The sequence below is a fragment of the Silurus meridionalis genome, chromosome 2 (assembly GCF_014805685.1).
Source record: "Silurus meridionalis isolate SWU-2019-XX chromosome 2, ASM1480568v1, whole genome shotgun sequence".
In the NCBI taxonomy this organism is placed as follows: domain Eukaryota; kingdom Metazoa; phylum Chordata; class Actinopteri; order Siluriformes; family Siluridae; genus Silurus; species Silurus meridionalis.
In genome coordinates this window covers 28,978,175-29,121,872 of record NC_060885.1, presented here as the reverse complement: position 1 = coordinate 29,121,872, position 143,698 = coordinate 28,978,175, and the positions used below count along the sequence as shown (strand labels likewise).

The 143,698-nt window shown below is 38.1% G+C and overlaps 10 protein-coding genes and 1 non-coding gene across 28 annotated transcripts in view; 5 read left to right on the top strand and 6 right to left on the bottom strand.

The window, feature by feature from the left end:
* Window positions 1-10,021, top strand: part of LOC124396611 (junctional adhesion molecule-like) — a 49,308-nt gene extending 39,287 nt beyond the window's left edge. Inside the window, exons 2-10 of one of the 3 annotated variants that reach the window (XR_006927814.1) lie at window positions 1-12; window positions 396-497; window positions 588-680; window positions 783-875; window positions 7,377-7,451; window positions 8,491-8,661; window positions 9,123-9,476; window positions 9,786-9,887; window positions 9,987-10,021. The exon at window positions 1-12 is cut by the window's left edge and continues 345 nt beyond it. The gene's annotated coding sequence lies outside the window, so the exon portion shown is untranslated. Of the gene's footprint in view, window positions 13-395; window positions 498-587; window positions 681-782; window positions 876-7,376; window positions 8,662-9,122; window positions 9,477-9,785; window positions 9,888-9,986 lie in introns of those variants that run through there. The other 2 variants (XR_006927812.1, XM_046865771.1) reach the window with 2 other exon arrangements.
* A 19,186-nt stretch (window positions 10,022-29,207) lies between these two features.
* LOC124396631 lies at window positions 29,208-46,639 on the top strand. 6 transcript variants are annotated; one of them, XM_046865821.1, is made up of 17 exons: window positions 29,236-29,281; window positions 29,797-29,898; window positions 29,983-30,075; window positions 30,162-30,254; window positions 30,372-30,446; window positions 31,066-31,167; window positions 32,913-33,011; window positions 36,413-36,510; window positions 36,639-36,740; window positions 40,418-40,537; window positions 40,869-40,961; window positions 42,285-42,368; window positions 42,486-42,578; window positions 44,802-44,900; window positions 45,083-45,101; window positions 45,219-45,261; window positions 45,882-46,638. In XM_046865821.1, the coding sequence occupies exons 8-17, from the start codon at window positions 36,450-36,452 to the stop codon at window positions 45,936-45,938; spliced, it is 771 nt and encodes a 256-aa protein (XP_046721777.1). In that variant the 5' UTR covers window positions 29,236-29,281; window positions 29,797-29,898; window positions 29,983-30,075; window positions 30,162-30,254; window positions 30,372-30,446; window positions 31,066-31,167; window positions 32,913-33,011; window positions 36,413-36,449; the 3' UTR covers window positions 45,939-46,638. The 6 variants fall into 6 exon arrangements, 5 of the variants coding, with proteins under 5 accessions (XP_046721770.1, XP_046721784.1, XP_046721777.1 ...); XR_006927823.1 differs by lacking the exon at window positions 42,285-42,368 and having other exon boundaries at window positions 42,486-44,900; window positions 45,882-46,639; XM_046865798.1 differs by lacking the exons at window positions 29,236-29,281; window positions 29,797-29,898; window positions 29,983-30,075; ... (2 more) ...; window positions 31,066-31,167; window positions 32,913-33,011 and having other exon boundaries at window positions 35,912-36,510.
* A 578-nt stretch (window positions 46,640-47,217) lies between these two features.
* On the bottom strand, window positions 47,218-52,022 carry LOC124394945 (4-galactosyl-N-acetylglucosaminide 3-alpha-L-fucosyltransferase 9-like). 3 transcript variants are annotated; one of them, XM_046863476.1, is made up of 2 exons: window positions 51,994-52,022; window positions 47,218-49,090 (listed from the first exon to the last, which is right to left on the bottom strand). In XM_046863476.1, exon 2 carries the CDS (start codon window positions 49,076-49,078, stop codon window positions 47,942-47,944), a length of 1,137 nt encoding a protein of 378 aa, XP_046719432.1. In that variant the 5' UTR covers window positions 49,079-49,090; window positions 51,994-52,022; the 3' UTR covers window positions 47,218-47,941. The 3 variants fall into 3 exon arrangements, with proteins under 3 accessions (XP_046719432.1, XP_046719416.1, XP_046719423.1); XM_046863460.1 differs by lacking the exon at window positions 51,994-52,022 and adding an exon at window positions 51,775-51,979; XM_046863467.1 differs by lacking the exon at window positions 51,994-52,022 and adding an exon at window positions 49,983-50,228.
* A 15,653-nt stretch (window positions 52,023-67,675) lies between these two features.
* Window positions 67,676-73,626, bottom strand: LOC124376256 (4-galactosyl-N-acetylglucosaminide 3-alpha-L-fucosyltransferase 9-like). Of its 7 annotated transcripts, XM_046835267.1 has the most exons (4): window positions 71,918-73,626; window positions 71,093-71,157; window positions 70,303-70,414; window positions 67,676-69,229 (listed from the first exon to the last, which is right to left on the bottom strand). In XM_046835267.1, the coding sequence occupies exons 3-4, from the start codon at window positions 70,355-70,357 to the stop codon at window positions 68,091-68,093; spliced, it is 1,194 nt and encodes a 397-aa protein (XP_046691223.1). In that variant the 5' UTR covers window positions 70,358-70,414; window positions 71,093-71,157; window positions 71,918-73,626; the 3' UTR covers window positions 67,676-68,090. The 7 variants fall into 7 exon arrangements, 5 of the variants coding, with proteins under 5 accessions (XP_046691223.1, XP_046691230.1, XP_046691217.1 ...); XM_046835274.1 differs by lacking the exon at window positions 70,303-70,414 and having other exon boundaries at window positions 71,918-73,624; XM_046835261.1 differs by lacking the exon at window positions 71,918-73,626 and having other exon boundaries at window positions 71,093-71,909.
* A 2,962-nt stretch (window positions 73,627-76,588) lies between these two features.
* On the top strand, window positions 76,589-76,690 carry LOC124378634. The gene has a single exon (XR_006924280.1). It is a non-coding gene; the product is annotated as a U6 spliceosomal RNA (small nuclear RNA).
* A 916-nt stretch (window positions 76,691-77,606) lies between these two features.
* Window positions 77,607-91,416, bottom strand: LOC124376827 (4-galactosyl-N-acetylglucosaminide 3-alpha-L-fucosyltransferase 9-like). 2 transcript variants are annotated; one of them, XM_046836120.1, is made up of 3 exons: window positions 91,328-91,416; window positions 90,926-91,033; window positions 77,607-79,375 (listed from the first exon to the last, which is right to left on the bottom strand). In XM_046836120.1, the coding sequence occupies exons 2-3, from the start codon at window positions 90,932-90,934 to the stop codon at window positions 78,182-78,184; spliced, it is 1,203 nt and encodes a 400-aa protein (XP_046692076.1). In that variant the 5' UTR covers window positions 90,935-91,033; window positions 91,328-91,416; the 3' UTR covers window positions 77,607-78,181. The 2 variants fall into 2 exon arrangements, with proteins under 2 accessions (XP_046692076.1, XP_046692080.1); XM_046836124.1 differs by lacking the exons at window positions 90,926-91,033; window positions 91,328-91,416 and adding an exon at window positions 80,709-80,853.
* Window positions 91,417-93,279: 1,863 nt separating this feature from the next.
* On the bottom strand, window positions 93,280-97,147 carry LOC124402243 (4-galactosyl-N-acetylglucosaminide 3-alpha-L-fucosyltransferase 9-like). Its single transcript, XM_046875115.1, has 2 exons — window positions 97,030-97,147; window positions 93,280-94,781 (listed from the first exon to the last, which is right to left on the bottom strand). Exon 2 carries the CDS (start codon window positions 94,770-94,772, stop codon window positions 93,693-93,695), a length of 1,080 nt encoding a protein of 359 aa, XP_046731071.1. The 5' UTR covers window positions 94,773-94,781; window positions 97,030-97,147; the 3' UTR covers window positions 93,280-93,692.
* Window positions 97,148-108,522: 11,375 nt separating this feature from the next.
* On the top strand, window positions 108,523-116,558 carry sh2d4ba (SH2 domain containing 4Ba). The gene is made up of 8 exons (XM_046834818.1): window positions 108,523-108,712; window positions 108,780-108,936; window positions 109,170-109,317; window positions 111,106-111,244; window positions 111,504-111,798; window positions 113,343-113,470; window positions 115,244-115,464; window positions 116,295-116,558. The coding sequence occupies exons 1-8, from the start codon at window positions 108,523-108,525 to the stop codon at window positions 116,385-116,387; spliced, it is 1,371 nt and encodes a 456-aa protein (XP_046690774.1). The 3' UTR covers window positions 116,388-116,558.
* A 254-nt stretch (window positions 116,559-116,812) lies between these two features.
* Window positions 116,813-119,481, bottom strand: LOC124395614 (immunoglobulin kappa light chain-like). Its single transcript, XM_046864290.1, has 4 exons — window positions 118,899-119,481; window positions 118,287-118,591; window positions 117,996-118,035; window positions 116,813-117,434 (listed from the first exon to the last, which is right to left on the bottom strand). Exons 1-4 carry the CDS (start codon window positions 118,948-118,950, stop codon window positions 117,106-117,108), a joined length of 726 nt encoding a protein of 241 aa, XP_046720246.1. The 5' UTR covers window positions 118,951-119,481; the 3' UTR covers window positions 116,813-117,105.
* Window positions 119,482-121,145: 1,664 nt separating this feature from the next.
* LOC124401030 (immunoglobulin lambda-1 light chain-like) lies at window positions 121,146-124,822 on the bottom strand. Its single transcript, XM_046872934.1, has 4 exons — window positions 124,805-124,822; window positions 124,540-124,703; window positions 122,179-122,363; window positions 121,146-121,545 (listed from the first exon to the last, which is right to left on the bottom strand). Exons 1-4 carry the CDS (start codon window positions 124,820-124,822, stop codon window positions 121,208-121,210), a joined length of 705 nt encoding a protein of 234 aa, XP_046728890.1. The 3' UTR covers window positions 121,146-121,207.
* On the top strand, window positions 124,730-135,847 carry lbh (LBH regulator of WNT signaling pathway). 2 transcript variants are annotated; one of them, XM_046876787.1, is made up of 3 exons: window positions 124,730-124,904; window positions 131,841-131,943; window positions 134,322-135,847. In XM_046876787.1, the coding sequence occupies exons 1-3, from the start codon at window positions 124,876-124,878 to the stop codon at window positions 134,544-134,546; spliced, it is 357 nt and encodes a 118-aa protein (XP_046732743.1). In that variant the 5' UTR covers window positions 124,730-124,875; the 3' UTR covers window positions 134,547-135,847. The 2 variants fall into 2 exon arrangements, with proteins under 2 accessions (XP_046732743.1, XP_046732734.1); XM_046876778.1 differs by having other exon boundaries at window positions 131,838-131,943.
* The last annotated feature ends 7,851 nt before the right edge of the window (window positions 135,848-143,698 follow it).

The window sequence follows — 143,698 nt, the reverse complement described above, 5'->3', positions numbered from 1 at the left end:
TGCATGGTGTAGGTAATGTACCTGGTCAAAATCACTAATGACTTTTTTTATACATCTGCTTTACCAGTCCTGCCACAGCTCAATGAAAAGTTTAGGATGAGTTTAAGATACACCAGATCACAACAATTCAGAGAATTAAACATTGTAACTATGGCATTATGAGATGCTTGTGTAAATGATAATCTAAATCTGAATTGCTTGAGTCAAGCAATGTATTTCATCTTTGATAAGAAAGAAGGCATGTACTCTTTAATTTTTTCCTAAAGAAGACACAGTTTACAATGATCATCTTTACTTAGAGTGATGGGAGGGCAGCCATTCAGCAGCATTTTATGAATCTTTCTTTAGTTCTGGGTCATTTAAACTTTTGTATTATTCATGTCCCATTGATACAGGTTTCTCTGCATTACCTGTACTAATCTTGGTGTTTTGCTTGATTGCACTATTGGTGGCAGTAGGATTTTGTGGTCCTGCTTTTAACCTCCTGCGAAAGAAAGGTATATAGAGTACCATTTATCATTTTTTGCTTGAAAACATTCAGTTGCCAATAGAAATATAAATACAAAGATTTTTTTTCTTTTCCTTAGTTGTTACCAAAAAGGCCATGAAAATACACATTTCTCTGATCCTTTGTCCAAATATTTGCATGATTATTGCTTTCTGCTTGTGGTCGACAGAAGGTAAATCCAGGGTGTTTTGCCCTAACTTTTAACAGCTATGGCAGCTTTCATATGGTCAGCCCAGATTCCTTGCCTGACATTGGTGTGATTTTTTTTCCATAGGTTTTCTGTTGGAGATTATTACTTGTTTAACTGTCAGTATCATAAGAACCATCCTTCAGATAAAAACTTCTTCATATCTTAAAAAATTTCCAAGTAAGCCATAACACATTTTTTTTTAGTAATTATCGAGATGGTGGCATGTATATAGTGTTTGTATATGTATTCTGCACAAGGCAGTTGTGAAAAAAATGCTAAAGTAAGGATGCTCTTAAAAATAGATGTGTTCATATATTTTTAGCATTTAATAAAATGGAAAGTAAATTAAAAAAAGAGAAAACCAAAACAAATCATTATTTGGTGTGTCTACCATTTGCCTGCAAAACATCATCAATTCTTCTAGGTAAACTTGCATACAGATTTTTAAGAAACTCAAAAGGTAGGTGTTTCCAATCATCTTGGAGAAGCATCTTGGAAAACTAGCCATATATCTTCTGATGTAAGATGCAGCCCTTTTGCGAACAATATGCCTTTTGCTACAGCCAAATATTTTAAATGTTTACTGATCAGTCCAGAGCACCTGCTGCCATTTTTCTGCAGCCTAGTTCCTATGTTTTTTTTTACAGTTGTTAGTGTATAGTCACCTAACCTTTTTTCCATGTCTTTTTGGCTGCAATTCTTTGCTGAAGACCACATCTGGCTAGACTTTAATCTCCTGTAGGTAGGCCATCTCGTTGTTGGTGGAGATCTCTAGTATGTACGTATAGTAGTACGTATGTAACCCGAGTTCCCTGAGGTAACAAGACGCTGCTTCACAACGCTTTGGGAATGCCTCCGAGTTGCTCACACTGAATCATTTGAAATCCAGGCAACAGCAAGTCGTGACTTCACCGATGGGCGATGTCAGTACAAAATTTGTGAGCAATAGAGCGACGCTTGCTTCTGCAAAAACAGAAGATAAGTGCCGCAGGTATGCAAGGAGTGGCATGTTGAAGCGGGGTCTCGTTCCTCAGTAAACTAGTGTTATGTACGTAACTTAGAGAAGTTCCCCTTCGGGAACTTGAGCTGCGTTACAATGCTTGGGGAACGAATGTCCAATCACGCCATACTAACCTGTCCCTGCCTAGTGTGTACAATCAGAACGCAGGACAGAGTAGCCGGGAGTGGCTTTGATGTCGAGGTCGTAGAAGCTGACAAAGGTCATTGAGGTGGACCAGCCTGCAGCATTGCAGATGCAACCAGGCCGTAGAGGCTGCCATACTCCGGGTAGAATCAGCCTTGAGTCCGAAAGGAGTGGGATGAACAGAGGACTCATAAGATGAGGAAATGGCATCCACTATCCACCTGCTGAGAGTCTGCTTATTGGCAGGAAAAGCTTTCCTACGAGGGTAATGGCAGACAAACAGCTGCACCGACTTTCTACACGGACTCGTGCTGTGGAGATACGTGTCTAGTGCTCGCACTGGACACAGTAGATTTTGCTTCTCCTGGTCTGGGGCTAGGAAAGGAGAAGGGCAGAATGCCTGCAGCACGACGGGTCGTGGGGGAGCCATGGGCACCTTTGGTACAGGGAGGATACTGCCAGAAGAGAAGCAATGTTAACAGACAGGTATCTAAGGGCCACCTCGGCCAAGGGCTCGGAGGGGGATTTAGATAGAGCCGACAACACAATGGCCAAGTCCCACACAGGCACTTAGCCTCTGGGTGCCGCGCAGAAAACGCACGAGAGGGTGTTTGCCAAGCGACTGCCCCGCGGGCGGGGTACAATAAGCCGTGATAGCGAACACGTAAACTTTCAGGGTTGATGGAGCAAGAACTCCAGATGTCATGAAAAATTTTCTAATTAACCTTATCTAGAGTGTGTTTTAATCCAACTAATATCCATCCAATAAATTGACCTAATAATTAGTATAGAACCTATTAGATACAATAGAAGCAGCTTGATTAAAACATATTTTAGCTTATGTGTTTTAATCAGTCTCATATAGTCTATGTACTCCAAGTATAATTAACAATAGCGATCAGATATTAATAAATAGAGTAGAGTAGAGTCTGACTGGTGTTATGAGTGTGTTGGAGAGACAAGAATGAACAACATACAAGGCAGACTTAAGCATGTTTATTGTGCAGAGAAGAGGTGAGATTTACGATGCTGTTAGTGAAGAATGCTCCTAAGAGATGTCCCAGGATGTCTGTGAGTTGGAGCTGAATAAAAGAAACAAACAGAGATCACAATAACTAAAAACATACAACTAATATGTGCATGTAACAACAAAAGTAATAAGCTTACAATCGTTATAGTTGTAAAGCTTAACACATTATGGGACAGTCAGTTCAGATAATATAAATGAAGTATGACCTAGACACTAACATAACCACGTAGAATAATGTAGTTTAACATATACAAATAGACAATCTAAGTTAAACGATATAGCTTGATTTAATAAAAATGGAATAGCAAATAGCATCATAAAAGCAGAACACAGAGTAGATGTAGGGAAGATAAAGTAGGCCGCAAAATGGTTGTCCACGCATAAAACCTGAGAGCAGGAGGAAGCGGTGCCTGGCTGTACCAGAGGGGGTGAAAGTTGTATACACATTCTTTTCTTAAGTGACATAGAGAAAAAGCCGTAAATGAGTCCGAAAGGAGTGGGATGAACAGAGGACTCATAAGATGAGGAAATGGCATCCACTATCCACCTGCTGAGAGTCTGCTTATTGGCAGGAAAAGCTTTCCTACGAGGGTAATGGCAGACAAACAGCTGCACCGACTTTCTACACGGACTCGTGCTGTGGAGATACGTGTCTAGTGCTCGCACTGGACACAGTAGATTTTGCTTCTCCTGGTCTGGGGCTAGGAAAGGAGAAGGGCAGAATGCCTGCAGCACGACGGGTCGTGGGGGAGCCATGGGCACCTTTGGTACAGGGAGGATACTGCCAGAAGAGAAGCAATGTTAACAGACAGGTATCTAAGGGCCACCTCGGCCAAGGGCTCGGAGGGGGATTTAGATAGAGCCGACAACACAATGGCCAAGTCCCACACAGGCACTTAGCCTCTGGGTGCCGCGCAGAAAACGCACGAGAGGGTGTTTGCTACTGAGCGTGATAGCGAACACGTAAACTTTCAGGGTTGATGGAGCAAGAACTCCAGATGTCATGAAAAATGTTCTGATTAACCTTATCTAGAGTGTGTTTTAATCCAACTAATATCCATCCAATAAATTGACCTAATAATTAGTATAGAACCTATTAGATACAATAGAAGCAGCTTGATTAAAACCTATTTTAGCTTATGTGTTTTAATCAGTCTCATGTTGTCTATGTACTCCAAGTATAATTAACAATAGCGATCAGATATTAATAAATAGAGTAGAGTAGAGTCTGACTGGTGTTATGAGTGTGTTGGATAGACAAGAAAGAACAACATACAAGGCTTAAGCATGTTTATTGTGCAGAGAAGAGGTGAGATTTACGATGCTGTCAGTAAAGAATGCTCCTAACAGATGTCCCAGGATGTCTGAAAGTTGGAGCTGAATAAAAGAAACAAACAGAGATCACAATAACTAAAATATACAACTAATAGGTGCATGTAACAACAAAAGTAATAAGCTTACAATCGTTATAGTTGTGAAGCTTAAAACATTATGCAACAGTCAGTTCAGATAATATAATTGAAGTATGACCTAGACGCCAACATAACCATGTAGAATAAACATATACAAATAGACAATCTAAGTTAAACGATATAGCTTGATTTAATAAAAATGGAATAGCAAATAGCATCATAAAAGCAGAACACAGAGTAGATGTAGGGAAGATAAAGTAGGCCGCAAAATGGTTGTCCACGCATAAAACCTGAGAGCAGGAGGAAGCGGTGCCTGGCTGTACCAGAGGGGGTGAAAGTTGTATACACATTCTTTTCTTAAGTGACATAGAGAAAAAGCCGTAAATAAGGGTAATGGGGGGAACAGGAAAACCCAAATATGGAATCACAGGAAGGGGACATTGCTAGGATGAAGAAAATAGGGAAAAAAAAGTAAAGGTGTCATGTAACACCAGGGTATAAGAATGAGTGTGTGCAAAGTGTGGGCGCGCTTGATCATTTTGATGTGATGAAGTTTTTGCTCTTTCTCATCCAAGACTGAAGATCTTTCATTTGCTTTTGAGGTCCATTTTATTTTATTTTATTAGGTTAAGAGTGCTACATTGGGAATTAACTGAAACAAAGAATCCACCCGTGATGTGTCTGCTCAGAGGCGGGTTCTGAGTTCCGACACAGAACTGAACCGATCCGCCAATTGACTAGGTCTAACTGGTGGTGCTCACACCACATGGTGAACAGGTGCCATCTAGCTGCATATGACCTCCTCGTGAAGGGTGCTCTGGAATAAATGATGGTCTCTACTACCTCGGTAGAGAGCCCAGCTGCTAGAAACTGTGCCCCCTCAGGGGCCACAGCCATTGCTTCCATAACTCTGGGTGGGGGTGATCCAGGGTTCCCCCTGCCTGAGAGAGGAGATCCCTCCTGGAAGGGATTTCCCAAGGAATTTCCTCAAAAAGGGATACCTGGTCCATGAACCATAGTCTGCCCGGCCAATGAGGTGCCACCCGAAGGCTCCTTCCTGGCAAACTCTCTCCAGAACTCTCGGGCGCACCTCGATAGGGGCAAATGCATACAGTCGTAGCCTCGGGCACGTCTGCACCATGGTGTCCAGCCCCAGTGAGGCTGGGTGAGAGAGAACCAGAGGGGACAGGGTGAAGTCTCCTGAGTCGCACCTGGGCTCTGTAAAATCTCTGCCATATCTGAGCCTCCATTCCCCTTGGCCTCGGCCCTTGCTTTAAAAGGGCGTCTGCTCTCTTATTTAGAAGACCCAGGATATAAATTGCTTTTAATGAGAGGAGCTTTCTCTGGGAACACAGGAGGATCTGCAGGCAGTTTATGTGCCATCAGAGATGTAGCTCATTCCACCGAACCTTGGCCACTTATGATCGCTCCTCACCTCCACCTCGGTGTGCAGGTCGGGGGAAAACGGTAGGCTAGCTTGGCTAGTTCTTTTCTGCTGGGACTGCTGGACATCTTCCAATGATGAATGGGAGTATTTAATCATTCTTTGTGCTTTTTAAAAATAGTTTGAACAGCACATGATGAAACCTCAGTTTGCTTTGAAATCTTTTCCTGGTAGAGACCTTGCTGATGCAGTATAAACTACCTTGTGTCATAATGCTGTGCTCTGTGTTTCCATGGTGTATGACCTGTGATTTGAAACTGTCTTCCACTGTGACAATCTCACCTTGGTAGCAGAGTTTGGCTGTTTCTTACCTAGTTTGAAGCCTTTTACAAAGCTATTTGTGTTTTAGTTAATTAGCTGTTTTAACTACATATGAAAGTGAACTAAATAGAATTGAAATTAGCACCTGCTTGGTATAATTCTTTACCATACACCTGACTCTGATCCTATAAAATTCCTGACTTTGTGCAGGTGTACTGTACAAAGCGTGAAACTGTAACAATAAAAAGCCAAAGGGTATTCACACCAATTTTGATTTGAATTGTTTTTCTTTTCTGCTAATTTACATTTTAATTGATCATTTTATTTTATCACAACTGCCTAAAGCTTTTGCACATTACAGAGTGGCCAAAGGTTTTAGAATGACACAAATATATACATTTTCACAAAGCCTGCTGCCTCAGTTTTTATGATTGCAATTTACATACACGCCAACATTTTATGGAGAATGATCGGCAATTAATTGTGAATTTCCTCTTTCCATGGAAATAAACTTGATCCCCCTAAAAAATTTCATCCCTGACAAAAAAGGACCAGCTGACATCACGTCAGTGATTCTTTCGATAACACAGGTGAGATTGTTGATGAAGACAAGGCAGGAGATATAGAATAACAGACTGGAACCTTTAAATAGGGGTGGTGCATACAATCATTGTTCTTCCTCTGTTAACCATGGTTACCTGCAAGGAAACACGTGCAGTCTTTAATTCTTTGCACATAAAGGTATTCACAGGCAAGGATATTGCTGCTAGTAAGATTGCACCTAACTTGACCATTTATCAAATTTATCAACATCAAAGACCTGTTTTGTGATGAACAATGCCTCTTCCAGCATGAAGGATCACCTTGCCATAAGGCAAAAGTGTTCACTATGTGGTTTATGGAACAAAACATGAAAGAAGACATTTTGGTCCATGGCTATAACACTCCCCAGACCTCAATCCCATAGGGAACTTGTGGTCAATCCTCAAAAGAGGTGGGTGGACAAACAAAAACCCACAAATTCTGACAAAATCCAAGCACTGATTATGCAAGAATGGGCTTCAATCAGACAGGATGTGGCCCAGAAGCGAAATGCAGAGGTCTTGTAAAGAAGGGTCAATACTGCAAATATTGACTCTTTGCATAAACTTTGTTATTGTCAATAAAAGCCTTTGACAAGTATGAAATACATGGATTCAGTATACCACAGTAGCATCTGACACAAAGAACTAAAAACACTAAAGCAACAGCCTTTGAGAAAATTAACATTTGTGTAATTCTCAAATCTTTTTGCCTCGGCTGTACTGTGTGTGTGTGTGTGTGTGTGTGTGTGTGTGTGTGTGTGTGTGTGTGTGTGTGTGTGTTTATTTATTTATTTATTTCACAGAATTCTTTCAAAAGCCAGTGAAGGTTTTGGCTGTTCCACTTTACCATTTAAGTTTAACAATGGGTGCATGTTCCCGTAAGTAAAACAATGTTGACACTAACAAATGCATGTCTGTTTACCATTTATTGAAGGAAGACATTGTTACCAGTGTCTTCACATTGTACCAGTCAGTACGCATCAGTACATTTCCAGAGGACACTGCGCTTTCCGGGTTTCTGTGTAGCAAAGACAAGCTGCATTATTTGCCTTATTTACCTCAAGGAAAAAAGCAAAAAACATGGCTACACCAACTACTTTGTTTTCTGTATATCTTTCTCTTGCACCATGAAAAAATGGAGGAGCAGGAAAAAAGTTAGGTTTTTTCTCCAACAAATTTTCAAATATTGCACAATTCTATCGATCTAATTCTAATCTATTACAAACATGGCATCTCAGGGAACTTTACTTTCTTCACTAGATCTCTTTGCATCAACAGATTACTTCAAATCCATAAAGGCAGGCAACGGTCCATGGCTTGAGAATCAATGGTATTTGTTTATATCAGGAGGTTGACTTTGGGGCCCACCTTGTAGGCATTTGGAAAGAAATAGTTGTGAGAAGTCTTGTTTTTGGCCCCTTGCGGAAGCTCAGCAGGGGAGGCCATCTTGTTAAATCCAGGCTGAGGCTTGGGTGTGGAGGCCACTGCATTAGGTTTAGAAAAACTCGTCACATCAGTCTCAGGCTGTAGCCCTTTGTAGTGGCCCACCACTTAATGCTTCTTGGACAGCGGTTGTTTTGTGCTTAGCACTTCCGGTACAGTGGCCATATTTTCCACTAGTTAAGAATGCCATTCTTAGTTACTCCTCGCTGGATTATCTGTGGAGCTATTCTCTGCCTGCATTGCCCCAATTCACGCTTTGACCCTGACTGCTTTAGATTACTCTCTGTAGCTGTCTGAATTGCACGTTGCATGTAGGTTTGTTACCAGCTGTGTGGAACTCTTTTCCGTCTTTCCTGCTTGCTGCATTATTTTAAACTGTTAAACTGCAACCCCGTCTCCACCCTGCATTTTGGTCCCTTCTGCCAGCCTTGGCCATGTAAAAACATAATCCCTGTGAATGCTTAAATTATTCAGGCCCACCTCACCTCTCATAAGCAGTGACTCAATGGCACAGCCCGCCGACTCGGACCCGTGTCAGAACCCACAACGACTATCACGCCTGCTCCTTCCTCACAGATGCCAGCACTGGGGCACCTCACAGCAAACCATGTTTACCATCACCCAAATGCTTCTCTGAGGAACCTGGTAAATGTCGGCCTTTTCAGTACAAACTCGTTTTTCAACAATAATATAGTATAAATGCAGCTCCACACTGGGAGGATCAGTGCTCTTGCCATGCTTTATTGAAAGTTCACTGCCTTTAGAAGATGCAGTTATAATGGAGAAAGATGGATTCAGGTTCTGTAGTGAGCCTCTTCCAGCAAGGAAAAAGCAGACCAGATCTCCAGACTCAGGTGTTTAGCAACAAAGCTGAGTTTTTCCCAGATGAGGTCTCAAAAGAAAATTTCTCCATCTTACTGAAAAATGTAATTAATAAAGACACTGGATTTATAAATGTCAAGTCTGTACAACCCAGGATACTGGCTAGGTCATAATGTTAATAATAATACCATTATACCAATATTGTTGTCATTTTATAAAACAAATTAAATCCACCACTTAACTTTGTATTTACTGCTACTATAACATTGCCTATGTCTTTACAGAGCATTTTGGGATGACAGGAGCAACCCAATCCATCTTTGCCCATAAGGGTTCAGATGTCATACTGAACTGCGCTGTAGATTCTCATGTACCAGTCAGTGAGATTGGAGAAGTGACCTGGAAGAAGACAGATGGAGACGAAAGCATCCTTGTCCTGCTTTATCAAAACAGTGAAATCTTCCCAGATTCCGCACATAAGAGTTATCAGGGAAGAGTTGATTTATTTTCCTCTAAAATCTCTAAAGGAAACTTCTCACTAAAGCTGAAGGATGTAAAGATGGAAGATAAAAGAGAATTCACATGTGAGGTCCATAGTGGCATGTCAGCAAAGACCACTGTGGTACTGCATGGTGTAGGTAATGTACCTGGTCACATATACATCTGTATGATCTTCCAAATTAAATGAAAATAATTTAATGAGGTTTAAGTGATCAAAGCAAAGCATGTCTAGCTGAACATGTTTCAATCTAGTAAAATAACCTAGGTCTAGTTCTGTCCAAAATCCAACTTAAGCAACCAATTTAGCAAAAGTCAAAAAGGTCACAACCATTGTCATATTTTATGAACTTCACTGTGAACAGTTCTACACATGATTCTCATAATTACTGAATAAAAAAAATCTGTTTAGTCCCTAAGTGTTTATTATTTATGTCTAATTGCTACAGGTTTCTCTGCTCTCCATATACTAATCTTGGTGTTTTGCTTGATTGCACTGTTGCTGGCAGTAGGATTTTGTGGTCCTGTCTTTAAACTCCTGAGAACGAAAGGTACCTAGAGTAACATTTATCCATTTTATTATTACAAATATCATTTTGTGAATAGACCCATGAATATATATATATTTTTTTTTTCATTTTTTTTTTCAGTTTCTAATAAAAGGCCATGATAATTTACATTTCTTTGCTCCTCTCTCCGAACATCTGCATGTTTGTTGCTTTCTGCTTGTGGTCAACAGAAGGTAAGTCTTTTCTCTATGTTTTAACAGTTATGATTTCAGCTCAGATTAATTTCCTATCTCTGGTGGGGTTGTTTCATTTCTGATAGGGTTTATTGCGGAATTTATCACTTTTTCAACTGTCAGTATCATGAGAATCATCATGCTGATGAAAACCTCTTTGTATTTTAACAGATTTCCACATAAGCCAACATCAAACTTATTTTAATTATTCATTAAGATATGACATGTATACACTAAATGTGTATATAAACATTTTGGTTTTGTTTTACAGAGTTTTTACAAACAGTAGCAAAGAATTTGGCTTTTCCACTTTACCATTCAAGTTTAATATTGGGTGTATGTTCATGTAAGTGAATGAATGTTGATACTGATATTCGTCAGTGTATTTACTATTTAGTGAAGGAGTCTTCCATGTCTAACATTAATGTGCACAAATTGTATGTAGACTAACCAATTTTCTTATTCTAAATCTCTAATTTAGATTTGCTTAATGGCCAGATACAGACCAATGAAGAAAAAATGTATGCATTACTAACAGCCTTAGCAGTGGCGGTTGTCATCTGTGCTGTTATAGTAGGTAACAAAAACACATACTTTGTATATTAATTTACTTTAATGACTGTTAGATTTTTTTTTTCCAATATGATTTTTTTTAAATAATCTTCACTTTACTTCGTTTTTAATTAACCCATCAATTGTTGCTAAAATGTTTCCCTTCTTGACTTAAACATTCAGAAGCACTTTTTATGTGTGTAATAGTTAAAGTGGTACTGTTTTTTTTTGTTTTGTTTTGTTTTGTTTTTTTAAATGGATCAGAAATAATGGCATCCGTCTTTGAGGCCTGTCATGAAATAAATAACAACACTGATGTTCAACATGTCTGGAGATAGTTGTAAAGAATATTGGACTGTCCTTCAAATTTATGTGCAAAAGAGGCATCCACAGACTTCCTGGATAAACAGGTCAAAAGCAATGTGAATTCATATTACACTAGGTTAGCTACGTTTTGCTTGTATTAAACACCCAATATTGATGGTAGAAAGGCCGATCTAGTGACATCTAGAAAACATTCAGTAATATGTCAGATATTACCCAATATTGTGTGATACATTTCTGCAAGATAAATAAATAAAAATTAAATGAATATCAAATAGTGAAAATTCTTTGTGTTACAGCTGTTTATGATTTCCGGATGCATCTGACTATGTGTCTAGAAGGAGTAAACGCAACAATGTTGGCACTCAGTATTAGGCTCAGTCCCAAATCAAATTGTGAGTACAGTTATACAATTCTTTAATAATATAGAACCACAAAAATACAGAAAGACTACTGTATTTGCTGTTAAACCCTATATATTTAAATAATATATATTACTACAGTTCTACTCTTTTAAAATATTTGTCAAATCTACTGCATAAGGATGAAAATCTCTTTGAATTTTTAGATGACTTTGAGATACAGGCAGCTTTTATACTGCCAGCTCTAACTGCTGGACTATTATTGTACTCTCTTTACAAAGGCACCTTTTTCTAGAAAAACCTTTTTCATGTAAGGAGCATAACTTTTATATGAATAATTAATGATAAACTGAGTATGATTCCTCTTGCAGGATTAGTACAGTGTTTATCTTGTTTTGCAGGTGTGCTTATCACTTTGTCATCTATTTTATTGGCTGCATACTGTGGCTATGAAATAGTAGTTTATATGATGTACTCTGTTAAAATAAAATTTTTGTTAAAGGTAAGTACTTACAGCACAAGATAATAGTAAAGTGCTTAATAACAATAAATATTACAAATATTTGTAAAATATTTGTAAAATATTTCTTAAATAAATAGGCCATTATAAATGTATTAAAAATGTAAATGTATTGTGTTTGTGTTGTATATGCTAACAGTTTTATGTACTCAATTTCAGCATGCACAAGTCCATGTTTGGTTGGATTAGTTATATGTGCATGGCTAGTAATAATTTATCTATTGCGTTATCGCCGTGGACATGGATGCTGCTCTCAGTGGAGAAAAATAGGATGTAAGTGTGATATTTATTTATTTATATATATATATATATATATATATATATATATATATATATATATATATATATATATATATATATACCTAGTAAAGTATTCTTTAAGCTCTGAATCACTTGTGTAATCTGTCCAATAGAAGGCGCTGCATTATCGGCGGGTGACGTCATGACCAGGCAGCTACAAAAAGCATATGAAGTGAAGCTGACATGAGCTTCTGTTTCCTAATGGAGTGCTCTGTGTATATTTTATGTATATTGTTTGTCAAAAATGGAGGCATTGAAAAAGAGAGGGGTGGTTTGGGTACACACAGCCTTTGTGTGGCTTGCTTTCTTCGGGGAACCGACTGCGAGCACTGCGCTTACATGTCAATGCGATCGTGCTGCTCTGGTGGGCACTTTTTGGTGCCCTTACTCATCACGGTTCTGGTCCCGCTCTTGCTAGGGCAGAATGTTGCTCCAGTTCATAGGGCTCGCAAATGGAACTCGCAAAGGGTTTTGAGACAGGCTTGGCCTTTTCTCCAACCTTACCTGCCCGGTCCATCCCCCGTTCACAGGCTTCAGAAGCACGGCTTTCGGCGGCTTCTTTCCCCTGCGACGAGAGCATGCATCACCACCTCTCTTCCTTTGAGGAAGGGGGGGCAGCACTAAGCAAACCCGAAGTCGAGGAGCTCATGGCGATTGTGACACGGCCAATGAGTGAAAAGCCCCTCTGTCCAGCAAGCTCATAGGGAGGTGAAGAAATGAGTCCTGTCAGTGATCCGGCGCGGGACACAGGGTTGAAGTCCAGGGAGGTGACAGATCTGATGACTGCCATCTTGAATAAGAGGGCTTTGACTAAAAAGTCCTGACATAGGATGTTCTGAGAAAGTGCACACTTCTTGGTGCCCGCCCAGCCCCGGCACCCTCAGGGACCTGTTTCCTTAACCCTGCCACGAAAAGTGTTTCAGGGCATGGCTAGCTCCGGTGAGCACTCTCCAGGAGAACTTGCTGCCTGCTTCGAGGCCACTAGAGCTGCACCATGGCATAGACCTGGCTCTAAGGGTACCGGAGGTCAGTCTCGAGAGACTGATACTCCTAAGAGACTACCTGGCAGCCTTGGAAGTTCTGCCAGACATGTCTCTGTGGGTCCTGCATACTGTAGATCAAGGCGAGACAATTTAGTTCAGATCTTGTTCACCCCATTATTGACATGGTTTGTCCCACCCTGGTGGGAACTGAGCAGGCTCTCAACAGGAAGTAAGCACTCTTTCCTGAGAAAGGAAGCCATAGAGGTGGTCCCTCCTTTAGACAGAGAGTTCGGGGTCTACAGCCGGTATTTCATAGTTTCCAAAAATTATGGTGGGTTGCGTCCTATTCTGGTTCTACGCCAGCTGAACCGCTCACTTATGAGGTTCAAGATGCTGACCTTTAAGCAGGTCCTGTCTCAGATCAGATCTGGGGACTGGTTTGTCATGGTAGATCTAAAGGATGCATACTTTCATGCAATGTGTTTTTTTCTGTAATGCTTACGATGGATGAGTCCCTAACGAGGTGGAGAGTGGTCATGAGTGCCCGCTGCACCCAAGGTCTATGGGAAGGGCCCCATCTACTACAGCACATCAATTGCCTAGAGATGCCTGCCATGCTGCTGGCTCTGAAGCATCCCTCCTGGACCTCAGAGTTCACCTTGTGTTGATCAGTTTGGACCTCAGAGTTCACCTTGTGTTGATCAGTTTGGACAATAATAAGATATTATATATTAGATATAATATATATATATATATATATATATATATATATATATATATATATATATATATATATATATATATATATATATATATCTTATATATATATATATATATATATATATATATATATATATATATATATATATATATATATAATATTTTTTAACATGTGAAAGTTTTCTTAATTAATTTCTTCTACTATCGGTTCACATTTGTAAGAATGTTCATTTGAACATGATTCACTTAAAATATTTTACAGTGTACAACAGTCTGGCACCATGAAATATACTGGTAATAATGAGCAGTATGCAGGAATATAATTGCTACCGAAGTATAGACTGTTGTGTATGATGGCATTATTCGCCCTGCAGTTAAACAGAAGTCAACAATTTCCAGGAATCAATGCAGGACAATGTTAAGAAATATCACAGATTTGTATCAAAGCAGTTTTCACAGGTGAGCTGGTGAAATATTGACTTGAATATACTCTGCACATCAGATATACTGTACAATATCATTAGTATGTACATTTTCTTTTTAAATGTATGTCGATCAAATACTTTTGTGACCATATAAACGTGAAAATGCACAAAGAAATGAGTTAGCTGTTATATCTCTGCTAAAAACAGAAGTAATTGTGGTCTTCATGAAGAATAATTGGAAAAGACTTAATGTACACTGGACATGTTAAGGATTGCAATTAAAGTGTATCTTGAATAATCCCCATAAGGTAAATGCATTTTTTTATTTTTTACAGAATATAAAATATGTAGTGCCCACATCTTTTGTTCAACTTTTACCAACATTTTTAAGAATGCAGTAAAGCTAGTAGAGCAACGATATTTAAAAACAAACAAATTTAAAAAAGAAAATGAAGGTTATGGGCTGCTAATTGGGTGCTTATTTTTGTTTGGTTCTTTTTGATTGCATGTTTGAAAATTTCAAAAATAAATAACTTTGGTCTCGAGATCAATAGTGGTACAAAATAAGGATTTGTTGACTAAAATACTAATTGAACTTGTATTATATACTGTACATTGTATCTATCTACATAATCTATAGATGTAAGCTTCAATACACATCTTCTATCTGTTGTTTCTTATCAAACTTGCAGTACAAGATTCCTCTTGCAGGAAACTATTATTAAAATCCATGTACATCTAAACACTCTCAGTTGAACTGAAAGTGGAGTAGAAAAAATGAGGTTTTTGCATTTGTTAATATTTGTATTGTTTGTTTTTGCTGTCGGACATGAAGGTAATGTTTTTATTTCACCTTATCTCAATTTTAACTATTGTTCATATTATCTGTAATGCTTTTCAAGTGGTTAAACTGAACATTTTTTCACATTTGATGTGACTTATCCCAAACTGTTTGTTTTTGGAAAGTGTAAAAAATAAATAAAAATGAGCAATCTATTTGTTTTGTTACATGCATGGATCCTTTTGATATTATATTTTTTCCAATTAATCTAGGTCCCTATGTCCATGGCCCCTTGGGTCCACTTGTGGCTCAGCTGGGAGGATCAGTGCTCTTGCCATGCTTTATTAAAGTCCACCTTCTGTGGAGGATCTACAGGTGGAATGGAGAAAGATGGATTCAGATTCTGTAGTGAGTCTCTTCCAGCAAGGAAAAAACAGACCAGATCTCCAGAGTCAGGTGTTTAGAGACAGAGCTGTCTTTTTCTCAAATGAGGTCTCAAAAGGAAACTTCTCAATCTTACTGAAAAATTTAGTGGAAGATGATGTTGGAGTTTTTAGATGTCAAGTCAGTACATCCCAAGATTCCAGTAATGTCATAATGAAAATGAAAGACATAAGTAAGTAAGCATGTCTTTATTACATTGTGAAATGCATAATTTTCTTAAATATTTTTAAATTGTTTTATGAAACGCATCAAATCCACTACAACATTTTGTATTTACTGTTAATAATACACTGTCCAAGGCCGTGTAGAGCATTTCAAGTCAAGTCAAGAGGCCTTTTTTGTAATTTCTACTATACACAGTGGTACACAGTGCACAGTAAAAACAAGACAATGTTCCTCCAGAACCCTGGTGCTACACTAATCAACATAGAGCTACAACACCCAACATAAATCTACGTAAAGTGCATCGTGTGCAACCTAGTGCAAACAGTGCAGACGAAAAAGCGTACAGACAGACAGACAACACAAGACAGTGTGGGACAATACACATAAAATACTGCCGACCAGTAAACCTACTGTATACTCTAAATATACAGTACTGTGCAAACAGGACTATAAAGACTATAACCGAGAGTATATGTAAACAAACACAATGCAGTGCAAAAACAGCAGTAGCAGCATACAAGAGGTGCAAAAACAGCATGTCAACGGTGTAATATAGTTAAGTATAAATAACAATAAATAAATGGTGGTGGAATAGATCGAGATGAGTAATAAATGTGTGTTAAGTTCAGGTTGTACAGTTCGGTAACACACAGTTGAGTGTGTGTGTGCGAGTTCCGGTTTTTCTGTGTATTGAGGAGCCTGATGGCTTGCGGGAAAAAGCTGTTACACAGTCTGGATATGACGGCCCGAATGCTAAGGAACCGCTATCCTGATGTCAGGAGGATGAAGAGAGTGTGAGGAGTGTGTGGGGTCGTCCACAATGCTGTTGGCTTTGCAACTGCAGCATGTGGTGTAAATGTCCATGATGGACGGGAGAGAGACTCTGATGATCTTTTCAGCTGTCCTCATGATCCTTTATAGGGTCTTGCGATCCGAGATGGTGCAGTTCCCAAACCATGCAGTTATGCAGCTGCTCAGGATGCTCTCAATGGTCCCTTTGTAAAACATGGTCAAAATTGGGGGAGGGAGATGAGCTTTCCTCAGCCTTTCAGTAGACGCTGCTGGGCTTTCTTGGTGATGGAGCTGATTAATTTAGTCTTCAAGTTGATGATGAAAAACTTCTGTCCTGATAAGAGTGTTGAGTGTATACCTTTTTGAACTGGATGAAATATAGATTTTACCCACTTCTCCTGATTACTGGCATATATGAGAATGTCTTCAGGTGTGCTACCCTATTTCCCTAAGGGGAAACTACTAGAATACGAGACGCTGCATCGCAATGCTTTGGAAATGCTTTCGCATTGACCATGTTTTGAATCACGTGTGTAATCTGTCCAATGGAAGGTGCGGCATCACTGGTGGGGTGACGTCATGACCAGGAAGCTAGAAAAAGCACATGGAGTGAAGCCAGCGCCAGCTTCTGTAAAAGAGAAGCAACCGCTGCAGAGACATCAGCAGTGTGTCAAGGGGATGCAGTGTCTTGTTCCCTCAGGGAACTATGGTTACATACATAACCTAGAGACGTTTTCTTTCAGTAACTCTAGCTGCATCGCAATGCTTTGGGAACATAAGTCCAATACTGCCAGACTGACCAGTCCCTGGCTAGTGTGTATGGGCACAACTAGGTTGAAGGACAGAGGAGCCAGGAGTGGCACAGAAGTCAAGGTTATAAAACCTGACAAAGGTCAGCGGGGTGGACGAGCCCACAGCGTCAAAGATGTCTTAGAGACACTCCAGATAACCAAGCTTTAGAGGCTGCCACACTCCGGGTCGAGTGCGCTCTGACTCCAAATGAAGTATGGAGACCAGAAGACTAATAGGAAGATGCAATAGCGTCAATAATCCACCTGTTGAGAGTCTTCTTATTAGCAGGGAGGCCTCTCCTCAGAGGGCCGTAGCAGAGAAGCAGCTGTTCTGATTTCCTCCAAGAACTTGTATGGACGTTCGTGTCCAGTGTTTTTACAGGACACAGCCGTTTCAGATTTTACCGGTCTGGGGCCTGAAATGAAGGCGGATAGAATGCCTGGAGTCTAAAAGGTCATGCGATGACCGAGGGCACCTTGAAGACGTAACCTGCTCTAGGGTGCAAGAAGTACCTGCAGGAAATCCAACACTGAACTGACCAGGCAGTGGACTTGGTTGAATTGTTGTTGAACACACCAAACAGTGAATAGATGCCATCTCGCTGCATATGACCTCCTCGTGGATGAACTTTGGAATGGAGAATGGTCTCTACCATCTCTGTGGAGGACTGGACCCTCAGAGCTGTGCTCAGCCACAGCCTTCATTACTCTGGGCGGCAGTGAACTACTGTGCCATGATGGGGGATGCGTACAGGCGTCGCCTCGACCACGCCTGTGCCATAGCAACCTCTAGAGCTGGAGGAGTCAGGGAGAACCATAGGGGTCAGTGCGATGTCTCTCAAGACGCAAACAAATCTACCTGGACCTTGCCGGTTTTCTCCCAAATCTGCTCCACCACATGAGGATGGAGACACCACCCCTGTTTCGAAGGGTGTCTGCTGCTTTGTCCAAAATGTATGCTGCTATCAGTAATCGCAGCCTCTCTTGGTTACACAGGAGGATCTGGTGCTCCAGCCTGTAGAGGGGGCATGAACGCAGACCCTCCTGGTGGTTGATGTATGAGACCACCGAGGTGTTGTTCGAATGGACCTCTGAGGTCTGGGAGGAAATGCTTTTGATGTGCCATTGTAGATGGAGCCCTTCCCACAGACCTTGGGTGAAGCATCCATCATAAGCATGGGGCCTAGAGATAGGAACCCTGTACCTCTACAAACGTCTAAGGCACATAGGGTTTGCCGCTTGACGTTGATTGTATGGAGAGGATTCACCTTCATTAAAACCCCCTGGGTCCTGAGCCAACACTGAAGGGGTTTTGTGTGCAGGTGCCAAGTGGAAATCACATTGGACGCTGCTGCCATAAGCCGAAGAAGTTTCTGGAACTGTTTGACAGTGAGTGACTGCCCTTCTCTGATCTTTCCAGTGGTCATAAGGATGGACGCAATGCAGGCAGGAGAAAGCTGCACGTGCATAGCAGTCGAATACAATATTAGACCTAGATAGACCTAGTGGTTTAGTGTAAAGGAGAAAGCATACTCTTCTTGGCATTCCTTCAAAACCCCTGCTCCCTTATGTGAGTGAGAATGACATCTCGATAGTGAACCACTAAATGCTCTGATCGAGCTAAAATCAACCAATTTTTGATATGATTTAAACACATTGTAAAGGTGCAGGGTGAGAGGGCTAGGACAAACAAAAGAACTTCATATTGGTAAGCTTCAGTCTTGAAAGTAAACTTTAGGAGCCTACTCAGTGTCCACCAGGGTGGGACCATCCCCGTTAAAACAGGGCGGAGAAATCCCAAACTGAATCAAATAGCCTCACTCTACAGTGCGCAGGACCCACTAAGACACATCTGGCAGAACTTTCTAAGCTGCCAGGTAGTCTCTTAGGGGTATCAGTCTCTTGAGACTCTCTGGTATGCCTAAAGCCAGGGTTACGCCCTGGTTCTGCTCTAGTGGCCTCGAATGAAGCGGCGAGTCCTCCTAGACCTCTACGATGCTGGGCAAAAACCAAGAAGGAGGAAGCTGGATCTGGCCATGCCCTGAAACACATTCCTTGGCAGGGTTAACCTACCAGGTCCTTGGGGGTGCAACGTGCCCTTTCCCAGCCAAGTCCTCAGAACGTCCTATGTCAGGACTTTTTGGTCTAAACCCTCTTATTGAAGATGACAGCCATCATGTCACTTTCCAGGGCTTCGATCCATAGCGCCTTCTGGATAACTAACAGGGGGAGTGCGCGTCACGATACTTTGTTTCTGCGCCTCCCGGTGGGAGGTGCTGGAATGAGGCTGGGGCTATGCCCATCAAACAACCCCATGAGAGCGGCATGAGAGGTTCCAGTAGTACGGCCCTGTCCCTGTCAGAGATTTCTGACAGGGTGGGCCATGGATGCCTTTTTGCTGAGGTTAGATTAAAAGCACTTTTGTACGTCGCTCTGTATAAGGGCGTCTGCTAAATGCCGCAAATGTAAATGTTAGGGTGGCATAGACCGGCCAATGGCCTTAGTGGTCTCTTTAGTGGCTCTGAGAGCTAAGTCTGCCATATGGCGGAGCTCTTGCATTGGTTGCCTGAGATGACTCCCAAGTCTAGCTCTCGCAGCAGATCGGCCTGATAAGCCTGCAGCACCGCTATGGCGTGCACAGTGAATGGAAACTGGACCGGGCAGGTGAGGTTGGAGAAAGGGACAAGCCCATCTTGAAACCCTCTGTGAGGTCCATCTGCGAACCCCAGTAACTAGTTTGCCGCTCTGCCTCAGCCAGACCATGAGGAGTCAAGGCACCCTCCTCAAAGAGTGCCTATCAGGAGCGGAGCGATTGCATAGACATGCGAGTGCAGTGTTTGCAGTCGGCTCCCCCGAGAACTGACTTAGCATGCTCTGCTCCCAAGCAAGCCACACAAAGTGTGCTTATATATCTTAGATACCTTCATATTTTTACAAACAATTGACAAACAATGACATAAAATACATACAAAGCGCTAAATGAACAAACAGAAGCTTCACTCCATGTGCTTTTTAAAGCTTTCTGGTCATGACGTTACCCTGCCAGTGACGCCGCACCTTCCATTGGACAGATTACACCCGTGATTTAGATAGTGGACAACTCTGAAGCGTTCCAGCTAGTAACATGATTGTCAATGCTATTAAACTTTAAGTTAAATATTTTTAATGGTACAGTAAAAACCCCGTTGTACAAGCATAATTCGTTCTTGAAAATTGCTCGTAGGTTAATTTGCTCGTATGTCCGAACTGATTTTCCCCATAGAAATTAATGTAAAAGTAATTTAATCCGTTCTGAGATCTTATTTGTTCGCTTATTTCTGCACTTAAAAAGTATTTGTAGCATATTTTAACAAACAAATACATTGCAAATTACCATAATGTAAACATAATTTAACACTTACTCATGTGATAGTGGTTGATTGCAAGTGAGACACGCACCACGCTCTTACCTCCTCTGTTTCTATGGTAATTCTATTTACTTTCGTTTTCACAGCACCATCACTGATTTTCTTGGGAGACATTTTTCAAGATTTCTAGTGAAATAAAAATCTTCTTCTTCTTCTTCTTTCGGCTGCTCCCTTTAGGGGTCGCCACAGCGGATCATCCGTCTCCATACCACCCTGTCCTCTACATCTGCCTCTTTCACATCAACTACCTGCATGTCTTCCCTCACCACATCCATGAACCTCCTCCTTGGCCTTCCTCTTTTCCTCCTACCTGGTGGCTCCATCTTCAACATTCTTCTACCAATATAATTCATGTCCCTTCTCTGCACATGTCCAAACCATCTCAATCTCGCCTCCCTCACCTTGTCGCCAAAACATCCTACATGTGCTGTCCCTCTAATAAACTCATTTCTAATTCTAGTGAAATAAAAATATAAAACTAAAAAAAGTTACGTTTTTGCTGCACTGAACAACGAGAGTGACTGATGTGACCCTCCGCTGAAAACGGGGAACCGGCAGCGTGGGTTTGCTCGTGCCTTCGAAATTTGCTCGTGAAATAGGGTAAAATTTTGCCAGCAAGGCTATAGGTTGCTCGTACAATGGGGTTTTACTGTATTTTACACTTCTTAATCAACAGGATTTTTTTACAACATTGCATTTCAATTAAGTTAATATCAAGAAAGCATTAGTGATATGATAAATGATCTAAGCTCTCACCTGGGTTGCCTTAATTTATTTAAATTTAATTTCTATAATAATTATTTCATCAGTTTATAATAGTATTTCTAGAATTATTCCATTTCTGGAAAAATGTCCTTATCATATAGTTATTCAGTGTTTGCAACCTGCTCACTGTAAGTAAATGGAACAAGCTGGCTTTAATAGTCTAAAGTAGCTCACATAACGTGCCTTTTTCTGTTAAACAAAAAATTGAATAGAAATTCAGTTTAGTACCAACAAGAAGCTTGTATGTGCCACTGCATTTATTGTGTTCGCAACAATTCGTCAAGGACAGAAAGGAAAACACTGTGGCACTATAAATATATTGGTAGTGATGTGGAACCACATATTATAATTGGACTTCACTGCTAATTCCTTTTCGAAAAGAACAGTTTATTGAAGTATTCTTTTGCTGAAGTGTAGTCTCTTCTCCTTGCCAGCAGATGGCGTTAATCACCCAACAGGTATAAGCAAAAACCTCACACGCCCCTTTCCATGAAGCACTGAACATATGCTTGTCATCATTTTACTGACTTAGTGTGCTGCAGAGGTGGGAAGTAACAAAGTACGAATACTTTGACTTTTTACTTTCACTCTACATTTTTTGCACACATATCGATATTTCTTACATTTTCAAAATAAGCTTGTTACTATAGTTTTAATCTATTTGGTGATATGTCAATATTTCCTGTCATTGTACGGCTTTTTTATTATACCACTGGTTTATCATTTCCTGGCTCCCACACACCACAGATGTAGGCTAGTTTACGAAGCAAACAATAAGCAAATCAGAGAGCAACAAGAAGTATTGGGTTAACGTCCGTGATGTAAACATGACTGAAAAAAGAGATATTCCTGATTATCATCATCTTTTCTCTGCTTGTGTTCTATATGGTGGATGTTCAGCCTTGATACATTTATTAGGTAACACAATTTGAAATTCGTTTTGTATTAATATGTTAATTAGGAGTGTAAAAATGCGCCAAGTCTCAAATCAGCACTGGAATCTGCCATGATGCGCACAAATGACTGGCTCGTTTTGTGGCCTTTTTTTTTTTTCTCATAACGCTGAAACAAACATAAATTACTCTGTCTTTTCTTGTCATACAAATAAGAACAATACAACATTCTACTCTAATTTGTATACACTCATATTACCAACAAAATGCTTTTCTTTTTTAAATCAAATAAAACAGACAGGGGGCGCTCTCTGCCGTCTCTGTCTGTCATCTCTTTTCACAGACATAAATAAAACCTGAATCTCAGTAAATATTTGCTTCACAGACGTAAGAAATATATTAATAGGAGGCTCGTAATGTCTAGTTTAATATAAACCAATTCCCAAGAATAATTTGCCTACATGCTCTATGTTGGATTGCACTAATATTAAACAAACATTTGCATAAAGCATCCATATTTTTTCATGCACATGTTGATTAGAGTATTGAAATCTTCAAAATCATTAATTTAAGGTACATTTGGAACAGTTAAAATGTGTAATTATATTTTAATATTTGAATATTTGAGTCAACGTATACCAGAGTCTTTTAAAATGCGTATTTGTACTTCTATTTAAATGAAGAATGTGTGTACTTTTGCCGCTTCCCATGGGCTGATTTCAGCTGAGTACTTTAGATAGGCATCTGTAAAAAGCTTTCTTTTTGCTAAACAGACTAATTGTTTCTATTATTTGTTTTGTTTTCATGTTAATGCTTTGCATTTCATAATGTTTTATTGTTTGTATCATTACTCAACACTGTAACATCATGTGATGCAACCCCTAGGAAGTATGAAACAGGTCAACAAGTGCACATAAATACCTTCATGTAGTAATTTTTACATGTCTACAGGTAGGTTTAGTTATCATGGCAGTAAGACCATATCTTATAATCTTTGATTTTGTGCCATCTAGTTTTCTTTTTTGGAGACCAAAAAGCATCAGATGTTCTTTAACTTGCCACTTGTTTAAACTGTTTATTTTATGTAAAGTGTCTGTGCATGAATTGTGTATATTGTACAAAAAAGTCTATAAATATGTATTATTGTGTAACTGTAAGAGGTTCCCAGTTCCAAAGTATCTTCATTCCCCAGCTTTTGTTATTAACACTGCACTATTCCCCAGACCCCAAAACTAGCAGTGCGATAAAAAATAGGGGAGTTGTCAAAACTCACATTAGAGGGGCTTTTTTGCCTGTGGCTTTTTTCCCTGTGAAGCTGTTCTAACATGCTGCATGGCTCGATTTTATTTGCAGTCGTTTCTTTGTTGACTTACCCTAGAGCAGATTCAGGCCTGTAGGTATAAGAACCTGTTACAAAATAATATTGCATTCCTTTTCTAAAGCACATGGTTGACATGGAGCTTAAACAAATTCTTTTAGTTAAGCTGGGAGAACAGAAGGTTTTCCACGTAATTCCTCAAAATTTTGATTGCTTAGGATGATGACAGTGTTACAGAAACCTTATCTTGTCTGGTCCCATGGCCTGTGGTAACATGTGCCTGATGTATTTTAAGATACAGTATAAGGAGCTGCAGTTAACTATCTGCAGCATGGAGTTGGAGGCAGAGAAGGCAAATCTTGATTTCAGAATCAGATCCAAGAAAGTTCTCAATGCAAAATCCACCATTTGTGCCAATTTCATCTTGTGTGCCATTTTTCTAATTCATTGATAGTCAGTGATTGTTTTGGTACCCCCGTTAAAGGAAGCTGGTTTTTGTATTTTAACATTTAACAATCGTAACTTGGCCAAAATAGACTTCGACTCTCCTTTCACAATTCAAATTGAAGGCTTGCATTATGTCAAGCTGCAATACTACAACTGGCCGCTGAGGCATATATTCAGAAGTACTGGACCCTTAAATCTTAGCTTGAATACCTTTATTTTGACTTAGCAAAAAATTATCAATTGTGTTGCTAACTGGTGTGCTTTAACCACTAATAATAACTATGGTTTTTATTAGATGTGTTACATTTGTTCTGCTGCTAGGATCATGTATTATTATGCATTTGTGCATGAGTTTTTTTTTTTTTTTTTTTTTATGTTCCCGTGCTGAAACTTTGCTTTGCAAACCGGTTTGGCTTGCCCAGTCAGCTCTAATGGAAAAATGTTTTACTGTCACAAATTCGACTATAATAAAGTATTTGCTTAACCCCAAAACAAATTAAACAGGTCCTCACATAGAAACTCACATCCTAACCTCAATGTTATTTGGTTCTGCTACTCTGAGGACTTAATTATTTATGGGTAATATATGTGTGAACTTAGGTAGAGGGCAATGAAACAACTATGAAACTTAAACACCAGGTTTTAAACCTCAATAATTTATTGTAGCGTAAAATTCAGTGGGATTTTGAGCCATTCTCAGGAAAACGTTTCTTGACTCGTCTCTCTCCGAAACCCAATGTGGGTTCATAATGTTGAGATTTGGTGATTGTGCAGGCCAGGGGAGATTTTCAATTTCACATTCATGTTTCACTCTATCTCTTCTGTTAATCATCCTGCTCTGTGAGCACATTGAGTAAACAAAGTCCTCCAGAATGGTGCAATAATTCTTGGTAGAGACTCGCTCATCTAGCATAAGTATTAAGCCTAGTGAACAGCATAATATTGCAACCAAATTCCTCAATGGTCCAACTTGTACTTCACTCTGACTTTACAAGCCTCCGGGCGTAAAGTTTTAAATAAAAATTCAAGTTCTTATTTTGTTATTTCTTTTTGTATTTTGAATTTTTAAGTTACATTTTTAGTTTAGTGCATAAATAATTTTGATTGTTTGAAAATTATTTTAATTTAAATTTCTGATATACATTTTTTTGGTATAAAAAAAAAAAAGAAAAACTGAAATACTGAGAAAAACTGATACTAAGAACATTACATTTTGTTTTTGCTCAGTGTACATATTTCACAGATTTCAATTTGCATATGTATGTCGCATACGAATCTCTGTCTCCTGGACAGATGAGCTTCTTAAATGCACTTTCAGATTCTTTCAGATTTCCTCTTTAATGAAGTGCCACAAATGTTCTATCGCTACTGATTACTCTGAAACGAGTTTAATCAGAAGCAGAATCATACTAAAATGAATAAGTAAGTAAGTAAATAAATAAATAAATCCTAAATTGGGCTGTGTGATGTTCTACACATTCATTTGGCCATTAGTGTAAGAGGTTTTCACTTCAGCCTGTAGAATTGGGGTAAAATCTTGTTTTGCTGAGAGGCATGCAGACTTTAATAGTTATTGCTTTCCATTCAATTCTTTGTGTGTAAGCAATTTAATAAACATTGCTTAAAACATAATTAGTTCACTTATTTAGCCTCAAGTGTTAAGTAAATTAATATGACCGAACAAACTTAGCTTTATTTCTAACTTTCCTTGACATTAAATGTATCTCATATGTTTTAGCTTGTATTTAATAGATGATTCTTTCTTACTGGCTATACCAATAATCACATAAAAATAATGAATCACACTGTGAACACTTCAATAATTGTTTATTAATTACAATTGTCCTAAACAATGTAAGAAATATAAAAGAAAATGTAATAAAGAAATTCTGAGTTTATCCATGCAAATACTGCTTGTGGGTTCATGCATTAGTGACTTCCATCAATCCACACTGTGGCGCTACTTCTAATCGTCTGTTTGTACCAACAAGCTCTAATGCACTCTAATAATTTAGTTGACTGTGCAGGTCCCCTACCCAAGACTAAGCCTAGAAAAAAAAAATACTTGTTAACACTAATGTGTCCAGCAGCTCTTTTCCCTTAGGTGATTCCACTATGTAAGATCACAACACAAGATCACAGCTCTGGTAAAACTCTTTCTAGAATAGTGTAGACCAATCAGAGATCTAACCTCCTTTCTAATGTTAATTTTCAAATTTTGGCCACAAAGTCACAAAGCGCCCTAGAGCAAAAACATCGGCCTTTAAAGTGAATGTTTTGCAAGTGTTTCTTTTCTAGATAGAGAAAATAGTTGAATATGGACAGGGTTATGTAGTATTTTTTCAGTATGTGTTGACCTTAGCGATTAGCCCAGCTGAATTACAGTTCAAACACTATGAAATGAGTTCCATGTAATGTGCTGGACTATGTTGAGAGTATCTGAAGGGTACATTGAGAATTGTGGCTTAGCTCAAGAAACTCTGCATGCATTTCAGACTCACCTAAAAAGAACTTATGATAAAAGCTTCGGGTGATCACCGCAGTACATGACACTGAGATGGTAAAAGAATTCTGCAAAACGAACCAAATTTCAAGTGGATATCTCAGGTTTGTTTAAAATTGGAGTTGGAACATAAGAAAAGCTCCTAATGCATCAGAAATGTATTTCAACTTATTTTATATAAGAAATTATATTTTCTGCAATGTACAGTAATTCCATTTGGCTTTAAAATGCTCCAGGTACATTTCGGACTGATTATTCAACACATTTTTTTGTATAAGACTATTAGCAATGGACATTCTCTCAAAACAGCTTCACAAGGAAAGGAAATACTCCCTGAGATGGCATGAGGAAGAAACCTTAGGAGAAACGCAGAAAGGAACCCATGCTCAATTTAAACGTCAGTTCATTAGTGTTTCATTGTTGTTGAGGTGTGCTCTTCAATGAGAAGCGCTTACATACAAAAGTCAGATGTATGTTGGCTGAAGCAACTTCTTTTTTTGAAGGACAAACCTAGTCATCAGGAGACTTTGAGAGTCTGAAACAAAGCCTTTATGCCCATAAGCCTTTGCTTACCTTTGCATACATTATTAAGCAAGAAGGGTAAGACCAGGTGTGTTCAGGACATTTAAAAACTTTCTCTACCAGAAGTCCTCTGTATTTAATTAGGTTTCCTTTTTGCTTTTGGGCATGCTACATACACAGGCATTAATGTGCATGTACAATGATTTGTTTGCTTGTTTGCATGCTCTCTTTTATATGCCTACTGCATCCTTTCCCAATTCTCTTTCTTCCGCACCAACCCAGCTGCTCAATAACTGGGCGTTCATGTTAAAATCCCCTGCACTATTCTACTAGGCGAAAGCCCAAGCCTAGCAGGTCTATAGCAATGTACATCACTTCTTTTGTGAATACAAGTGGTAACAAGCAATAATTTTGGCTATTTTAGTATTTATGTGGTGAAAATTATTAGCAGCTTATTGACATTATTGTAGTTTATTTTAAATACTGGACTTCACTGGACTTTATTAAGGAATGCAATCACACAGTAACATGAATATTCCCAATAAGAAATGCTAAACAGTATCGAGCAGGGACTAAAGCATTCGATGTACTTTTACAGATCACAAAATATGCAGTGCCAATATGTATGCCAAGTAGAACTAGACTGGCAACCATAAATAATTTGCATACATATTTACAAAGATTATAGGAGTGGATTTCTCAGAAAGACATAACATGTTATTATTAGGTTACATTTGTACCAAATAGAGATTTGCTTGGTAAAATTAAATATTTTTGCATTAATAAATTGATTCTGTATTTGTGTTACTGTGACTCATGAACCTGCATTTTTCATCAAAGCAATGGAAAACCATCATCTACAGATAAATGCTTTAGCACTCGTCTGCTGTCTGCTTTCCTTCTATCAAACTGGCTGTACTGGTTTATGCATGCTTCTAATAGTATAATACTTTTAGAATAATTCAGGTACATTCAAACTCAGTCATGTCAAGTCCAATTAGACTGAAACTAAAGTAAAAAAAAAAAAATTATTAGATGTATCTGCTAAGTGTTTTGTTATTTATTTTTGCTGTCGCACATGAAGGTAAGGTTTTGGTTCTCATTCTATTATAATATGAACTTTATTATGGATTATTACTATTAATAATATTTATGATGCTTTAAAAATGACCATAACAGAATGATCTCATTCGATGTACTAACATAAACAACTTTATGTTAGTACATCGAATAAAATCATTCTGTTATTGTCATTTTTAAAGCATCATAAATATTCAAAAAACATTTTAACAAATTATTTATGTTTTTGTAAAATCCATTTTATTTTTTATGTACTTTGGTATTAATTCCAGGTCTCCATATCCATGGTTTACTGGGTCCACTTGTGGCTCAGCTGGGAGACTCAGTCCTCCTGCCATGCTTTATTAAAAGCACACTGCCTCTGGAAGGTCTGCAGGTGGAATGGAGAAAGATGGACTCTCTAGTGATCCTCTTCCAGCAAGGAAAAAGCAGACCAGATCTCCAGAGTCAGATGTTTAGTGGCAGAGTGGACTTTTTCTCGAATGAGGTCTTAAAAGGGAATTTCTCTATCTCACTGAAAAATGTAGTTAAAGAAGATGCTGGAGTTTACACATGTAAAATTAATACTACTGATCAACTAATCTCCAGTGAAGCCTTTATTAAAATTCAAGAAATCAGTAAGTAACCATACCTTCTTTCTATTTTAAATACTCTTGATACTTCTTGTACTTTATATTTCATTACTCACATGTTTTTAGGGACAATATAAATTCATTACATCATTTTATCTTTGTCACTGTCTTACTTTTGTAGAGCATTATGTGGTGACTGGGGCAGACCGAGCCGTTTTTGCCTATAAGGGTGAAGATGTCATACTAAACTGCTCTGTAGATTCACATTTATCAGCCAAAGAGCTGGAGAAAGTGACTTGGAAAAAAACTGAAGGAGACCAAAAGTCCTTGTCCTGCTTTATAAAGATTCTGAGATTTTTTCCAACTTCTCACATGAGCGTTTTCAGGGAAGAGTTGAATTGTTTGCTTCTGAAATCCCCAAAGGAAACCTCTCACTAAAACTGAAGGATGTAAAGATGGAAGATAAAGGAGAATTTGTGTGTGAGGTCCAGATTAGGAACATGTCCACACATGCCACTGTGGTACTGAAAGGTCTAGGTAATGTCAACATTTTCAGCTATACAATCATAATAACCAGGGGAAATCCTAGCAATGTTTTTAGGTGGCAATGTTTTTGACATTATTTTATATTGGGGCTATTTTTGTCCTAGATAGATAAATCCTTAATGAATATGAAGCATGCATTTACCCCACCCTTCCTGGTTCCTGGATAAAATGGGAAAGTTAGCTAGTTGGTGGAATTTTGCAAGACTACATTAAGGAAGTACCTTTCAATATTTTTACTCTCATAAGCAGGACCAATGCTAAAACCGCTAAGTAGTGTAGATTGGGTGGATAATCTACTGAACATTACTTTAACTATCATTGAATTTCCAGGAACACAAGGCCGGAGGGAATGCCAGTCCATCTGTTGTTTTTTTTGTTTTTAAATGCTTTTCAAATTTATACAGATTTATACAATGTACTTGGAAATCAAAAGAGTAACCAGTGTCCAAGATTAAATTGAGGTCATTAAAAATATTGTTATTGTATCTATTACCTCATTCCTACAGGTTTTTCTGCACTCCATATATCAATTCTGATGTTGTGCTCAGTAGCATTGTTGCTTACTTTGGGATGTTGTGGCCATATTTTTAATATGCTGAATAACAAAGGTATTCCAGCAGATCTATTTGGTATATTTTTTATTTTATTACCAATTAATATATTGCATAAAGATTATTTTTCTCTTTCTTTAGGTACTAGCAAAACAGTCATAAGAATGCATTTAGTTTTGGTCATCTGTTCGAACATCTGTATGTTTTTTGCTTTCTGCCTTTGGTCAACAGAAGGTAATTTTCAAGGTCATTTCCCAACCCCAACTCTTGTCAACCAAACAATTATTTACAAATTTTGGTGATTTGTTTTCTTTTTGTAGGGATTGTCCCAGAGGTTGTCACTTGTTCAGTTGTCAGTATCATAAGGCCGGTCATGCTCATGAAAACTTCTCCTTATCTGAACAGATTTCCAGGTAGGTGCTTCAGAAAAGCATCTAAACATTAATTGCCTTGAACCCTTTTCATTGCTTGCCTTTGGTGAAAGTTCATTTAAAACTATTTATTAATAAACAACTTATTTTGTTTCACAGAGTGCATACAAAATGCAGTGAAGGCTTTGGCTCTTCCACTTTACAATTCAATTAAAACAATTAGTGCATGTTCATGTAAGTAAAATTGTTTTTTTACTTTGTACTACTTTATTTGACTTTCTTGGTTTAATGATTTATTTCTTTATTTTACTTTAGAAGGCATTAAAAGTATGTTGTAAAAAAAAGAAATGTTTAGAAAATATACTACTATCTGTTTCTAATACCTGAAATAAAACCATGCAAATTAAAAACCAGCTATTTTGGTTTGGTTCTATATATTTTTTTTGTTTTGTTTAGAAAATGTGAAACAAATAATGAAATAACTATTAAAACTTTTTTTTTTGCTCAAAATGTCAAATATTTACTGACAATGGCATCATAAAACATACATTTCTTTTGTAAATAAAAAAAAAATGATTTATATTACCACAGGAAATCTCAGCTTAATCTAATGCTCCCCTCCTCAAACACGTTGGAGACAACCTGATATCTCGTTTTCATGTAGACATTCTAATAAATATGTGATGCACATACAGATACTGCTGTACACTGACCTCAAGTAAATGACCTGAGGTTTTGAGCATAAGCTTAAAGTCGTTCTTATACTAATAATGTTGAGAAGAGTTGTTGGCAGGCATGTGTAAATAAAAATCATAACTTTCTTTTCATTTTCTTTTTTTAATTGATCATTTAGTTTTTTTTGCTAACATTGGCCAGATTCCCCTGACAGCAGGATGCATTGTAATTATACTGACACTAATTGCATTGGTGAGTTTCATCAATGCTGCTCTATTAGGTAAGGAAAATAAATATTGTATCTTGTGTATTGGTTTAATTAATGATTTTTTTTCTTTCCCTACATCTGACTACTGCCATTAATAGTTACATTTTAATATCAAGTGTAACACTGTTTTTTTTCCCTGTTTAAATAGCAGGTTTTTATCACTGTATGTATGATATTGCAACCAACAATAATCAAGTTAAATAAAAAAGAAAAGGTGGGAATATTTAGGTTGAAAAGTATAGGGAAATAAAACTTATCTATTTAGAGAACTGTGCATACCCCTTTTATAGTACATATAGAATATAACTCTACTCAACTATGACAAACCCCAAATGAATCCTAATAACTAAATAAATAGCTGCCTCTGTAGGGTTTCTGGATTTTCTGCTACATATGTTACCAGTGAACATAAGAAATAGTAAAACAAAAAAGTAGTTGAGATGCTATTAGATTACAATGGGACAGTGTGGACACATTAACAAGTGGAAAAACTAGAGAACCACAATGACGAAAAAAATTATTGTACAAAAAAAAAATCTAATTTTTATAAAAGTTTTAGCCTTGTCTAAAATAAAACCTCTGTGTTTTGTTACAAAACCAATTGAAATGTTTTCACTAATCAAAATTTTAACAAACTAACAATTTTCTGTATTCTGCACACTTAAAAACACACACCAGAAACATTTGTGAACTATGTAAACACAATTTACTCAAGCTATTCGAAAATCAGAAGTGACTGTAAATAATATAATTGGAAATTATAAATAGTTATTACCAGAGATGGCAAAAGTACACACATTCTTCACTTAAGTAGAAGTACAGATTCCCATGTTTTAAAAAACTCTGGTAAAAGCACCGATTATAATTTTTACTTAAGTTAAAGTAAAAAAGTTTGGGATTTGACATGTTAAAAGTAGCTATTATTACTACCTGTTTTAGTGTCATGCTGGTAACTGGACCTCACATCATATTAATATATTAATACAAAACGAATTTAAAATTGTGTTACCTATTGAATGTATCCAGGTTAAAGAACCACCATATGCAAGCAGAAAAAAAGATGATGATGATGATGATGATGATAATGATTAAGTGATCTGATCTCAGTCATGTTTACATCAATGACTCCCTCTGACTCATCCACGTTAGCCAGACTTCTTGTTGCCTCATTGTTAGCTTTATAAACTAGCCTACATCTGTGGTGTGTGAGAGCCAGGAAATGATACACCAGTAGCTTGAAAATGCGGCGGAATAACAGGAAAAAGGTTGATGGGCTGAAAATGGCGCACAGAAAATATTGCTATTTCACCAAATAAAGTAAATAACGATTCTGAAAATGTAGAAAGTACAGATATTTTTGTAAAAAATGTAATGAGTAAACATAAAAAGTTGTCTGAAAAATATATAGTGAACAAAAGCGCTGAAGGCAGAGAAATCCACTTAAGTACAGTAACAAAGTTTTTGTACTTCATTACTTTCCACTCGAGACCTACACTCCCACGAGAGTACCGTGGGACCCGACACAAACGAGTGCGGTGTGGGACAATATTTAATAGGTGAATGCGGGCAGTAAAATCCGTTCCGTGCAGGTCTCTACATCTCACCTTTGTTTATTAATTTGTTAGTAATGAAAAAGTGAATCCTTTCAGTTTTAAAATATACATACAGTGGCATCATGTGGAAACTATTTGAAATTGATTTTCCCTGCAAAATGTAGAAACTGACCTACATTTAAATTTTGTTTTCCTTTTAAACAGCTTTTAACGGTGTCTGGATTCGCTTGATTGTGTCTCTCGACTTACTTAATACAGCGCTGTTTGGACTCCTGCTCAGTAGCACGAAAGACTACTTTGAATGTGAGTACTGTTATTCAAAGCTGTCACAGCAAAACCCCTATCATAGGATGCCTTATTCAGAATTGAGTTTTGGATGCATAGTGAGAATTTATTATAAAGTTAATTACAAAACATATTCTGAAATAAAACCTGTGTGTCTGAACTGGAGAATTTGGATCCGGATGCAACACAGTACCTCAGGCAGTCTGACAGTTTGACGTAACCATGTCATGAACTTCATGAAATGCTGAAGTTCAGGTTTTCAGCTGTTATGTCCACACATGAGGATTTAACAACATAATGTATGTTCTTGCACCTACATTAACTTGTAAACACGATTAAAGGTGGCGCTAAAATAGAAACTATTTTTACATTTTGTGGCCAAGCAAACACCTTGTCATGTTCCTTAAACCATTTCTGAAGACTTCTTGCAGTTTAACAGAGAGCATTATCCTGCTGAGGGAGGCTGCCATGAAAAAATAACCATAAGAAAATTATAAATCAGAAAATAAGGTTAAATGGTTACCTTCTTCCATTACTCCATGGTCTAGTTCTGATGTGTTCTAAGGTGTTTTCCTTGATCAAGACCTGCATTAGTAATTAGTTCAAGTTCTTCTGTGGGATAGGAACCAGAAGGGCTAGCCCCCCAACCTCCCACACACAGCAATTACAGAAGCCTTGGATGCCCTTGGCCTTGTTGCTGGTTCAACGATTGTCATTGCTTGGATTAATTTGGTAGGTAGGTGCAGTACTAACGACCTTACATCGGGAACACCCAACATTGCCTGAAGCTTTGGATAAATGACTAGGTCAGAGCATCTCCATCACAAATTGGTTCTTGTTAAAGTTGCTTTTCCCGTTTCCAACACATCAATCTCCAGAACTGACTGTTCCCTTCGCTCAAAGCCAGTGGTTTGGACACTTAAAAAAATAATAATTTGAATGCTTTTAAACTATCTTGGAAGCATCAGCTATTTGCAGATGATCTGATTACATAGCATACAAAATGTATTGCAATGGCATGTATTCACAAGAAATACGCTACTGAAAGCAGTCTGACAAGCTGATTTAACCACAACATGTTATGCTGAAGTTCAGGTTAAGTGCATTGATTATTTTATGACATTGATTTAATATCTTGTGGCTTCAGAAAAGTTCATTAGCACATTTCACTGCTGGAGTATTATCTAAACAATCTATAATTAAAATAGTAACTGAATCAAGTATTAATATTTTATAATCAGGCAACTAATAATTTATTCAAGTCAAACCAAAATTGCAGAAGCAGATCAATATAATAACTACAACTTATTATAATTCCAATTAATAGAAACAATATATTGACATAATTATTAAAACTGATGTGACCTTTGGGTTGCTCATTAGGGTGAAAATTGGTAGATTAAAAATGTATATCTGGAAATTATATGGCTCTTGTTGAAATCTATTTTTATTTTAACATACTGGAAACAACTAGATGTGTAGATTTGTCGTGCAAAAACATTTTTGACCCTTCAAGGCATGGACTCCATAAGAGCAGATTTCCAGAAGAGCTCCTGATTTTCTCAAACCATTCTTGAAAAAATGTTGAAGTGGGGATGTGTGCTTTATCTTGGTGAAAGAGGGCACTGCAATTAGGGAATACTGTTGCAGTGAAGGTGTGTACTTGACCTGCAGCAGTGTTTAGGTGAAACATTTCAAAGTAACATTCCAATGCCTCCTATCTATAGCACATCCTAGTGCTATCTCTTCTCCAGGTAAGGCCATGCACATATTCTTGTCTGTTCACATGATGAAAAAGAAAATGTGATTCATCAGACTAGAACACCTTCTTCAATTAAACTGTGGTCCATTTTGCTCTGCTTCCATTCCATTTATCCTGCTTACACCGGATCACCTTTGCTCAACTCAAACTCAAAGCACACTTTAGGTTGCGGGCCGAACAGGATAAACATTTATTGAACACAATAAAACTAAATGTGAACATAAATCTGAATAAAAACAGACAGGAATATTATTCCAGAATAAATAAACTTAAACTTTAAATAACTTAAAATATTTTGCTCTCCATAAAAATATCTCCTGTCAAAATAATATGTTAGAAATATGAACATGCTGCCATTTTATAAATAACCGGCTGATGTGCCTCGGATTTCTCCTCTGTTTTCACACCAGCTTCACTTTGTGATTTTGCTCTGGTGAAAAACATCTGCTGAAATGTTAGATATACCGTAATACACATATACATATACCGTAATTTCCGGACTATTAACTGTCTACACTGAAACTAATTAACTTTACACAGGTTTTAATTAAAGACAGTGTCTGTTACACGGCTTGTATCTAAACAGTAGCCTTCCAAGAAAGTCATTGTTTACTGTCTTCCTTCTTTCTTTCACAAAAATTTCTCTTGGGAGTTTTTCTTTTGGCATCGTAGTGCGTTTAAAAATCACCATCGGTGAAGCTTTTCTCCCGAAGCCGTGCAGCTCAGAACACAGGTGAAGTGTGTTTTTTCATGCCCTGTTTTTTTTAGCGTGACGAATGATTCACATTTCTTGTTGACAGTCCGAGTGAGTGGCAGGTCAAACATCAGAGGAACCTCATCCATATTTATGATGTGGAGCAGCCCGATTCAGTGGGAGCACATCTGATTTAATATAAAGAATTTCATTGGTTCACCTGAACCCATTTGGCAATTTCATTGGTCTAATGTTATGGGGCTCAGTTTTTTGGCATGAAGCTTGACCCGGGAAAAATCCATAAATTAGCCGCTTCATTGTTTAAGCCACGGGGTTCCAAGCATGGGGAAAAAAGTAGCGACTTATAGTCTGGAAAATACTAACAGAGAATCCCATCGGTTTTAAAAGGCTCTGTTTTCAGAATCAACTTTTGTCTTTGCCATTGTGAGGCGCTGTTTCACAATAACTTTACAATAGGGTTAAATACATCAACAGAAGCGCGACTTGATTGACGCTGGAATGTTCCCAGGTAGCTAAAAGTTCTGTAAGGCAGCTTAAGTGCTGCATTATGGGATCTGTAGTTTGTGTTATCAGCGCTTTATATCGCCGGGACATTAATAACAATAATAATAGATCTATATAAAATTATCTCACGGGCTGGATATAATTGTACATCGGGCCAGATTTGACCCGCGGGCCTGAGTTTGACACCCCTGCCTTAGAGACATTATCTACCCTCAGGTAATTTTCATAAACCCAATGAGGCCAGAAAAATAGCTTAAGGAGCTAATACATCTGAACAAAAATGTCTAGAAATATCTACAAATTTAAATATAGCATTTGGACTTAAATATGTATACATATGACCCACAGAGTCCATAATTTAATCAACAGAGTTACTGTTCTCCACAAAGTTCAATCTAGCCCTATAATAATATATACTGTATCATTCTGGACTTTCAGATATCTTGAAATACCTTCAGTGGTGCCCCCTCTGATAATGGGCATGATGATGGTTTTTACTCTACAAAAGTACTTCTTTCAAGGAAAGCCCTTTGATTGTAAGAATTGTATTTGCTACAATTATTTAAACTCGAACCTAATTCATTATTCATTTTCTCATACTATGCTTGCTGATGTTGGTACTGTATAAAAAAAAAAAAATCCATTAATTGCATGTATTTTACAGGTTTTTATGTCACGCTGTCGTCGGTTATCGTTGCTATATTGAGCCTTAGTGAAATTTGCATTTATGTGATATTCTTTATCATGTCTGAGGATTTGTCCAGAGGTAAGTTTTAAATCTACATTATTTTTATTTCAAAAATAAAGTCTTAAATACATATATGTGTAGGGGCTTGGTACATATTTGACAAAGAAACTCATATGTTTTTATGTTAACACACTATATGATGGTGTGGGAGGGCATATAAATGCGGGAAGAAGGAACGCCACAACAGGTCAGGTGTAAAGGCTTCACAGCCACTTTTATTTAGACTTTCGTGTCTGTCTGCTTAGTGTCTCATGCAGCACGTCTACACGCGCGTACACACACCTCCCACACACACACACTCTGCTCCTTAAATGCACCCTCTGATCACTGGAAAAGAGAAAACACTCATTAGGTCACATTAACTCCAGGTGAGGCAATCCCCTGCCTACCTGCTCCCGGTCCCGCCCTCCATTCACAAACCGACGCTCGGCCACGCCCCGCTGCCACATACCCCCACCGCCCGACTCAGGCCGGGGAGCCGTCCGGCCCGCAACCGATTCCCCCCCCCCTGGCGCGAGAGGAAGTCAGCCACGACCATCCGCGCCCCCGGGCTGAAGCGCTAGATACCACCGAGTGATCCGCACGTTGGTATCCTTCAAGCGATGGAGCCACTGGAGCGAGGTGTGGTCCGAACAGAGGGTGAAGGCCCGTCCCGACAGATAGTACTGGAGGGTAAGGACCACCCACTTGATAGCCAGGCACTATCTTTCGATGGTGCTGTACCGGCTTTCCCGCACTGACAGCTTACGGCTGATGAACAGCACCGGCCGCTCCTCCCCCTCCACCACCTGGGACAACACGGCCCCCAACCCTCTGTCCGACGCATCAGTCTGTAAAACAAAAGGAAGAGAGAAGTCAGGAGCATGTAAAAGTGGACCACCGCAGAGTGCGGCTTTGACACGCATAAAAGCCTGCTGGCACGGCCCTGACCACTGGACCAGATCTGGCGCTTCCTTTTTAGTGAGATCGGTCAGCGGACTGGTGACATCCGAAAACATAGGGATGAACCTTCTATAATAGCCAGCCAGCCCCAGGAACCGTCTCACCTTCTTTTTGGTCTTGGGTCTCGGACAGACCGCAATCGCTGCCGTCTTATCGATTTGGGGACGCACCTGCCCAGGAAGTGGAAACCCAGATACCGTACTTCCACCGCCCAACCACACACTTCTTCGAGTTCGCCATGAGCCCTGCTCGTCTCAAGGTCCGCAGGACCGCCCTGAGATGCTGTAGATGCCGCTGCCAATCATTGCTATAAACGGCGTACCCGTTATGAGGATTGTTCGCCGGGGCCCCGAACAAACCGAAAGGAAGTGTGACGAATTGGTGTAAACCGAACGAAATGGAAAAAGCCGTTTTTTCCCGAGACATTGGCGTTAAGGGGATCTGCCAATATCCCTTGGTTAAGTCCAGTGTCGAATAAAAGCGAGCCGCGTCTAACCGATCAAGCAGCTCGTCGATGCGAGGCATTGGCTACGCGTCGAATTTAGACACCCTGTTGACCTGTTGGTAATACACAGAGAACCGGACCGACTCATCGATCTTGGGAACCAAGACCACCGGGCTGCTCCAGTCACTGTGGGACTCCTCGACCACCCCCATGTCAAGCATCGCCTGAAGTTCCTCCCGAACCACATTTTTTTGTGTTTGGGCAGCCGGTACGGGCGACTGTGCACCACAATACCGGGAGATGTCTCGATATGGTGTTCTATGGTTTGTCCGCCCAGGCAGGGGAGAGAACACGTCCTGCTGTAATTTAACGACTTGTGCTCAATGCGATGGCGAGAGGTGGTCTCCACAGGGAACCGAGGCGGATTCTGACGCGGTTTTTAGTCTTACATCCAGTCCCAGCTCCTCCCTCTCTGGAATCACCGTCGCTAGAGACACCGGCACCACCTTGCTCCATAATTTTAGGAGATTCAGGTGATATACTTGAGCGCCCCGCCCCTGTCCGTGCGCTGCACCTCATAGTCAACATCTCCCACCCGCCGTGTAACCTCAAACGGCCCTTGCCACTTGGCGAGTAATTTCGAGCTTGACGTTGGCAGCAGAACGAGGACTATATCTCCCGGTGAAAACTGCCTAAGCCGTGTGCCCTTGTCATACAGCCAGGATTGCCGTTCCTGTGCCTGTAGCAAATTCTCCATTGTTAGCTGTCCCAGTGTGTGGAGTTTTGCTCTCAGATCCAGAACGTACTAAATTTTGTTTTTTGCGCTCGAAGGTCCCTCCTCCCAATTTTCCCGGAGAACATCCAGCACTCCGCGCAGCTTACGGCCGTACAATAATTCAAATGGGAGAACCCCGTGGAGGCTTGCAGGATCTCTCGTACTGTGAATAACAAGGGCTCGAGCCATTTATCTCAATTCCGTGTGTCCCCGTGTACAAACTTCGAATCAAGTTTTTAAGGGTTCGATTTAAAAACGCTTCACCAGGCCATCGGTTTGTGGATGATAGACGCTGGTGCGAATCGATTTAATCCCCAACAACTCGTACAGTTCGCAAAGTGTTTGTGACATGAACGCCGTGCCTTGATCAGTCAGGATCTCTTTCGGGATCCCAACTCGGGGATAACGCGGAAGAGTGCCTATGCAACACTGCGTGCGGATATGTAGCAAAGGGGCACTGCTTCCGGATATCGCGTCGCATAATCCACTATGACTAATACGAAGCGATGCCTGCGTGCGGTTCACTCTAATGGCCCGACGAGGCCCATGCCGATTCTTTCGAAAGGGAACCTCGATACTTACCGGTATAAGGTAAGTTCCTGCTTGATCGGGGGCAGCCTGTGGCGCCTCGGGGATCTGGACCATCACCCCCAACTCCATGACGGGACACTGATCCAGGAAATGCCTCGGCTCCCCGCAGCGCCAACAGACCAGCCCAGGCTTCCGCTCCGCACCTGCGCGGACTGTCTCACCCACCTGTGGAGTCAAAGGCAAAGATCGATGAGCGAGAGCAGAAGGAGAGGAAGTGGAAAAGGAATAGAGAGGAGCTCGCGGCCGAGCCACCGGCTTTGGGGAAATCGGCCCCCGTTTCCGGGGTAAGGGAATGGGAGGAGAGGGAGAAGAACCAGGGGACAGGGAAGAAGGAGAGTCAGACAGAGACCTGGGGATCCGTCCGCCCCCGCGTACGCCGCCAGGTGGTCCTCTGCCAACTGTACTGCCTTCTCCACGGTCTCTGGTCGCTGGCACTGAACCCATTCCGCCTTTCGCGGCAGAAGACGGGCGATGAACTGCTCCAACACCACATGATCAAGAACCTCGTCCGTGCGCCGGTCCTCGTCCCGCAGCCATCTCCAGCACACATCGCGAAGCTGGTGGGCGAAGGCGAACGTTTGGTCGACCTCGCGCAGCGTAAACGCGCGAAACCGCTGTCCACTGCTGCTCCAGTGTCCGCCCCACTCGCTGGAGGATCGCCCGCTTCAGATCATCATATACCAGCATACGATCGGCCGGCAGCTGCTGACCAGCAAGCTGGGCTTCCCCGGAAAGCAGCGGCAGCAGGTCCATCCCGCCCCCGCTGCCACAGATGGATGTATTGCTTTAGTAAAGGAAGGGTTGTTCTTTTTGTCAAAGATTCATGTTGTTAAATGGGTATGTGATTATGCTTGTGGTGCTTTTCAGCTGATGTGTTTTTACTTGTGCATATGTATGACTGTGTTGCATTTACTAACAAAGTAATTTCCTTATCAATTTCAGGATGGACACTTATAATTGAGGCTGTAGGATTTATATGTGCATGGTTAGTAGTGCTATATCTCGCATGTTGTTACCGAGGCCATAGACGTGGATGTTGCACACACTGGAGAAAAATTGGATGTGAGTGTGATATATTTTTTTTTAATTTTTTTTTTTTATTGTTTTTTCAACCCAGGTACATTTAGATTTTATTCTATTAATATTATGAGACAATACTAAATTACTGTAATTTTTCCTCTACCAAACAAATGTGACAGGATATTATACAACATATAATAAAAAAAGGAAAAAAAAGAAAATGTTAATAATAGAAATGCTGGTGGAGTATTTAGAAAATTTTAAGTACGTTGGGTAATTTGAATTTTCCATAGTTTTATCATAGAACTTTTAATGGCTGAATTTATCGTGTAATTGTAATTCATGTAATGATTTTATGTATTTTTTCCCCCAGACATATGCTGTCTTGTCACTGCAGCATTTCTTGTCATTGCATATGGCACTTATATGTGTGTGCGCTATAAAAACATCTTCAGAGAAGAAAAAGGTACTAAATCACCCCAATTTGTTACTCGATAATTATAAAAACATATACATGGAGTCATATGTAAAAATATCCAATTCCACATTTAGTCCCCATTTGATGTTATTATAACCTCTATTTTTCTTGGAAGATGCTCCACTTGATTTTGGAGTGCTTGTGGAATTTCTGCTCATTCAAGATTGTTACTAACGTCGGCTAGTGTTGTAGGGTGAGGAAGCCTGGAGTGCATTTAGCAATGCACTTTATCCCAATGGTGCTTTCAAATGTTTGAGGTCAGAGCTTTGTAGCAGACCACTCTAGATCTTCCACCCCAACCCATGTAAATCATATCTTCATGGAGCTGTCTTTGTGCACAGAGGCATTGTAATGCTGGAACAGGTTTGGGTCTGCTAGTTCAAGTGAAAGGAAAATTAAATGCCATCACAACCAAAGACCTCACCTGTACAACTGGGTGCCTTCAATTTTGTGCTAATAGTTTTGGTAAGAACCACAAATTGCAGGAAAATTCAGGTAGTAGCATATATTCTGAAAATATGTCCACTGCAAAAGGTCAATCTGCAATTTTATCCACTTCAGCAGCACAGCACCGAACCATTTGTGTTAGTTTTAATGTCAGTAATTAATTATTAATTCCTCAATTATTTATTTATGTTTAAGTTACTGTTTGGTGCAAAGTGTCATTTGTTCTTGACTTGCCCTACAGGTAAGAATTACAGTAATTCTTGTGATTCCAAAAACCACCTGTGGAAAAATGCGATAAACAGACGCCACCCCAAAAAAGCTATTTTACCTATACAGTACTGTACTGTATTAACATTTTATTTTATTTTATAATTAGTAATTTTTTTTATTAATACATTTTATTATTTCAACAGAAAACAATAAAATCATAAAAACAATTTCCTAAAAGTTTTTTGGTCTATCGTGCTATCCACAAGAGACCAGGAAAATCAGCTAAATAAATTAGTTATGTGTCAAATGCAATTACAAGATAAACCGAGGGCGTGAGATTCAACACACGGTAAAGCGGGGGATTACTGTGTTATACTGTATTATACTGTCTTACTCAACACATAAAGAGCCAAGTCTTGAGAACATAGCTTTCAGAATAAATGTAGTAATTATGCTGTAATACTATCAATAGGCTACATAAATAAATGAACATGTGTATGTTTCAAAATCCATAAAGTACTATTTGTTTCCCAACTTTTTACAGGCACTGTATTTTAATTTGTACATGATTCAAGAAAAAAATTCTAAATGTTAAATATTTGGTGGGGATCCTTTTTCAATTGAGTTTGCTGATCAAATAGCTGATCATTATAGATGCTGCTGGATATGTGACTCTCCTAGTATTTATCCATATTTTGGCAGCAACATGCTTATACAAACATCCCAGTTATTTACCCAGTAAGTCTAACTTTAATATATAACATTTAAAGAAAATTCAATTTTTTCCCCTGTAAAGTTGTTGTTTTTAAGTCAGCAATATTGTGATACATCAAAAATGTGCATTCTGAATTACAGATTTGCTTCACATTATGGTCTACATGTTTGGAGCTGTTGGTCTCAGTTCTGTAAATGCAATTGCTCTTGCCTCAGAACTGATCCTGAAAGCAGGTATTTGATAATCTCCCATGGTTTCTAGTAAAATACAAACTGTTAACGTGTTATGACAATTGTGGTACAAATACTAAATATTAGAAAAATTGTTTGGTATATTTTTGCTAAAAAAGTACAAATATATGAATTTACCCAAGTTAAATGGCCCAAAGTCTAGCAGGGAAGGTGGGGTTTAATAGTGACAGATAGAGTGTGCTTCAAGAGTAACATTGTGGTGTGGTGAAATTTATAAGACTAGATAACATAAACATAAGCCTTTCATGATAACTGACAAATATAAATTCATTAAAATTTATGAGGGAATATTCCTGCAGGACATAAAGGTTTATTTTATTGTGATATAGACTTTTGTCAATTTCAGGAGATAGATTTTGATGACATAATACTTCTCAATTACCTTTAACTTTCATGTATGTAGAGAGTGGAGACATAATTGCAGTTAATGTTTAAAGGAACTTATCAAATCATTTAACATGCTAGGCTCGTTCATAGTCAGGCACTTCATTGAACAGGGCAAAACAAAAGACTTTACATGTACATTAAGAGACTAGATGCAAGCTGTTATGCATGCTGAGCACTTTTGCACATAAAACTCAGTACAAGGCAGAAATTCCTCATAGAGGAATTTGCCTCCCAAGGGGGCTTCTCAAGAGCACGTTCAAACACTTCCACTGGCAATTCATTCCCTCTGCTTAAAATGTCCAGACCACACCAAAGATCCTGCAATAGGCATTTTTGGCCTCTGGTTAATGCTGGATTTGGGAGGCTGTGCCATTAATTTATGTCATTAGTCTCTGCTGGAGTTTACCACAGAAGGTTTCCTCAACAGCCTCTGGAGGGAGCTTTGCAGGGAAATCTGCCCTGTCGGTCTTTAGTTGGAGCTCTTCTGGAGAGGCCTCTCCAGCCTTTTTCTCCTAGTACCTGGTAAAATCACTCTTAATCTCAGGACCAGGGCTCAAAACAGGGTCATCATGGTGGGAGACTAAGTGTGAAGGAGACTTAGCGAAAAGCCACAGGTAAGGTGATGAAATTAAGTGCAGAGAAAGAGAGAGCCAGGCACGGCAGTGTTGATAATGTGGGATTTTATTGAAGCAAAAAGGGAAACAATTAATGACTAAAAAGGAAGGAACAAACAATAACTAGGCAAGAACTCAGCATAGTAACGAATGAAATATTAAACAAACCTGAACAAAGTGTCAACAGAAATCTGAACAAAGACATTGGCAAAACAGGAAAAACAAAGAAAACACACCTTCAAAACTAGAAGCAGGAACGAGAAACACAGGGATTAGGCAAAAACAGACACCAAGCAAAGAACAAAGGTAATGAGCAGGCTTAAAAAGTCAATGAGGCACAGAAACAGAGGAACTGGGGTAAAAGCAGCCACTAGCGGCGAAAGGGGAAAAAAAACTTGACGGGACTTCCCCCCTTAGGAACGGCTCCTGACGCATAGGCCTCCTTGATGTATTTATCTATGGCCACCCATTCGGGGTTGGAAAGGGAGAAAATACTTCCATGAGGAGAAGTGCCGGGGAGCAGCTTAATGGCACGATCATAAGAACAATGAGGGGGGAGTGTGGTGACTCGTTTCTTGCTGAACGCTGCTCTAAGAGAATGATATTGGATATGCACTCGGGACAGGTCAAGGGGTTCCAAAGACTTAGGCTCAGTGACACGGTCAAACAGGTCACATGACAGGTAGGTGCCCATTTAATGATGGAGCCTCTGGTCCAGTCAATAACTGGATTGTGAAGAGCCAGCCACTGGTGTCCCAAGATGAGAGGAAGCTGAGGAGATAAGAACAAGTGCAGCTGGAGGTTTTCTTGATGTTGGAAGATGGTGAGGTAGAGGAGAGGGGTCTTGTGAGTTGGGGCTCCCAGGACTCAAGGGCCTACCATCAAGTGCAGTGATGGCCTGAGGGAACAAGAGAGGTTCAGGGGAAATCAGCAGACGTTTGGTTAGGGTGATGTCTATTAAGTTTCCCCCAGCGCCCGAGTCCACCAGAGCCTTGACAGCATGGCGTTAGCCTGTGCAACTAAATTCCACTGAGAGAAACAACCCTTTCACAAGAAAACATTGTCTCAAAGCAGCTTTACAGAAAGTAAGAGTTACGGTGAATATACAGTTCATTGATATGTATTGGTTTCTGTTTCATGTTTCTGAGTGATTTACATTAAAGAAGAGATTTAACTGATTTTGGATTTTATTGTTGATTTCTAGAGACTGGGGCACGAACTATTGGAGACCTTCGTGTTATTGTTTTTTCACTGGAAACAGTGTTTCTTTCCACCTGGCTCACTTTGCAGATCTATAGTGCCTGTGAGTACTGACAAGTGTTTTATTTATCGGGTCTGTGCACTTTTTTTTTCAAGTAAAACGCAACGTCATTGAAATTTCATAGCAATACACCTAACTCATGTTCAAAAGAACCTAATAGACATGACTTCATATTTTGAATTTCTACACATTATGACTGAAACTGTGTTCTTTATATGACCCAGGGATGAGCTTTAAAGACAGGTAAGCTCATTTCAATTGTATCTAAATAGAAATTTAAAAAATAATAATATTGCAAAAAAAATTTGCATTCTATCAGGATAAAATAGTCTGTTTTTTTATTTATTTTTTATTTTACAGAACAAAACAACATTTTGAAGATGATAAGGAAATAGGACCTGAGGTATGATGCCTACAAAAATAAATAAATAAATATATATATATATATATATATATATATATATATATATATATATATATATATATATATATATATATATTTGAGTATTGTTTATACTGGTAGTCCCCAACTTAAAATAAAGTTGCAATCCGGTAACCCTATTTTAACTTAAAAATATTGTAAGTTGAGACATGATTTAGCATAGAGTATTTTACTGTAATTTATCATTAATTTAACAAATTACAGGACATGATTTAGCAAAACAGAACAATTTACTGTCCCATCCTACATAAACTATACAGTATATATTTATGTGACAGCAGGCTCGTGAACGAGTGGCAGTTCAGTTTGGTCGTATTGCTAATCATCATCATAAGAACAAAAATCATGTCACTGAAAAACCATCACAGCTCAGGGACCATCTGTATTTTTCAATTCCCTGCCTTGTGTATATCATAAAGTCATTTAACATTACTAACTGGCTTGTTGTTGCAAAATGTTATAGTAAAAAAAACTTTCATGAAATAACATGTACAATATGATCATAGTTAACATAAACTGGGTTTTAAATCTGCAAGAATGATATTTACCATCTGTAAACACTTGTGCTTTTGTCCATGTAGGTTCTTCCAGAAATGGAGGTTCTCTCAAACTCTCACGTTAAACCTAACCATGACTGATCTGAGGTGTTCAGTAAAATATCAACTCCAAAAATAAGAAATACCAGAAGTATTCTTGCTTCTGTTTGAGAGTTTCATCCATGTATACTATGAAGCTGTGTTATGTTGTATAAACATTATAGCCTTATAACTCTTACAATAAAGAGGCTCCATTTTAACCCTGTAGATTAGCTGGTTATGTTCACGTCCATGTCCTTATGCATTTCACACACTCATAAAACCATTTTTCTCTTTTTTTACCCCAAACTGCACATTTGCCAGGAGGTGGAAGGCAAAACCCTGGAATATACAAGTTATAGGTCAAACACACTCAGCTCAATTTAGAATGATCCCTTTGTCCATTTATATTGTTTAAGCCTTAACTGAATGTTCCAGCACCCTTAGTCTTTTCTCAGAATGAAAATATTTAGTCATTTTATTATGTGAACTTGCACTGTTTTTATGATAAAATGAACTAGTAGAGATGTGACAAACCAGCCTTGAAAAGCTTGGGGTGGATGTTAGATTATTTTGGAAGAAGGTTGGCTGAGAAAATGCTTGGAGTAGGCTGTGCCCAATGATAGAGGTCCCCAACCACCCGGAATGTGGGCAGTACTGGCCGTGAATCGTTTGTTACAGGGCTGCAAAAGAAATAATGTTTAATGTCTTACGTAGTCTGTTTTATTTTTAAAAAATTACCACTTCCACATGTCAATTTTTCGAAACTAGTTTTTTTTTGTGCAAAATAAGCTTCCACTGATTCTGTATTATGGTGAGTTGAGTTACACTTGATATACACAAGATATATGTATTAATTAAATTCATACTTTAGTCATATACTATGTATAATACTAATATGATAAACACGTTATTGTGTTATGTGCATGACCAACCCCTACACACACACACACCTCCCATCCATATAAAAACTGTCCTGCGTAAATCTGGTCAATGACGGCAAAACAGGTTGTGCACTTCCCTAGGGTATATTTGCGCTCAGAACTCAAAACCTGAAACCAGCAGAGGTATCATGTCTCGCATACATTAAAATACTCTGCAACTTGGTTTTAACTTTCTTGCATTTTATGCTTACACTTATTGTGACACTATAGAAGGTAATCTTGCCAGACATGGGATATGAATGAAATCCCAAAGACAATCATTACATTTCCAGACATCTCCATGTACCCCCAGATTAGTGAGTTAACCAAGGCATGATGTGCAATAACACATTTACAACCGTGAAACGGAAAGGTATCAAACTTATTTATTTATTTAATTGATTTGATTACTCAGTGTGTGTGAGGTAAGACAAAAAAAAAACACATCAGCAACACAATAACAAAAATATCTTTAAAACTGAACAAAATATACAATATCCTATATTTATTTAATATGTAAAATAATTATTTTTGTACAAAATCTGCAATGTTATCATGGTGTAAAAGAGCTAAATAAATAATGTCTGTAATGAGGAAGACAGGACTTTAATTAAAATAATTTCCTATCTGTTAATAGCACACATTGTGGCATCGGTATGAGCGGTGTCACTTGAATAAAAATAAGTATCACATATTACTTATAGTTTTTTTTTCTTCATTGCTTCAGGAATCATTACCAGTAATAGATAAAAAAAAAAAAAAAAAAAGTTTGTACTGTATGTTTTACTCTCCAAACCGTTCCTTTTTTTTTTTTTTTTTTTTAAAATTGAGTAAATTGAGTTGTGCCACTAAACCATAAATGTAACCTCACAGTTCTGGTAAGAATTTATGTGGACTAAGGATTCTTTTTAAACCAGGTGTGATGTGTAGGAGACACTGAACTGTATCCATTATCCACATAATGGTTTCTTCATCATTCATAATGTTCTTATGAATTAGTAGTTATACTTGTGGGTTTTTCAGGTCCATTTAAAAGGTTAGGCTGGTGCATTTTTTCAAGTCAAAATTTAAAGGAAAAAAAATAAAAGTTCATAAACCTCTGCGACTGTCAAAAAAATCTAAAAGCAATCCTAAATTTCTTCTTTATGAAAACCACCAATTGTAGATGTTATGGGCAGCTTTGTACTCTTTGTGCCTGCCAATATATTCACACGCGTGGCAGATATATATAATAAACTCTTGATTTAAATAGAATAAATGTGGAGTCGCGGTCACATGCTTTCTCCAGTCGAAGTAGCGCATGTAGGCTTCTTCGTCTTTGTCCAGCTGAAGCAGATATTTAGCCAGAGCTTCAGCATTGGGAAAGTCTTCAATGTGAATAAAGGCGTTGCCTGGAGTGAATTCTTCATAATTTTGTCTCGGGGGTCCCATGACGACAGGAACAGTCCCGACTGCTAAAGGACCATTTAATTTCTCTGTAATGTAGTCTTTGTGGATTGAGTTTTCGAAAGCAAGGTAAAATTTACAAGAAGCCATGGTGGGATAATACTCTTCATCTCTCATGCGTGGTCCGGCCATGCGTCCAAAAACTTTTACTTCGATGTGCTTCTTTAATTCATTGTAGTAAGCCATCCTGGTCCCTACTCCTGTATAGGTGGCTGTGTTGGACACAAACCAGCAGAGAAGCTTGTCCTTCTTTGGAATCACGATGTTCTCGTTTGGCTTTTTGCTGACCGTCAGTCGATATCTCACAGAAATATCCGCATCCCGTCTGTAACTCAAAGTGAGGTTGAAAAGGTTTTCCAAGCCTGGGATCTTTGCCGTGTTGGTCGGCGATTCTACATGGAACCAGATCCACTTTTGAAATGGTGGCCGAGGGGATGGTGGAAGGTTGGACAAATCCCATTTGATAGCTTTGTGAAAAACAAAGACTGCATCCGCTTGGCTGTAAAGGTTTCTGTCCAAAGTCAATTGGCAGCCGTCGATGTTGTATATGGTTTTGCAGTCATTAAAGTCCCACTGGTAGTTTTCAGGCAAGAACCACACCAGCAGGATGGGTTTTTCCTCCTTAGGCTGAGCAGTTGTTGTTGTTGTTGTTGTTGTAGTGCTTGTATTGATAATGGTAGCAGAGACATTTACACTTTTGGGCTGATAAGGAGGAATTGTTTGAGGTGTACATTTTGGCAAGGTATACTGAAAAAACAACAGGCAAGAGAAGATTCCTCCAAGCCAACAAGTGGCAAACAGGCAAAACTGGTGTTGTTTGGGTGTGAAAACCATTTTCCCAAATACCTAAAAAAAAAAAATATCTTGTTATAAAACAATTTTCCTACATCTTGGTGCGTTTCAAATCAACTGGTCAAAGGTATCGATTAATTATTTTCAACTATGCAATGGTGTGCAATGCTGTAAATATTTCAGGAGTGCAGACGTATAGGAAATGTATTAAATGTGCACAAAAGCTAAATGAAACAAAATTAAGTGATCTGTAATTTTGGTTTGGTCATCAATGGTTTCTGTGGCTCTGATACATGTGTGGTGTCTGGTCTTATTTTTTGTTTTGAGTTTGGTTTGGTCTGACTTGAAGTGGTTGTCATCAACATGCAAGAAACTTAACCACAAAAAACTGATCTGCACATCCAGTCACACTCTCCATCACAAAACAAGACTGCACTTCAACCAGTTTTACATTCTTCAACTATGTATACGTAACTTGCGTGGGCATATTAGCCTAGACATTCCAAAATCAAGAGGATGAAACTCCAGCTTTGTTATATAAATACACAAACATTTATGAATCAACCCTAGATGAAGAAAAAGGGGAAAAAGGAAAGCTAATTATTTGAATTTTGCAAATAAAATGCTAATTATGTAAAAATGGCTTTATATTTGGAAATTGTATCTAGCTACTACTAAAGTAAAAAAAAAAAATACTACAGCATGCAGTAAATTGTTTCTTTCAGACTATGATCTATTAATATGTTATATATATTATCACATTATACAGTACATACGTTTTTTTAGCATGTCTTACTATCATGTCTTGCTAGTGTTTTGCTATTCGCTTTCTTTCACAATAGAGTAAAAACAGAAAATGCTTGTCTATTTGTCACAAATATTCTCTAGCCCCACTCTACCACTATGTTCTCCACAGTGAAGAACAAATGAAAAAGAGTGGGCTTACTAGTAAATGGTAGCTACTGGTGGGCCAGACCACATCTCCCTCAGTTTCTCTTCAAAGCCAACCTGCTTTCTTGGTTTGGAAGCTAGTGACAAAGATGCAAGCGATCATGCCAGGAAAGCATCCCCATTGAAACTAAGCTACCCATCCAGTTTGTGAATGCTCTTAACAGGAGGTCCTATTACTTCTGGCCCTCCCTGATAACCATCAAGAACACATCCAGCTAAACCTGAATTTCCAACCCCCTTTTACATTAGTGCTTTGCCATTTGTAGGCAATCAGAAATAATCCCCACCAAGCTAATCAACATTTATCATTATTAAATGAAGCAACCTGTTTGCAACATGACATTCCATCTACAGAAGCTCCACCTCTACTGTTCTAGTTGACTGTTCCTCCTGACACCTGGAATGAGGATGGAAACCGCTCTTCACTGTCTATATGAGTCTGCTATTAATATGTTTCCCAGGATCCCCATTATCCAGTCAGCTGTTCAAACTTTCTTGATTTCTCTTAATTTGTCCAAAAGTGGGGAAATTTCCATGATACAGCAGCAAAGAACGATTTGCAAATATAAAGCAGAGACAAAGTACAAATATATACAAATCAAAAAGCAAAACAATTAAGTAGATACACTCATGGGGGTAAATGCCGGGGGGGGGCGGAGGGGACATGTCTTCTCCCAACCCCCCCCCATCCCCCTCAAACAGTTGAGTTCCCCCCTCCCATTCCTCACAGTGGTTTGACCCACTGCCTGCTTTCCTAACCTACTCTACACACACGAGTCAGGTGTGTGTCTGCGGCTCAATTAATGTTCAACTCCATTAAGTGGGGTATTTTATTCACTTTAAATAAAGCGATTCTCTTTAATGTAGTTGATACAGACTCATTCATAAATTAGTTGCGGCAAAAATGCTGATTAGCGATGTAATTTTCCATGAATCTGTTATATTAGCGATTAAAATATGACTTATCTAGTGAACGTTAGCTTATTTACAATAGCTTGTAGCATAGTGCACTGCAACTAACACACCAAAGCGGTTTCCCATGCAATGTTTTATTTGGGGCGACTTTGTATAATGTTAATTTAACATTTACGGCCACAATTAGCATATTGTTTATCTGTGCATTTACTAAATGAGCACTGTGCTCCGTCTGAACTGACCCCACTGTATTCTTTTTTGTTTAATCAATTTCTAGTATGTTCTTAAGTGTCTTAATTAATTGAAAATAAAAATGTAAACTTTTTTATTACTTGTTTTGCTTTGTCATTGAACCTGAGAAAAACTTTGAAAATAACCATAATGACGCAGTCTCCATGCTACAATAATAATGATAAAAGCAAAGTTTTTCACTGTGAGGACACTGTGTCTTTATAAATACAATTTGACTGTATTATTTGTGTCCCCTTCAAAAATCGCTCATGAAAAATTTTATATTTATTGTCCCCCCCTACTGTTAAATGAAATTTACGCCCATGGTTACACTATCAAACAATAAAACTGCACTGTTATATATTTGATCAGTAATACAGAATAAATGTATTTAATTTTGTTTTTGTTCTCTTTAATAATCTAATACATGTTTGCTGAATTTCCGCTGATGCGTCAGCTTTTAAGCTTTTAGTTATATTTGTTAAATACTAAAAACGGATTAGATATAAATATTTAGTAAACAGGATTAATGAAAAGTGCTGAATCATTTCATCTGAACCCCCAATTCAATAAAACATTTCTTTAATCAGATTTCTTATATACAGATATACTGAAATCACAAACATCTATGTATTTCTTACCTGGGTTTCCAGTAATTTTTTCTTATGCTAAGCACCTCTATGTATAGTTACAAGAAATGCAGCAAGCACAGCACTATAGGTGTTGTACCACACTTAGTATAGTAGTGTCTTCTCACTGTAAACAGTAACACTGAAAACATAACACTAAAAATATGACAGATATGATCCTTTCGAGTCTAGAGTTAGTGAACCATTCTTGAAGGTAATAAGGAAGCTTACCTTAGAGAGTTCACTGTTCAACAAGCGAGAATTACAATGAGGAAGCGGGAAGGTGTCACCTGAGTCTCCACCCCTTCAGCAGTTCATATCACATTACACACACACACACACACACATACGCTAACAATAGAGTTCACCTGTAAACTAAGTAGCTGCTGCTGTTGAGCTCTTTCTTTTATTGTGGGTACAAATAACAATGTATTTATATTTATTAGCAATGTTCTATAATATATATATATACAAATTCCCAGAGGAAAATCATTTGGTAAAAAAGGGTATTTTTTTTTATCTTTTTTTTTTCTCCTCTCTTCACTTGCAAATATATCTGTCCTCCGGAGGCTGCTATATTGCCTACAAAGGTCAAAGTCCAGGCTATGTTGTTAAACAATCATAGTACTCAAATCTAGAATTTTGGTCATAAACGTTTGGCTGATATTTGTCTTCTGCCCATTCGTATTGGGTGACGCTTGATGGAAAGATAAGAAATTATAGTCCATTTTTTCAGCAGACGCCAGAATTTCTCAAAATACCTCAAAAAACTTTTTACCCTAACACTTGATTTAGGGTATAATCATTAATCCCTCTTCTTGATGAATCCACAGAACATGCATTAATGCGTTTTAATGTGAACCTACCCTGGGACATGGATAGCAAGGAGTAAAATTGTTCATAAGCTGAAGTGATCTTTTTATTTAACATCTGTGAATGGAGTCTCCAGTGTTTGCAAAGGTTTACTTGTTTTTTTCTTACCCACTGTCATGTCAGTGCTGTTTTTTCGTCTTGAACTCAAAGTCCCATCAGCCTCACAGACTGAAATAATGTCAAATGACCCTTTGCTTCATAAAGTATATGACTGCATTCACCTAAGCCTCAGTACACATCCATTATATCCTGGACTCTTACAGGTCAGTTTCTGTTTATATCTATCTACAGTGCATAAGTGATGTTTATCTTTGTTTGTACAGCATCCTTTGTGATTTGAAATGATTCACAAACCTATTATCAGTTTTTTATATTTATCCAATTCATTACTAGTGAAGAATAATTTCCTTACAGACGTCTTATCGTTATTATTATCACATGTAAGAAGGCAGTGTATTAATTTCCTTCTTAATGTTAACACCTATTTCAGGAAGACGCCAGAGTTATACAAGGATTAACTGCAAAACTATTATTTGTACATGTACCTGTTTATCCCTCTGAACATCTCTTCCTGACAAGATCACAACACCGATTGGACTGGTTATCAACATTGCAATCTGTCTCTCAATGTTAGCATGACTTTTTACGAAGACCTGTGTGCACCACTCTCTGCTGGGGGTCCTGTAGAGACAGTGACGAGCCGGAAGCTTCACATTTCTAACGACTCATCCTGATCAGGTTAGGCAGAAGAGTTGGTACATTCAAAATAAATAGTGTTCTTTTCATTGTCTTGTATTTAATTTTGTAATTTTTTTTTGTAATTCTATTGTAATAGTTCTAATGTACACGTATTTAAATGCTTGATTTCAAAGGATTATTACAAAGCTCTCTCATTTTTAAATTGGATGCAGTTTAGCTGTGATGACAGTTAATTAGCCTGAAGCATCTCTTTTTGAGTGTATTTACTCACAGGTGTAGTTGATGCAATTAAGGCACTTAAAAAGGTGTAAGGCTTTTAAGCCAGATAAAGTTTTACAAAATTGTTGACGACTTAAGGTAGAATGCAGAGGGAGGAACCCTGCTACATTGTTTATCAAGTCAAGGAGTAGAAAATATAGTCACACTGAGGTTAAAAAAAAGAGAGGAAATAAATAAAAAAAAGAATTCGATGTGGTTGATTCAGTGATTCAATTTCAGTGGGGTCCAAAACTTTTCCATGAAAATAAACAAAGCATGTGCTATTTTTTAATGCTGTTATACATGCTGTAGGTTTCATAGATTTGCTGATGTTTAAAGCTTCAATTAAAGCTTTGCTTAATGACAAATTCACCTCTCTATTCAAATCACATCTCTAATAATGGCAGCCAAACTAGGCGTCATTACTTCAGGGCACAATTAGTACACCAGTATTGGGGACTAACACATTTTGCATTCCGGATGGATCCTCTTTCAAGTCCCCCTGTTTTTGTTCACAATTTTAAGCATAGCCTTCGAATGGTGTCAGCTGTGAGTTCAATTTCAATTTCAGTCATGATCTGCATAGTCAGGAAGATACTGAACTTTACCAAACGGCAGTCAAATTCTTAGCTTTGAACCCACTTTGTGCATGGCTGCCATGCAAATGTTTTTTTTTTTTCATTTTATTTAAAGAATGGCACATAATCAAGAAAATATTAGCAAAGTCAATGTGTATTTGTTGTTTGTGAGTACTCGATTTCATCATGGCTGATACATATTCAAATCTTAGCATGTTGTGGTACTATTCTGAAATTTCAGGTTCATCCTGCATGCAAATGTTATCATCCTTTTCATCTGGTGCTATTATTTACACACTCAACTATCCTGCTGGCCTTGTTTTCATTAAAAAATGAATTTACCAGCATCCGCATATAATAAGTACAGTATATGTAATGTACACCAAGCCTTACTAATTTTTCAAAATATAAGCAGAGCATTCATTTACAAATAAAATTAACAAACAAGGGTAGAACAGCAAGCACAACATTGCCATTTTATATGTATTGAGCCCTTCTGAATTCTATTTCAGACAACAGGTCATGTTTAGTAGACACCTAATATAAGTACCAGTCAAATTTGTTTCTTCAGTTAACCCAGGGTCATGTAGTAATTAGCCCTTAGTAAAGACACCCAGTTGCTCTGCATGAATGATATATTAACTATAGATAGTTAAACAAATCAAAACATTGTTTTAAAACTTACAAATACATCACCAAACTTCCGCATGAACATGCTCAAAAATCCAAGATAGGTCCACTAAAGCAATAATGAGTCATTGTTATCTATTTGTTGAAAAAACACTATACAACAAAGATCAAGAATTTCAAGTTCTTATTTTATGCAAATTAACCTGTAAAAGTAAAAATGATTACGTGATAGCTAATAGTTGTACTAGGCAATTAAAGCCTACATTTTTATACTTGATAAATGGGTAATTGTTTGTTAGTACTGTACTAATCTCTGCTTACAATTAGAAACTATCTACAGTAGACAGTTTAATATCAAAATGAAATCAAATGAGAGACTGACAGCTGCTTAAGGGCTTTTTGTTATGTTAGATATTAACTGCCATGCCATAAAGCCTCACCTTCCTCCAATATGTCAAACATTCAAAGTCTAAACATATGTCTTGAGTAACTTAACCTGAATCTATTCTTTCAAGTCAAGATATTTTAATGGTCTGAATTTTGTCAAACCTTTATATTTGTCATAAAATGCTAAAAATGTTACAAATGTACAAAAAGTCTAAAAAATATCATGGCATCATATGTTATAACCCTTCATAGTTCAGAAATCGGCTATTAATAAGAACCAGTATCAGTAAGAACTCTCTTATAAATGATTGAGTTTGTAATGTAGCACTCTCTTTCGCATCAAGTTTGAGAATCTGAAATCTTTTTCAAGAGCACCTGAGGTTAAATTTGTAATGCAGCTTTCTATTGAGCTTTTAGGTTTACTCCCTGCCTTACACAATGTTTAATATTTGAATAGGTCTCACGCCATATGTGTTGGTTAATATTTGTTTTAGAATAAAGGTCGGTATTTTTTAAGCCCACTTGTCATCTGACAGTTATATAAAGTATATATTAATATTCCACACCTGTCAAAAGTATTTCCAAGTTTTTTTAGCTCAATGTTTGGATGCCAAGGGTGTGTAAAGCTGTTAGTCATGGTAAGGGAGTGGAAATGAAATGTGTTTCTCATGCATTTGAACAGACATTTGTGTATTTATACTGTATTTTTTGTTGTAAAAGTACAAGGAAAATATGTTGCATAAACACAAAAGGAACATTCATGTGTCTCAAAGATTATTAAAGATTAGGTGTTTCCAAAAAACATGAGTCAGATGTAAAGCATTTTATTTCCCCCTGAAATTTTCCACTATTAGAGTACTCTGAGTGTATATTACACCTTGCGCCAATGCCAAGGAGGTGCTCTGTGTACATTATTGGACCATGAATGAACTGCAGAACATACACCCAGACATACTGTTTGTTGTCACCAGAGATTTCAAGCAAGCAAATTCTCCCTGAATTTCATTAGCATGTGGACTTTGCAACCAAAGAGGAAAACACAACAGATGTTGTTTACACAAACATCCTTGGCACCTACCAGGCAAAGCCCTGCCCCGACATCAGATACTCAGACCACATCTCTGTTATGCTAATTCCAGCATACAGACCGCTCATTTGGCCAGAATGAGCCATCTCTTCTCTTCAGGTCTGTTTTAAATACACTCACTGGGACATGTTAAGGGAGGCCTTAACCAATGGTGATTTCACTGTCAACAAATCTCACTGGCTCCATACATGAAGAAAGAGACACGGGCAAATGTTTACCAAGCAGAGCTTTCTTTAATCACTTTAATTTTCACCCCAGTGTTTTCCTTTCCAGTACTCATGCCAGGGCTCACCCACACACGTTGTTCGAATGGACAAGGACTGTGTCTGGGTGTAGACACGTGACCTGGGTGTAGGGGATGTGATGTCTTATCACATGCACATTATCAGCTTGTGCTGTTAATATCATGAAAAGCAGCTACGCTAATTCCTCTCCACTGCTTCTCTTTCTCTACCCATCCCGAGGCATCCTGAGGTGGCTCCAGCCCCAGTCACGTCCCACCTTATAAAGATTGATGCCGACCCCGCAAACATCCCATACCATTTAGAGACATACCAGTGCCAATTGGATCTCACTTCATGTGAAGTTTTGACATTGGACCTCTTTGAGTGTTTAAAGGCTCTGGCATGGAGAAGCTGGTGTTGGATCTGTGATGATCGCAAATGTTGAGCTATTTTATGAGTTGCCCAGTAGCTCCTAGTTTTATAACCACAATGACTGTAGAAAGATAATTGCTCATAATCTTACAGTCCAGGGTTCATGTTAGTTCTCTCTAGTGTTCTGCATTGTTTAAAGATTATAATCACACTCTTGATGTCACAAATGAGGATGGGTTCCCCTTCTGAGTCTAGTTCCTCTAAAGGTTTCTTCCTAACATCTAAGGGAGTTTTTCCTTGCCACAGTCACCATGGCTGCGCATCCCGGATATATGCACACTATTCACCTTAACTATTAATTTCTGTAAAGCTGCTTTGAGACAATGTCTGTTGTGAAAAGCGCTATAGAAATAAACTTGACTGTAGACTCAGATGGTTTTAAAGCCTAGATGTCAAAAAAGGATACAAATAGACAGATATGCATTTTCACTCTAAATTCAAGTTGTTCGGAATCATTTATTTATCAGATGAAAGTAAGTTTAGTAAGAAAGACAGGTAAAATGTGTAATTATACACCCACAGGTGTTCACTTAATTCCTTTGTAGATTTACACTCTTGTACACATTGCTGCATTCAGGCTCTCTTTTCTGCACAATGAGATGTTAAGTAGTGCAAAGTAGTTCTTTCTTTCTATTCAGCATAATGACATTATCCTTCAACAAACACGGATGTTTCTTATCACCTCTGGCCTGTCTCCAGTTGAATTTGTTTCCTTTTTTGGGGGTTGCATCGTTAAAGACTTGGTTCCTCCATTTAACTGCCTTAAGCAAATTGAGGCAGAAGCGGACATGGTTATACAGAGCAGAGCTTCTGTATCATTAAAAAAAATTTCTGAGTGCGAGAATTAACCTCTGGAGATCTCCACGGTAGAGCATATATTATTGCATCTTATCTTGTGACCTGATGTTTCATGAGACAGAAAATGGCATTTTTGCCTCATGACAGATATTAAATTCCTTTTTATTTTGCCCATTCACTAAATTAATAGATTGTATTGTAACCTTAAATGAAATAATGAATAAATGAATAAAAAGCTTGAATGTAACCAGTTTGATCGGATAATTAAATGGGTACACCATTTTACGGATTTGTATTATAGCGAATGACATCAGCTAATTATGTTGTACACCTGCACTCCATGTAACATGAAAATCAATCCTATAGATTTAATCATCAGACATCCGTGTTGTTTAATTGCTGGATTTCTTCTTTTTCGAAGATGGATTATACCTGGCCCATCTTTAACTATGTCCCCAAAAGGCAAAATAAAGCTTTCACTGTTGATGGTACATTACGCCGAATCAACTTCAGGGAATGTCGCTGTGAATCCATAAGGTGATCAAATGAATGTCTAAACAACCCAAATCAATCCTTTCATTTGCTGTTTGCTTTTGCTTCTTTATAAGATTGTCAGTCCTGTCATGTGTTTATTAATTATAGTCCCATCACTGTTGAGATTATCAACTGTTCAATATCTACTATAACCCTACATCTTCATCTTTGTGGTTCTCCACAGTATCCTCCTGGATCTTAAGGATGTTCATGTGAAGTCATCCTCAGTGCAGCAAGTGGTCTCTAATTAAATGAACTCTATTTAAATGTAGGAAAAGAAAAAGCGTGTGCAGCTTTAAAGAGAGAGAGAGAGAGGGAGTGGGGGAGATGGAAAAAGCAAAACCCAGACTATTAGGTATTATTAAGATCAGAGTGATTTTAACAGAGAGATTGCTATCTAAATTGTTTTGCATTAACACAAGGGCATTACAATTGTTTAAACATAAGCAGAAGCAAAGTAAGTTTCCTTTTTTTATTTCCTTTTTTCATTACAATATCTCTAAAGAAAAAATACACAGGTGACAATTATTTAAATGGAAAGCAACATGAATGTATTTAGTATTTGTGGTCTGTTAGCACTGTCACAGTCACTGTAGGTATTAGGTGTTTCAGGTTAGATGAGTTCACATTTGTACTGTAGACAACAACCAGGATTTTGTTTGTATTACATTCATGAAAGAAAAGGTTTCGCCACTGAGGGAATGGCTTTTAAAGCACCTAAGTCAACACAAGACCTCACCTGACTTTTTAATTTTGCTTTGTCATTAGGTAGAAATGAAAGATTTTTTAATTGTTTCAAGACAAGTTCTAAAACTTCAAAATGTGCAGTTAAAGGAAATCCTCAATGAATGATCAGTTATATTAGGATAACCAATCTATCATCCTATTTTATTTTCTTTTTTTTACCTATTTTTAAGTAACAGCATGCCCTGAAATTTAATTTCTAACTTTCAGAGCCATTTTTGGCTTTTTTTTTTCTTTTGTCCAGGTCCTGCAGTAAAAGGGAAGACAGATTGTGAGTATTATGTTTCTTCTCTGGGCTATTTATTTTATAAGAAAATATTTCTCCTTTTATTTCTCCTTTCAGTTTAGTTTAATTTTACGTTTGCTATATCCTGGCACTGTTACTGAGACGAAATTCTGAGATTTTAATTGGAGTGTCGATGATGTAAAAGATTAGAAACAAGTTTATTAGAGGGACAGCACATGTAGGACGTTTTGGGGACAAAATGAAAGAGGTTTGATTGAGATGGTTTGGATATGTGCAGAGGAGGGACATAAGGGTCATCGGTAGAAAATGCTGAAAAGAGGAAGGCAAAGGAGGAGGTTTAGGAGGGGGTCGTCACAGCGGATCATCCGTCTCCATACCCCCCTGTCCTCTACATCTGCCTCCTATTAAACCAACTACCTGCATGTCTTCCCTCAACACAACCATAAACCTCCTCCTTGGCCTTCCTCTTCTCCTCTTTCCTGTCGCTATGGCGACCCCTAATGGGAGCAGCCGAAAGAACTGAAAGAAGAAGAAGATAATCTTTCAGTTTTTTCAGCTGCTCCCATTAGGGGTTGCCACAGCGGATTATATATGTGTGTAAATGTATGTGTGTGTACTAAATATATTTAGTGCATATTCATATATACCATTTTACAGTGGGTTACTGTACTTGAGTAGTTTTTCCGTGTATCTTTACTTAACTCTAATATTTTCGGTTTGGGGAGACTTTTACATTAACTTCACTACATTTCAAGTCAAATACAGTAAACCCCCGTTTATAGCAATGGTTACATTCAATATACGCTATTCCATAAACGAAAAACCACGATAAACGGCGCCACCCCAAAAATGCTATTTTATGTATACTGTACTGCATTAACATTTTACTTCATTTTATAATTAATAATTATATTTTTATTAACAAATTTCATAATTTCAACATAAAACTCCTATGTTTTTTGATCTATCGTGCTATCCATGAGAGGCCGGGAAAATCAGGCAAAAAAATGAGTTATGTGGCAAATGCAATTCCGCGATAAAACGGGGGTGCGAGATTCAAACAGCAGTAAAGTGGGGAATTACTTTTTACTCAACCAAATTTTGTGAAAACAGTCGTTCCTTTACATTCTGAGTGGATAAAAACAACTGGTCAATCACACAGCAAGCCACCAATCAGGGTCGAGCATGCACTCTATTTTAAACTTGTGTTGTTTGCCGCTCGGCAGTGGCGGATTTAGGAAACAGCAGCCACCCAGGAAGCTGTAGCTGCTGCCACAAGAGTGAAAAAAAATGAAATATACAGGAGCAGCATTCAATGTACATTATTACAAACACTCCCGAGGTGTTGCACGGACAAGACGTGCCAATACGAAACGCAAAAACTGCATGCTAGTTGTAAATTCTTGCCTCTAGAGGAAGCCAAACTGTAATGCAAAGCATGTGTGCCAGAATAAAGGGCAAGACTTGGATTCCAGATCAACAGAATTTGCTACTAACGAAAGCAGATTGTCGTGTTCACCTGGATTTTTTCACCTGGGTGTCTTGAAAATTAAAGAAGAAAAAAATATGATGAGGAAAAAATTTATTTATCTGGTAAACAACAGAAACAAACACTATTGAATCGTTACAACACCAAACAATCAGTTCAATTCATAAGCATGTTTTGTACTAGTGCAATATAATTGCATCCTGTAAAAGTGCAAACATTAAAAAAAAATTATAATAATCCCACATACAGAATGGGCTTTTGTGACTAAGAGGAATTACAAAATTAGGTGTCTGTACATTTAGCAATTTCCTAAGTTCCTAATTCCTAACTTGTGCACTCTGCCCACAAGTTCTGCACTTGGAATGTTTCCCCTGGTCTTAAGATTTTGTTCAGGAGAGTACTTTTTTAACTCATTGTAGTAACTCATCCTGGTCCCTACTCCAGTTTTGGGGTCAACATTTGACACAAACCAGCAGAGAAGCTTGTCCTTCATTGGAATCACAATGTTCTCTTTTGGCTTTTTGCTGACCGTCAGTCGATATCTCACAGAAAAGTCCGCATCCCATCTGTCGGTCATGGTGAGAATAAAAAGGTTCTCCAAGCCTGGAATCTTTGGCAATTCTATGTGGAACCAGATCCACTTTTTAAATAGAGGCCGAGAGGATGGTGAAAGGTTGGACAAATCCGAAATGGACTCTTGTAAACATTGGGCTGATAAGGAGGAATTGTTTGAGGTGTACAATTTGGCATGGTATACTGAAAAAACAACAGGCAAGAGAATAGTCCTCCAAGCCAACAAGTGGCAAACAGGCAAAACTGGTGTAGTTTGTGTGTGGAAACAATCTTCCCAAATCCCTGGGGGAAAAAAGAAGCAGACTTTGTTATAAAACATTTATACTGCATCAATGTTGCATTTTAAGTAAATGGGTCAAAGGTACTGCTTAAATTTAATTTTATTTTACTGTGCTGGTATCAGGTATCCCCCAAACACATAGATGCAGAACTATAGGACATGTATTCATTTAGCACAAAACTGAAATAAACCCAAAAAAGGAATTTGTTATAATGGACTGATTATCAATGGTTTCTGTCGCTCTGCTCTGCATGGTGTCTGGTCTTGTTTTTTTTTTTTTTATGATTTTGTCTGACCTGAACTGGCTGTCACCAAGGTGCAAAAAACAAAAAAACCTACTGATTTGCACACCCAGACACCCTGGGTCACAATTTTACAGTTTTATTCAATTTTATTTTATTTTACACTTTTACATTAGGCACCAATGTTCTGCTAAGTTCCTAATGTTGGATAGCACTCAAAGAAATGTTCTACTGGTAGTTTTGCTTGTCATCAAACAGCGTCTCATGTGGATAACGTGTTTAAACCACTAGGAGGTGCTGTTTAAATATACAGTGGTACCTCGACATACGAGTTTAATTCGTTCCGTAACCTTGCTCGTATGTCAAATTGCTCGTATTTCAAAGCAAATTTTCCCATTGAAATTAATTGAAATGCCATTAATCCATTCCAGCCCCCAAAATGCGACCCCAGTTGTTTTTGTTACGTGTTTTTGAATAAGAAAAATGTATTTGTAAATGACAAATATTGTATAAAAACATAATAAAAGAGAATGTAAAGATATAATAAGGTTTCATTCAGTGTATTTTCATTAGAGATGAGACGACTTCAGCTAACGAAAACACTGGTGTGTGTGTGTGTGTGTGTGTGTGTGTGTGTGTGTGTGTGTGTGAGTTATGGGGGGGGGGGGACTCATTAGTTCATGCTCGTGGAATGATGAGATGGACAACATTAGCCGATGCATACCACTTTACTTGTTTTTATGAAGATAGATTCGCAGGGTTACAGTATAATATAACTCCCAGGTGGATAAACTTGGATTAACCGACCGCACTGAAGAACACAAATCATATAAATCGCACACAGGAAAAACATCCAGCCCGCACACTTCTTTCCCGCACTACACTACCCATAATGCATTTTACTCTGGACTTCAATACCCAGAGATAGTAGCCTTAAAGAAACAGCTCTCATTTTCCCTCTAATGCAACACTATCTTAAATTTTCGTCACAATCTTCGCTTTCTGGCTTGGATTCGCCATCTAGCAGCGGCGTCTCGAGCTCGTATCTCAAGTTTTTGCTCGCGTATCAAAGCAAAAAATCTCAAAAAACTCGTATGTTAGGGCACTCGTATGTCGAGGTACCACTGTACATTACATGTTGATTTCTTCTTTTGATATTGTCAGTCGTTGTTACCTGTTTGTTTTTTGAGGCTTTCGTTCTGACGAAGTAATGTAGAGCTTTATTGTATATTCTGGAGAAACCTGTCCTATGTGCAATGACAAGAAACAATTTGCTGAGTTTGATAGCCTCCACAAGACAGGAGATGGTTATACTGTTGAAGCAACAGGATGAAGAATTGTTTGGCAAAAAATTACACTGATGATAAGATAAAGTATTTTAAGCTGAATAACGTGTTGTATGTTCCAAAACTCTCATACAATTTACTGAGTGTGACGAAAGCAACACAGTCTGGAAAAAAGTCCAAGTTCACACATGACAGATGTTACATCACAGATCACAAAAGCTGATTGCTACTGCAACAAAAGAAGGCAGTCTCTATTATGTGAACTGTAGAAAAAGTGAACAGGTGCATGTAATAGAAAATGCAAATGTGCATAAAGATTCTAAAGAACAGATCTGGCACAGATGGTATCAATCTGGCACCTAGCTGCACAAAATACTTACTGTGATGATGTTTTCCATATGACTATGAATCACAAAAGACATATACTTCTGTGATTCATGTGCTTGTGGAAAACATCATCGCAGAAAGTTCACATCATCTTCTTCTTTCGGTTTCTCCCATTAGGGGTCGCCACAGCAGATCATCCGTTGATGCTGACGGAACATTTGAAAGGCACAAAGCCTGTTTATTCGCACAAGGGTTCGCTCAAAAGTTTGGGGCAGACTACGATTAGACATTTAGCCCAGTGGTTATATTTGGTCAATTAGGACAATAATTGCTGTAGAACATGGACATCAAAATACAATATGGACATCAAAACAGCCTTTCTAACTGGAGAACTAAAAGATGTACAGTATACATGCAACAACCTGAAGGTTTTGTTTTCAAAGAAAGGAACATCTAGTTTTCAAACTAAATCGCAGTATCTATGGACTAAAACAATCACCTAGGGTTTGGGACATTGTTCTAGATAAACAGCTCAAGAAAATGTGATTTGTGCTGACCACAGGTGACCTATGCATGTACACTTTATTAGTGCTGTGTACTTGAATACATTCTCTTGGCTGGATTCAGTGATAAACGAATCATGGAAGTGGAAATGCTTGCAAAATACTTTGAGATAAAAGACATAGAAACACTTACCCATTTTCTTGGAGTAAAAATTGTTCAAAAACCAAAAGCAGGAGAAATCTGGATGGGTCAGACAGCATATGCTAAAAATGTGTTTGGAATTTGGAATGGAAAACTCAAATCCTATAAGTTTATTTCTATAGCGGATTCTCAACATGTCAACAGGAAAAATGATCATCCACAACAAGTAAAAATTAAACAGAGAACAAATGATAATATAAAATTCTCACATTTGTAGGGTTGTTGTTTGCCCTCTAAAATATCTGAAAAATTACTCTTCTGAGTGCCAAAGGATGGCCTTTAAATGATGCTTAAAACCTAAAGATAAGTAAAATAGTAACATTTGGAAATTAAGTCCATCTGCATATTCACTGCCAATCAAAAATCAGGCCCATTCAGGATGTGGCAAATCTGGGGCTCTGCTGTGATCCTCAGGCAAACACACTCAAGGATTATTTGTGTTTGCAGCCTAGTCTCCTTTGCTGATAGATTTTCTCTGTGAATAGTCTTTCATTAGCAATAGCCACTCTGTAGCACAATGCCACCAATGCGGTGAGGAGAATTCCTACAGGACTGGCATTCATGAAGGCCTGGCCTTGGTGAATGGCAGTGCTTCCCTAGTACATTGGATTATCCATCAGGTTAAAAGGAAAGCTTGTCACCTTCTGCTAAATCAGAATACCAAAGTAATCTTAGAGGAAAGTTCCAGTGAAGCCCAGTGCCAGGAGGCTATTTAGAACAAACAGTGAGCCAAGTAGAATGGGGGTTTCTAGCATGCCAGTAGACATCAGCACAAAACTTGTCAAACACCCTTATAAAAGTGAAGCAGTGGCTCCAAAACAATTTCAGTCTGCTGTTTGGTAGTCTACTTTACTTGTCAACAAGAACAAGACCAGACACTGCTTACGCAGTGAACAATGTTGCAAGATTTTTGTGAAACTGACAAAGCAACACTGGACTGCTGTAAAACGTATCATGAGATACCTACATGGCACCTTGAATTTAGGCCTACTATACAGCAAAGACAAGCCAAAAGACTGTATTGGGTTTTCAGATGCAGATTAGGCTGGAGACCAAGACGGTCACAAGTCTATATCAGGATACATATTTCTAATCAGTGGAGCAGCTGTGAGTTGGAGAAGCAAGAAACAGGCATGTGTAGCTCTCTCCACTGCTGAAGCGGAGTACATGGCATTGGCATGTGCAGCTCAAAAAGAAGTCTGGATGAGACATCTGAAGGTCACACAAGCAGGACCAACCTAGATGTTTGAGGACAATCAGTCTGCTATCTGCATGGCAAAGAATCCTCAATTTCATGGATGAGCCAAACACATTGACAATAAATACCAATTCGTTCAGGAAACAAGTGCTGGTAAAGTTATAGATCTTAAGTGTTGCAACACTGATCACATGGTTGCTAACATGTTCACCAAACACTGTGTGAAGAAAGGTTCATAAAGCTTAGAAAGATAGCTGGAGTGAAACCTGTTAACGATCATTCAGTTTACGAGTGAGAAGGAGTGTTGGAAAGCACTCTTAACGAAATGTTCCACTGTTAGTTTTGCTAGTTATTGATTAGCACCTCATGTGGATGACGTGTTTAAACCACTAGGAGGTGCTGTTGAAATATACATTACATGTTGATTGCTTGTCTGGATATTGTCAGTCGTTGTTACCAGTTTGTTTTTGGGGCTTTTGAATTAAACGGTTTGTGTAAGCAGTCTGAGAAAGGGGGCTTTGTGACTTTATTATAAATTACAACACCTAATTATAACTTTTTTTGCAAATACAAATGCTGTAAAGATGACTTTAAAAAGAAATGTATATAAAAATCTAACTACAGTAATACTCGACTCACTAGTAGATAGCAGGTGAACCTCAATTTATGGCCATTTTCTCCACTAGTGTTTTGACATTCATCGGCAATCAGGGATAACCACCACACCAACTGGTCGGTGTTGGTAATTACTAACTGAAGTAACCTGTTTGCATTATATTATTCCTTCTAGAATATATAATAATATTGAAATACAAAGAAAATGATTATCTACACTGTGCAAGGGTGACATGCAAAATCTTGAAGTTTTAGCACATTTACGGGAAGTGGTAGCTCTGTTGTAAAGGATCTGGGTTGCTGAATGGAAGGTCGAGGGTTCAAGCCCCAGTGCAAAGCCCTTAACCCTCTGTGCTCTGTGGATAGTGTGTCATGGCTGACCCTGCGCTCTGACTTCCTATCATCACTGAGATATGTGAAGAAAGAATTTCAATGTGTTGCAATGTACATATGACAAGTAAAACTCAATTACCTTTACTCTTTACCTTTACAGGTGCCCCACCTGTGCTGCTACCCTGTGACCATAAGGTTGTTTCTTCTGAATCTTTAGCATTGGAGCCAGCTGTCTCTGCATTGCCTATAGTAGAGTTTGCTATTAATATACTCCATAAGATCCCAAATATCCAGAAGACTGTTTACGCTTTATTGCCCAGAATGGGAAGCCATTGGAATATACCATCTATAACTTCTTGGAATGCTGGTTTTGTTTATCTGTCTGAAAACCAACGCCAATTGTAATTATTTCCTTTGCTTGAACAGTAATTAAGAGCAAGTACCACCTGTTTCACTCATCAACTCCTCTTTCAAAATTAATTAACCCAGTAATGTTTACCACCTAAACAGGATAAGAGCAACTGACGTGTGACACACCAGAATATCAACAGGCGCAGCTACTGGTGTCTCTGGTGCGCCAGCACAGGTGTATACAGGTGAGGTAATACACACTAAGTGAATTAGTGTCTTCTAATTGTAAAGCTGAACACTGAGAACATTAACAATAAAAACGTTTTCCTTTCAAGTTTGAAAATTGTCAGATAAGTACTGGGCTACGCAGGTACACTTATCTGAAGAAGTCTGGCCAGAGGTGGTCTTAATAAAAGGATTGCAGGCAAAAAGACGTGTCTCTGACATGCAAGCAAGGCTGATTCAAATATGCATGAAAACCGGAACTGAGGTGCAAATAAATAGTAGCAGGAGTCAATATTTTTGGCTTTAGCAAAAATCAAGTGCGGTACAATAATAAGTGTATGTAGCCAACAGTAAAGCATGGTGATGGTTTTCTGCAAGTTTGGGGCTGCATTTCTGTTAAATGGGGTTGGAGATTTGGCCAGGATTGATGATGTCCACAATGCTAAGAAATACAGGCAGATTCTTATCCATCATGCAGTACCATCAGGGAGGCATCTGATTGGCTCCAAATTTATTCTGATGCAGGACAACGACCTTAAACGTATAGCTAATGTCATTAAGAATTATCTTTAATGTACAGAACAACAAGGAGTCCTAGAAGTAATAGTTTTGGCCCCCACAAAGTCCTGATCTTCATATCATTGAGTCTGTCTGGGATTACATAAAGAGACAGAAGGATTTGAGGCAGCCTCCATCCACACATGGTTAGTTCTCCAAGATGTTTGGAAAAAACCTGCCTAGTTCCTGTTTACGAATAATTGTTGCTGTTTTGTATGCAAAGGGTACTCACACCAAATATTGTTTTCTTTTGGATAAGTATTTTACTGTCCATTTTTGTTCATTGATAAATATAAATTTATTAACATATCTATTTTCGAAAGCAGTCTTACTTGTGCATAATTATTAGCTAATTGTAATAACTATTGCCTTACAGCGGACCAACCATATGTTAAAAACTCTTTAAAAAAATTAAAAAAAAGAACGCTTGGAAACAAAATTACAAAATTATTTCAGTAATGAATAAAAAGATTTTCAGGATTCTAAAAGTATAAATGTGCACCAATTAACATGCATTGTATGTTCAAAATGTAAAAAAATATAATAAAAAGTAATCAAGAATTACTTTGACATTTTTAGGCAACAGCACCAACTTAAAGAAGTCTATGTCCTGCCTGTATGGTTTAAAATGGCATAAAACTGTTAAACAACTTCTTTATGAAAACCACCATTTGTAGATGTTATGTGCAGCTTTATACTCTTTGTGCCTACCAACATATTCACAGGCTTGACAGATATACATGGTAAACTCTTGATTCCAATGTACTAGATGAGGAGTTGCAGTCAAATGCTTTCTCCAGTCAAAGTAGTGCTTATAGGCTTCTTCATCTTTGTCCAGCTGAAGCAGATATTCAGCCAGAGCTTTAGCATTGGGAAAGTCTTCAACGTGAATGAAGGAATTACCCGGAACAAAGTCTTCATAATTTTGTCTCGGGGGTCCCATGACGACAGGGACAGTCCCGGCTGCAAGAGGACCATTTAATTTCTCCACAAAGTAATCCTTGTGAATGGAGTTCTCAAAAGCAAGGTAGAATTTACAAGAAGCCATGGTGGGATAATAGTCGTCATCGTTCATGCGTGATCCGGCCAAGTGTCCAAAAACATGCACATTGATGTACTTCTTTAACTCGTTGTAGTAATTCATCCTGGTCCCTACTCCAGTTTTGGGGTCAATATTTGACACGAACCAGCAGAGAAGCTTGTCCTTCTTTGGAATCACGATGTTCTCGTTTGGCTTTTTGCTGACCGTCAGTCGATATCTCACAGAAATATCCGCATCCCGTCTGTAGCTCAAAGTGACATTGAAAAGGTTCTCCAAGCCTGGGATCTTTGGCGTGTTGGTCGGCGATTCTACATGGAACCAGATCCACTTTTGAAATGGAGGCCGAGGGGATGGTGGAAGGTTGGACAAATCCCTGCTGATAGCTTTGTGAAAAACAAGGACTGCATCCGCTTGACTGTAAAGGTTTCTGTCTAAAGTCAATTGGCAGCCGTCGATGTTGTATATGGTTTTACAGTCATTAAAGTCCCAATGGTAGTTTTCGGGCAAGAACCACAGCAGCAGGATGGGTTTTTCCTCCTTAGGCTGAGCAGTTTTAGTTGATGCAGTGGTAATAGGAACAGAAACGTCTGCACTCTTGTAAAAGTTGGACTGATAAGAAGGAATTGTTTGAGGTGTACATTTTGGCAAGTAATTCTGAAAAACAACAGGTAAGAGAAGATTCCTCCAAGCCAACAAGTGGCTAACAGGCAAAACTGGTGTAGTTTGGGTGTGGTAACCATCTTCCCAAATCCCTGAAAAAAAAAAAAAATACTTTGTTATAAAACATTTACACTGTATCTATGTTGAATTTTAAGTGAATTGGTAAAATGTACTGTTTTTTCTAAACTGTGCTGGTGTAGCAACGGGCTCTGCTGTGGTGACTATGCCACCCCGAAATAACGGGGAAAATAAATTGAACAAAAGCACCGTGCCAGATTACGGTCCACAAAAATAGTCTTTATTAAAAAAAAAATTTCAGAAAATGTACTTGACCATCAAAACATAAAATAAATAAAAACAACATTAAAACAGCATATAAAAGGGCTAAGGCTTCCGTGGTAAAGAATGGGCTAATGTAACCACACCAGGTTTGCCCACTAACCAAGGAAAAAGAGAAGCTCCAACCATTTAGAATCACACCCACTAGATTCAATACAAATAACAGCAAGAATTGCACCACAATAGTGACAACCCCAGTGAAGTAATGCCTTGTGGTGCTGCCAAAAGTCAGCCCATTTCAGGAAGCACTTCGCCCCTATAACAGAAACTACAGCAGCATAAATCAAAGAAAGAAAGAAAAATTTGTCAAACATCACTTAACAAACCAATTACAAAACAACCACCCAAATGCTTTAAGGCAGCTTTTACAGCATTTCCGGCAGTCAAAGCAGTTAAAGCAGCATTTCTGACATAGCAAAGCAGTCAAAGCAGCAGCAGCGTGGCTTAAAGAACTAGAATAAGGGCCATTTTAGCGTGACATGCGCTCACTGGAACTGCTCAAACACACACAGCTCCCTCCCGATTCCTAGACTGGCTAGACTGGCAGACATACACATGGGACTCAAATCAGAATCATGCCCCGAACCAGCATTTCCCCACAGATAACAACGCAGCCAAGGACCCTTACACTGAAGTAGAAGGATGTGATCCCACAGCTTGACCTGACCCAACCTGAGGGGCTCCAGGGAAGACCATCCAAAGGTCCAAATCCTCAGAGTTTCCTAACGACGACAACCGTCTAAGGAAGGACCCCTCTCACTATGATCTTCCAGTTGACCCTCCCTCAGTGGTGCATTATGAACATACTGGTCGTGCTGGTTCTTACGACGTTCAGCCGCAGCCTTCAAATGTTCTCGTGCCCAGTCAAATGCAATCCGCATCTGTGCTTGACGTTCTGTAATCCAGTCATGAACCCCACCCTTTCCAGCTCCTGGACCCTACCCAACAGAAAAACAATAGGGAGTCTTAGTTCCTGGCCAAACATCAGGAAATATGAAGATTCCCCTGTAGCCTGGTGGGGAGTGGTGTTATAGCAAAACAGAACCTGCACAAGACAAGACACCCAATCCCTTTTTCTGCATGAGGGCAGGGTACACAAAAGATTATGAAAGCAGATTATCATAGCATTTGAGGACTGTCTAACCTTCTCTAGTAAGCCCATCTAAGCAAGAGAAAACTTCTCGCTACTTCGGGAGAAGAAAGTTTCCTGCAAAGCTACGTATGACAATAAACACTATACAGCTCACGTGATGCTTTGATCATTTTCTCAGGATCTCCAAGTACCTCAAGAGAGCAAAATTTTATTTCTCGCACCTCCCCCTTTAAATGATCTAAAAGAAAGAAATCCTGATTATCTGGTGATAAAACTTCCTCAATCCTTTCATTAAAATCCACCCCAGACATACCGCTAAATTTTCGCCACCCCCTGTCTTAGTTATTGGAATGTTAGTACCAGTTAGTACCTATTGCAGGGGTACTGGGCTCAGCATCCACTTCCTCCCGTGCTGCAACACCCTTTCCTGTCTCAGTCTCTCATTGTCGGCCCCAAGTTGAGCCACAAGATCTAATTTCCTGTAATTCCCCCTCCATTATTACAAAACATACTTTTTTCTTACCAAAAATGGCACCCAAAGGAGTACCCAACACTGCCATCTTCAGAGCTCATGCTGCTGCTTTGTTCCTAAAAACACAAGAAGAGGGGAGTAAAAAAAACACAACACACACACACAAATCCTTGTGAATATTTCTCGCACCTCTGCCAAATACTTTGCGGAACCTTTGCGACTACGCCACGTGTAGCAAGGGGCCCTGCTGTGGCGACTATATTAAACAAACGCACAAAAGTCAGATTCACTGAAAATAAGGTGAAAGGTGCGAGATTACGGTCCACAAAAATAGTCTTAAAAAAATTTAATTTTGCAGAAAATTTTGAAAAAACAAGAGACACTATTAAAAAAGTATATAAGAGGGCTAAGGCTTATTTGGTAAAGAATGGGCTAATGTAACCGCACATAACCAAGAAAAAAGAGAATCGATCAAAGCATCATTTCCGGCATGCAAAATCGATCAAAGCATCATTTCCGGCATGCAAAATCGATCAAAGCAGTATTTCCGGCATCCAAAATCGACCAAAGCATCATTTCCGGCATGCAAAATCGATCAAAGCATCATTTCCGGCACGCAAACCCGATCAAAGAAGTATTTCCGGCATGCAAAATCGATCAAAGCAGCATTTCCGGGCATGCAAAATCGATCAAAGCAGCATTTCCGGGCATGCAAAATCGATCAAAGCAGCAGCGTGGCTCAAAGAACTAGGATAAGGAAAGAGCTCTTTTAGCATGACATGCTCTCACCCGACCTGCTCAAACACACAAAAAAAACAATACAACCCTTATAAAAAGTACTTACATCCTTTTAAATTACTGCAACACTTCACTTACCCAGTATTTAGAAGATATAATACGACACCGGATAATATGACAGAGGGTGTGGGACTCGTACAGTAGTTTTCTAGAGGCGGTAGTAGTAACATCCGGAACCCCGACCCAGATCACGTGACAGCTTTGACACCGCACCAGGAGAGCACTGAAGACACAGCACACTAACACACACCTGTATCCCTGTTAAACTAAAACCTACTCGCGCTACACTCCAAGCACTAAACATTCAGTTTACTGGAGAGTAAGCAGCACATCTCGGTAATCTGGTTTTACACAAAACGAATTAAATCGTATAATATATAAATAACTAGCTAAACAGATAAAGAGACACATTCCTCTGCTATCCACAGCACTGGAGAAAAGGGGGCGGGCTTTCGCCCATGGGGAATAAACTGCTTATAGCTCGGTTTCTTTACCAGGAGGTTCTTCACCCAGATTTACCATCACTCGCGGTATTAAACAGGGTTGCCCCTTTTCCCCATTTCTTTTTATTCAAACCACTGAGATGCTCTCTATCTTCATAAAAAATTCAAACATAGCCTCATTAAATGCACTTGGCTTGCCAATAATCATCAGCCAGTTTGCAGATGATACTACCATTTTATGAAGCAGCTATTGGGGGTACCCAAAATATTACAAACAGTTCACATCCTCACCAAAGCCTCTGGTTTAAAAAATGTATTTGAGCAAGTGTGTATTAATGCCAATTCATCAAAGTAACTTAACGGAGGTTTATAACATAAACATAAATAACAAATATTTAGGAATAATTACCTCAAAAGATCCTGAGGAAAATAAATATGTGAATATGTATATGTAAATGAATATGTAACTTTTGGGTTATTACCTGATATAAGCTCATTAGAGTTGTTTTTTTTTTTTTTACTAAGATGGAAGGTATTTCAAGATTCATATATCCTGCACACACAATCGCCATTTCAAATAGAACCATCGAAAAAAATCAACCAGGTTAACTTTGGTTATATATGGAAAAAGAAAACCCATTACATAAAAATAGTAGAGATGACAAAAGATTTTAAAGATGGAGGTTTACAAACCATTAATATTGATTCTATAAATCATCTATATAAACAACGATTTTGGGTGTTACATTCCTAGAGAGTTATTCAAGAAATTAGGGGGAATATATTTTTATACTTAGATCCGACATCAATGTTCAATGTCTCTCAATTAAATTATTCCAGTATAATCACACTATATAATCATAACTTTACACCACACAAAACACCATTATAAAATAATAGATATATTACAGTTAGGAATAAATCACTGTATGAAGAGAACTGGCCAATTATGGAAATTTTCTCTTATTCTACCCTCATAACCCCGAATCTCCCACCAGTCACAATTGAAGGTTGTGATTTCAAGGGAAGTCAACTTTTAAACAAAATGATTAGAAATGTATTTAACAACATTTCTTATCCTATAATAGTTTACGGAAACTCAATCTCACATCACCTTTCCAAAGAAACCATTTACATACCTAGAACCAAGTATTTGAAATTTCCTTTATCTCCCAAAATTAAAGAAATGTATGTGGATGCTTTATGGTCCGATATCCATAACTGGCTTTACCCAAAAGTTCCCCATCTAAAAAATTTCACTGTTAAGGACATTATCTTTGGATTTGTAATGAACAATAACGAAGACGACTTTCTTGTTAATAATATAATTCTGATGGAAAAAAATTATATACACAAATCGAAATACTTGAAAGTGAAACCAACGTTTTTTGCATTTTATAACGAGCCATTAAAGTGACTAAAAAGAAAAATGCAATGAATGCAATCTTTTGTCCTTTATAGAAAAATATGATTTACAGAATAAACCATAGCCCAATTTATTTTTAGCCTTTTTACATTTTATTTTATTATTATTAATTTTATTGATTTATCTCTTTATTTTCTCGCTCTTTCCCCTAAATTATTGTAATTATTATAATAAAATATTGTCATTTCCATGTTGTATATGGCTAATTGCTTAATAAAAAATAAACAAATAAATAAAAAATAAAATAAAAATAAAAAACTACAGGCTTATATACGATGATTGGTGCTTATTCATTTGCAACATATTTAATGAGACTGACGTTTTAAACACGTCACCACATCACTACACTGATATCAGGTATGCCCTCAAACACACAGATGCAGAAATATAAGAAAGTATTCATTTAGCCCAAAACTGAAATAAACCCCAAAAAGTGATTTGTAACAATGGTCTAATCATCAATGGTTTCTGTCGCTCTGCATGGTGTCTGGTCTTATTAATTAATTTTTTTGTCCCGGTTTTGTCTGGAATGAACTGGCTGTCATCAGAGTGCAAGAAACTAAAAAAACACTTAGAATAAAATGACTGATTTGCACACTCAATCACCACCTGGGTCACAAAACAAGACTGTGCGCTACAACCAGTTTAACATTAGGCAACAATGTTCTGCTAAGTTGCCACATAACTATTTTGATTCGCTGATTTTTCCCCGGTATCTTGCTGATAGCACAATGTAAAAAATCCAACTTGCAAAAAGTTGTAACAACTGTTATTTATTAGTTAACTGGACAATTAAACTAAAAAATGTTGACTTAATAAGTGGAAATAATAGTTGGTTAAAAAATTGTCTGACCAGCTTGATTTGAACTGTTGACTAGATATGCACATGTAAGTTTACAAGCACACATGTTGGTTTGGTGGTTGGAGCATGTGCGCTGTATATGTGGACGTGCTCACATGGAATGATTTTGATCGTCAGTCAAACGTGCAGCATGAGATCTCGACAAACTTTATCGTTAAAGTAAGTATCTTTAAAACGTTTGAAACTGAAGTCATACTTAAGTAATGTAATGTCACTGGGCAAGCTTATTTTAAAGCAAGTTTGCATAAAAGATCTAATCAAGGAGAAAATATGTCGCAATCCCGTCTGTATATCTTGAAAATCTAACTTAATGTTTTAAAATCCTGGCTATATTCAACACAGTTATTGGAAATAATGTGCAATTTGTCATATAGACTTAACCCAAAATATGCACAGAATGACTGCAGTACGACGGGTCGTAAGGGAGCCATAGGCACCTTAGGCACATACCCAGGTTTAGGGTAGAGAAATGCACTGGCCATGCCGTTTATCGTGTTTTTTTGTTTATCACGGACACAAACACATAAGGCTGAGATTAAGCGCAAATAATTCATTATTTAGTACATTAGTTTGTTATTTTTGAGCATCTCCTACTACCATTTTAAAAATGTGCATGTCTTACTACATTACAGTGGAACCCGGTTATGTCGCCGGCCTAGGGGATGCCAAAAAGCGTCAAGCTAACCAATGATCGAGATAAACGAAAACCAATATGGCGGCAATATATTAACGTGCTTGAAATTTTTTTATGTTCCTTGATGTGCGTTATTAAATGAGAATGTGCATGCACGTGTTTTTGGAGGTTTTTTTACACAACAGCGTTGCCGAGATTTGTTTGATTGGTCATGCGGATCAAGATAACCTGTGATGCGGATAAGGAGGCGGAAGCCGAAGTAAACACAAAGTTTATTGAGAATACTCAGGAGATAATCCACCAATACTTGTAGCGAAGCAGTAATATCCAGTGGTGCGCTCCGGGAGCGCGGTCCACGAAGTTCTGTGAAAGCAGAGACAGTTCGTGTAGAGAATCCACGGATCCACGCTATGGAAAGCGCAGTGCTGGGCAGCAACGGATAAACGTGGTGCAGACAGCGTGAACATGGAAAACAGCAGGATCGGGGTAATCCGGGGTGCCGTTGAGAGAATGCGGAGTCCGAGAAGAAGGGTACGTAGCGGGATACGTGTACGCGATTACACAGACTGCCATGAACCAACACATACGATCATGCAAAAACAATAATGGACCGCGAGTGTGTGGAGGTGAGGGGCTTAAATAGGAGATGGGATGAGTGAGTGAATGAGAGTCGGTGTGTGTGATCAGCATGACTGCGACGAGCTCTGTGCATGTGGGGCACGCACGGGAGAAGAAGCAGGGTGCTTCGGGGAGTGCAGGGGGATTCCTGACATAATCGTCGTTAAGTGGCAAATTTGCCCCCCCCTTGTGCTCAAGATATTAGGGTTCGACGACATAAAAAATCGACATAACCGATTAAAAATGCTAAGACAAATCGAGAATTTTACGGTTCCACTTCAAAAACGTCGACTTAATAGGGTTGGCGAGTTAACCGAGGTCGAGATAAGTGGGTTCGACTGTATTACTATTTTTTTCTTTCACAAAAGAGTAAAAGCAGAGAATTCAAGCATTATGATCTTTGTTTAGCTAGGCTCTCTGACTCCCTCTATTTGCTTGTCTCAACATCAGACTTGCCAACCCCATGCAAGAGCTGCATAGGGAGAGCTCCTACTAACTCTCTCTTTCCAGTGTACCGCCAGCATTCGTGCCCTTTCAGTTGACCCAGCAGTCAAGCATCCACTCAGTCCCCACGTTGTCTCCAGCCGCATTCTGCCCATAGTGGAGACCCATGCAAAAGAGTGGACTAGTAGATAGCAGGTGAACCTCAATTTACGGCCATCTTCTCCACTAGTGTTTTGACATTCATTGGCAATCAGGGATGAACCCCACACCAACTGGTTGGTGTCAGTAATTACTAACTAATGTAACCCTTTTGCATTCTACCATTCCTTCTAGCATATCTAATAAAATTTAAATGATACAGAGAAAATTATCATGGCCCCTGTGTAAGGGTGACATGCAAGATCGTGAAGTTATAGCACATTTAAGAGAAGTGGTAGCTCTGTTGTAAAGGATCTGGGTTGCTGAATGGAAGGTCAGGGGGTTTAAGCCCCAGTGCAAGGCCATCAACCCTCTGTGCTCTGTGGACGCTGTGTGGACCCTGCGCTCTGACTTCCTATCGTCACTGGGATATGTGAAGAAAGAATTTCAATGTGCTGTAATGTGAAAGTAAAACTCAATTATCTTTACTCTTTACCTTTACAGGTGCCCCACCTGTGCTGCTACCCTGTGACCATAAGGTTGTTCCTCCTGAATACCATGACTAGTAAGAATTCTCTGCAGTCTCTGCATAGTATGGTTTGCTTTTAATATACTCCATAAGATTCCCCAGAATGGGAAGCCATTGGAATATACCATCTATAACTTTTGGGCATGCTGATTTTGTTTATTTGTCTAAAAAAGATGCCAAGACGCCAATTGTAATTATTTCCTTTGCTTGAACAGTAATTAAGAGCAAGTACCACCTGTTTCACTCATCAACTCCACTTTCAAAAGTAATTAACCCAGTAATGTTTACCACCTAAACAGGATAAGAGCAACTGACGTGTGACGCACCAGAATATCTAGAGACGCAGCTACAGGTGTATACAGGTGAGGTAACACACACTTAGTGAATTAGTGTCTTCTAATTGTAACGCTTAACACTGAGAACATTAACATTAAAATCGTTATCCTTTCAAGTTTGAAAATTGTCAAATAAGTACTGGGACGTAGGTACACCTATTTATTATCTGAAAAAGTCTGGCCAGAAGTGGTCTTAATGAAAGGATTGCAGGCAAAATTTTATATCTATAACATGCAAGCAAGGCTGATTTAAATATGCATGAATATTGGCTTTAGCATCAGGATTGATGATGTCCACAATGCTAAGAAATACAGATAGATTCATATCCATCAAGCAGTACCATTAGAGAAGCATCTGATTGGCTCCAAATTTATTCTGCAGCAGGACAACAACCTTAAACGTATAGCTAATGTCATTGAGAATTATTTTCAATGTACAGAACAACAAGGAGTCCTGGAAGTAATAGTTTGGCCCCCACAGAGTCCTGATCTTCACATCATTAAGTCTGTATGGGATTACATAGAGAGACAGAAGGATTTGAAGCAGCCTCCATCCACAGACAATTTGTGGTTAGTTCTCCAAGATGTTTAATTGTAATATGTATTGCCTTTTTTTAATTCATAAAAATGGCATCACTAAATTAATACAGTGAACCAACCATACCATGTTTAAAACTATGAAAACAGCTTGTAAATTTTCAAAACAAAAACATTTGTATTTAAAAAAAAATACTTCAGGATAGTAAAATTATAAATATGTACCAATTAACATGCATTGTATGTTCAAAATGTAACAAATAGAATAGAAAGTTATCAATAATTATTTTTAGACATTTTTTTAGGCAACATTACCAACTTAAAGAATGTTCTGCCTGTATGGTTTAAAATAGCATAAAACTATTAAACAACTTCTTTATGAAAACCACCATTTGTAGATGTTATGTGCAGCTTTATACTCTTTGTGCCTACCAACATATTCACAGGCTTGACAGATATACATGGTAAACTCTTGATTCCAATGTACTAGATGAGGTTTTGCGGTCAAATGCTTTCTCCAGTCAAAGTAGTGCTTATAGGCTTCTTCATCTTTGTCCAGCTGAAGCAGATATTTAGCCAGAGCTTCAGCATTGGGGAAGTCTTCAACGTGAATAAAGGAATTACCCGGAACAAATTCTTCATAATTTTGTCTCGGGGGTCCCATGACGACAGGGACAGTCCCAGCTGCAAGAGGACCATTTAATTTCTCCACAAAGTAATCCTTGTGAATGGAGTTCTCAAAAGCTAGGTAGAATTTACAAGTAGCCATGGTGGGATAATAGTCGTCATCGTTCATGCGTGCTCCAGCCATGCGTCCAAAAACTTGCACATTGATGTACTTCTTTAACTCGTTGTAGTAATTCATCCTGGTCCCTACTCCAGTATTAGGGTTGACATTTGACACAAACCAGCAGAGAAGCTTGTCCTTCTTTGGAATTACAATGTTTTCGTTTGGCTTTTTGCTGATCATCAGTCGATGCCTCACAGAAATGTCACCATCCCGTCTGTAGGTCATGGTGAGGTTAAAAAGATTCTCCAAGCCTGGGATCTTTGGCGTGTTGGTTGGCGATTCTACATGGAACCAGATCCATTTTTGAAATGGAGGCCGAGGGGATGGTGGAAGGTTGGACAAATCCCAGCTGATAGCTTTATGAAAAACAAGGACTGCATCCGCTTGGCTGTAAAGGTTTCTGTCTAAAGTCAATTGGCAGTTGTCCATGTTGTATATTGTTTTACAGTCATTAAAGTCCCACTGGTAGTTTTCAGGCAAGAACCACACCAGCAGGATGGGTTTTTCCTCCTTAGGCTGAGCAGTTGTAGTTGTTGTAGTTGTTGTAGTTGTTGTAGGTGTTGTAGATGTTGTCGTTGATGTAGTGGTTGTAGTGGTAATAGGATCAGAGATGTTTGCACTCTTGTAAACATTGGGCTGATAAGGAGGAATTGTTTGAGGTGTACATCTTGGCAAGGTATACTGAAAAAATAACAGGCAAGAGAAGATTCCTCCAATCCAACAAGTGGCTAACAGGCAAAACTGGTGTAGTTTGGGTGTGAAAACCATCTTCCCAAATCCCTGGAAAAAAAGAAGACAACTTTCTAAAACATTTATACTGGTATATTTATAGTTTATAAAGGTACAGTTTTTTTTTTTTTAACTGTGCTGGAATCAGGAATCCCAACAATGCAGAACTATAGGAAATGTATTAATTTAGCACTAAACTGAACAATAAAAAGGAATCTGTAATAATGGTCTGACCATCAATGGTTTCTTTTGCTCTGCTATGGGTGGTGTCTGGTCCTATTTAAAATTTTTGGGTATGGTTTAATCTGGCCTGATCTGGCTGTCACCAAGGTTGAAGAAACAACTAAAATAGGTTTGCACACCCAGACACACCCTGCGTCACAAAACAAGACTGTGCACTTCAACCAGTTTGACATTAGGCAACGCTGTTATGTTCTGCTAAGTTCCTTTTGGGTGTTTTTCCTTTTACTAATTGCACGTCACAAAAAATATTTGAGTTAACCCAAGAATCAGTTATGTAAAAAGAAGAATTAATTGTTTCTTTTTGCAAATACAAATGCTGTAAAGATGACTGTCTAAAGAAAATTATAAAAAAAAACTAAAAATAAAAAAATCTAACTTATACTAAAAGTAAATTCATTTTTTTCTGAATATGATTATCAATCTCACACAAACACGTCATGCTGAGTATGATTTTTTCCGAAGAAGCACGAAGAATGCACCCAGCTACCGTATTACTATTTTCTTTCTTTCACAAAAGAGTAAAAGCAAAGAATTTATGCATTGTCATATTCTTTGTTTAGCTATAGGCTCTTCGAAAATAATGTCTGACCACTTGTGCCGAGTTTGGAATGGTCTAGTTTTTCAGGACGGTGATTCTCGGCATCTCAATGACCAGACAAAGGACAAATCTGACTCCATCTATTTGCTTATCTCAACATCTGACCCTGCGCTCTGACTTCCTGACATCGCTGAGATATGTGAAGAAAGAAAAAAAATAATGCCCATTGTAATGATTTTCTTGGCTTGAACAGTAATAAGAACAAGTACTCCTTGTCTCACTCATCAACTCCGCTTTCGAAGCTCGCCATGCCACAGGAATATTTACCACCTGAGCAGGATAAAAGCAACTGTTGCATCACACACCGGAACATCAGCAGAAGCAGCTACTGGTGTCAAGTGATTTCCATTTTAAGAAATGGAACCAGCACAGGTGCATACAGATGTGGTAACGCATTCAGTGAATTGGTGTCTTCTAATCTTAAAGCGTAACACTGAGAAAGCGTAACACTAACATTGACAATGTTATCATTTAAAGTTTAAAAATTGTCAGACAAGTAAACCATTATCAAAGGTTTTTTAGATGATTAGCTAGGAAGCTTACCTGAGAGCTGTCGCTCTGCACCAAGTGAGAATTACAGTGAGGAAACAAAAAAGGTGACACCTGAAATATGAGCTTCACAAAAAAACTCCTCCTACAAATGTTTCCTCTAAACAAATAGTTGAAGCATGTCTCATAGTGTTTAATTTAATGAGGTTAGTTTTTATTTATCTTTGTTTTTAAGGCTAAGATTCAGCTAATTATATAATTCAAACAAAACTGTAAAAAGGACAAACAAAAGGCAGTAAGGCAGAAGAATAAAAGATAAAGAAAAACAGTGGAGATTAAAAAGAAAACTTCAAAATATTGATTGAATTCCAATTGATGTAAAAATGATTTTACATCTAGTGATTTGAACTCACTAGAGTTCAAACCAGTTTCAGCTGGAAAATAAACAAAGCATGTGCTTTTGCTTTTTTTTTTTTTTTTTTTTTTGTAAGTTATTGTTTATCCTGTAGGTTTGGTAGGGCCATTAATCAAACACTAAACTCTCAGTACTGTACCTGGATCACTTGAGGGCAACATTATGTTACCAGCTTTCATGTCCCTTTTGTTCTGTTCACAATTTTAAGCATAGCTTCAGAGTGTTTTTTTGTGAGTTGTAGTTGCAGTTTCACCTGTGAACCTACTTTGAGCGCCATGCAAATTGTTGCATTCTTCTGGTTAGTCTGTTTTGTTTTTTTTACATTATTCAATGTTTTAGTCATGGCTGATGCGTATTTGGGTCTTTTCATAGTCGGTACTGTTTAAGACTTTCCTTGGATGTGGCTTTATTTTCTGTTGAGGTAAATGGAGAATGTTTTTTTTATGTGACAGCAAAATTGTCTATAAAGGTTTGGCTTAGCCAACCTTAACATCTGTAGAGATAGTAATATCGTCATGGATGCCACAAAGAAAAAAGTCTGGCCAAAAAAAAAATGGGTCAAAATTGGGCTAGAACCAGGATATCCACAGACATTTTTTTCAGAAAATAGAAAACTGCTAATACAGCACAATTCTTTTGTTCTCCTGAATACCAAATGACACATAAATGGTGAAAATTACGTCAGCTGCCTTCTAGGTAGTTGGCAGATAATAGTGGAATATTTGAGTTTGAAAAGTTGAGCAACCCACTGATATTTCTTGCTGAATGATCATTCATTACATATAATTACTACATGTAAATTAAGGTTATTTTCAAAGACAATATCAGTATCTGTCAAATTTGTTTGTGTTTAGATGTAGCAGGTTTTGTATTAGTTAGAATTAGAATCAGAAAAAAAGCAAATAGAGTTTGAAATCATTTCAATACCCGAGGTTCAAAATTGTTAACGGCTGTTTTTAGCTTTTATGTTTAATGCCTGGTCTATTTTATGTTTTACTCGCAGAATATTTCAGTTGGTTAATGATTGCCTTAGTATTAACCTGTTGAGGTTTATATATTATATAAAGAGCCTGTTTGGAAACGCCTAGTCTCAAAAACCTTTCATAGTTTTTTTCACATACATGGTCCTTTTGTTTCTATGCAAATAAACACACAAGGAGTGGAGAGTGAATGACTGGAAGAATGTTCTGTGGAAAAGTGAGTCTAAATGACATTATTGTTGCCTGTAACAAACGAACTTATGTCAGACAGAGGGAAGGACAGATGTTAACAAACTGCCTCAGACCCACAGCAACATTTTTGATCATTTTTTGTACTTACTTGCATATCTTGCTTTTTGTATTACTATTTACATTCTTATTTTCTTTCATAAACAAAACAGAAAATGAAAGCATGGTCAGTGCTTAACATGCCTGTTTTCTCACAAGCAAAGGATCCAACTCCTACATCATCAGTCTAAATAAGAACCCCGGTCTGGCCAACAAAGCCAGGAAGTGTCCACACTACAGATTCCTCTGGCTGCTCAGAAAAAAATGTCTGATCACTAGTGCAGAGTCTGAAATGATCCAATTCTTCAGGGGTTGTTTCTGATCTCATTGATCAGGTAAATGACAAATGTGTGTTTAAAGACAAGTCCAACTTCCTAGATTTGGTTGTCTCAAAGTCAGACTTGACAACCCTATGCAAGAGCTGCATGGGAAAAGCTCCCACTGTCACCTCTCTCTCTCTCCTTTTTTTCCAGTGTACCATTGGCTTTCCTGCCCTGTAATCGATCTAGAAATCAAGAATCCACCCAGTCCCACCCTAAGTCTTCTCCAGCCATAGTCTGCAGATGAACTCATTATTCTTGACTTAATGAAACAATTCATCTGACTCCAGTTATTTATGCATTTGCATAAAAAGAACACACATTTGACTCTACCTCATTAAACTGTTGGCTCACTTACTTGTTCATTTATTCAGCATTTAAAGCTTTTAACTTTTTACTAGATCTTAGTGCTGCATTCGACACTATAGACCATGATCTCCTCCTAGATCGCTTACAAAATTACATCGGCATTCAGAGACAGGCATTAAGCTGGTTTAAATCCTACCTGTCCGATCGTTACCATTTCGTAGATTTAAATGGAGAGCTATCCAGGCTAATGCAAGTAAATTATGGCGTACCGCAAGGTTCAGTTGTAGGACCCCTGCTCTTCACAATATACATCCTTCCGTTAGGAAATATTATTAGAAGGCATGGAATTAGCTTCCATTGTTATGCTGATGATACTCAGCTATATATCTCATCTAAACCAGGCGATACAGCTCAATTAACTCGAATAACTGAGTGTGTTAAGGAAATAAGAGATTGGATGACTCATAACTTTCTACTTTTAAATTCTGATAAGACTGAGATTTTGCTCATCGGCCCAAAAACTAGTATACAGACGCTCCAGCATCTCAACCTGCATTTAGACGGATGTTCTGTAACCACTAGTTCAACGGTAAAAGACCTGGGTGTTATTTTAGACAGCGACCTGTCTTTTAAAAATCATATCAACCAAGTTACAAAAACAGCCTTCTTTCATCTTAGAAATATTTCTAAGTTAAGAAACATGTTGTCTATATCCGATGCAGAGAAGCTTGTCCATGTGTTCATGACCTCCAGAATAGACTACTGTAATGCATTACTAGGTGGATGTCCTGCGTCATTAAAAAAACAAGCTTCAGTTAGTCCAGAATGCAGCAGCCAGAGTTCTTACAAGATGAAGAAAATATGATCACATAACCCCAATCCTATCGTCCCTACATTGGCTTTGGCCAGCTCCAGTCACCTCCCACCTCGTGATGATTACAGACCTTTGAAGAAGTAGATGCCGTACTTGCAAACATCCCGAACCATCTAGAGACGTTCCAGTGCCATTTGGATCCCGCTACATGTGTGGAGTTTTGACATTGGACCTCCTGGAGTGTTTAAAGGCTCTGGCATGGAGAAGCTGATGCTGGATCTGTGGTGACCACAAATGCTGAGCTCATAAAACTCTGAGCTTCTAACCATATAGACTGTTTAAGACTGCAGAAAGAACAACACTTATAATCTTATACTCCAGTAATCATGTTAGTTCTCACTGTCCAGTGTTCTGTATTTTTGAAAGATTTATGATCAAACTCTTGATGTCACCCAGATGAGGATGGGTTCCCCTTTTGAGTCTGGTTCCTCTCAAGGTTTCTTCCTCATAACATCTAAGGGAGTTTTTCCTTGCCACAGTCGCCACGGCTTGCTCATCAGGGACAAATTCACACCATTCACCATCACTGTTGATTTGTGTAAAGCTGCTTTGAGACAATGTCTGTTGTGAAAAGGGCTATACAAATAAACTTGACTTGACTTGACTTCTGCAGCATATTTTTGCTTGCTTTTATCACACCGTAAGTGCAGTGTTTCCTTTGCTACCCCAAAATGGGTTACAATTGGGCCCAAAACAGCACGTCCATGGTACTTTTGTTCAGAGAAAATAAAAGCGCTTACAAATCACTTTTCTTTTGTTCTCCTGATTACATCTGCAAAAATGGTCAAAGTTACAAGTTAATTCAGCTGCCTGCTAGTTAGTTAGCTGATAATATTGACATTATTGTGAGTAAAAAGTTGAGAAAAGTTGAAAGAACATTCATTACATAGAATTACTACATGTGATCTAACTGTCCCTCAAACATTGACACAGGAAGAACATTCATTCGTTTATAAATGGAATTAACAGGCAAAGTTAAAATTACAAGCTAAACATTGCCTCATCAATGTAATAAGTCTTTCTGCACTCTGGTTTAGATTAAGCTCAAGTTCAAAGACAATATCAGTATCTGTCAAATTTGTTTCTGTTGAGATGGAGCAGGTTTTGTATCAATGTGGCACTGTCGCGTCATCAAAAGTCTGTTGTGTTTATAGTGTAGCACTGTAAATGTGACTGTTTATTCAGTTTAGATGTTAAATGCCTGCTCTATTTAATGATTACTATTCAAATATTACTCATAGTATATGTGGCATAGTATAATGTTTGTCTTAGTTTTTATCTCAGGGTTTTAAATTATAGATCACTTAGGTCAATATTTATATATTATAACATTTTAAGTTTGGAAACACCTTTATGTTTTTTAGACACCTTCATGTTCATTTGCTTTCTACACAAGGAACTAGGTAAATAGCAAAAACACACAAGAATTGGACAGTGAATCACTGGAAGAAAGATCTGTGGACAAAGTCTAAATGTGACATTTTTGGCTCTGACAGAAGTCATAGGGACAGTCAGCTGGAGCATTAGGTTTCACGGAATTCCCGGCCCAGTCACCGCACCAAAATCCTAATGAACTGCTCTGGGATGAACTGGATCACAAGGTCAGAAAGAAATATCATTCTATACTAATTCAATAAGTTCATTGAAGGTGTCATAAATTAAAAAACAAAAGGGTCATTGTTCATTTCTACATCATCTTAAACAATTTATCCTGGTCAAGAAGGATCTTTTACAGTCATAGAAACATTTGTGTAGCCAATACACCTACAGCCATATTTACAGAGGTGTAAAGTAACGGTACAGAATATACATGGAGCAGTGCACACAACCTTTTAGACCCACTACACCTAATTACAGTGCAGGGCAGAAAGCAACAAGAAGTATACAGTGGTGTGAAAAAGTGTTTTGAGTGCTTAACTTTTTGGCATGTTTGTCACACTTTAATGTTTCAGATCATCAAACTAATTTAAATATTAGTAAAAGACAACACAAGTGAACACAACATGCTGTTTTTAAATAAATGTTTTTATTATTGAGGGAAAACAAAATCCAAAACTAAATGGCCCTGTGTAAAAAAGTGTTGGCCCCTAAACGTAATAACCGGTTGGGCCACCCTTAGCAGCAACAATTGCAACCAAGCATTTGCGATAACTTTTAATGAGTCTGTTACAGCCCTGTGGAGGAATTTTGCAGATCATCTATGCATAATTGCTGTAATTCAGCCACAGTGGAGGGTTTTCAAGCATGAAACGCCTTTTTAAGGTCATGCCACAGCATCTCAATAGGATTCAGGTCAGGACTTTGACTAGGCCACTCCAAAGTCATCATTTTGTTTTTCTTCAGCCGTTCAGAGGTGAATTGCTGGTGTGTTTTGGATCATTGTCCTGCTGCAGAACCCAAGTTCGCTTCAGCTTGAGGTCATGAATAGATGGCCGGATATTCTCTTTCAGGATTTTTAAATTTTTTTTGGTAAACAGCAGAATTCATGTTTCCATTCATCACAGCAAGTCTTTCAGGTCCTGAAACTGCAAAACAGCCCCAGACCATCACACTACCACCACCATATTTTACTGTTGGTATGATATTCTTTTTCTGAAATGTGGTGTTACTTTTACACCAGACGTAATGGCGGACACACCTTCCAAAAAGTTCAACTTTTGTCTTGTCAGTCCACAGAGTATTTTTCCAAAAGTCTTGGGGATCATCAAGATGTTTTTTGGCAAAACTGAGATGAGCCTTTATGTTCTTTTTGCTCAGCAGCAGTTTTCGTCCTGGAACTCTGCCATGCAGACCATTTGTGCCCAGTCTCTTTCTTATGGTGGAGTCATGAACACTGACCTTAACTGAGGCAAATGAGGCCTGCAATTTTTTGGATTTTGTTGTGGGGTCTTTTGTGATCTCTTGGATGAGTCGTCGCTGTGCTCTTAGGGTAATTTTGGTCGGCCAGCCACTCCTAGGAAGGTTCTCCAATGTTCCATTTTTTTGCCATTTGTGAATAATGGCTCTCACTGTGGTTCGCTGAAGTCCCAAAGCTTTAGAAATGGCTTTATAACCTTTTCCAGACTGATGAATCTCAATTACTTTCTTTCTCATTTGTTTGTGAATTTATTTGGCTCTCGGCATAATGTCTAGCTTTTGAGGATCTTTTGGTCTACTTCACTTGTTTAGACAGGTCCTATTTAAAAGATTTCTTGAATGTGAACAGGTGTGGCAGTAATCAGGCCTGGGTGTGTCTAGAGAAATTGAACTCAGGTATGATGACAGGTGTGTGACAAACATGCAAAAAAACAAGAAATCAGGATATTTTTTACTCCACTGTAGTTAACGTAGATGAGACAGAGGGAGTCAGTGATGAGAACAGGACTGAGAACTGAGACATTTCTGATCATCATCATCTTTTCTCTGCTTGGGTTCTATATGTGGATGTTCAGCCTGGACACATTCATTAGTTAACAAAATTTTTTTTATTTGTTTTGTTATTATATATATATATATATATATTAATTAGGGCTGTCAAAATTCAAACGCAAATTATTTTTAACGCCACTAGATTTTATTAACGCGCTATCAATTCAGCGCGCATTTCTGTTTTACCATTTCTGTTTTCACAACATACATTTATCCATGGCGTCCTTTCTTCGATTAGATATAAAATAAATAAATAAACTCCAACGAAAAATATTTGTAATCAGTAAACATTTGTTATTTACGTGCCAAGTCTCAAATCAAATGCCAAATCCGCCATGATTCACACAATTAACCCTCTGGGTGGCGTTTTGTGTTTTTTTTCCTCATATTGGAAAAAGGAACTTAAATTACTGTCTTTTTTAATTGTACAGATAAGAACAGTTCATCATTCGAATCTGTAAAATGTCTACTTTTATATGTTTACACTTATAATAACAACAAAACGCTGTGCTTTTGTACAATAAAGTTAACAGACAGGGGGCGCTCTCTGCCATGTCATCTTCCTTCACAAATACATAAAGTAAACAACCTGAATATCAGTGAATATTTGTCTCAGAGAGATAATAAATATATGTTTAGAAAGCTCGAAATGTATTTTACATAAACAACATTAACGAATACAAATATTTTCTGATTATGTAATCAGTAGGATTTATAGAATAAATCCCACAAAACCATAGCATACAATACATTGATATGATTATTATAAGTTAGGATAAGTTTCTTGACTTGACTTGAAGAGGTGCAGTTTATTACTACTACATGTTTTGGTGTCACACTGATAACTGGACCTCACATCATATTAATATTAGGGCTGTCAATCGAATATTAAATCACAACTTAACCGCACATTTCTATCTGTTTTAAATGTACCATATATTATTACTTTATGTTTTTAATACTTTAAGCAACATGGACATGGAGAAATACGGATGCTTCATGCAAATGTATGTTTATAATTAGTGAAACCAAACTCAACATAGAGCATGGAGACAAAAAAAAAATACTTTTAAATGTTTTAAAGTAATAATGGTGGTTTAAATTATGTAAATCATCAGGACACCAAACGGAACCTTTGCTATGTTTCCACACGGACAGGTAATGAGGTGATACCAGAGAACTACATTTTACTTAAATACGTCAGAGCCCAAACTTCTTTACTTTCACTTGAGTAAAAAAAAAGTATAATCAGTACTTTAACTTTTACCCGAGTATTTTAAAACATGAGCATCTGTATTTTTACTTAAGTAAAGGATGTGTGTACTTTTGCCACCTCTGCTACAGTGGAACTATTTTCATTAGCCTTCATTGCATCAGCACACAGGCTTCCACCTAGTGGCCAGTATTTGTAATTAAAACAAAGATGGCCAACAGGCAGCCACATTTGTTGATCACTAGAGGAAATTCTTGTCAATATTTCCAATGTAGAAGACCTTTAAAAGAAAAGAAAATTTATGCTGACATAGTGTAACATCTAAGCAATAATATAATAGTTTTACTTTTCAAGTACCGATTTTATAGAAATGTAATTAATGATTTGTCCACTAAATTGGACATCATGCATTGGCAGCTATTCAACGTTGTTTTTGCTTGAAAATGTTGTTTTCTATATCTGTTTATCATAGTGCATTTTGCAGGGGACTTAATGTAAAAAATATTTGGGTTTTTTTTTTTCGATTGTGCAAGTTAGTTTACTTTTATAATCATCATATTTTTTATAACACAAGTGCAGGATGAAATAAAGATTAGAGTGGGGGAAATTCACACAGTGATGACTATGACAATAAATATGTACGACAGCTAGAAAAAGATGAGCTGGAAATGCCAAGTGCAGTCAGGATTGGTAGGAAGCTGATGATGGAGAGGGAATAAAAAAGACCAAAAAAAAAAATAATGCATTCCAAAAGGACCCTGTAGCTGCAGCTACAAGACTGAAAAAACTCAAACAGACAGAACCTTTGAAACTAAATAACAAAACACAGGGATATACATTCTTACAAAGACTTACAAAGATTCTTACAAAGGTTGGGGGTTCAAGTCCCACTGTCGACAAACTGAATTAACTTAACTTTCAGTGGACATGGCTGACCCTAGATTCTAACCTCAGCTTCCTAACACTGCTGAGAAATGCGGAGAAATAATTTCAATGAGCTGTACATGTGACAAGTATAAAGCACCTTTCTTTCTTTTTAATACACAATGCAAACTGCATGTTAGTTGCATATTCTGGCCACAAGAGGGAGCCAACGTGTAATAAAAAAGCACGTGTGCCTGTATAACGAGCACAATAAAGATGAACTTGGCTTCTGGATTATAGAGAGTGATTGACCAGGACTTGAATTAGGACTTGTCCAGAGAGCTTACAATTTAGAATATTTATAGATTCTGGTGTTGTGTTTATTGGCTCAGAAGATTCCAAAGTCTTGGATGTATCGAAAAGCAGATAGAACCCACTAAACAGGGAAAATAAGATGGTAATAACATGTTGTGAGGGAGTAGTAAATATCTTAAATGTACTTCGACTTGTAAATCGACTTGTGTGGGTTGACAGTGTGGCACAACATGATAATAGACTCCTGGAGCAAGTCAGGAGCGTGAATCAAGATACCTCTATACTCTGGTTACAAGGGTTTGGACGAAATATGCAGTTCTGTCTAAAGGATTAAGACAGGTGTAAAAAAAATATGCTGTAAAGTACTAATAGTTTCAAAATACATATTTTTATCGTTAATTCTCCTCAATTTACGAAATTCAAAGTGAGCAAACAGAAGTAAAATCTCAATCAAATCAATATGTTTGGTTTAAATTGGCTGCCCTTTGGATTAATTGGCTTATTTCATACATTTGCACAAAGTCAGGGATTTTGTAGGATCAAACTCGGGTGCACGATTAACCAATTAAACCAAGCAGGTGCTCATTATCATGAATTTCATTTGTAGATTAAAACACAGTCATGAACTAAAAAAGAATCAACTGTTTAGGAGGATTAAACCTGGGTAAGGAACAGCCAAACTAAGACTAAGATGAGGATTTTGAAGAGAGTTTCATGTCGCAGGTCATACACCATTGCAAGACCGAGCACAGCAACAAGACACAAGGTAGTGATACTGCATCAGCAAGGTGTCTATAGCAGGCACAGATTTTAAAGCAAACTGGGTTTCAAGATGTGCTGTTTAGCTATTTTGAAGACGCACTTAGTAACGGGAAATGTTGAGGACCATAGACACGATCATAGCCAAGGAAGAAGTATGGTGCTTTCAACATATTTTGTTTCTGAAGGGTGGTTCGTCAAAAGTGTGTCAAATGTGTCAAACAGATAGCCCGATGTTAACGTGGTGGGCGGTATAGAGGATCCTGAAGCGTCCATACATGCATTACATGCTACTTGAAGAAAATGATGGGGAATGTAGGCGTTACACATATAGTTGAAGATTGTATATCTAGGAGGTGTCGAATGTGTTATTTGGTACATCCATGGAACTGCCTAGCTTTATTTCTGCTGAATAAAGTCTTCTTCTTAGACACATGAACCCTGGATCCTGAACTTAGTTTATTCCTTCACTTGGTATTTTAACTTTGTTATTGAATTTGTTAAAGACAAGCACATGCTTACTTACCTTCAACATCAGAAGATGTCCAGCAGTGCAATCAACCAAGAACTAGCAGAAACCAGTGGGACCCAGGTACAACCCTTTACTGTCTGGAGAAGTCTGGCCAGAGGTGGTCTTCACAGAAAGAATTGCAGCCAAAAATCCATATATTTGACATGAAAACAAGAATAAGCCACTCAACTATACATGAAAACATTGCAACTGTAATGCACAAAAATGGTAGCAGGTGCTCCGGACTGAAATATTTGGCTTTAGCAAAAAACAAGTCTTTCCAGTGGCGGTTGGAGAACGGTACAATAATGAGTGTCTACAGGTAACTTGAAACATGGTGGACAAGTTTGGGGCTGCATTTTTGCAAGAGGAGTTTAATGGTGTCCTCAATGCTGAGAAATACAAGCAGATACTTACTTATTATGCAGTACGATCAGGAAGACTGTCGGATTGGCTTCTGCAGCAGAACAATGACCCCAAACATACAGCCAATGCTATTATGAACTATCTATAGCATAGAAAAGAACAAGGAGAGTGAACAAGGTATGTCCCTTACAGAGCCCAGATCTCAACATCATCGAGTTTGTCTGGGATTACATGAAGAGACAGAAGTATTTTAGGCAGCCTCTATCCACAGAAGATTTAGGGTTAGTTCTCCAAGATGTTTGGAACAACACACATGCTGAATTCCTTTAAAAACTGTGGTACAAAGTTACCTAGAAGAATTGATGCTGTTTGTAAAAGTTTGTGGAAACATGATTTAGCTAAAGACAAACCTGTCATAACAGACAAACCGGATCTGTGACTTATTCAAAAGTGAGCTGCATTCACTCAATTTCTCTCTCTCTCTCTCTCTCTCTCTCTCTCTCTCTCTCTCTCTCTCTCTCTCTGTGTTCTGTGCAAAGTTGTGGTGACATAAGACCAGTCTTAGCATGTCTGCCAATTAAATGATATCACACAAAAACCTTGCTGTACCATGTCTAATTAAAATGTGACACACACACACACACACACACGTATCAGACCCATTTGCCTCGGATTTAATTTTTTTATTTTTCTCACACATGTAGAACTTTTGAACGAATAAAGTTCAAAAGATCACGAAATGCAACAGAAATACAGTGGTGTGAATACAGTGGTCCTGATTTCCTATTTTTTTGCATGTTTGTCCCAATTTAATGTTTCAGATCATCAAACTAATTGAAATATTAGTAAAAAATAACACACAACATGCAGTTTCTAAATGAAGGTTTTAAATATTGAGGGAAAACTAATTCCAAAACTACATGGCCCTGTGTGAAAAAGTGTTTATCCCCATGTTATCGCAAGTTATCTCAAGCGATTGTTTGCAGTTGTTGCTGATAGGGGTGGTCCAACCAGTTATTAGGTTTAGGGACAAACACTTTTTCACACAAGGCCATGTAGTTTTGGATTTTATTTTTCCTCAAAAATAAAAATGATCTGAAACATTAAAGTGTGACAAACATGCAAAACAAATTAGAAATCAGGACGGGGCAAACACTTTTTTTATACTATTGTATATATATATATATATATATATATATATATATATATATATATATATATATATATATATATATACTATTGTATATATATATATATATATATATATATATACAATAGTATAAAAAGATCTCAATCAGACATGGCGTAGTTTCCTCAAATTGCACCATGTAATCCGAATCTGTCCACAAGTTCCCCCAAAATATCACTTAATAAAATCTGCATAAGGCGTCTACGATCTCAGTCAGACATGGCGTAGTTTCCTCAAATTGCACCATGTAATCCGAATCTGTCCACAAGTTCCCCCAAAATATCACTTTATATTTCACAAGACAATAAAATCTGCATAACACGTTTTATAGAACAATAAATAACCAGTACAGGAACAATAAATAAGCAGTAACATTTTGTTTGTTTTTTGTGGTTATCTATTAAGTAAAATATGGAATTAATTTCTTGTGTTTATGGAACAAGTGAACTTTCTACAAGATTTCTGAGATTACATTGGTAAAATTCGGCACAACTCAGTAGCGCGTACGATTACGCATCCAAAAAAGGAAATTGTAATTCCAAACCAACGAACTTGAAATAATAAAAAAAATCTAATAAAAAATGCAATTTTATTATATGCATCCTTATACTTTAGTCTGCTGTCTTCATTTTTATTTTTGTGTTTGTTAAAAATACACACAATTATTTTTTAATTGATTAAAAAAAAGATACACATACATACACACAAACATATATATATATATATATATATATATATATATATATATATATATATATATATATATATAATTTTATTTATATTTTGTATTGAAATATATATTTGTATGTATACACCCATTCTTAAAATGTATTTAGTTGATTTAAATGACATCATTAAAAAAGTGATATACTTTTCATTATGCTTATTAAGATATCAAAAAAAAAAGAAATCACTGAGTGAATAAATTAAATCAAACGTTTTAAGTATTAAGTTTTTTCAACAAAATTTCAAATAATTATTGGTGATTGTAAAATCTGTAAACAAAAAGTGCATCAGTTAAAATGAATATTTAAAATGTAAAAATTTGCACATTCTTATTATTAATAGAACAACACATGGCATTGTTATGAATAGCCACCCTTAAAATGAGGCATTTACAGGAATTATAACCAACTTAGAAAGATATCTTCTCCCTGCCCAGATGATTTATAATGCCATAAAGCTGTCAAACAATTGTTCAAATTTGTTCAAACAAAAAGTTCTTCTTTATGAAAACCACCATTTGTAGATGTTATGTGCAGCTTTATACTCGTTGTGCCTACCAACATATTCACAGGCTTGACAGATATACATGGTAAACTCTTGATTCCCATGTACTAGATGAGGAGTTGCAGTCAAATGCTTTCTCCAGTCAAAGTAGTGCTTATAGGCTTCTTCATCTTTGTCCAGCTGAAGCAGATATTTAGCCAGAGCTTTAGCATTAGGAAAGTCTTCAACGTGAATAAAGGAATTACCCGGAACAAATTCTTCATAATTTTGTCTCGGGGGTCCCAGGACCACAGGGATAGTCCCAGCTGCAAGAGGACCATTTAATTTCTCCACAAAGTAATCCTTGTGAATGGAGTTCTCAAAAGCAAGGTAGAATTTACAAGAAGCCATGGTGGGGAAATAGTCTTCATCTCTCAAGCGTTTTCCAGTTACGCGTCCAAAAACATGCACTTTGATGTACTTCTTTAACTGTTTGTAATAAGTCATCCTGGTCCCTATTCCAGTATTACGGTCAATGTTGGACACGAACCAGCAGAGAAGCTTGTCCTTCTTTGGAATCACGATGTTCTCATTTGGCTTTTTGCTGACCGTCAGGTGATGCCTCACAGAAATGTCACTATCCCGTCTGTAGGTCATGGTGAGGTTAAAAAGGTCCTCCAAGCCTGGGATCTTTGGCGTGTTGGTCGGCGATTCTACATGGAACCAGATCCACTTTTGAAATGGAGGTCGAGGAGATGGTGGAAGGTTAGACAGATCCTTCTTGATAGCTTTGTGAAAAACAAGAACTGCATCCGCTTGTTTGTATAGTTTTCTGTCTAAAGTCAATTGGCAACCATCAATGTTGTATATGGTTTTACAGTCATTAAAGTCCCACTGGTAATTTTCAGGCAAGAACCACAGCAGCAGGATGGGTTTTTCAGTGTTTGCAGGGTGAACATTGTACCGATACTGAGAAATGTGTTCAAGTGTACATTTTGGTGAGTTAAACTGAAAAAACAACAGGCAAGAGAAGAGTCCTACAAGCCAACAAGTGGCAAGCAGGCCAATTTGTTGTAGTTTAGATGTGATAAAAGTCATCTCTGGTTCCTGGGGGAAAAAAAGACAGAAAGGAGTTATTAAAATATGTGTACCTTAGCATTGTCTAAAATCTGATTGGTCAAAAAAAAAGCACCGATGCCTTATAATATAAAACCTTATAATGCTTTAAATGTTTGAGAAGGTAGAACCAGGACTGGGCAGACCAGCCAAGAACCAGGCTGTAGAATCATAGCATATATATTTGATATGATATTTGATTATAGCTTTTAAAATGCCTACAAAACCTCCTGCTTGGGGGACAATTTGATTTATAGTCTAGCATTAGCTTTGGTTTATAGTCTGAGTAGAAGCTCGGTGGTGAAGATATTAGACTTGAGCAAGGCCCTTAGTAAGACTTTCAAACCCTCTGCCAAATGCCTGACACATGATAATTGCAACACTTGTGCTGAATATCTAACATGCATCCAAACGTTTTGGAATAGATTCTTACTTTAGTTTGTTTTCATGCTATTTTGAAAGATGTAAACCAAATGCATGTCATATGTGAAATACAAAAACAGGCTGATGATTAAATTTAAGTCATAGGCATTGCCCAGTGCATTACAGTCACATCGGATTATGTTTTTTTGCAAAATAGGATCGCTTTAGATTATGTTCTATCATAACATGAGGGCATGTGGGCCAGGGCACACCATGAGTGCTGGTCCAACATCACTGATACTACTGCTTGTGTTTAAAGGCTCTGGTCATGGAGAAGCTGACGCTGGATCTGTGATGATCACAAATGTTGAGCTCAGTAGCTCCTACTTTTATACCAAAGACTGTTGAAAGAACATTTACTTATAATCTTATACTCCAGTACACATGTTAGTTCTCACTCTCCAGTGTTCTATATTGTTGAAAGATTTATGATCAAACTCTTGATGTCACCCAAATGAGGATGGGTTCCCCTTTGAGTCTGGTTCCTCTCAAGGTTTCTTCCTCATTACATCTAAGGGAGTTTTTCCTTGCCACATTCACCATGGCTGCTCATCAGGGATAAATACACACCGTTCACCTTGACTGTTGATTTCTGTAAAGCTGCTTTGAGACAATGTCTGTTGTGAAAAGCGCTATACAAATAAACTTGACTTGACTTGACTACTGCTCAAACATTCACATTTACTTTTGGCGGATGCCCTTATCCAGTAAAACATATTTATCTTATTTATAATATCTCTCATGTATTTATATAACTGAGCAATTGAGGGTTAAGAGTCCTGCAATGGCAGCTAGTCATGAAAATGAGAAAACAACTTTTGTTATGGTGAGAAAATTAAGTCGTGATCATGACAAAACAAGAAAGAAAAATATATTATTATGCATGGCCTCTTAGGACTTCCTATTTAAATTTTTTTTGCATTCATTTTAGTTTTACCCAAAAACAACATGACAATCCAGCATTAGAATATGATTATGTCCCTGTTGAGTAAAGCAGCACTAAGAAGGCACTCTGATTATGTTTAGTCTGTGATATAAATTCGGACTGTCCCCTGTGCCTTTTTACGTACAGCATTTTTCTGTAAAAAATAAATAAATGAATAAAAGTATTTCTATTTTGCCAGTCTTTCATGGACAAACCTTCCTCATTCAAAAGACAAACTAAAAGAACTAGAAAATTACATCATGACTTGAAATGACAAGTTATTAATTCAGAATAGCAGTTGACAATCTGTTTAGTTTCCTATTAAAAATAAGTATTTATTTGATCTTTTATTGCATGTCTTTCATGGCAGTCGGCCTCAAAAAGTAGTAATTCATTGTAATTTTCTCTACCTTCCCCAGAGCGCCATTTTCTTCTAATTATACAATTGGAAGGATCGTCAATTTTAACCTTCTGAGTTCAGTTACTGTAACCTTTCTAGCTAAAGTTTTAAAAGAAAGCCTGGATGATAAATCATGTCTAAAGCATGTTGAGTCATGCTGGTTTTACCCTCTGGCCTTTCACAGGTGATTCCAAAATCTACCGTGTAAATATAAAGCACTATTGTTTAGATTCTTTCCATGGGAAAAAAAAAGGTTTTAATTGATCTGGTAATGAAAAAAAAGAGTTTATTTATGCTTCCTAAACAGGCTTCCTGTAGACACCTGTCCTTGATTTAAGAAAATAATTATCTGCTGTTTTAAAAAGCTAATACAGACACATGACCATTCAAGACAGCTAAACACAGGAAAAGCAGGCCTCATTATCAGCCAAATCTAACACCTGTTATCTGAGTTACAAAATATCTGATGTCTGTTTCTCTCAAGTACTTACCTTTGTAGGTTAAATTTCCACTGGTGCCTTAGATTGTAGGCTCCAGTTTTATTTTTGAAAGCGTGCACAGGTAAAGGACAGAGATTAAAAACCAGGAAGCAGATAGGTAACTCATAAGGTTCAACCCCTTCACTCTTTGTGCTTGTATCATGTTACGCCCACAATACACGCACTCTCGCTCTATCATCTGTCTAACGTTGTTTAGGCTTGAGGGCTTTTTTTATTTTGTATGCAGTACCTGGTTTTAAACTAGTTTCGTGTTGGCTCGTGGTTCCAGCTTCTATTTTAAGTTTTTAAAAATGGCACCTGGACCGTAGAGATTAACAAAACCCATGTACAAAGCAACAAAATAAGCAAACTTATTTCTTATTTCTTTCTCCAATTTTTTTACAAAGTAAAATAGAAAGGTGTGACCCTGGATGATGAGGTGGAGGGTGTAGTGAAGCAGATAACGATAAATTCGGCTTGTGCAGCTACAAGTAGTTTTGTAACACTACATCTATTTGTTGCATAAATCGAACATGAATGTGATGGTACCTTCTAAACGCAGCCACTCTACTGGTTTTAAAAAGGTGTGCAACCAGGTTGTGTAATGCTAATGTAACCACGTTATTGTGCATTTTTTTCTATGAAATAGTTTTACTGAATATAAATGGTTTTGTATTCAGGAACATGTATAATGTTGGAAAAAAAAAAAGTTTGGCCTCGATTCTAAATGTTAAATATGAAGGAAATCATCCCAAAATTGAAGCATGGTGGTGGCAGCATCATGCTGTGAGTGTGTGTTTCCTTCATCAGGAACTTGGCACTGGTGAGGGTTGAGAGAAAGCTGAATGGAGCAAAAAACATGATATACTCAATTAAAAAACCTGTTCCACAGCACTCAGGACCTCACTCTGGGCTGAAGGTTCACCTTCCTATATGGCAAAGACCCTAAGCATGCAGCCAAGTCAACAAAGGAGTGGCTTAGGGACAACTCTGTGAATGTTCTATAGTGACCGAGCAACAGCCCTGACTTGAATTCTATTGAACATCTCTGGAAAGACCTGAAAGTGGCCACTATTCAACCTGACTCAGCTTGAGAGGTGGGCATAGCTGGTTGCATCATATACAAAAAGACTCAAGGCTTTAATTTCGCCAAAGGTGTTTCAACTTAGTACTGAGTTAAGGGTCTGAATACTGAATAATTTCAGTTTAATTAAAACATATTTACAGACATTCATAGAATTTTCACTTTGTCATTATGGGGTACTGAGTGTAGATTAATGAGAAAATAAATTAATTTGTACAATTGTTCATTATTATTAAAGATAGCAGCAATAATAATAAGAATCATAATTGTTTAGAAAAACTAAGCACTGTATAGCAGCGGTCCCCAACATTTTTTGCGCCACAGACCGGATTAATGTCAGACAATATTTTCACGGACCAGCCTTTAAGGTGTGGCGGATAAATACAACAAAATAAAATTATATGCCTGTATGACACTGGTATTTTCTAAATATAATAATCAGATATCAGAATCAGATAATAAAAAAAACAAAAATAATGTAAGTTATGTTTTGTTTTTGTGCAGCCCGGTACCAATTGACCCGCGGTCCGCGTCCCGGGGGTTGGGGACCACTGTATAGGACATGTTTTTAGAAAATTATGGGAGAGATTGCTAAACAAGACAGAAAGAAGAAATTAAAACAAACCTGTTGGGCTATTGCATAATTAAAAACTATTAAAGCATTAATTGCTATACATCTTTCCACTAGATTGCGCTGCTGTGGACAAAAGAAAGTAAATGAATAAATTATGCAAAGTTACCGAGGTTTATAAAATCTATAATCACAATAAAATTAGTTACACTATATGGCCAACAGATGTATAAAATATAAGATGTCTTTGTATGTTGTTACATTACACTGGAACTAAGGGCTTTTAACCTTCTTTCTTTATTCGGCTCTTACAGAACACACATTTGCTAATAGTGTAGGTTTCATCGGTTCCCTGATGCAGATTCAATTTACGCCACACAAATGAAAAATACACCATATTTAAATCGGGCTGAACTTGTAACACTGACCTGGATTTTCTATCCAAATAAGTATGCCAGTTAAACCAATACATCTTTACTCCAGAGCACAATAAGGATACCAGCATTTGGGATAAATACACTATGCTCACTGTGGATCCTCCTTCATGTCCACCTGCTTCTGTTCACAATTATAAGCCTCAGTGTGGCTTCAGCTGTACAAGTTGTAATTGCATTCATGATCTGACTAGTCAACAAAAAATTCTACAATGACCAAATTTCTGCATTTGAACCTGAATGTTGGAGCCATGCAAATGCTTTTTGTTCTTTATATTGCAATATTTATGATTCATTGTCCATTATTCTTGTTTTTGCCTGCTTTTATCATTTGATACATAGCTGGATTATACAATTGTGCATGGATGATAACATCCAGTACCATTCAGGTTTATCCAATATGCAAACTAAGCGTGTCACATTTTCGTGTGTTGAATAAGTGTGGGGGTTGTGGTTTCTAAGGCTTTGCATTATTTATTGGATATGTCTGGGGTTCAAACTCAGCACTGCCAAACTGCCACTGTAGGGCAAAGAATCAAACAAGGCCCTTAACCCTCTCGTCCAGGGGCACCATACTATAGCTGAACCTAGCACTCTGACTCCGAACCCTAACAAGTTGGAATATATGAAGAACAGAATTCCACTGTGCTGTAATGTATTTGTGACAAATATAGGCTGTTTTTTTTAATATGCTAGTGTTAGCTAGTGTTATGCTAATCTTTATCTACAGCAGATAAGTAACATGTACTGATGGGGAAGACAGATAGTAGTGTAAAAAATCATAGAACATAAGAAAGTAAATATTTATGTTTGATTGACAACTAGATGTAGGTGTTCTTCAACCCTCTTAGATTAATCGGCATAAGCCCCGCCTCTTGAACATTTTTTTCCATCTGCTTTTGTCACCACTTGATTTTCCTGTTTAGCACGGCATCCTTGTTTGCTGTCAAGGTGAATGGAGAATAGTGTAGGGTTATTAGGTGAAATTTATTTTCTCTAGATGGATGTTTAACATTAAACATTTGGACAGTTAGTTTCAGTGTCAAATGTAACCTAACTCATGTAAATGACAATGAAAATTTGAAATCCATGAAAATTCACACTTCCCATGTTCTTCTGAGTATATCTACCAAACAGCACCCTACTGGCCATAGTTAATTAATTCTTTCATTAATTCATGTTGCACATGTTGGAATTTAGTGCATGTTGCACTACAATACGTTGAATTGGCATTTTTTTGGAAAAAAAAATTCTTTCTGGATTATTGTGGAGAATTTGTGTAAATATTCAAAAAGCCAAACAACCCATTATAATTTTTTTGAAAGAGCAGAACACTGATTTCTTTTAGAACTAAAGAAACTAAAGGAAATGGATAGATAGCAGTAGAATATCAAGATAAACATGCCATGTTTAATTAAAGTGTGCAGTAATAGCATCAACATTAGCATTTTGTTTTTTATTTAAAAGCCTATAAACATGGACCCCTTATCAATATCTGACAAATTTGAATGTAAACTACAGTATAATTATGTATCAGTGTGGCCCTTTTAACAGATTAAAAACTAAATTGGAAAATGGATTTTCACTATTGCCAAGACTACACATGAGTACACTATTAGACTACTATTAGACTACACAAGACTACACTATTAGACTACAATTAGACTACACAAGACTACACTATTGCCAAGACTACACATGAGTACACTATTAGACTACTATTAGACTACACAAGACTACACTATTAGACTACTATTAGACTACACAAGACTACACTATTGCCAAGACTACACATGTGGTATTGTCAACGATTGGACTTACACAAGGGACTTGTTTTTGGCAAAACTGGAATGATGGAATGAAATCATAGTATTGAACTGGGAAAATATATTCCTGGTCTTGTAAAGGCTGAACTAGGATCATAGCTTAGAGTTTTTTAAAGACTGGGTGTTGAATGTAATGGAATCAAATGTATATACAGTGGAACCCACTTATCTTGACCTCGGTTAACTCGACAACCCTATTAAGTCGACGTTTTTGAAGTGGAACTGCCAAATTCTCGCTTTGTCTTAGCATTTTTTAATAGTTATGTCGACTTTTTTATGTCGCCGAACCCTAATATCTCAAGCACAAGGGGGGAAAAATTTGCCATTTAACGTCAGTTATGTTGATCGGCACTGTGCAGCCGCAGAAGAACTCGTGAAAGTGGTGGAAAAATCAAGCCTTACAGATGCTACAGGTGTTGTATTGTATACTGGTGAATCTCTGCTGTTAGTAAGTGCACATATGCCTTTTGTTGTTAAATGTTATGAGATGAACGGGAGGCGAAAGCCGCGCTTGGTAGGAGCGCGGCACGGCGCTTGGTAGGAGCGCAGCGCGGAACATGGGATGAGCAGCAGAAGCATAAAATTAACAACGGCAGGATCGGGGGAATCCGCGATGCGTTTTGGGAAAAAAAGCGGCCATTGAGAGAGTGCCGGTGGGAAGGCACGAACCGGGATACGCATGAGCGATAACAATGACCGCCGTGAACCAACATATACCAACAATAACAGACGGTGAGAGTGTGGAAGTTTAAATAGGAGCTGGCGATGAGTGCTAAACGAGCACCATATGTGCGCGATTGAAGCCGGGAGCTTCAGAGAAAGCGGCCGAGAAAGCACCTGCCACGCCGAAGGGGGCGTGGCAGGTGGATTCCTGACAGTTAACAAACATGTACAGTACAGACTAAAAGTTTGGTCACACCTTCTCATTCAAAGAGTTTTCTTTATTTTCATGACTATGAAAATTGTAGAGTCACACTGAAGGCATCAAGGGCTATTTGACCAAGAAGGAGAGTGATGGGGTGCTGCGCCAGATGTCCAAACTTTTTTGCTGCGCCAGATGTCCAAACTTTTGGTCTGTACTGTATGTACATTTGTATAGCATGTCTTCATCAAACAAATCGCGGCAACGCTGTTGTGTAAAAAAAACCCTCCAAAAACATGTGCATGCACATTCTCATTTATTAACGCACATCATGTACATAAAGAAATTTCAAGCACGTTAATATATTGCCGCCATATTGATTTTCGTTTATCTCGATCATCGGTTATCTTGATGCTTTTTGGCAACCCCCTAGGTCATTGACATAACCGGGTTCCACTGTATTTGAGTATAGGCTCTTTGGTTTAGCTATGGGCTGTTTGTATCATCAGATTTGACTAAAACAACATTTCACCATTGTTGGTGGAACCGGTGCTCTGGGCAAGGAAACAGGAAACAAATAGTTTCATGTATTTGTTTAGAATGTGTCAATGATAGGTAAGGACAATCTGCATTACAACACTTTCTTTTAAGTTGAAATGTGTCATGTTTACGCTCCTTGGTTGTTTTTTTTTTTTTTAGTTTCTTTGCATACTTTGCATATTTTGCATATATTCTGTGGGGGCCAATTGTCTGTCTCCAGTTGTCTTTCTCTCCCTTTTGAATTGCTGTGTCATTTTCAGTCTGGTAATATTGCAACTGGCAACCACTGATGATGTTCTACAGAAGCTTTCCTTTTGACATGAAAATCCATCCTGACCTCAGTGTTGGTTTAAATGCTGGATTTCTACCTCTTTAAGGCTGGATTAAACCTGGCCCAGTTTGAACCATGTCCCCAGAGGACAAAATAAAGCTTTTATTGTTGTTAACATATCATTCCGATTTCTCTCCAGACTTGTCTTGTCACTGTGAAGCCATGAGATGAACAAATAAATGCTCCACAGTCCAAAAAGCCAAAATAAATATCCTTCCATTTGCTGTAAGCCTTTGCTTTTTATGAGATGGTCAGTCCTTTCACTAGAGATCTTGTCATGAATCTCAAAATTGATGGTAATTGTAATACATACAAACAATTTAGTTTGTTTTATATTTTTTTTGCCACAAAACCCTCTAATAACCTTTATATTTTTGTGTATTCTAAATAGGAATTTACATAGACAGTGTGTTAAATATCAGACATTACATTATGAGGAAAAAAATATAGTAAACAAATACTCTATAGAAAACATGGCATTTTTTCAACAATACAATAGACCAGTTTTAATATCTGTCAGATCTCACCAGTGACATTTCCAGGGGCTATTTGTTCAGAAAATATTGACTAAGTAACAATTGTAATAGAAACTGTTTTCAAGAATTCATGTGCCTTTGTTTAAACCTCATGGCTTCAAGATTTTTGGGGAGAAAATGTAAAGCAGCAGTTTGGATGCATTTTTGTTTTTCATTTGTAATACAATTAAAAATCCCCAAAAGTTTGACACTTTGTAAAATGTATAGAAAAAACAGAATGATTAAAAAATCTTATCTATCCATTTCCCATTCACAATAGAACATAGAGAACATATCAAGTGTTTAAACTGGGGAAATGTAGAATTTTAATGGAAAAATAAGGTCATTTTAAATTTGATGGCTACAACACATCTAAAACAAGTTGGGACGTTGCAACAAAAGTCTGGAAAAAGTAAATGTATTAAAATTAAACAGTGGGAGAAACCTTTTAAACTAATGAGATTATCTGAAGATAATCTGAAGATTCTGGAGAAATCTCCATGTGCATAAGGGACAAGGGCAAAAAAAAAAACGTGATCTTTGGGCCCTCAGACGGCACTTCAGTAAAAAAAAAGTTTAAAATATAATTCTGTAATGGAAATCACTGGATGGGTTTAGTAACACTTCCAGAGGAAAATTGGAAAACTTTATTAGTCAGACATATTGAAATTTTTATTACTTTTTGGAAACTGTGGGACAGACTAAAGAGGATAGTGACCATCTTATTTATCATCATCACTTAGTTAAAAAAGTCACATTTCTAATGCTATGAGAGTGTATTAGTGCCTGAGGCAGCTTGCACATTTGGAAAGACACTAACAATGCTAAATTGTATGTACAGGTTGAAATGGCTTTTTTAGGGAAGGCCTATCATATTTGAGCAGGATCATGATAACTGCGTTTATTACAATAGCATGACTTCGTAGTAGAAGAATCCGGGTGCTGAACTGGCCTGCCTGCAGTCTAGACCTTTCACTATTTGAAAACATTTTGCGCATCATTGAACGGAAAATACAACAAAGGACACCCAGATCTGTTGAGCAGCTACAATCCTTTATCAGACACATATGGGACAACATGCCTCTCCCAAAACATTAGCAACTGGTCTCCCATTATTTTTTAAATGTGTTGCAGTCATCAATTTTAAAATGACCTTATATTTATGTTTTTTGTTGTTGTTGTTTTTATTGTGAATAACATGTATTTCTGAGATTGCAAATTATTGCATTTTGTTTGGATTTACATTTTACACAGTTTTTGGATTTGACGTATCTCAAATAGAAATTGTCTATGATTTAGTTTTGTTTTCTGCCATCAGCACTGTCACAGATACTGGAATTTTAAGTTGAAATTTTCCCAGCGCATAACCATCTGTGGTTATTTTTTATCTGACAACATTCCAATTACCAAGATAATACATGCCTGGTTGGCTGCCTAATTATGAAATCTCTCTACAAGACACATGAACTGTTTTTTCCCTCAGGCAAACCACCTCATTAACACTTATTTATTACAATACCTTCACAGCCACAATTTTTTATGCACTACCTCCCACATGCATATATCTGTATATAAGATCTGTCAGTTCTGCATATTTTAATGTGACTATAAATTATGTTAAAACTGTTTTCTTATTTTTATTTCATATTGTTGCATATTGAAGCTACTGTCACTAAAACATATTCTGTATATGTGAGCACACTTGCCAATAATACCTTTTGGATTTTGATTCTTCTTTCAAGAGAGAAAAAAGGCTGATAAGGGAACAAGTATATCAGCTATAATCTGAGTAACAAACAGAAACTTAAATAGAAACTCAATCTAACATGGGACTGGGTTTCTAAAACCCCTGGGAAATAAACGTCTGTTTTTTTCTGTGGTTTAGGAGGACCTATCTGCCGTCTCTGTTGATGCCTGACGCTCTTTTTTTTTAATGATATCTTATTTCTCTGCTGCTGAATATTTAACTCAATAGCAGCTGATTGAACCTGAAGCATCAAATGTCTCAAAAATGTCTCATGGTGGATATACACTGCCCCCTGTCTTTCACAATGCACACATACACATATCTGTATCTTTTTTTCATTTATATAAAAGTGTATTGGCTGTATATATATATATATATATATATATATATATATATATATATATATATATATATATATATATATATATATATAAAATTTGAATTCTTTTTTTTTTGGGGTTGCACAAGCCAGTGCACTCTTAGTCCGGTCCCAAGCCTGGATAAATGGTGAGGGTTGCGTTAGGAAGGGCATCCAAAGTAAAACATACCAAATTAATCATGCGAATCGCAAACCTGAATTTCATACCGGATCGTTCGAGGCCTGGGTTACCAGCGACCGCCACAGGTATCATTAGCCAAAAGGGTAACGGTGGAAATTGGGCTGCTGTTGGCCGAAGGAGGAGAAGGAGAGGAGGAAGACGTCTTCAGAGACAGCAGGGAAAGGAGAAGTGTAGGAGAGTGGAGGTTAGAGTTGGTACTATAAATGTTGGTACTATGACTGGTAAAGGGGGAGAGGTAGCTGATATGATGGAGAGGAGAAAGATAGATATGTTGTGTGTTTAAGTGGAAAGGGAGTAAGGCCAGAAACATTGAAGGTGGCTTTAAAATCTTCTATCATGGTGTGGATGGAAAGAGAAATGGTGTAGCGGTGATTCTGAAGGAAGAGTACAGTAAGAGTGTTGTGGAGGTGAAGAGAGTTTCTGATAGGGTGATAAAAGTGAAGCTGGAAGTTGAAGGGGTGATGATACTCCACCAGTCGGCTGTGAGATGAAGGAGAAAGAAAAATTCTGCAGTAAGTTAGATGAAGTGGTGAAGAGTGAACCTGGGAATGAATGATTGGTGATTGAGGCAGACTTGAATGGGCATGTAGGTGAAGGGAACAGAGGTGATGAGGAGGTGATGGGTAGGTATGGCCTTAAGGAGAGGAATGTGGAAGGACAGAGGAGTAGGGAGCAGGTTTAGAAGAGCCTAGAGAGGTGGAGATATGTGATGGAGAGAAGGGAAATAAAAGTCAGTAGGAGTAAGACAGAGTGCATGTGTGTGAATGAGAGGGAGGGCAGTGGAGTGGTGCAGTTGCAAGGAAAAGAGGTGGTGAAGGTGGAGGAGTTCAGGTACCTGGGGTCAACAGTGCAAAGTAATGGAGAGTGTGTTAGAGAAGTGAAGAAAAGAGTGCAGGCAGGGTGGAGTGGGTGGAGAAGAGTGATAGGAGTGATTTGTGATAGAAGGGTATCTGTGAGAGTGAAAGGGAAAGTTTATAGGGCTGTAGTGAGACCTGCGATGTTGTATGGTTTAGAGACAGTGGCACTGTGTAAAAGACAGGAGGTGGAGCTGGAGGTAGCAGAGCTGAAGATGTTGAGGTTTTTGTTGGGAGTGTCGAGGATGGATAGGATTAGAAATTAGTTTATTAGAGGGACAGCGCATGTAGGACGTTTTGGGGACAAGGTGAGGGAGGTGTGATTGGGATGGTTTGGACATGTGCAGAGGAGGGATATGGGGTATATCTGTAGGAGAATGCTGAGGATAGAGCCGCCAGGAAGGAGGAAAAGAGGAAGACCAAGGAGGAGGTTTATAGATGTGGTGAGGGAAGACATGCAGGTAGTTGAGTTAAAAGAGGCAGATGTAGAGGACAGGGGGGAATGGAGACCCCTAATGGGATCAGCCGAAAAAATAGAAGAAGAAAATTGTTTGTAAAATGTTTTCCATGTTTAGTAATGTAAATGTAGAAGAAGTTCAACCATTATGCTTATAATATATCTTTAAAAATAACATTAGCAAAAATGTTATAATAGTTGTGTTTTTTGACCGCTGCTCAAAGTATATATAGAACAGTATTTTTTATATTCTATTTACCAAAATTAAGTACTATATTTTTTTTATTGATATTGCAATAACAATTATTATATTTTCATTAAATTGTACATTTACACTCCCTGGCTCCTCCAACCACCAATTTCCCTATCTCATTCACACACACACTGGTCAAGTTACACTGGGTTCACTGGTGTGTGTCGACTGGATCTTCTAAACGGCGTCATTTTGCCTGCACATTGTTACCTGTAGGATTCCTTTCATCTGGCTAATTCTTTTTGGTTTCATCCTAAAGCATATTAAAGTCATCGTCATACTTCGGAACACTTAGCATTGGGGTCATTGCGTTATGGAAGTGGGACATGAGTTTCACTAAGATACAACTGGATCCTCTCCAAACCTCACTGACAGAGCGAGACGAGAAGGGACAAGGCACAAGGCACAAAGGGATTTAATAAGCTTTCACTCCTGCAACATCACAACTATGGAGATGTAGTGACTCCGACAAGGTGGCATTAAAATATGATTATTATTTAGAATATTCATATGTTTGTATGTAGAGATTTGGAAATTTTTATAGAGTGCATGTTTTTTTAATAGTGTTTTAAGAACTTTTGTTCCATGAATTGTGTCTCTTAGAGTTAGACATGTCCATTGTGATGCCATAAGGCAACCAGACCTGGTGGTCTCCAACAACTGCAAGCAATGGACAACAGCACCAGAATAACAATTTTAACCAGCATTATTTAGCTATTACATATATGTGGTATCTAGCACCAGCAAAAAATCAACACACTGGCACACATCAGGTGGGTGAAGAAAATTATTTTATGGCTAATTCTTTTATGGCTCCTCCTGGCATGCTCCAGTTGTGGCAATCATCTGTCAGCATTGTCTTCTTACTGCTCTCACTTTTCCTGCCATGTGTTCCTTGGCTAAACATGACAGTGATTCTAAGCTTGAATCCTGGATAGGCATGATCTGTGATAAGGCTGCAATTGCCCATCATCAAAGTTCAACCCCAGATGGCAAGTCAATTGCTAAGGCAATCTGGCCACAGTGTCTGTTGCATTGGAACAGCCCAGCTGTACTGCTGTACTGGACCCCTCTGTGCCACACTTAAAATGGGAAATATTTTACAAAGAGGATCCAGTGGGTTTTGTGGAAATTGGTGGGAATTGGGTAATACACATACCACCTGTTGGACAGTTTCCTAAAGGGGAAAGAGCAGCAATGATGAAAGGCAGCAAGAGGTCCCAATTTCTTCTGTCCTCATCCACCCCCAGTTCCTCTGTAATGTTCTAGGATGTGTCCTTCCGCACTGGTAGTGCCTCTGGGTATGAGTTGCCAAAATCCATAATCACCAGGATGCTTCTGATTATTTATCCTTTAACAGCATATAACCAAGTTTTCCATTCCATTCTAGTTTTCATGAGTTTATAATGTTGGTTTTAATTGACCTTCTTCATCTACATCAGCTGAAAAGACCCAGAGGTCCAAGATCAGGATGATGCAAAGGATTCTCCATGAAATGTACGTAGAGCCGGAACTGTTGTCTGAGCTGAATGAGGAACAAAAGCAGATCCTCTTCTACAAGATCCGCCAGGAGCAGGTCCGGCGCTGGATGGAGCGTGAGGCTCGAGAAGAAAGCTCACAGAAGAGCTCTGGTCTACCAAAAGGTAAAAAGCTTGTTAATGGCTATAAAAGTACAAACTACCAAGCTGCTCTCAGGTCATAATTCATGTGTGATATTGTACACAGGAGAGCGAAAGCACATTCAGTGGCTCCATGGCATTGATAGTGAGGTGTGGGTGTGGGTTATGGGTGAAGCTCCTGGAGATAGAACTTATGAACAAATCATCAAAGAGCTGATGGAGGAGAAAGCTCGGAGGCAGGCCCAACTTGAGGCCCAGGAGCTTTGGTGAGTATATATAAAAAAAGGAAAAGCAGCATATGATGGGAATTGAATTGCTTAACAATGGCAAAATGTCAATATGTCATTTTCTCTATTTTAATTTAGCACCAAATTGAAGTCCTTGTTAGAATATTTAAGCTGCGTCTTCATCTTTAATATCTATACATTTCATTGTATGGCTGTTTTAAGCATTTTTATTAGCAGCATTAACCAAAATGTTGTTTCTTTTTTCCCTTAAGGCGAAAGAAAGAAGCCGAGATCAAGAAAAAGTTCAGGGACGCAATCGCTAAAGAGAAGGCACGTCTGGTAGCTGGGAAATGGAAAGAGGAAGCAGAGGACAGGAAGGCAGCCAAACAGGAAGAAGAGTGCATTCAGAAGGAGCTGAAGGTGAAGATTATTTTATAGATGCTTTGATCTGGTGTATTCCTGCATTCATTACATCTGGGAGCTTTTTGTATAATTTCCAAATTTTGCTTATCACCTGATTTTTATTTTAGAGAACAAAATCTCAATAATAACTGCATTTAAATCCAACCATTTATAAGACAAAAATTGCCTTTTTCTTAAATATATTGCTGGATTATATAAAAGAAATATATCTAAAAAAAATTATATATTTATATATATATATATATATATATATATATATATATATATATATATATATATATATATATATATATCTTCTTATATGAATGAAATAAATATTTAATTAGAGTTGTGTATATTGGCAGTATGGTTCTCGTATTTATCAATTAATATGAATGAATAATACGACTTCTTACCTCTTTATTCAGCAGATGGTAAAATAGCACTTGATCCAGCACATCATATTATTTAGTACTATATTATTTTATTAAGTACATCTGAGGTCTCAATCTGAAGTCAATTTCAATATTAGTTTTTATCTTTGCCAACTGGTTTTGGAAAAAAAATAATAAAGAGATATGAAAAGGCTCTTGGGAACAAGAGCAGGCAAGTTTTATTGCTCTCCACTAAGGTCTTAATGTCCATCAATGATTCAGGGCCCAGTAATAAGATCTTCTAAAGAAAATATTCAACGGCTTGTTTGTCTGACAGGTATGGCCAGGTGTGCTGAAAAAAAAAAAAGCCATTAAACATTGGATGGTTTCTCTCAAACCATACAAGATTTCCAGAATAATGAGGGAGAAATGTCATACAGAGCTTTCTTTGCTTATCATTTAATAACCACATAATTCTTAGCTCATCCATCTACAGCTAAACATTATATATATATATATATATATATATATATATATATATATATATATATATATATATATATATATATATATATATTAACTTGAGTAATCGCAACTTAATCGCACATTTTTATCTGTTTTAAATGTACCTTGAATTAATACTTTTTAAGTTTTACATTTTAATACTCCAATCAACATGGCCATGGACAATTTGGATGCTTTTTCCAAATGTATGTTTGTTATTAACGAAACCAGACTCAATATAGAGCATGAAGACAAAATATTCTTGTAAATGTTTCAAAGTAATTAAGCTTTCTTTCGGCTTTTCCCATTAGGGGTCCCCACAGCGGATCATCCGTATTTGTGATCCGCATGTTAGATTTGACACATTTTTACCCCCTTCCTAACGCAATCCTCCCCATTTATTCGGGTTTGGGACCGGCATTAAGAGTGCACTGGCTTGTGCATCCCTAATGGCTGGGTTTGGTTCCCTGACCGGGAATCGAACCTGCCGGCCGCGGCGGTGAGCGCACAAATCCTAACCACTAGACCACCAGGGAACCCAAATGTTTTTAAGTGTTTCCACACGGACGGTTTTAATTGCCGATTTGAGGCTTGGCGCATCAGTAAAACAAATGTTTAGTGATTTGCGAAAGGATATCGTGAAGAAATGTGTGTTGCGATGGTTTTAATTTCACCTCTATTATATTTATTTATTTATATTTGTAATAACTTTTTGTTTAGCCCCCCACTTGTGTTTCCCTATTTTGCACCATGTAAAGTAAACAAAACTACTTCATGCCCCCAAGCTTTGTTTCTGTAATGAACCATTAACCATTCGCTGTGTGTTAAGCAGCATTGTCAGCGTTAATGCATGTATCAAGCATGCCTTTGTACACTATGGAAACAACTGATGTTTTAAAACTATGACCTTACTTTGTTTTGCCTAAAGAGACGTGAGGAGGAAGAGAGGCGGAAGGGAGAAGAAGAGGTTCGGTGTGCTGAGGAGAAGCGAGTCAAAGAGCTGTTCATGTCGCTACAACAGGAGCAAAAGCAAAGCGAACATGAGGACAAGGAGTGGGAAGAACAACGTGAGTACCTTGCAGCAAGTATCGCTTTTATCAGTTCTCCTTTCATTTGCATAACCCTAGACAAGCAATGGGTTTCCTGTGTTGGAAATCTTCACTTTTTGTTATTCTGTTAAATTAATAAGACAAAAAAACATTTATTGGTGTTACCAAAATTCCTAGAAAACATTTTTCTTAGATATTACAAATATTTCACAAGCCTGTGCGTTTATAGCTCTTTTTGCTTTTCATACCAATACTTTTATACATGATTACATTCCAGGGCAGCGCTCAAAGGCAGCAGATGCGGAGATGATGAGGAAAGCACGTTGGGCCAGAGATGAATATAAGCGCCAGTCCATCCGAGCCATGGAGAAAGGTCATTTCAAGCAGCAGATACCTGTAAGCAGGAGACACAGTGCAATCGAAATAGATACAGCAGCCAAATCACAGGATCAAGTCCTGCCTGGCGACAAAGATCGTCCCCGACCCAGCCTCCAGCCTGCAGATCCTCCACTTTATCGCCGAAGACAGAGCCGCAAAAACAGCAGCACTGCAGCACTGCCACTCATGGATAGGTGACTTTAACTATATTATCTTTGTTTTTACGGTGAATGCCATTCAGTAATTGAATCTTAGGTTAATCCCCCAAACCTGCCAATAATTTTTGCCTAGATTGGGGTATTTTCTGCCCAACCCAGTATTGAGGATATCTCTGTATATTGCTCCAAACACCCCCACAGCATCATGCTGCCACCACCATGCTTCACTCTTGGAATAGTTTTGGTCAGGTGATAAGCAGTGCATGATTTCCTCCAGATATAAAGTTTAGAATTGGGGGCAAAGAATTTAATCTTGATTTAATCAGACCAGATAATCATGTTCCACACAGTGTTAGAGTCCTTCAGGTGCCTCCAAGCAGGATCCATTGGTTTTGCACTAAGGAGATCGGTTACCCAGAACGGTGGAGGGCTGCAGTGACGGTCCCTCTGGAACTTGAACCATTTTCACACAGAATCTTTGTAGCTCAGTCAAAGTGACCATCAGGCTCTTGTTCACCTTTCTTCTCCTCGATTGCTCAGTTTGGCAGGGCGACCAGCTTTCAGAAGAGACCTGGTTGTGCCACACTTCTTCTTTCAATTATCAATTATCTTCTTTTAATTATGGAGGCCACTGTGCTCTTGGGAATCTCCAATGCAGCAGCAATTTTTTTGTAGCCTTTCCCAGATTCTTGCAACATTCTTGTCTTTGAGCTCGGCAGGCAGTTCCTTTGACTTCATAGCTTGTTTTTGCTTGTAAATGCATGGTTACCTGTGAGACTCTCTATAAAGAGGTGTGTGCTTCTCCAAATCAGGTGCAATCAATAATATTTTTACAGGAAGACTCCAGTCAATGTGTAAAAACATTTCAAAAATGATCAAGAGAAATGGGAGGTGTGTTAGCTAATTTTGTTGTTGCAAAGGGTCTGAATACTTATGTACATGTGATATTTCAGGATTTAATAAAAAAAAAAAAAAAGAAAAACAGACATTTCTAGAATTATCACTTTGTCATTATGTGGTACTGAGTGTAGATTAATGAGAAAAATAATATCTGAATGTTTGTAGTATCAGGCTGCAACATAGGATTTTTCCGAATGCACTGTACAGTATATTCATGGCAGACTTTTCTTGAAAAAAAAAGGACTCCATAAAACATGAACAATGAGGATAACGCCTGTCAAGTAGCAGCAAACATATAATATATATAAACAAGTTTGGGACACCTGACCATAAAATTGGTATATGCTTTTTGAACATCCCATTTCACATTTAGTCCCAGTTTGCTGTTATAATGACCCCCACTCTCCTGGGAAGACGTTCCACCAGATCTTGTAGTGTGCTTGTGGAGATTTGTGCTCAATCTAGGGTTAGATCTTTTTAGTAGGATCAATTTGTTCCATTCTAATCAATGTAAACCATATATTTATGGAGTTGGCTTTGTGTACAGGGGCATTGTCATGCTGGAACGGGTTTTGGTATCCTAGTTCATTCAAAGTGAAAATTTCATGCTAGTACGTCCAAAGACATTCTATACAAATGTACTGTTTTATATATTAATCTTCTTTTTTCCTCCATTGCAGCCCTGCCTGGGTTCGTGCCCCTCGTCCTTGCTCTAGAGAATCAATCATACTGTGGTTCTGTGAGGACCAGAAGCCGAAGAGGGCTGGATTTGATCGGAAAAGCAGCACCATCGCCACATGGTTTCATGGTAAAATAGCTTACAGGTGTACACTAAATGGATAGAAGTATTGGGAAGCCTGACTTTTCCAGCCAAATGTGGTTCTTCTCCAAATTTTAAGACACACAATTATATAGGAGGTTTTTAATGTGGTAGCATTAATTTTCCATTACGAGGAGAATCTGTTCCAGCAGGACAATGCCCTTGTGCACAAATCTAGCTCAATACAGAAATGCTTTACATACTGTTGAGTGGCCTGCTATAGAGCTCTGACCTTAACTCTATTAAACTGGATTCATTGGAACAGTGACTGCACTCCAGGCCTCCTCACCTCACCTCCATCATTACCTAACTTTACTAACACTCTTGTGGCTGAATGAACACAAATCTTCACAAGCAAGTGCACTTCAAAATCTAATGGAACATCTTCTCAGAGCGGTGGATCTTTTTAAACAGTAACAGCAAACGGGTATGTTATGTGGATTGGGATGTCAAAAAACACATACCAATCTTATGGTCAGGTCCCCACAAACTTTTGCACAAACATCATCCTGCATATGCTAAATACACGCTAACCTTTTAACCTTCTGCTTATACTGTCACTCCTGATCTGCGAAAAAAAATTTGAAATGAAAACCACCTGCTCCAATTTTGTAAACTTAGACTTCCCCAAAGACAGTTGGAGAGTATCCGTGTAGGGGTGTGTGTGTGTGTGATTGTGTTCAAGAAATGACGGGGGTCTTTCAATTATTCAGCTGTTTCGCTAGGCTAATTACTGGCTAAGCCCTGCGCTTTTGTGTAGTACAGATGGATCGTAGAGTGTGACTCTTGTTTAATAGACAATAAAGCTGAGTCTAATGCGCCCTCGAGTGTGTGAAATTCCATCGGAACATGCAGCTCAAAGCACTCCTTTCATGCCTTAATGAAGAGCCCTCGAGATAAGGATACGTACACACCAAGATACACCAATCACCTTTCGAGTTGAGGGTTAGAGTTACACCGACACGCGTGGTTCATGTGCTCTACGTAGGAAACATGGTAACTAGAGCACTCGCCATGATGCGCTCATTTCTCCAGCTGGGAAAGAGATGACAGCATAACAGTGTGTGGATTTTTTGTTGTTGTTGTTGTCATTGTTTTTAGCCCAATTTGGCTATGAAATATTTGAAATATTTGAATTTTTCTATTTCATATCAATAGGTTTAAGAAGAATGCATTTTTTGTTTGGTGTTTTTTTTATGTCAGTAGAATAATATTGAAATATTTAAATTTCTGGTTTTTGGGATCCTGGTAATTTTTTTCTTACGAAAAACATGTGTGGCTTATGAAGAAGGGAAATACAAACAAAGAAACAAAGAAACAAATAAATAAATAAATAACTTGTTTTCAAGAATTACATGTATGTATAAATCTTATAATAAAAAAATATATATATTATTATATTATATTACACACACACACACACACACACACACACACACACACACACACACACACATATATATATATATATATATATATATATATATATATATATAAATTTAGACTTTTTCAATCTTTTGGGGTTTTTTTTCAACAATTCCATTTCCATTTATTTTATGGTTGTTCATCCCATACAATCTTTATTATTTGTCTGAGACAAACCAAGGGTTGCTTGGTTTTGAGGAAAGTGTACGAATTTAGAAATTCCTTAAAGAATACCTAACAGCCTGGCAGCTTTTCTTCATGCAACTCAAGCTAAACCAAAATGTAGGTCTTTAAACATTGTTTTACACCTACGCTTAGCTCTTTTTCCTTTTCCAGGAATAATTACACGTGAAGAATCAGAGAAGTTACTGCAGAACAAACCTGAAGGCTCCTTCTTGGTGCGGGTCAGTGAAAGAATTTGGGGTTACATATTGTCCTATCGCACAGCCACCGCCTTCAAACACTTCCTGATTGACGCCTCGGGGGATTATTACAGTTTTCTTGGAGTGGACCAGAACCGCCATGCCACTCTCTCTGACCTTATCGACTTTCACAAGGTGGGATAATAGGAGTGAATCTCTTCAGCATTCTTCAAAAGGAAAATTCAACATGTTCTAATTGCATATTAATCTTTATAGTGATGTGACATAATTCTGCACTGCCTTCTGGAAATTGCATTCCAATGTGTACACCATTGTCTCCATTATTTGTATTTTGGATAAATGTGTTTTTTAATATCACTGGAAATGGTGAAAAAAGGAGGTTCTTTTTGGGGTTTTTTAGGATTAACAGACCAAATAAAAATCCAGTTGGTTAGAATTGTAAAAGTCTAATTGAACGTTTAAGGTATAACGTATGAGCTATTCTAACTGTTCTATAGAGATTGATGTCCTCCTATGGAATAAGAGCATCACACAGTGACTCACAATTTCACTAAACCAAATACCACAATACGGATGAATGCTTGAATCTGATTGGCCAGAAGTACACAAAATTTATTTCTGGTACATGCACATAGATGTTTCCATAGCAACAGCACAAACACAGTGACGAGCCATATAGTCTAAGACTAATAACCGAAACTGATTAACAAAGCCAAACCTATAATCATCGATGAAGCCGTTAAACTGTCTCTGGGAGTGAGTGTGTATTTGGAAAGAGGTCTGACTAATAAATACAAGGAAGATTGTGAACATGTAAGTGTGAGCTGGTAGTTGGAAACCATGTTGAAGGCCTTGGTGACTGTTGGAAATGGAGGTTAAGTCTAAAAGTGACGTGGTGAAGAAACAGTGTTTATAGCAACTATCAAATAAATAAATGAATAATTTTCGTCTGTCATATGCACTTCATTTTAGTGAACTCAGGATTGAATCTTCTTTGCTTTCAGGAGGAAGTCATTACCACCACTGGAAACGAGCTGTTAAAGGAGGCATGCAGGCCTACTGCGCCCCCTGGAGACTACGGAGGACTTTTTTCATAATCAAAATCTTTTACAACCATTCTGAATTCATTGTTAGATATTAGTCTGTATAAGATAATGTATTTCAAAGGAAATTGAAACTTGGGCATTTTGTTGAGTATTGAAAAAAAGACTATATATTTTAAATGCATAGAGTGGAAATATGAGTATCTAGAGCAGGGGTGTACAGTCTTTTTCACAAAGGGCGGGGGTGGGTGCAGATTTTAATTCAAGATTGGACAAACCTGCTTTAGTGGTTTAGCCACAATTAATTCTGCATTTGATTTCAAGGTCGGAGCTTATAATTTTCCATTATTGACTAGAACAAACTATAATTTAGGTCAGAAGTTTATTTTATTTTATTTTATTTTATTTTTTTCAATAAGTGATGTCAATTCAACAACAAAAAAAAATCAAAAAAGGCTTTTCTTTATCTCTTCATGCACCGATGGGCAATCATATGCAAATCAGAACTTGTGAAAAAAACTATCTGAAAATGAAACTTGTATATATAGTTTGATTCATCCCAAGCGTGAAGTGAAACAGGAACAAAAACTGCAAAAAGACTATAGTTTCTGCTGAAAAAGTATAAAGCTTTATTAACTTTCACTGACAACAAAAAGCAACTGTTTAAATGCACAATCCACTAACTATTAAAGACATTTTCTTCATTAGGGTGTGTTTTATAAATCTTTCTTTATGCAGCAGATAACATGTGGAACAGCACTGGGTGATCTTTCTACATGCACTGGTCCAGGCTGGTGCTCTGGCTCAGAGGTGTGGAAAGCGCAGAGTGACTCAGGCGGCACGTGTAGGTTCTCCCAGAGCTCCAGCGCTGCTTGCTAAGCTTCAGAACGCTGGTCTGGGAGAACGTGCCGTCGGCTTGGCGCTGATACGGACCCGTCTGCACCTTGTCACCCGTCACACTGCTGCTGTCCTCAGACCAGGACATGGTAACACCTTCAGGGTAAAAACCCTGAGCCACACACATCACACTGACATCACTCTCAGAGAGCAGAGAACCAGAGGGAGCCAGCAGGAGCAGGGACGGGGGAGACGACCCACGAGCTGCAGAGGACAACAATGATTTTAAACAACTTTTCAAACTGGAGGCCTTCAGAGGTCAGTGAGAGTGACATTAGTGTTGATATGGACATTACACTATGAATTTTATTAAACAGTTATTTAAAAATTAAGTAAATAATGAAAAAATGTAAACAAAAATATTAACAAATTAAATTAGCTTTTCTCATTATAATACATTATTTGATTTGTTTATTGATTCATTCAAATTAGTAAATAAATAATTAAAAATAACAAACATGCGGAAAAATTTTGTTCAAATATATATCGATGAAAATATATTTTTCACTGAATTTCTCAATTATATAAAAAATATATATAATATAAAACAATAATAAGATAATAATATTCTAATTAAAAATTAATAAACTTATACAAATACCGTTTAATATCGTTATTTGACTCTGATACAAATAAAAACGGGGCCATTAAATTATATTTTTTTAAAAATCTATTAATCCACCAACTGTATCTGTTCTTTTGCAAATGAAAAGTAGTTCTTTTTTTTAATTAAAGATTTAAGTTCAATAAAAGATTATGGCTCACCGATCTTTAATTCAGTGCCCCCGCCGATGCTGCCATGCCACTGTGTTACAGCTTCATACAAAAACCTGGGCACAGCACACTGCTTCTGCGTAGACAGAACACCTCAATGTTCATAATACTGAGGCTCAGAGTAGCAAATAATGAGGAATTTCATCCATGTAACCCTGAGAAAAACATTAGGAACTTGTTTTCTAATTATTCCTGACCAGGTTGGAACTTCTGGATCTACTATGACGGATCTTCAGGGTGATTGAAACACTCAGGAGTTTTTGTACGAGTGTCTCTTTGAACTGCAGCACTGTGATGGTTGTCGCAAATGATGCAGCCGCAGTAATACACCGCTTCGTCCTCAGCTTCCACTCGGGCAATGTTCAGGTACTCGTCCAAACCGTTGTCTGTGTATGTGAATCTACTGGACAGACCACTGGCTCTGGTGGCATCAGCTAGTACAAACTTTGGAGTCTCTCCAGCTTTCTGTTGGTACCATGAAATGCTCCAGCTACCACTATCATCTCTCCTGCAGAGAATCTTTACATCCTGTCCTACATTGACGTTCATGATCTTCTCCTGGGTCAGATGTACGATGGCCTCAAACCCTGTGGAAAAAAAACAAGAATCCTTAATATATGCATAGGATCTTAAGCTCTCTCCAGTAGGATTTCTCACTGTGCCTAAGAACTCGACACTACTTTTATAACTTATATACGATAAGTTATACAATATAAACATGAGATGATGGAACCAGACACTTGATAGCACTTCTTATGCTTGGGGATCCTGCTGTCTTTTTTTTAAATGATCTGAACATGATGAAAATAATAGACGTTTTTTATATATAAATGTTTGCAGATATCGAATCAAGCATGAAAATTTGCGTTCATGTTGGAAAGAAAAACGAATTACCTGAGAGTGAGAGCAGGAGTCCAGCGAGAGCAGCAGTGCTCAGGAACATCATGATGACAGATGACGGTGATCAGAGAGAAGACACGAGTGTGTATCTTATGCGCGACGACTTCTAAAGATGTTTGAGGTTTATAAGGAGAGGCAGCGCACTTTGTCTCACACGTACACACACACACATTTCAGCACATTACTGCGACTCCAAATTTGCATCATTTTTAAAAAATGGGTGTGGGGTGTTTGTGAGGGTGAAGGAGTGGCTAATACTACCAAGTATTTCATTTTTTAGGTTGTTGCTTTAGGTGTGGGATTTATTTTCATGTTACTTTGCCAAAAGCTGTTGAATTTGCAATTCTGATTATTTAGAAACAGCTTAACAGCAACTCCGGCAGTAGTGCAGCTGCAAATCAGAGGTTTATATTAATGCGCTTTGGTTTGTTTCAATAGCATTAGGAACATAGGCAGAATTGGAGGGAAAAAAATGGCAGGATCTTTAATAAATACTGATTGTTAGAAATCTGTTTTGGACTAAGAGAAATGTACTTCAGAACACACATTTGAAAGAAAAAAATTAAAAATGTTTCGTTGTTTATGTACCTGTCCGCCACCTTATGATTTATTGCTAATGATATATTTATTTACAAAATGAAGCTAAATTTACATTTATAGCATTTGGCAGATGACCCCTTATCCAGAGTGACTTACAATTGAGCAGGGGAGGGTTAAGGGCCTTGCTCAAGGGCCCAGCAATGGCAGCTCAGTGGTGGTGGGATTTAAACCTGTGACCTTCCAATCCAAAGTCCAATGCCTTAACGACTGAGCCACCAACCCCAAAATCAATCATCAATGCTAATACACGCCTTATTTTGACTTGTTTCAGGCATGCACACTGCTGTCTGTTAGTGCTTAGTGAAAGCAGAACTACATTAGCAAAGTTTCATCTGGAGGCCCTGAATTTGCATAGACTTTCTATTCCCGCTCTTTCTGTCCTCGCACTTTTTTTTCTAGCTCGGCTGTTTTCCACTAGTGCGCTTCACTTCGTTGAACATCATATTGTATTTTATTTATTTTTTTGTTAAACTCACAGTGATGACCTGGTATGACGTTGGAAATGAATGACATTCATAACATTTGCGTTCGTTCAGAAGACAATCATTTTAATGAGTAACTCAGTGGTTAAACCTCTAATCGGAAGGTTGTGAGTTCAAATCCCAGCACTACCAAGATGCCACTGTGTGAAGCCCTTAATCCTCAACTGCTCAAGTTGTATAAATGATAGTATTGTGGGTCGCTTTGGATAAGGGTTTCTGCCAAATTACATAAATGTATATGTAAATTAGAGCACGTAGCCAATATGTGGTTTGATCGAACCAGAGTGCTACCAAAAGTACCTTTAAACCCAGCAATGGAAATAGTCTGTGGCTGAAACAGAGGCTGAAACTAGATAACATTATGTAAATCGATTGGTGTCCATGCCTTGCTAGTCTTTTTTCAGTTATTTAATGGTCAAAACAGTAATAGTTGAATGAGATATGGCGTGACATATGATGAAAGATGAACAATGAAATAAAAATGATCTTACTTTGTAATAAAAGGTGAACACAAGTCAGACCCAAAACTTCTATATAAGCCAAAGTAAATCATACTGTATATGTTTTTTATACTGAACTTACATTAGAAATTGATAATAAATGGCCATATAACACGTTATACAGCATATAATATATAATACCTAACAATACCTGGTTTAATAAATGCCAGATTATTTAATACTAATAATCGTTTTATTACAAAATGTATAAAGGAACATGTTCGGTGGTCTGAGGAGTTCATATCAACCCTGGACTGATTTATTTTCTATTTGCAGTACTGTTATAAGACTTTTTTAATGTGATTGTTTTTTTCCTTTTGCTAGCTGTTTAAGTAAATGCAGATGTTGAATGTAGTAACATCACTGGCTTGTACCCCTCTAGCCGTCCAGCTTTGGTCTGTGTGCTGTCATTTTACTTCTTTGTTCATCTTTATTGCTGTAAAAAACTGGAGTCTGTTGGAGCTTAGTATCTAAGTGTAGTGTTGAAGTGGTCTTTTTCCCATATTCATCAAGACACTATGGGTTCAGCTGAAATTTTGAAATGCTTTATTGACTGTAGCGAGCAACAAAATACAAAGCCACAAGACATTTTATTTTAATAACAGACGCAACTGCAATGCACAATCCACTAACTATTAAAGACATATTCTTCATTAGGGTGTGTTTTATAAATCTTTCTTTATGCAGCAGATAACATGTGGAACAGCACTGGGTGATCTTTCTACATGCACTGGTCCAGGCTGGTGCTCTGGCTCAGAGGTGTGGAAAGCGCAGAGTGACTCAGGCGGCACGTGTAGGTTCTCCCAGAGCTCCAGCGCTGCTTGCTGAGCTTCAGAACGCTGGTCTGGGAGAACGTGCCGTCGGCTTGGCGCTGATACGGACCCGTCTGCACCTCGTCACCCGTCACACTGCTGCTGTCCTCAGACCAGGACATGGTAACACCTTCAGGGTAAAAACCCTGAGCCACACACATCACACTGACATCACTCTCAGAGAGCAGAGAACCAGAGGGAGCCAGCAGGAGCAGGGACGGGGGAGACGACCCACGAGCAGAGATCACTATAGGTACAAAAGAAAGACTGATTTGAAAATGTTCAGGGCTAAAGAATATATTTTAAAGAATATATTTATTAATGATGAAAATCAAACAGATAAAATCAATTCAACAGATCAAACAATGTTTGGAAATGTTTGAAGGAATTTCATGTTTATAAAAAATAAATGTTTAATACATGTGCCCAATTTTTGTTTGTATTGTATTGTATTGCAATGCTTTATTATTGATTTGCACTTTTTAAAATATTTTTTATATTTTATATTTGTCTAATAATAAAAAAAAAAAATCATGATTTTTTGTTAAGATTTAGATCAGTTAAAAAAAAACACTTTGTGCATTTTTATATTTCATAATATTAAATATAATTATTATTAGTATTAAAAATGTAAAAGAAATTTCCATTAAAAAAAATTCAATCACTAAATACTAAATATTTTATTGCAAAATTACTAGATAATTTTTTTCTCAAATAAATATTGAAATTATATATTTTACCAGCTGTATATAAAAGTATGGAAAAGGAAAAAAGAAAGGAAAAAAGAAAAGATTAACTTGTGTCGATATTGTACTTGCACGCTGATCTAAAGTTTACATTGAAATGAGGATTAAATCAAAGAAAATGGGTTTTGGCTTACCAAGTTTGGTGCCTTGAGCAAACACGTAAGCTTCACCACAGTTAAGACAAGCACAGTAATAAACTGCTTCATCTTCAGCTCTCACTCCTTCGATGTTCAGATAATCCTGATTGCCTGAGTCGGTGAACGTGAACCTGTCAGGCAAACCATTTGCTTGAATCGATCTGCATATCAAATATTGCTCACTTTTTGTGTAATAAAAGTATAGCGCATCTAGTAATGATTATATATAAATAAATTGGTATCTACTGATGCAAATTTGTTAAAAATACAAATGTCAACTTGGATCTGATGCACACCTTTTTTTAATCGGTCAAATTGTTAACTTATTTGCGAATGCACCGATCCGAATAGCTTACCATCCCTATTATATAACAGAAAAGAACAAAGTGTAAAATGTTACCCATTTAACAACAGAAATTAATATTAATTAATATTAATTCAATTAGATAGATAGTGCTGACATGACAACATGCTTTATCTTAGTTCGCCACTAGAGGGAAGACTTGTGTTATATTTAAATTAATTACTGACCAGCAGATGGCAGTGTTAGATTATAACAAACGTTTGTTAGATTAGATTATATCTAGTTAATGTAACATTCTGCATATATTGGTGTATTGTTGAGTTTTAATAACGTATAACAATATATCAGTTAGCTTAATTTTATATGCAGTTCAAATTCAAAAGTTTGTACACCCCCTAAGGCACATTGACCAACAAATAGATTTTGACCTTCTGGGATTTTTGTTGTTGTTGTTGTTTCTGGGCAGAATTATCATTATCACCTAGAATTAGATTGTTCACAAATCGCCACAGGTATGAATCAAAATCTTGTGGAAAGCTTTCCCTGGTGACTGGAGCTTTTTAAAAGACCAAAATTGGGGAATATCTGGGGATACATTTTTGAAAAACGTAATGTGGGTGTGATGTCAGGTGTCCACAAACTTTTGTGATGTAGTGAATTATTTGTGTACAATATGCAGTGAAATTGTTCCTCGCATGCGTTCTATTCCTCACTGATTCAATGGATTGGCAAGTGCCTAGATATTAAGGTAAAAAAAAGCAGTTATAATATGCATTATAGTAGCAAAGTGCTTACGAGAAACCGATACAGTGTGTGTGTGTGTGTGTGTGTGTGTGTGTGTGTGTGTGTGTGTGTGTGTGTGTGTGGTGCTGAAATAAGTGTAATGCTAACCCTCACCCACATTTTATTACTTGCATTCTCCAAGTCCAACTGTTCACTCTGAGACTAAAGCTCATGTGCACAGAGATAAGAAGAAATATATGAAGGAAAAATATAATATAAGCTCCACTGTAATGCGGTAATAGAATAGAGTCAAGGTTCAACAAAAAAAGGGGAAAAAAAACTGTAAGATAAGATTAGATGAGATAAAAAAAAGTGCTTCATCATGATAGTGTTGATGAAGCATGTGTGCTGAGTTGCAGGTTTGCTGCTGACCTGTTTAAATACTGTGTGTGTGCCTGTGTGTGAATGGAAACTCAGGAGCAAAGTTTAACACTGCATATTTGGTAAGATCGTGACTACCAAATCAGATTTTTTTCCCCTATAGTCAGAATCCAGCTTGCTGATTTTCTTTGTTCTTTTTTTCTGTATGATGTATATTAGAGAGGTGTGTGAGAAAAAATCAAAATGACCGATTTCAGCTATTTTGGGGGGCAAATCTCCATTGTATTGTATAGTATTGTATACTATACAATACTATACTACACTATTCTATACAATACTTTACTATATCTACTATAAAGGATGCAAAGCAACATTTCAAGTGTATCTGATAATAACTACAGCACCACTCTTTATTTTTCATCATTGAAAATATTGATATTATTCCTCTGAATAATTATTTAGATAGATAAGATAAATATAAAGACAAATCAGCAACACAATGCATGATTGGCTTTATTTACTGCATTATCATTTCATTCTTATAGTTAAGAAGGACACAGTTACAGAGCTGTGTAAACAAATGTGCAGGAAAAGAGTGTGTGTGCATATATAAATATACAGACAGACAGACAGACAGACAGACAGACAGACAGACAGACAGACAGACAGATAGATAGATAGATAGATAGATAGATAGATAGATAGATAGATAGATAGATAGATAGATAGATACACAAAAATATACATAGAAACTACTGGCATGTTTGACCTTGTGATGACATTTCAATGCATTTTTATATTGGTTTATTTAAAAGGAAATTAGCTTTTATAAAAAAAAAAATTATAATAATACAAATTTAAAAAAGCCAAACACGTTGCTATTAGTTTATAGGAGTGAGACTGAGATTAGTGTTAGGTGCAGACAGCATCATTTATCTTGTCTAACACACATCCAAGCATCCAGTGACTCGAAACGGCTCGTTCTACTGGCGTCATCAAAACACGGCTGCTGATTGGCTCTCGTGCCACCCGCGTCATCTGCCTTATTCCCACACTGCCATTCATGAATATTCTGCACCGCTGGAGGCGGGGCTTCGGCGCAAGTCCACGCCTCCTGTATAAAAAGCGAGGTCTCGCGGGTAGCTGTGATAGTGTCGGTGCTGGATGGAGTTGAATGACTGAGTGACTGCTGCCGCCACCGCCGTTTTTCAGCACCTGAACACTGCAATCCATAGCCTTCATTTCACTCCATCTGCCTCTGCACAATACATGTCGTGAAGCTCTACATGACTACCTGCTGTCCTCAGGTGTACCAGTAAGTCCTTTTTTTTATTATTATTATAATAATTATTTTCATTAGTATAAAGCATGTTTGGTTTGTCGTTGCTTGTTTTTAACAGTTAGAAATCATTTCCTGTTTGAGTAGTGTTTTTGTTGTTGTTGTTGTTGTTGTTGTTGTTGTTGTTGTTGTTGTTGTGATTGCATTGACAAAATCCCAAGTGAATTCCAGTATCTAACTTACTTTACAATGCACAATCCTAAATGTGTAGCTTCTGAGAATCTGGTGCACTACTTCATCTGGTTGCTTCATGCCTAATGAAGGGTGGTTCTATCGAGAGCATGGAGTAAGTTGGGCAACAACCTCTGTTTTTGTTTGTTTGTTTGTTTATGATTGTTTAAGTAATCGATTTCAACCCCAGGACAAAAGTGGACCAGTTGATTTGGGATGTAAGAAACATGACTACGCAAGCAGCATTTATGTTAATTATACATATTTTCCCTGCAGAAAATCTTTTTAATGTAGACACGTTTTTTCCTTCTGCCAAGACCATGCTTTTTCACCTGCAGTAGATTTGGTTTCAATATGATGCAACTTGGAATAAGGGTGTGCAAACTTTTGCATGCTTTCAACCATCAGTTCCACAGATCCCATTTCTGCTCTAGTTCGTTTATTCTCTGGAAAGGCTATGTAACGGTCTGCGTTGTAGTAGATTTGGAGTCTATCCCAGGAAAACTTGGTGCGAGTCAGGAATGCAACCATGCACCAAACACACACACACACACACACACACACACACACACACACACACACTAATATCTAGAGGAAATTAAGAATAGCAATCCATCTTTTGGTATGTTTGTGAAAGGAGATCTTGGAGCGACCATACATGTGGATCTTTGAGTAACTTGAGATCAGGTTCAATCCAGGGCCTTGAGCAACGCAGTTCAACATTGAAGCGTGTGTGTGTGTGTGTGTTCGAGCTTCTTTTTTTTCTATTAAATCCAAAACTTCAAACAGAACACAAGTTTATATTATTTCCAGGACTATGAATAATGATAGCTCAGAAATATAGATTTCAATGTAGAAGTACAATGTTGCCCATGTGGTACCAGGAGTATCTTTCACAACATGCATGTAGTATACTTTAAATAATTAAAGCTACATAATGGGACCTTAATGATCACTGGTGTAGGTTTAAAGCTTTTCTTTAAAAGTTAATCTGCGGTACATCCCGTTCACCTTCCATACATAGGGCGCAGACTAAAAGTACATAATGTATAAAAGATGGCACATCCTGAGTGTCCTTAATTCCCATTGGAATTTCAGATACTTCCGGAGTTTCGCCTACGTCTCGGGTCCCGTCACGTTCCTTCAACAGACTTTTTGCAATCTTATGCTGTAAAAAAGAAGTACAACCTTTCCCAACCCAAAGTCCCAAAATTGACGTTCTCGACCGTATCGATAATCTATTAAGGATGATCGCATGTAATTGTTTTTTTTTTTTTTTTTGGGGAAATGATGAAAGCTGATCAATAGGTTACTTTATAGTCTGAGTGTGACTTGCACTGGAAGTTTTACTGTGGTATTTCCACTCAGATCCTCAGCACTGCGGTCAATGTGAGTCATTCGGGTTGTTTCTTTCCTAGTCCCTGTGAAAGGTCACATTCCATTGTGTGGAATCGATATGCCATTTCTTTTATTTCTTTTTTTTTCTCATTATAATACAGGTAAAAAAAAAAATACCCTTTAATTCCAAACTAGGAGGGAAGGTAATAGGTTTGTTTTTTTTGTTTTTTTTTACATTTATGAATTACGCATTGTGCATATTCCCACCTTGGTGTGTGTGTGTGTGTGTGTGTGTGTGTGTGTGTGTGTGTGTGTGTGTGTGTTTGGGGTGGAATGATGCATCAATAACATCATTATAATAAGCTATGTTGCTGTAGCTTTGTTTAATGTCTATGTAACCTGCTTTGAAGCATGAACAGGATGCACTGACTTGACCTCCTTAACAGATCTTCAGAGCTCTTGTTCTGTGTGTGCGCTTACTGTCTTCCTGCAATAGCTTGCAATGGCTGGTGGGTTTGTTTCTTTCTGCAAAACCCCCTTGATCTCATGTGTTACAAAGGCCTCGTGTTTCTCTTTAAACGCAACTCTTGTTTGAGGAAGCCACGGTGATTCCGAAGGTGTCTAACCAAAGTTGATGATTTGTGCACTCCGTTTGTGCACACCGTCGTTTTCCACTATTGACTGTTGCGTATAGATTTTTACAGGGTCACTCATGATGCCTTAAACCCGTCTGGCCCTGTTGAAATCGCGCCCCTCGCTGGAAACCCTCGTGTGGGAAAATAATGGGCCTTATTGTGAAGAGCTTTTGGAGGGATAAACTATAATTAAAGAAATCGGATGGTCTGTTTCTTTCTTTCCAGCATTGTGTTCAAACTTAAATATACAAAGGGTGGTTTGAGTCATTCTGAGCAAAATGGATAATATGGGCCTTGTTGTAAAGAGTTCGGGAGAACAAGCAGCGCTTTGGATTCCGCATTCGAGCTCGAACGCCGCAGGATGGTTTTAGGGCTGATACGAGCAGGATAAAGCTGTTTTCTTCTTAAAGGGGGTAGAAATTAGAAGTTCTCCGAATCTCTATTGACCATCGTGAACCTTCGTTTGTTTGATCCGTCCAGTCATTTTGTCAAGCATCAGCATTTGCTACCTTGCAAACATACAAGATTTGATGGTGATGCAATATCCCAGTCTGAATCAAATATTATTATTATAACAGTATTCATGGTCAAGGTTTTTATTTGACTTCATATAAAAAAAAAAGTCTTGAATCAGTTTTCATCTCAAGCTTAATTTCTGAATCTGGTTACATGATCAGATTTCTCCCATTCTTCCCAGTCCTTTAGCTGCTGCTCCAATTCTTATTTTGCTTATAATACCAGCTTTCATTCCTTTTGCAACGTTCTAGTCTTCCTTTGCGGTTTTTATTTCTCTCCATGACCTTTATTCTAGAATTATGACCAAGTCAGGACAATATGGTTGGCTAATCTAAGAGTAGTTTCGAAGCAAATGTCAACCCTATTTGAAAGAATGTTGGGGCATCCTTCAACTTGAAATCCTGTCTTATCATGTGATGACCATTTCTACAGTCCTCTATTTACTTTACTGCTTTGATTCGAGGCCCAAGAAAGTCAAAATCCAGCATGTTGCCAGGGGTCCAAACTCCTCTTTATGATTTAGTATGCTCTTAAAGTTAATCTTGTACTAATTAAAGGTTATCTTAGGTCACTCTGCTGCTTGAAACCTCTTGCCTGGTGTCTCCCACTTTGGCACGCTGCATCGATACATCCCTGCATTCTTTCCCGACCTTTTGCTTGAGCCCGATACTCCGTTCTCGCCTTGGCAAGCGCAGCTACCATGCTGACGGCTAAGACGTACAGCCGGAGCAGATGGGAAACAATGCGAGGTATGCGCAGCCTGAGAGTCCTGTGAGTTTAGTGTGTGTCAGCACCGAGGGATGAAGCTGATGCACTGTGGGCCATCAAACCATAGCACTAAGTCATATCCAAGTCTTATACAACCCTAGTGTTTAGTCTGGAAATGAGCACATGACCATCAAAGCTGTTGTGATTACAATCTTTTCCCCTTTCAGAATGAATTCAGATCAATTTCATCCACGGTACTGTTTTCTTTCTCTTTTTTAGATCGCAGAGTGTATAGAGGAAATCACCAGTGACTCAAAACACTATTTCTGTTTTTCTTTTTTCCCCCCCTTTCAATTCCCATAAACATCCTGAGCCGCTGGGGGTTCGCCTAATCCACCGGGCCGCGTTCTGCCATGTTTCCTATTAAAGCGGATGAAGAGATTTAGGCGGCCCAGGGTTCAAATCTGCAAAACAGTAGAACTGCATGTCCCGCATGGAGATTATAAAGATCCACAGCTGGAGGATTGAGCATGCTGAGGATAACGTCGGAGGACTGTTGTTCGGGTATTTTCAGCGACACAGTTGGCTTTTTGTTTTGAGCCGCGTGTGTGCGTGCGCTCCAATGCTAAACCTTTAGTACTTCCGTCTGCCATACAGATTTCCTGTCTCAGTAGCGTTAGTAGGGTGGGTGACATTTCTACAGTATCGCATGTTGTTCTACGTACATCACCTTGTTTCCCAGCTGTAGCTTTGACTCACGTCTTGCTGCAACGCATGAGCATTAAGACTCTTGGGGAGAACAAAAAATGTCTCACTGTTATGTCAATCGGCTTTGATGCTAAAAATAGCTTCGCCGCTAATGGGCCACATCCATAATTTTGACTTCTTGTTTGCGTTACGAAGAGCGCTCCACTCCAGACCTTCTAGATATTTCCAATTCCATGGCAAAGCCGACAAAGGGTTTTGTAGCACGACAACCTCCCCTTTTCTTTTCTTTTTTTAAATAACACTTGGGTGTGCTTGTAGAGTTTGAATTGTCGCGCACTCTCCCACCTCCTCTACTTCTCTTTTCGCCTGGTTTTCGTGTTTTATTAGACCCGATGTTCTGTTATTCTTAGCTGAGCAGGATGTTTATGTGGCCTCGGAGCTGAAATATTGCTGGCAAAGCCAAGTGTTTAGATTTCAGGCACACGTCTGTGCAATCAGTGCACATTCATTATGTCTGCTCCCTCTTTATGGCTGTCTCTTTCTATCTACACCCCCCCAGCAACACCCTGTGTGTGTGTGTGTGTGTGTGTGTGTGTGTGTGTGTGTGTGTGTGTGTGTGTGTGTGTGTTTTATTATATATTCAGAATATATTCAGAAATATTCAGATTTCCAGCTGCTTTTTTCTGGCAGGCCACAGCTAAGTAAAGAAAGTCATAAAACAAAGATTCGCCTCCACGATGTCCGACGCATAACTGTCTTTTGACAGCTAGTTAAAGGGTAATTTTAACAAAATTCTGCATTCTGATTGGTCGGATGGAACAGCGGCTCAGACAACTGGGTTATAGTAGCGCGTTATCGTTCCTACATTTTTGAATTTGACAGATGACATGACTAGCGTCCTCTAAACAGCTAGCTATATTAGTTGCTTACTCTCTAACTATTCATGCATTCGACTGTTTATTTGAAAGTAGACTTATATAATAATAACAGGCTTTTTAGGTCAGCTTACACAATGTTACATAGCCAGTGGCTCAAGGTTTAATTTCTTTGTAACCTATTTGCATTGCTAAGTGCTTAGGCTTGGCTTATAAGAAGGAGATTGTCTTCGGTAATCCAGGGATTTACATGAACACAGTGCCATCCCCTGGCCCTTGTTTGGTTTTGGAGACGATAAGGTACAAGGTGATGTTTGCTCGTGTGCACGAGGAGCATCGCAGGACATTGTACGGGAAGTTGTGGTGCGTTTTGTAACAGGATGAATGAACGTAACTCCAGAAGCTATTGAAATCCAGCGACAGGAATGCTTCTGATTGGTGGGGAAACTTCAGGAGCTAACGGTTGTTCAAACCAAGCACACCAGCGGTGCACATGGTCTGACGCTTCTTCAGTTCCCTGTCTTTGGTCCTACCAGCAAATCTTTGTCTTCTTATTTCATTACACTTTTGTAGTGACATTGCAGCTTGGAAGAAAGTTTTTACTAGCATCGCTTCCTCATGTTCGCTAGATGCAACTAAAAAAAACAAAACAAAACGGTGTTACACTTTTTTGTTTTGTTTTTCAGTAATATCGAGCAGTCCCGTGAAAAGAAGTCTGGGACACTTTTCCTTTTTCGTGCTCGTCTCACCCCAAGTTTAAATAAATACCCTTGTTGGAGTTTATTTAGCTGGTCCCATCTCTGTGTCTGTGTGTGCGTGCAAACATGCCCACACTGACCACTACGCAGGCAGACTTTAAATAACTTGTATGAGAAAGGAGCTTCAGTGCACTCTCAGCTCGCACAGGAATAGTTGCCCTTTCTTGACGGTGCAGTAATATTCGCCCTTCGACCATAAAACGCAATTTTTACTAGGGTGCGTGAAGAGGTTGCTCGTATTCCGTGCATGTTCGGACTACAGCATCAGCAGATTCCAGCAAGAACGGTGATCCTTTTCTGTTAGAGGAACATAACGACTCAAACGAGTTTCGTGATTGCTTCCCCGTGCTCAATTTATGCAGCAAATTCAGTATAAAGCAAGTTCACTTTACATGGCAAATTCTTATACACAGTTGTGGACCATCGACCTCATTGTGGTAGAACATTTTGAGTGCTAGCGGCTGTGGTATGTATTTTTAATGTTCAATGTCAAACCATGCACCCGACCAATTGCACGACATGGCCGAGGTAGAACGCGCAAGCAGAAACCTTTAAGTAGTTCGATTGTATTATTAGAAATACCACTTTGGATGGAAAGCTTGCCAGATGAATTAGGAAGTCCGTAAGAAATACGAGTCCCTCATCGTCAGTGTTTAGCCTGTTAGGTTACAGGGTTCCTTTAGAGAGACAATCTGGAGAACTCTATTGGCTACAAGTGAACTAGTGTTCACTTGTAAATGTTTACTATTGTATGTCCTTTTAGAATGACTTTAAGAGTGGAGAAGATGCGAAAGGAAGCTTCTAATGCGGACACATTTTCAACGTGATGGAATTTCTCAAATAAAAAAAGGGTTGCTCATGTGGTCTTTGGCAAGTGTTGTTGATTCTTAGATGGGTTCCAAATGGGTTCCCCACCAGAGGGACAAAACAAAAGATGCAACATCTTATAAGATGTTGTAGATAAGATTATCTTGGATTCGTTCTTTAAGGAATACAGCTTCCTTACAAAGGTTCTGCTTGGAAGCTTTTAGACCGCAGTCAAGATGTCACTGGAAAACATTCGGGGCAAAATACAAATTTGATAAAATGGGATATACCATTTCTGGTACCTCGTAATGTTCATTCGGTCCAGCATGGTTGATATTGTTTAATAATTACAGCCTTTCTGATCATTTTCTTTTCGGCCCGTCTGTGTGTCAGCAGCTCTGTGTTCGTGCCGTGCCGTGAGATGACCGAAGTGATGATCAGCAGCACTCCGATGGAGGACATACGGCTCAGCCCAAGCAAAGATCGCCTCACTTTTCAGGTACACAAACCTTTTTAGTCCTGCTTCACTTTATCTCTGCAGTATTACAACAGCATTACAACTTACAATTACATTACAACTTAAAAGCAAAAGAACTGGCCACCCCAGGCATCTTTTATGGTTTCGCTTATTACTTTCACAAGTCATATTTCGATTCTGAAGCCAGGCTTTCCACCGTGGGCTTCATTTCAGAAGTGAAAGTTTCTGCTTTCCAAAATAAGGCCAACTACAGAGGAGAGAATCATTTATTCTTTTCCATTTCTCAAAACGAAAGCAAATATTTTGAAAATCGGGTGCTTTCCATTCAGAAAAAGAGGATGACTCTGGTTGTGTTTGTATGCGTGCCTGTGCGAATCGCTGTTAAAACAGATTTGACCATTTTTTACAAATGTGAAAAAATGTTGACCCGTCAATACGGCGACGGAACACTTTTCTCTTCTTTTCGAACAAAATGGTGGAAAAGACATTAAAAAGCTCCCTTTTAATTTTTTTTTTTTTTGTCAATTGTGAGGTTTATAAGCCGATAGAAAACGGGGAGGCGGGACTACGGTTTTAAATGGCATGGCTGCTCATTGTCGCGTTTCGGCTTTGCCATTCGAATTATTGTTGAAAAAATTGTCTGTTTTTGTTTGTTTTTTGGGGTCCAATAAAATATTGCCGGTTAATAACGTGACCTTTAGACACCCCTGCTATTTGGTTTGAAAAATATATATGCTCATCGCCCATTTTGTCCTCTTCCCCACACTAATATCAAGTGATGTTTAGGGTCTAGTAATGCTGTAAGTAAACTCATTAACATATTACCCAGACTGCCCTTTCTTAGCGTGTTTTTCCATTCTGTGTTGGAGGAAAGAATAAAAACATGGACCTTCACATCTCTTTCCATCTTCATTCCTCAGGGAACTGCTTCCTCTTTTTTTTTTCTATCTCTTGCTGCCTTCTTTTCAATAGACCCTTTTTTTTTCTCCTCCCCTTCTGATGAGTTCTGCAGCACCAAGATACATAATATTAAACTATGTGTGTGAGAAAATTGAGGTGCGGAACCATGCAAGGATCCGATGCTGCCGTCAAAGCTCCTACAAAATCGGACCATCACGCCGGTTGCTAATGTTTCTGCGAGAAGGTTGAATCCTGAAGAAGTCCTTTAATGCCCTTCGACGACTTTAAGAGAAATTTCTGAATATATTCACCCTGTTTGCATCGTGTCCTGTTTCACACAGACGTCTCGTCCTTGACGGACTCTAGATTTACCCAATCGAGACGATTTATTTATTTAATTTTTTACCGTCAGTGACACAAAAACACAGCTGTGTGTTTAAGTTTCGCCTAAAACACACGATGACGTGTTGTAGCACGGAATTATTGAGTGACATGAGAAGGGCACGTCTTAAAGTTCTATTCCGGTTATAGTTACATTTAATAACAGCTACAACAGCCTCTGTTTTTTTCTCTCGCTTTCTTCCTTGTTCTTTTCACACTTATAAGATTGCCATGTCTAACACCTTGCTTTCTTTAGATCATTTCTCTTTCTCTTGCTTTTTCAGCTCATATTTGGGAACATTTCCGTTTCATTGTTTTCCCTGCTACATGAACTTTAGAGGTGGTTTAGCTACTGAGTCATACTTCCACAGCCCTTTCTTCTGCTGAGCCCCTTTTCCAGATGGTGACCATCCCTATCCCTGAACCAGACAGAGCTAAAAACTCGGGTTCTCAGCCTGTCCATTTCTCAAGCGAATCTAAAACTTTGAGGCATGGTCCTCTTCCGGAAGGCCAAGACCGAAGGATATAAATAAGAAAGCCGAGCGTGCGTGAGAATTTGCGGGAGACGGTCGCAAGTCATGTATATCTTTTCCAGAGTGCCGTTTCGGCTGCATGCCGGGTTCCCAGGCAATTACATCTCTCTGTGACACGCGCACGCTCGCGCGTGCTCACACACCAAATCCGATCCGTTTCTGACGCATGCGCTCACATCGCTCTTCCTGTTCTGGTGCTAACAGTGTTCTTGATGGATTTCAGTGCATCGTTAACGGTTTCACCTCAGGGCCCGTGATGAGAGTTTCAGACACATTCTGGCTGTATGAAGGCCTACAGCATTTCTGCATAAATATATTTGTATTTACAGTAGGCAGAACTCTGTCAACATTTTACCTCAGAGAATTCAACAGACTTGATATAGCGCTGAAACGTTAACATAGTATCAATTTATCATGCCTGTTCCGCAGACGCCGTATAATGTGGAAACTTTTCCTGTTATTAATTGTCTGGTTCTGGAAACGTTTAAAATATGACACTTTAATAAGCACAAGCGGCGAAAAATGCCTTCATTTATTTTTTTTTTCTCCCTCTCTCTCTCTTCCTCCGTCTCGCTCTCCTTGCAGATCTTTCCAGACCCGTCGGACTTCGAACGCTGCTGCAAGCTGAAGGACCGCCTTCCATCCATCGTGGTGGAGGCGACCGAGGGCGAGGTGGAGAGCGGAGAGCTGCGCTGGCCTCCCGAGGAGATCCTAAACAACCAAGACGAAGAGGAAGACGAAGATGATGATGAGGAAGAAGAGATCGTCGGGAACGTACAACAGGGACAACAAATGCAGACAAAGGAATGATCCATGCGCGTACACCCATATACACGGGAGTCCTTCAGGGGCGAGGGGATGAGGAGAAAGTGACGAGATGCTGCAACTGAGCTCACACCTGGTGCTAAATTAAAGCTTTACGAATACGCTGATTTTCGATGCCCTCGCGTCTTACACTCGCCCAGTTAAATAATCCCTCGTCGAGTTCCTATGAAGCCAGCGTCGTCACCCAGCATAGCGCATTCTCGTCTCTCACTCGATCTCTCGCACTCCTCGTTCTCGCACGCGCACACACTTTTCCCTCACACATAACTATCCATATATAATTATGCATATGTTCATCAGTTGCTGAGGAGGACTTTGGTTCCTGGACTTTTTTTTTTTTTTTCTTCTTCGACAAGAACGAGATCCCTCAAGATGATCACACAGTGTTTGCTTTTTTTTTTGGTCTTTAAATAATAGTCGTTTTGTTTTTGGAGGTTAATAATGTTAGGTGACTGTACAGGGTCAAAACAGCACTGGCGTTTCAGACTGTTTCACTGCTTGAAAAGTTATTTTCCAAATGCAGCGGATATTCTGGCGTTCGAGATGCGTGTTCCATCACAGGCTTGAGGCTTATTAAGCACTGAAGCTTTAAACTATATAGGATGTTATTGCTGATTCTGTTAGCCTACTCACTTTTGTTTTGTCTGTTTGTTTTTCCCTAGGAACAATTTTCCATTTAATTACTGTATGTAAATATTTTTTTTTTTTGTACGCCGAAGTAGTCATTTTCACTGTGAATATTTGCATGTTGTTGTCCGTCATTTGTACATAGATCGCTTTCTTTTCGGCTAGCTAACGATTGACGATCAGTGGGAGTAAAAAATAATAATAAATCAAATACAACTATTTCATTCTAACCACATTATTTTCTATTCCTTCTGTTTAGACTTCATTCATTACTATCAAAGTTCTAATTTGAATCCAGAATGCGATTTAAAATCATTCTCTTCCCTCAGTGGAAAAGGTTACAAAAGGTCACCTTGGCACTGAGCACCTTTTGTGTATTGAAACAATGTCTAGCCTTTATTTTCATTCAAATTTTTTTTTTTGGTCTGTTTCTCGTCTACTTCATGGCTATGTATAAATGCTCTAGATGTGTGTATGCGGGTGTTAGGACGGTCATCTGTGTTAAGTAAGCGTAAGGGTCCTCTCTTTGTGAACTGCTTGTAGATTTGCCTCTGTATTTTTGTGTACAGCTCAGGGAGAATAGCTGCCATTTTGTCTTTGTTTAGATACCCCCCTTTCCTCCTTTACCACTTTTGTTGTAAATAAACATTTGGAACATACTTTAGAAGTCCGTTGTGTCTTGTATGAATGTGTGAGGTAAAACCACTTAATGATGTGTTCTTTTGTGAATGTGTGAGGTAAAAGTAGTAATTATGAGCATTTCTGTATGAACCTGTGAGGTACCATTAAAAAAAAATCTTTGCGTTTTATATGAACATGTGACCTAAAACTAGTAAATCTTTGTTTTGTGTGGACGCTTGAGGTAAAATTAGGAAGTATAAGCTTCTTTAAAGAGCACATGAGGTAACACAAAGCATGACTTTTTTTTTTTTTTGCATGTGTGTAATGAAATTAGGAAATATGAGCATTTTATAAGAATGAGGTACAACAAGTACATTTGTGAAATCTGTGTGTGAGGTGAAACTAGTAACGTAAGACTTTTGCACAAGTGTGAGGTAAAACTACAAAATGGTAGCTCTTATTGTAAATCAAATAAGGCAAAAACATATATAGGACTTAAGTTTGAATTGTGTTTGTGTTGAATGTTTGAGGGTGAACCTAGTAAAAGTGATTTGTGAACGAGTGAGGTAGAATGCCTCATCTAAGGAATCAGGCCTGGGGCGATTTTTATGCCCCTTTTTTTTCTCCTTTTTGTTCTGTTCAGCATGTAAACCAAATATATCTTAAAAACTTTCAGTTTCACTTCCTTTTGCAGCAGCTTTAATGCAATGTGGCTTAACTTCCTGCAAAACACTGTGTGCGCGTTCTGTGCACGGTATTTAAATGCGTACTGTATTTAGTTGCACAAACCGCATTGTGCCTTCCTGCCTTCCCAAACCTACCTCGAGCCTTGCACACTTCCTCTATGCAAGCCGGGGGCATTCATATTTGCATGGCTCTGTTTCTTATAAAACCCTTGACCAGAGGTCAGCTGCCAGGTCCAGATGAAATGCATTAGTTTTGGTAGTTTTTGCTTCAACTTGCCAGTTTGCACCTGGTTTATGTTTTAGTTTTAAGGATATGATGCCATTAAAGATTTCTTTACAAAACAAACAAAAAAAAGGAATAGATTGCAAGTGTTATACACATTTGGTGTATATACATACTACTTGGGGGGGAAAAAAAAAGGAAATTACATGAACCTCTCAATAAACCTTTATGAACTGTATCAGCAATAAAAAATTAATGCTATTATTTCTGCACTTTTTTAGCCTTGCATAATAATCAGACATGCAGTTTTAACCCTATGTCAAATTCTATTTTATACGTTAAATACAAATGGCATTAGGCTCAACTTTTGTCTTTAATGTGATTCCTACAGATTTATCATAATTTCCCAAGACCGTGTTTTTTTTTATAATTTAGTAACGTGTTTTACCAGATGCATTCAGCCATGAAATTAGTCACGATGAACCAAAAAAAGAATAATTTGAAGGGGTAAAGAACTGTAGAAATTAGCTATTATTTATACCCGGTCTCTGAGGAGCCCAAAGCCAGTTGGCAATTTTTTTTAATTCAGTTCCAGCATGTCAGCGCATACACTAGATTATCATCTGCGATCACCTAACTCTGGTGTGAAAAGAAATGCTGTGTTGTAGCAAACATTATCATCTTTGTATGTATTTGTGTATATATAATTCAAATTAGAGGCTTACATTAATTTCCTGATGCCCTGTTATATGTAAATTACGTACTCTACATACTCTTTATCTATAAATAAACTGGGTATAAAAATTATATAAAGAGTAACTAGTTCTATACATTGATATGTTTCAGTCAATATTTAGGGATAAAACAGTACTACTTAGTTTTGCCCTGAAAATTAGAGCAAAAACTAGCAAAAAATAAGCTTTTTATGTGAATGTGTGAGGTAAAATTAGTACATATGAGCTTTTTGTGTGAATTTGTGAGGTAAAACTAGTTTAAATTAGCCCTTTTTTTTTTTTATTGTTGAGGTAAAACTTGTAAATATGACTAGCTTATAAAAGTTTGTCATGTGAAATTAGTAAACCTGAACTTATTATGTAAAAGTGTGTGGTGAAACTTTTCAGAGCAACACTTCTTCAATGTTTTTCTAGTAGTTTTCTACTGAATTTGCTCTTTACATCCTGGTATTTATTCAAATTTCTGGTACGAAAACGTTCACTTAGTGCCGAAGCTGAAAAGTTTCAACCCCAGGACATTGTGAAATGTAAACATATTAATTTTCATACTATCTAACAAAGCAAAAATACTTATTAAAGAATGATGCGTTAAACTCATATTTGTGTATAGTGATGTATAATGTAAAGTTTCTATTGTTGCTTTACAAGCTGCAATGTCTTAATATTTATGGAAGGAGTCTCCAGTCTCAGTCAGATGTAAAGCTGTAACTTTCCACATGTAGTACAGAGGTTATAAAGCTTTATGGTTTGTGTGGTTTTTTTTATTATTATTCCTTTCAGCTTGTAAAAGTTTGTGAGGTGAAATTAGTAAACCTGAACTTATTCTGTAAATGTGTGTGGTAAAAATGTTCAAAGCACTGCTTCTTTAATGTTTTGCTTGCTAAAAGAGCATGGATATGATGTAGTATTGCATACCTAAAGTTAGATTCCAAATTGTTATAGATTATATAGCAAAGTTATAGATTATAAAATAAGATCTAACGGTATCTTTATCAAAAATTCATCATTGTGTGTGTGTTTAAGTAAAAGGTTAGCAAGATGGTTCAATTAAAGAGTTCCATGCTGAGGTCTTCAGGTTACATCCTGGAAACGATGAGTGGACATTCCACCCCGATAAAGACACCTCCTGGTTACACACACACATAAGCAAAGTGCATGCGCACACCCCAGCTGAGTTATTTATGCAGTGGACAGTGTTCAGTCAGATTGTCCAAAATTACCTCATCATGATGTTAACACGTGTGTGTGTGTGTGTAACGGAAATAGTGTCGTGTAATGTGCATTCAGTAGGCTTTTTTCGTAAGGGCAATAGTGAAAAAGAAATTCCAAAAATGGACTTGCTTCATCTACTGAATTCATCCATGGTTGAGATCACAAATTGGTCTGTAATAGTCCCTTGAAGACTAAAAACTCTGTTCAACTGTTCAACTACACTGTATGTTTTTTGTGTGTGTGTGTGTGTGTGTGTGTGTGTGTGTGTGTGTGTGTGTGTGTGTGTGTGCGTGTGTGTGTGTAAGTAAGTAAGTAAATGTGAATCTAAAGTATACATGGACATTAAAATTGTGTGCATGTGCTTGCATTGAGTAGAATGAATGCGTTGGTGTGTATGTGAGAGAGAGAAGGATGTTGCGGTCTTTGTCTGGATTCAGAGCCACATGGATAAGGAGCGCGCACGTGTGTGTGTGTGTGTGTGTGTGTGTGTGTGTGTGTGTGTGTGGGCAAATGTTTTAAATTATTCTTAGGGTCATAGTGCTCAGTCACTGATAGCTCTTCTCTCTCATTCCCAGAATTCTTTCCATTGGAAACAATCTGCCACTGATCCTTGTCTCTCACACACACACACACACACACACACACACACACACACAAACACACCCTCTTGCTCACACTTTCCAACCTGTCATCCGTGTTCACGCACTTACACCCTGAGCCGTCCTCACACAGAGCAGCAATCGCTCGCCACAAGTACTGCTTTATATAGGTGCTGGCCACACACACACAGACACACACAGTACATGTACAATCTGTCTTTTTTTTCTGTCTGTTTCTCCTTCTCTTAGTCTATGTCTAGTTTTTGTCTGTCTATCTATCTATCTATCTATCTATCTATCTATCTATCTATCTATCTATCTATCTATCTATCTATCTATCTATCTATCTATCTATCTATCTATCTATTTGTTCAAAGTCTATCTCACAGACTCGTCTCCACTGTCATACTTCTCTCTCATTCTTGAGTGTATAAAATGTATTTCAACTCTTAATGATTACTTGTAAGTGCTCTCTCTCTCTCTCTCTCTCTCTCTCTCTCTCTCTCTATCTCTATCTAACATGTCAATCCGTCGTTTTTCAATAAAGTATCATGACGTCAATTTATTATTAGGTTGAACGTCATCTTGTGTATATAAGAAGCAGCTTAGAGCCCTGTTTTGACTCGTGCACTTTTTATTGCACACACCTACCCTATTAGCGTACCTTTTAGGTGTTGGGTTACAGACTAAAGCACATCTTTTTCCATACACAGCATGTGTTACTGGTCCTTTAACCACCATCAGTGTCAGTTTCTGACCACAGCATTGCTGTTCAACTCGCTTCAGAGCAAGCACATAAGATCCACGCCACTGACTAGCGACTCGACTGTGAGCACATTTCAGGGTGAGGTTCACGTGGTTTTAACCCCAGCTAAAGCTAACTAAGCTAAAATACTTATTAAAGAATTAAACGTCAAACTCATATTTGTGTAAAATGATGTATAATGTAAAGTTTCTATTGTCACTTTACAATCTGCAGTGTCTTTATATTTATGGAAGGAGTCTCCAGTCTCAGTCAGATGTAAAGTTTTTACATGTAGGACAGAGGTTATCAAGCTTTATGGTTTCTCTGTGTATTGCTGGTAACTTGAACTAATTTGTCTCTTTGATGCTCCATAGCATTAAATGTAGCTATACATAAATAAAAGCCATCTCATTATTTTCCTATAAATGCATGCCAGTGTGTTTTTTTATTATTATTATTTCTTCCAGCTTGTGAGTATTTTAATATGCTAATGCTTTAATCTCCACACTTCCTCCACCGACAATGATATAAATAGGGAGTCGCTGTGATTATTTATGCTTGGGGAATGTTCTGGAAAAACTCTCTAAGAAACAAAAAAAAGAGATAGATAGAGGGATAGGGAGAGAGGTTAGAGGTCTTTAAGCGGAATATCCTCACCCCGTGAATGTTATTGAATCCGAATTGAACTGGTCGAACATCAAAGATGTAAACTAGCCTGAAGACTTGTAGAGAAATGGAAAACTTCAGATTGGAATGCTGATTAAGACTAAAAATATATTTGGATTATGGCACTTTGCAGGCACCCTTCCTTTTGCTCCTCTTCCAAAAAGAAAGACGGGGGGTCAAAGGTCACAAGAATGTTAAAAACACCAAATTCTTTCCGATGAAGCCTTGTTAAAGTGCTATCTATAGTCTGCTTCTAAAATAAACCCGGGACAGAATGTCCGAAGTTGAAAAGAAAACATTCTCTGTATTTACGCTGTTTCTTCCCTACTGCTCTCTCTTTCATACACACACACACACACACACACACACACACACACACACACACACACATGCTTTGTGTCCATATGTCTCTGAAACCACACGGACTGTCCACATCCTCGTGAGTTCATGCTGCGTGGGTTTAAAACAGTCCATATCCTCATCCTCACAAACATGTGCACATGTCCCTGAAAAAGACACAACATTCACACACACGTTCTATTTACACAACAAACAAAAAAAACTACAAAAGTCACACATAAAAGTATTTTGTCCCAGATGTCAAGATATTTTGGTCAGAAAAACTTGCTTTGAGGAGGTTGAAATTTTTTTTTTATGACATCATAAATCAAAACTATGGCATAAAAAATAATGCATCCACTTGAGAGAAATCCAGTTGTTCAAAAGTAACGCAAGGTTCATGTAGAAGTCATGAAGATTCTTAGGTAAAACCTTACAAATTGTTTGCCTATTCGCAAGAATAGATCCAACCCTTCTTCATTTCTTTCATCTTTTCTAGAACACATAGCCTTGTGACTGAAATCTGGATCTTTTGGGTTCTTTCAATCCATTCTCAACTTCTCACCTCAGGCTGGAAGTGTTACCATATCACAGTCTATCAGTACAACTTAATGTTCTCTAACAGTATAAGGTGTGATACTATAAAGAAATTTCCATATTTAAGTAATGCATCTATTGACCTGAGAGAAAGCTGGTAAGTAATGCAAGGTTCCATATGATATAAACCTCTTGATGATTCCTTGGTAAAACCTTAGAACTTTTTGTATTTAAACATTCTTATAGAAACCTTAAACGTTACCCTATATTATTATGTGGACCTTCAAGTTCCATCCAACCCTCCTTCATTTCTTTTTTCCTTTCTAGAACAGGAAGCCTTATGACTGAATGTCAGATCTTTCAAGTTCTTCCAAACCTTTCTGAACTTCTCACCTCAGGCTGAAAGTGTCTTATATCCTAGTGTATCAGTACAGCTCAATATTCTCTGACAGTATAAGTTATGTCATAAGGTCTTTCTTCCCTATAGAAACCTTGAACGTTTGCCTATTTGCAGAATTCTTGTGAAACCACATTATTATGAGTGTCTGTAGTGCAAGTTAGATCCAACCCTCCTTCCCTTTTCTCGTCTTTTTATAGAACACAAAGCCTCGTGACTGAAAGTCGGATCTTTTGAGTTCTTCCAAACCTTTCTCGACTTCTCACGTCAGGCTTGAAGTGTCTTTAACAGAATAAACGAATAAGTGAGCACGTGCTGCGAATTCTTCAGGCCTTCTGCACGTACTTCATTAGCAGAGTCGCTGTTGTGGCAAGGAAAGGAAACGACAGAGATGAAACGATTGTTTAGACGGGATGAGACGCTCACCCAGACACGTCGAAGGTTGTCGGGGATTCGAAGGCGCGAGCGAAACAAACGATTAGGGTTTCGGGCATCCGGCAAGAACGAAAGCAAACAGCAGAAAATGCACTCTGAGTATTGTTTGCATAATCATAATTGAGATTGGCCGTTGCGAATTATTTATGATTTTATGATGCTCATGCTCCGCACCGGAATGTAAAATAGGTAACATGAGAAGTCGATTTTAGTCTGCGCTCTTTGCTATTACACCATGTATGGTAAGGTTAGTGCTGGACGTCGACCATCTTTAGCATGAAGGATTTTTTGGGGGGATTTCAGGAAAATAGAGAGTTAGTCTGTTAATGCAAGCCGACATTAAATCTGTCACACTTCGATTCGACCTCTCGGGACAAACTGTTGACCCTGGAGTGGTTTATAGATAAACTTCTCAATCCCCTTTAGATAAAAGCACATGCCAAAGCGACCAGGTCATGGAAAAGTCTCAAGTCTGGCTAAGAGCTGGGGCCACACGTGTACACGTGAACACACACACACATGCATACATCCTTTGGTGCTGAGATAATGTGATGGCAGGATTGGTCCCTATTAAAAGGGTTTATTTGTCGAGCTGTCCATTTTTCCATTGCCCTTAAATGGAGTGCTGTGATAACTCATGGAGGTCCCGGTTATACAAGCACTTCCAGTCTTCCATTTGCTCTCTGGATGAGACAGAGAACAGCGCAAGAAAATATTTGCTCAGTGTCTGCATGGGCTGGTTAATAGACGTTCTTCTGACCCTTTCAACATTCATCAAGTGTAATTTTAATAGACTCGCCTGAGCCTTTCCGCGTTTATTGCTCGCTTTTAAAAGTACAGCGTGCACGTGCTGCGATAGCGATCTCTTGCATGAGGGTAGAAATCTGGAAAACAATGTGAACTGATTTGGCCTTTGTGCTTTTGTTACAGCAGGAGATATTTTTAGTTTCGGAGAAATGTTACGCCACTCGTTTAAGTACACCTTGTAAAAACGCCTTACTTCCGAGTTTGGAGGTTTTTGCGACGTCCTGCATTCAAAGCCAGGAATAAACAACAAACATGTGTGGGAGCACCTGCTATGAGCTGTATGTTCAAACAACTATTTATAACAAATGTATACACACTGATGAACTGTTGAAGTTGTTGGAAAAGAGATGTCTTTTTTAACTTTTTTATAAAAGGAGTCTTTAGTTCCAGCACTTGGTAACTGTCAGTCATGCCTTTAACAGGAGAGTGTTCAGGGCAGATGAGGAAGTGGTTTCTTTATAGTATGACAAGATGTGGTTTTAGACATCTCCGCATGAAAAAGAAAAACA

Coding starts and splice junctions, on each gene's coding strand:
- LOC124396631 (XM_046865798.1), top strand. CDS start 36,312: ATGACCCACAGAGTCCATAATTTAATCAACAGAGTTACTGTTCTCCAC. Junction 40,538..40,868: donor ACACTGGAGAAAAATTGGAT/GTGAGTGTGATA, acceptor TTTTTCCCCCAG/ACATATGCTGTCTTGTCACT. Junction 42,369..42,485: donor ACATCCCAGTTATTTACCCA/GTAAGTCTAACT, acceptor TCTGAATTACAG/ATTTGCTTCACATTATGGTC.
- LOC124394945 (XM_046863476.1), bottom strand. CDS start 49,078: ATGGTTTTCACACCCAAACAACACCAGTTTTGCCTGTTTGCCACTTGT.
- LOC124376256 (XM_046835267.1), bottom strand. CDS start 70,357: ATGCGGATTGCATTTGACTGGGCACGAGAACATTTGAAGGCTGCGGCT. Junction 69,230..70,302: donor GAAGGCTGCGGCTGAACGTC/GTAAGAACCAGC, acceptor TTTTTTTTTCAG/GGATTTGGGAAGATGGTTAC.
- LOC124402243 (XM_046875115.1), bottom strand. CDS start 94,772: ATGACTTTTATCACATCTAAACTACAACAAATTGGCCTGCTTGCCACT.
- sh2d4ba (XM_046834818.1), top strand. CDS start 108,523: ATGATGCAAAGGATTCTCCATGAAATGTACGTAGAGCCGGAACTGTTG. Junction 111,245..111,503: donor CAAGGAGTGGGAAGAACAAC/GTGAGTACCTTG, acceptor ATTACATTCCAG/GGCAGCGCTCAAAGGCAGCA. Junction 113,471..115,243: donor CATCGCCACATGGTTTCATG/GTAAAATAGCTT, acceptor TTCCTTTTCCAG/GAATAATTACACGTGAAGAA.
- LOC124395614 (XM_046864290.1), bottom strand. CDS start 118,950: ATGATGTTCCTGAGCACTGCTGCTCTCGCTGGACTCCTGCTCTCACTC. Junction 118,592..118,898: donor ACTCCTGCTCTCACTCTCAG/GTAATTCGTTTT, acceptor TTTTTTCCACAG/GGTTTGAGGCCATCGTACAT. Junction 117,435..117,995: donor GGGCACTGAATTAAAGATCG/GTGAGCCATAAT, acceptor TGTCCTCTGCAG/CTCGTGGGTCGTCTCCCCCG.
- LOC124401030 (XM_046872934.1), bottom strand. Junction 122,364..124,539: donor GAGTCACTGGATGCTTGGAT/GTGTGTTAGACA, acceptor TTACACAAAAAG/TGAGCAATATTTGATATGCA. Junction 121,546..122,178: donor TGCTCAAGGCACCAAACTTG/GTAAGCCAAAAC, acceptor TTGTACCTATAG/TGATCTCTGCTCGTGGGTCG.
- lbh (XM_046876778.1), top strand. CDS start 124,876: ATGACTACCTGCTGTCCTCAGGTGTACCA. Junction 124,905..131,837: donor TGCTGTCCTCAGGTGTACCA/GTAAGTCCTTTT, acceptor TCTGTGTGTCAG/CAGCTCTGTGTTCGTGCCGT. Junction 131,944..134,321: donor AAGATCGCCTCACTTTTCAG/GTACACAAACCT, acceptor CTCTCCTTGCAG/ATCTTTCCAGACCCGTCGGA.